Genomic DNA, 121896 nt, shown 5'->3' on the forward strand with positions numbered 1-121896 from the left:
ACATTCTAAAAATAATGTACACAAATAAGTTCGATCCATCTGTATAGACAGTCGAAATTTGTCTACGTTATTTTTAGAATGTTGGTACTCTGATCTTCCTAAAGTGTTTCCAAGGGGAGTGGTAGATCCTTTAATTGGCATCATGACTATGATATGGTACATTAATCTTAGTGTTGGGTGTTCTATAATTACAACAACAAAAAAATCACCAAAGTTGTTATTACTAAATAGATTACTTATTAATAATTGAAAAAAAGATCAGGAATGTGTGTGCATAAGAGACAAAAGATTTCTTTAAGATAGCTCCTATTCCCTCACTGAAAACTACATAAAAGACGACTACGTAGAAAATCATTTCAAAACTTCTACTGTAGCCTTGAATCATGATCCATGACCTTACATATCCACAGGCTCCTAAAATTTGTCATACTTGGCCTGTTGCAATATCGTCCCGTTTGTCATAGATTTTAGTGTGAAGTCTGTGTCAATACTGAGGAAAATATATGGTATGAAGAAGTCCTTCTTGTATCAGTATAATCCTTAATTTCAAGTTCACTGGGATATATCAGATTTAAGTATTGACTGAAATATGGGTTATGAAATGATAGGACATCATCAATATATCTGAAAGTTAAATTAGATAAATCGAAAGGTGCTTATTCTTTTAGTCTTTTAAAAGGTTCTGAATGATTTCTGGTTTATACGAGTACCAAAACAAACCGACTAGTTAGGGGGTGGGTGTTGGGGCGTACAATTAGTACCGATTGGAATACCGCCTGTCTGTTAAAATAATAATCCTCCAATCTCATCAAATGTATTGCCGATCAAAAATTCCAGCATTTTGATAATATCATCTTCAGTATATTGTCGATATAAGTTGAGATATATTCAGATTGTTCACTCTTGTGATGGGAGATGATATGCTGGGTATTTGTATTGCCAACACCCCTCTTGGCCTCCAACCTTCCTTTGTCGTATCCGATCTTCAATATTAGTTTCAAATGATGAAGATATATACTAACAACTTTTGGTGATGTCTGGTCCATTATGTCTTTAGATGATAAAACAAATTTGTGCACCATTTGTACAGATCTCTCTATTAAAACATTAGAAGTATTTATTTGTATGTCCCACAATTTAAAAACAGTTCGTGTAAAGCTCTGTAATACTTTAAGACGTTGGCAATTCAATTTTATTTTTCATTTTGTAATAGAAGGACGAATGCATTTCGCTAACCCTAAAATTGTGATCTTTGTGGGGCACAACACTTTGAATTTCCATTTCCATAGTCGTAAAGTGTTGCAAATCGGTTGTTTGAGGAGAGTTATTTATATCCTGGACTAAACGCAGCTGTATCAACCCCATTCCCCGCGACCTCGTTTCAGATGAATTCTGAGGGGATGGATTTGATGGTGTATTGCAGACGTTCGTCTGTACTGGAGAACGAACAGGAGACGGAGCTTCAGTATATTACGTACGAGATACAGAATACAAACTAGTATACGTTTTCTTCTGTAGATGCAGATGTAGGAGACAGATGAATCATTTATGCCACTAGGGAGATCCAGACAGATCTACTGCCCAATCTATCTGATCTAACTGCATTTGACTATGTAAATATTTTAAATAGTCAGGATGATGTAAATACAAGAGAGGGGCAAAAGATACAAGAGGGACAGTCAAATTGAAAATAAACTGACAACGCCATGGCTAAAAATGAAAAAGACAAAAAGACAACAAGAGTACACATGACACAACATTGAAACTAAAGAATAAGCAACAGGAATCCCACTTAAAACTTGGGGTGATCTCAGATGCTCCGGAAGGGTAAGCAGAATCTGCTCCACATGTGGCACTCGTCGTGTTGCTTATGTGATTACAAATCCGGAAAATAGTCTAATTCGGTAGGTCACATTCATGAAAGGGAAGGGGATTGTAGTTACGACGTATGGAACATATCCCATATCATTTGTGAAACAGTTATTCCATAACAGTCAACCAACTCGTGATGACGTCCGTAAAATTTACGAAGTGAGGATTTTAACTTCACCATTTGGAACTCCTGGTTTAATAGCTTCCTTGTGAGCAGCAACCCTCTTTCAAGAAAATCATGTTGGAAATGCGTGCACGGGAATATTGTATTAATTGGGAGATATATACCCCGTATGCAGGTGCTGCTGGAATGTTGCTACTTAGAAATGGAAAGTTCACAATTTGGACAATTGAAATCGTCTCTTTTGTCGTAAAGTTTTGTTTTCAACCGACCCTCATTGTCAATTTCTAAATGTAGGTCAAGATATGAGGCCGACTTATCTGTATTTGTTGTATCCTTTATCTCTAGCTCGATGTGATAGATGCGTTCAACATAGTCACCGATTTTTTTGTCCCATTTGTTTCTTTTTTTATTATTACGAAGAACTGGATCTGCTAACCTTTCCACACACCTGACCTTTTGGTTGTGTTCTTGTTGCTCAGTCTTCAGTTTTCTTTAATATATTTTGTATCTTCGCTTCTTATTTTGTATCTTTTAAGTTTTGTAAACGTGGGTCTTCTTCTATCATTCCTTTTTGCTTTTGAAATACATCTGCCTCAGAAATAATACTCAAAATCATTTACCTTTTTTCAACATTTGATTGCAAAACATTTAAATAAAAGTTATAAAATATAAATACTTTTAATTAACACCATCAATTTCTTTATTTAATTCATGAACTTTACATCAAATTCTGTTTCTTTTCTTTGAACTATTGTTTGTTTGAAAGAACAACCTCAAGCAGTTGATTTACACTCGTGAAAGAGTCAAATTTATTGTACAGATTGGGGAATAATATTTCATTGCCATGTGTACAGATTAAAGAATATTGTGTTACGACCTGGTGTAAAATAAAGTCAATGAATGTTTATGATATATCTACTCCATCATAAATATTATTTCAATTATTTAATAACTAGAACAGAATTAACTTTACATGAATAAAAGATGAAAAAAGACTTATTGGGAGACAATTATACAGCAATCAAACACGATTTCCCAAAAAAGATTTCAATCGCGGTACTTAATTTTACTTTGAGATTGCAGTATTTAATTGGACTATGAATCTAATCACTCCAGAAAAAAACCAGTGGCACACAGAGTACACAAATTAAGGACGTTTAACCAAGAAACCAGTAATCCATACCAAGTGGAGCTGTATTTTTTTACTTTTTACGAGCATCTGGGATTATCCATGTTATTCTTTGGTTACCATGTGGAGCTGAATCTGCCGCATTTTCCAGAGTACATGACATTATCCATGTTATCCTCGGGTTACCATGTGGAGCTGGATCTGCCGCATTTTCCAGACCTATTGAGATGATCCCCGAGTTGCCATGTGGAGCTGGATCTGCCGACATTTCCAGACCAGTTGAGATGATCCTCGGGGTTTTATATTGTTCGTTATGCTTTTTTTTATTTAAGTTGTTTAAGCTTTTTGTAGATCGTTTTGTTGATTTTCGGTAATTATTTGGTACCATGTTCTTTCTGTGTTTTTTTTTTTTTTTGTCGTTTTTTGTTTTTTTTTAATTTTTAAAAAAACACACTTTGCCTTTCCATGGCAATGTTTTTATTTGTCCATTGGTAGATCCAAATGTCGAGTATGATCTACTGGCCCTTCCACAGAACCGGATCTGCTAACCTTTCCGGGCACCTGACCTTTTGGTTTTGTTCTTGTTGCTCAGTCTTCAGTTTTCTTTAATATGTTTTGTATCTTCGCTTCTTATTTTGTATCTTTTAAGTTTTTTAAGTGTCGGTCTTAATTTTATCATATCATTTTGATTTTGAGATAAATCTGCCTCAGAAATGATACTCCTAATCATTTATTTTATTTCAAAATTTTATTGCAAAACATATAAATAAAAGTTATAAAATATACATAGTTTTAATTAGCACCATCAATATTTTTATTTAATTTGTGAACTTTACATCAAATTCTGTATTATTTTCTTTGAACTATAGTTTGTTTGAAAGAACAAGCTCGAGCAGTTGATTGAAACTCGTGAAACAGTCAAATTTAGTGAACAGAATATTATGTTATGGTCCTGGTGTAAAATAAAGTCAAGGAATGTATATCCTATCTCTACTCCATCTTAAATATTATTTCAATTACTTGATAACCAGAACAGAATTAACGTTTAATTTACATGAATAAGAGATGAAAAAAAGAATTGTTGGGAGACAATTATACAGCAATCAAACAACAAACTAGATTGTAATCGTGCTGCTTAAAAAGTAAAATCACAATAAATACTAACTCAGAGGATAATCAAATCGGAAAGTCCCTAATCACATGGCAAAATCAAATGACAAAACACATCAAAAACGAAAGGACAACTTTCAGGGAGTTTGCTCCTCAGTTTAATATATATATATTTTTTTTAATATTGATAGGGGATTTAATTAATAAAAAAATCAAAAGAGCAAATATATATATATATATATATATATATATATATATATATATATATATATATATATATATATAAGTCAATGCGCTCATTTTCGAAATTTTGAAATTTTGGCGGTAAAATGTTCTCTCTTTACTTTTCATATCATTGACAAGTTTAAGTTTTCAAAAACTATTAAAACATAACTAAAATGTTAGATGGCTTATTATTATACTTGTAAAAGATTTGTAAAAACTAAATAGGGTCAAAATTATGGATAACACCAGAGGATTCCGAAGATCTGACAAAAAATCCAAAACATGACAAGCGAACTTCCTTAATTTGACTTAGAGATTGCGGGATTTTATTTGAATCCCAGCGTTAAATGTACGCTTGTGAAAAAAAAGATACCAAGAGTTCAATAGACTCTGAAACAGAAAACTACAACCTAAGTTATAATTATAAACATAAATTACAGATCTACTTTCTATGTTTACATCCCATGGGGTGTCCATCCCAAGCCCCCCCCCCCCCCCCCCCCCCCGCCCCCAAGATATATAGGCGGTAGTATACAATACTATCGTATTTCTGTTCTAAAATACTCGTCATGTTTCCAATGTTTCACTATTACTATAGATCAAACAATGTTCTTTAACATTACAAGAACAGAGTAAAATAACACAAGTAATAGTTGTGCGCGGCTACTATTTCCACCAGCTATCTGAGGTCCATTACAAAAATCTGTTTCACACAGTGACACAAGCTACTCTCTTTGAAAAGGCGTCGTAGATACATGATGAATGGTTGCGTGCAGGGTCTAAATCTAAAAACTTCGGGTCATAAAATGAATAGTTGTTAGCACTGTTGTGACAATCCCGTATATATGCATGAACTTGTCCTGAAATTAGAAGGTAACTAATGTGGAAACAGACAAAAGAAAAGAAACATACGATTAAATATATAACATTTAAAGTACCAATACTCAAGAAGCTATCATTTGGAGTTGTCGACAAACACGAGACAAGAATTTCTTATGTTTATCAATATCAAAATCTAATGTTATAATATATAGGGCGTTGAATGGCTTTCGGAGACCTTTACTTGTTTACGTCTACATGTTTTGGTCTTTGACGAGAGTTGTCTCAAAGTCAACTATACTACATTTATTGTATTCAGATTTATTAATATCACAATACAATATATGTTGATCTTTGAAGGACGTAGGATGACCTGTAGAAACTGTTGTTAACATCTTCGTGTACGTCTGTTGGTCTTTGATGAGGTGTCTTCTCATGGTCAATTATACCACATATTGAACATCTACTAGTTCATTGCAATACACGAACAATATAATAAATATGGTTGCAGTTGCTAAACGCTATTATCTTGTTGTGGCAATTCCACAATGAAATCATCGTCTTGTACTATCAACAAAAGAACAATTTAAGATATAAACAAGACTACAATTACATACAATAAGATAATTTGATACCTAAAAGCATCAATGTAAAAGGCTTAGAAAACATTCGAGCGTCACTGGTGAGTCTTTTGTAGACTGTGGTATACAGAAAATTTTAATCCTGGTATCTATGATGAGTTTATTCGGTAGACTATAATGTCAATATTTGCATGAAATAGAACCATGCTATATTTCTTTGAAATATAGTTTTAAAAAGGTAAAAAGAGCCGCAGTTTACATAGTTGGTATTATTATTAAAAAGTAAAATCATTAAAACATTGAAATCCGAGAAAAATTCAAAACGGGAAGTCAAATGGCAAAATCAAATGATAAAACACATCAAACGAATGGACAACAACTGACATACTTCGGAATTGGTACAGGCATTTTAAAATGTTGAAAATGGAAGATTGAACCTGGATTCATAGGGCTACACCTCACACTTGTTTGACAGTCGCATCAAATTCCACAATATTTACAACGATGCGTGAACAAACAGACATAATAAAAAGTGTAAAAATCTAGTCAAAATATGGGTACAGCAATCATCACTGTGTCACAATCAATATTTTAATATTCTTAATTGTTCATGATCATGTGATCTGTTGATTTCATATAACGTTTGAACTTGAAACTTTAAAATGGCGACGAAAAAGAATAACGTAGTTGTTTACTGTGTTTTAGTATTCGATTGACTATAAAATCGAAGTGAATCACACCAAAACAGAAGAATACCTCAGACAGTAAGTTTATTTATTGATAAATATTAAATATGTTACGTGTGTGTCAAAGGCTCTTTGAGAAAAATAACATAGAAGTTTCTTTTCGTATTATGTAACTATAATTATCATGTAAAGTTACTATTTTGAGGATGGACGTTTCCTTCTAAAAGCCTAAAATTTGGTTTGAATTCATGAACTAGAAATACCCTATAATAAAATTGAGAATGGAAATGGGGAATGTGTCAAAGAGACAACAACCCGCCCAAATAAAAAACAACAGCAGAGGGTCACCAACAGGTCTTCAATGTAGCGAGAAATTCCCGCACCCGGAGGCGTCCTTCAGCTGGCCCCTAAACAAATATATACTAGTCCAGTGATAATGAACGCCATACTAATTTCCAAATTGTACACAAGAAACTAAAATTAAAATAATAAAAGACTAACAAAGGCCAGAGGCTCCTGACTTGGGACAGGCGCAAAAATGCGGCGGGGTTAAACATGTTTGTGAGATCTCAACCCTCCCCCTATACCTCTAACCAATGTAGTAAAGTAAACGCATAACAATAATAGAATAAATGTGTTTAGTTCCGATGCAAAGACCTTATCAATGACTCAATATTAACGCCAAAATATGCAATCTTTAATGACTTGACAACAGTATCGTAATTATATCCCTTCTTAATAAGTCTATTCAAAGGTTTTGTAAGTTTCTGAGGTGAATACTGACACCTTTGTGCTTTATAAAGAATATTACCATAAAAAATTGGATGTGAAATACCTGAACGTATTAAAAGTCTGCATGTTGAGCTATATTTACGAATAATGTCTTTATACCGATGATAAAATTTAGTAAATGTTTTGACTAGTTTGTGATATCGAAAACCCTGGTGTAATAATTTTTCAGTAATACATAAATTTCTCTCGTTAAAATCTAAAACATTGTTACCTACACGAGCGAATCTTTTTAAAATAATGAAACTTTTAAAATAATGAAATAAGGAAGCACCTTTCCACTCCCATTCGTCCTTTTTGTTTAATAAGGTTCATCACGAGGCAGTCTTCAGAAAAAGAAATGTAGATATAATCACTTAGGTAACGATTTTGAAATGAACGATCATATGCATGAAGCCAGAACTGTTATTTTGCCTAAATGTTCGATCAATGTATGACCCGAGGTTAGAATATGACTTATTTCTATTTTCTCATATTGATGTAAATAGGTCTCTTTATTGTTATGAAGATCTTTAAAGAATACCTTAGATAATTTCTATATACAATCCAATGAAATATGTATCTGAATTAATTTAAACTAAATCAATGTAAACGGATCAGTAGTTTTATTGAAATTTGTTTGCAATGTAAAATTCTTTGTGGGGTTGTGTAAGTATACAGTTAAAACTAATATAAGATATTGTTTTGTTTTTTTACTTTAACAAAATGAAACATCTTTACTATAGATTTACTATTTTGCCACATTATTGTAACCTGTTAATTTGATGAAAGTTACAAGAATGGCAGACAGTTCCAAAGTTTACATTGTTACAGAAATAACTTAAATTTCTATTCTTTTAAATCTACCTTGTGATCTTATGTTTTACGGATGACTTGAATAACCGTTTTGTCTTTTAAATCAAAACGACCAAGTAAACATCTATCATAGTCTGTTTTCTCGCAATTCTTTAAATATTGGTATTGTTTTATCTTTGTGCTATCAATTACCTCCTTGGGGTCTGTTTTATTGTACTCTATGTACTCTGCTTTCATGGCAGCTGTGTCTGTTATCCACGAACCAGTGACAGAACTATCACCACATTGGTAGCACCATAATGTATCGTAAATAAAATTAGTCCAATTTAAAAATGAATACAAGAGTTTGATGAATTTGTAATTTACTAAATGAATGTAATCAAACAAACTATTCAAATTAGGGGTTTAAATTTTGCATTTGCGTCCCGTTCGGTAATTAAGAGATCAGACGACGTAATGACAAACCAGAATCTAACACGTGGTAAAAATGTCCTCATTCAATTTGAATAGAGACTTCACGTTAGGCAATTTTTCACGTATATTGATTATTTTATATCGAGTTGTCCAAACGATACACTTATCGGGGTGCTCAATCATACGAATTTATTGACAATTATATCGACAAAATGACCCAACTTTGAAATATTCGTGTGACGAAAGTACATTTCGGAACATGTTATAAATTGGATACTCTGAAAGCTACATTATCAAGGTTTGATATATATTTAAAAAAAAACAATATGCAGTCAAGACCGGCAGTATTTTATATACCCTATGTTGAACACTAAATTGGTCAATCAACAGTATATTTGACAACTGAAAAATCAAATATCAACAACTTCAGCTTTAAGATATACTTTACTTGATAAGTAAAGATTAAAAGTTATATTATGGTTTAGTGTCTTAACAGATATTCATCACTATGCATATCGAATTTTATGTGTTAATTGTATTTCTTTTTTTTTTTTTTTTACCTTTTCTATCAGTTTCATAAGAAGGGTGACATTTCTATTGTTCTTGTGTCACTGGAAATCCCATTGATCGACCTTCATTGCGATATAAGTAACAAAATTGAAACTTGCTTAAAACGCTGTAAATGTGGATTTGGTGCGGAAAATTTGTCCACATTAATGCAGGTGGACTGAATGATGGTATCACTTGTCAATCCTGTGTTACTGGCATGAAAATGCGGATTTTGTGTTATCAAAATTAGCTTTTTTAAAAATTTGGGAAATTATTTACAACTGTATCTCACCCGCTGAAAGCTCTCACTACTTGTCCAGCTTTAGATATAAGTGTATCCTTTTTGATTTAAAGCTCCTCATATTTATGATAAGCTTTGGATTTTAAAATATTTGACTTTAAGCATTACTCAAGAGACATTGATTGTCCAAATGCTCATCTGGTGCTGAAACATAGGTACCGTTTATGCTATTATCTATGGTAATACAAATAACAAGTACTATGTAAAACGTACCTGCTGAGATTATCGCGGGAACATAACGTCCAAACTATTGTACTTGTCCATGATCGAAGTCTTATGAGCAGTGACTTGGGAGGAAGACGTACTTGTATATAAAGGTTTATGACCCCGTATTCAGCCATGTGAATAACATAATTTTAAAAACTGCAGTAGGACCAGAACAGAAAACATAATGAGCAATTTACTACATTTGTTCGTACAAATCCTTATTATTGATAGTTTCATTGCAAAAAGGGGAATTTTGAGACAAATAAATCAAGATTTTTGAAGACAATTCACATGATTCACAGACTTTAATACATAGAGTTTCGTCATTAATTTTAAACATAGATTACTCAATTGTTTTTCTATGATGTGCTAGTGTTTATTGTTAAAAGAAAGTTCGAAACAACCTTTAAATTTCAAATAAAATTCTTGCTGAGTCACTTAAGTCGAGCAAACCGAAAAGGTGTACTAGATTTGGTCTATTTTTATATATTTCCTTTAACCAATATCTAAATGTATTAACTTGTTTTAAAGAAAAATTATTATCACAAAAAAACAGAACTCAGAGCAAAATCAAAGCGGAACGTCCCTAATAACAAAAAACGAATGGACAAGAACTGTCATATTCCTGACTTGGTACAGGCATTTTTAAATATAAAAAAATGGTGGATTAAACGAGGTTTTATAGCCTAAACCTCTCACTTTGTTGACAGTCTCAGTAAATTCCGTTATATTTACAATGATGCGTGAATTAAACAGACATAATAAATAAAAGTCAAAATATGGGTACATAATCGTGTCACAATTTAATAAGGAACAATTTGACAGCACAAACAAAATATCTATGTACAAATACATTCATTGCTTCGCGTGTCTGACGTCAGAATACTTTATACGTCACATATATTTGTCGTTCAATGTTTATACAAACAACTTGAAAATTTTCACATGGGCTATGTTAGTATACAGGGTTAAAAAATCAAAAGTGTGTAAGACTTGATTTCAGAAATAGACCGAGATTTTATATAGTCCAAAAGTTGTATAGAATTTATAAGAATCCACGAATAGTTCTTTCTACTACGCGATTGAATAATTTTGACGTTCGTGGTTGAACGTATTATCTAGTTTATAAATCATTGCTAGCACTGCATACAATAATCCTTTATCTACATTTGTACCAAGCACCGAAATGTCCTTTTCACTATTTATCATATTTTATGATACATTGGAGACCAAACTTGTGTATCGCTTCTTTTGTTGACTAGGATACATAGAAATTTAGATTTGAAATAATATTTTGGTTTTTATTTTAAGTAGTGGGTAAGTTGAAGAATAAGCTTGGAGAACTTTCTTGTTCCTCTTTTGTTTACTTTTACCACTTCAACAAAAAGAGCCAATTTGACTATAATGTCAATATTTGCATGAAATAGAACCATGCTATATAGTTTTAAAAAGGTAAAAAGAGCCACAGTCTACATAGTTGGTATTATAATTGAAAAGTTAGATCATTAAAATATTGAAATCCGAAAAAAAATCAAAACGGGAAGTCAAATGGCAAAATCAAATGATAAAACACATCAAACGAATGGACAACAACTGAAATACTTCGGAATTGGTACAGGCATTTTAAAATGTTGAAAATGGAAGATTGAACCTGGATTCATAGGGCTACACCTCACACTTGTTTGACAGTCGCATCAAATTCCATAATATTTACAACGATGCGTGAACAAACAGACATAATAGGTTAAAGTGTCAAAATCTAGTCAAAATATGGGTACAGCAATCATCACTGTGTCACCATCAATATTTTAATAGTCTTAATTGTTCATGATCATGTGATCTGTTGATTTCATATAACGTTTGAACTTGAAACTTTAAAATGGCGACTAAAAAGAATAACGTAGTTGTTTACTGTGTTTTAGTATTCGATTGACTATAAAATCGAAGTGAATCACACCAAAACAGAAGAATACCTCAGACAGTAAGTTTATTTATTGATAAATATTAAATATGTTACGTGTGTGTCAAAGGCTCTTTGAGAAAAATAACATAGAAGTTTCTTTTCGTATTATGTAACTATAATTATCATGTAAAGTTACTATTTTGAGGATGGACGTTTCCTTCTAAAAGCCTAAAATTTGGTTTGAATTCATGAATTAGAAATACCCTATAAAACTTTTAAAATAATGAAATAAGGAAGCACCTTTCCTCTCCCATTCGTCCTTTTTGTTTAATAAGGTACATCACGAGGCAATCTTCAGAAAAAGAAATGTAGATATAATCACTTAGTTAACGATTTGGAAATGAACGATCATATGCATGAAGCCAGAACTTTATTTTGCCTAAATGTTCGATCAATGTATGACCCAAGGTTAGAATATTACTTATTTCTATTTTCTCATATTGATGTAAATAGGTCTCTTTATTGTTATGAAGATCTTTAAAGAATACTTTAGATAATTTCTATATACAACCCAATGAAATATGTATCTGAATTAATTTAAACTAAATCAATGTAAACGGATCAGTAGTTTTATTGAAATTTGTTTGCAGTGTAAAATTCATTGTGGGGTTGTTTAAGCATACAGTTAAAACTAATATAAGATATTGTTTTGATTTTTTACTTTAACAAAATGAAACATCTTTACTATAGATTTACTATTTTGCCACATTATTGTAACCTGTTAATTTGATGAAAGTTACAAGAATGGCAGACAGTTCCAAAGTTTACCTTGTTACAGAAATAACTTAAATTTCTATTCTTTTAAATCTACCTTGTGATCTCATGCTTTACGGATGACTTGAATAACCGTTTTGTCTTTTAAATCAAAACGACCAAGTAAACATCTATCATAGTCTGTGGTCTCGCAATTCTTTAAATATTGGTATTGTTTTGTCTTTGTGCTATCAATTACCTCCGTGGGGTCTGTTTTATTGTACTCTATGTACTCTGTTTCCATGGCAGCTGTGTCTGTTATCCACGAACCAGTGACAGAACTATCACCACATTGGTAGCACCATAATGTATCGTAAATAAAATTAGCCCAATTTAAAAATGAATACAAGAGTTTGATGAATTTGTAATTTACTAAATGAATGTAATCAAACAAACTATTCAAATTAGGGGTTTAAATTTTGCATTTGCTTCCCGTTCGGTAATTAAGAGAACAGACGACGTAATGACAAACCAGAATCTAACACGTGGTAAAAATGTCCTCATTCAATTTGAATAGAGACTTCACGTTAGGCAATTTTTCACGTATATTGATTATATTATATCGAGTTGTCCAAACGATACACTTATCGGGGTGCTCAATCATACGAATTTATTGACAATAATATCGACAAAATGACCCAACTTTGAAATATTCGTGTGACGAAAGTACATTTCGGAACATGTTAAAAATTGGATACTCAGAAAGCTACATTATCAAGGTTTGATATATATTTAAAAAAAAAAGCAATATGCAGTCAAGACCGGCAGTATTTTATATACCCTATGTTGAACACTAAATTGGTCAATCAACAGTATATTTGACAACTGAAAAATCAAATATCAACAAATTCAGCTTTAAGATATACTTTACTTAATAAGTAAAGATTAAAAGTTATATTATGGTTTAGTGTCTTAACAGATATTCATCACTATGCATATCGAATGTTATGTGTTAATTGTATTTCTTTTTTTTTACCTTTTCTATCAGTTTCATAAGAAGGGTGACATTTCTATTGTTCTAGTGTCACTGGAAATCCCATTGATCGACCTTCATTGCGATATAAGTAACAAAATTGAAACTTGCTTAAAACGATGTAAATGTGGATTTGGTGCGGAAAATTTGTCCACATTAATGCAGGTGGACTGAATGATGGTATTACTTGTCAATCCTGTGTTACTGGCATGAAAATGCGGATTTTGTGTTATCAAAATTAGCTTTTTTAAAAATTTTGGAAATTATTTACAACTGTATCTCACCCGCTGAAAGCTCTCACTACTTGTCCAGCGTTAGATATAAGTGTATCCTTTTTGATTTAAAGCTCCTCATATTTATGACAAGCTTTGGATTTTAAAATATTTGACTTGAAGCATTACTCAAGAGACATTGATTGTCCAAATGCTCATCTGGTGCTGAAACATAGGTACCGTTTATGCTATTATCTATGGTAATACAAATAACAAGTACTATGTAAAACGTACCTGCTGCGATTATCGCGGGAACATAACGTCCAAACTATTGTACTTGTCCATGATCGAAGTCGTATGAGCAGTGACTTGGGAGGAAGACGTACTTGTATATAAAGGTTTATGACCCCGTATTCAGCCATGTGAATTACATAATTTTAAAAACTGCAGTAGGACCAGAACAGAAATTATAATTAGCAATTTACTACATTTGTTCGTACAAATCCTTATTATTGATAGTTTCATTGCAAAAAGGGGAATTTTGAGACAAATAAATCAAGATTTTTGTAGACAAGTCACATGATTCGCAGACTTTAATACATAGAGTTTCGTCATTAATTTTAAACATAGATTACTCAATTGTTTTTCTATGAATGTATGATGTGCTAGCGTTTATTGTTAAAAACAGTTCAAAACAACCTTTAAATTTCAAATAAAATTCTTGCTGAGTCACTTAAGTCGAGCACACCGAAAAGGTGTACTAGATTTGGTCTATTTTTATATATTTCCTTTCACCAATATCTAAATGTATTAACTTGTTTTAAAGAAAAATTATTATCACAAAAATACAGAACTCAGAGGAAAATCAAAGCGGAACGTCCCTAATAACAAAAAACGAATGGACAAGAACTGTCATATTCCTGACTTGGTACAGGCATTTTCAAATATAAAAAATGGTGGATTAAACCAGGTTTTATAGCCTAAACCTCTCACTTTGTTGACAGTCTCAGTAAATTCCGTTATATTTACAATGATGCGTAAATTAAACAGACATAATAAATAAAAGTCAAAATATGGGTACAGCAGTCATAATCGTGTCACAATTTAATAAGGAACAATTTGACAGCACAAAAAAATATCTATGTACAAATACATTCATTGCTTCGCGTGTCTGACGTCAGAATACTTTATACGTCACATATATTTATCATTCAATGTTTATACAAACAATTTTAAAATTTTCACATGGGCTATGTTAGTATACAGGGTTAAAAAATCAAAAGTGTGTAAGAATTGATTTCAGAAATAGACCGAGATTTCATTTAGTCCAAAAGTTGTATAGAATTTATAAGAATCCACGAATAGTTCATTCTACTACGCGATTGAATAATTTTGACGTTCGTGGTTGAATGTATTATCTAGTTTATAAATCATTGCTAGCACTACATACAATAATCCTTTATCTACATTTGTACCAAGCACCGAAATGTCCTTTTCACTATTTATCATATTTTATGATAAATTGGAGACCAAACTTGTGTATCGCTTGTTTTGCTGACTAGGATACATAGAAATTTAGATTTCAAATAATATTTTGGTTTTTATTTCAAGTAGTGGGTAAGTTGAAGAATAAGCTTGGAGAACTATCTTGTTCCTCTTTTGTTTACTTTCACCACTAGAGCCAATTTGACTATAATGTCAATATTTGCATGAAATAGAACCATGCTATATTTCTTTGAAATATAGTTTTAAAAAGGTGAAAAGAGCCACAGTTTACATAGTTGGTATTATTATTGAAAAGTAAAATCATTGAAATATTGAAATCCGAGAAAAATTCAAAACGGGAAGTCAAATGGGAAAATCAAATGATAAAACACATCAAACGAATGGACAACAACTGACATACTTCGGAATTGGTACAGGCATTTTAAAATGTTGAAAATGGAAGATTGAACCTGGATTCATAGGGCTACACCTCTCACTTGTTTGACAGTCGCATCAAATTCCATAATATTTACAACGATGCGTGAACAAACAGACATAATAGGTAAAAGTGTCAAAATCTAGTCAAAATATGGATACAGCAATCATCACTGTGTTACAATCAATATTTTAATATTCTTAATTGTTCATGATCATGTGATCTGTTGATTTCATATAACGTTTGAACTTGAAACTTTAAAATGGCGACGAAAAAGAATAACGTAGTTGTTTACTTTGTTTTAGTATTCGATTGACTATAAAATCGAAGTGAATCACACCAAAACAGAAGAATACCTCAGACAGTAAGTTTATTTATTGATAAATATTAAATATGTTACGTGTGTGTCAAAGGCTCTTTGAGAAAAATAACATAGAAGTTTCTTTTCGTATTATGTAACTATAATTATCATGTAAAGTTACTATTTTGAGGATGGACGTTTCCTTCTAAAAGCCTAAAATTTGGTTTGAATTCATGAACTAGAAATACCCTATAAAACTTTTAAAATAATGAAATAAGAAAGCACCTTTCCACTCCCATTCGTTCTTTTTGTTAAATAAGGTACATCACGAGGCAATCTTCTGAAAAAGAAATGTAGATATAATCACTTAGTTAACGATTTTGAAATGAACGATCATATGCATGAAGCCAGAACTGTTATTTTGCCTAAATGTTCGATCAATGTATGACCCGAGGTTAGAATATGACTTATTTCTATTTTCTCATATTGATGTAGATAGGTCTCTTTATTGTTATGAACAATGATGAAGATCTTTAAAGAATACCTTAGATAATTTCTATATACAACCCAATGAAATATGTATCTGAATTAATTTAAACTAAATCAATGTAAACGGATCAGTAGATTTCTATTGAAATGTGTTTGCAATGTAAATTTCTTTGTGGGGTTGTTTAAGTATACAGTTAAAACTAATATAACAGGTATAAGATATTGTTTTGTTTTTTACTTTAACAAAATGAAACATCTTTACTATAGATTTACTATTTTGCCACATTATTGTAACCTGTTAATTTGATGAAAGTTACAAGAATGGCAGACAGTTCCAAAGTTTACCTTGTTACAGAAATAACTTTCTATTCTTTTAAATCTACCTTGTGATCTTATGCTTTACGGATGACTTGAATAACCGTTTTGTCTTATAAATCAAAACGACCAAGTAAACGAACAGTTAAGTTTGATATTTTGTTAGAATATTAGATTTATATTAAAAGAGAAGAGTATATCAGACGATATGTTTGCTTTTAATTAATCTGATGGTTTTTTTCAAAATCATTATGAGACGATGCACAGTTGGTTTCTTATGATACACTGTTACTTATAATGTCAAGTTTTCTTTTTTATCCTACTTGTATACCTTCTGAAACCGCTAATTTGTTTTTGAAGTAATGAAGAAGATATTAATCCTTTAAAACATTTAGAATTCATTATGAATAAACTCATCATAGATAGAAGGATTGAAATTTTATATTTACGCCAGACGCGCGTTTCGTCTACAAAAGACTCACCAGTGACACTCTAATAAATAAATGTGAAAAAGGCCAAATACAGCACGAAATTAAAGAGCATTGAGGACCACAATATCCTAGAGGTTTTGCCAAATACATCTAAGGTTATCTATTCTTGATGTAGAAAAGCCTTCGTATTTCAAAATATCAAAGTTTTTTTTTTAATGTATGTCTCCGCTTTCCGTCATAAAGAGTTATTAAATTTATGATTCTTATATTCTTATAATTTTACAAAACGTCAGTGCAACGAGCTCCTCGAAAAGATAATGACGAAGTGACAAAATTAAGCCAGTACCCTTCTACGGTCCCGTAAATGATATTAAAAGTCCGATATTCTTTAAAATGTTGGTATAGTACATCTCAATGAAGTCTGTTGAAATGAATAAACATCCATTCATTTTTTGGAAAAAACTTAAAGGAATTAGTGGTCCTCAATGATTTTCAGCTTCGTATAGGCAATATAGGAAAGGTGTACTGACATCAGATGTCTCTAAACTCATTAGCTACAAATAGAGCTTTCGTTAGTAGAAGCCATATTAATGATGTATACATTGCATTAGCGGGGAAAATGTAAAAGCATTGAATTATAGAAGATATCCCAATACACATAATTAACAGCGCTTGGTGATGTTTCATACCCGGATTTGAATTTTATATTTGCATCAGACGTGTATTTCGTCAACAGTGACGCTCGAATAGAAATATTTACAAAGGCCAAATAAACTACGAAGTTGAAGAGCATAAGAACATAGTAGATATGCCATAATTAACTGCGCCTGGTTATGTTTCACAGCTGACAGGTTTCGGTCAAAAACAGAACTTCATCAGAGGCAGAACGATGGATTAATGCTTGCACCCTATTTATATAAATACGGTAGCCATGGTAATTGGCGGTTCAGTTAACCGGCGGTTCAGAGTTATCCAGATACATGTTTATCCACTGGTTATCTCTGAACTGCCGTGTACACTGGCTACCGTATCTATATAAATAAGGTGCAAACATTAATTCATCATTCTGCCTGTGAATAAGTTATTTTTTGACCGAAACTGGTCTGACTATGAAACATCACCAGGAGCTGTTAATTATGGCATATCTACTATGTTTTATGCTCTACAACTTCGTACTTTATATGGCCTTTCTAAATAAGTTTATTCTAGCGTCACCCTAAGTTAAAATTAAGAATATAACCCCGATTTGAAAACCTAACTTACAAAATAGTGCATGCAAAGCTTTTAATATTTATAGTACCCTATATAAGCTCAAACCCCGAATAAACACGATATTAACACATAACATAAGAAACATTTCATGCAAAACTTTTAATATTACCATTAACCTATATAAGCTCAAAAACCCGAACAAAACGTTATCGTTATCGAGAGATCTCTCATCAAAACCAAACAAAGACATTGAATTAAGCAATGTTTTAGGCCAGTATAATAAAAGCAGATTTGGTATGATGTCCAATGAGACAACACTCTTATAGGCTTGAATAGACTATCACTGAATGATTGGCCATAACACATTTCCATATAATTACAAGATGACATACATGTTGAAATATGCTGTGAAAAGGCGATTTGAAGTCACGTGCTTTTGTTGGTATGTCATGAAATTCTAATTTTTGGCCTGTTATATCTTTTTTTATATTTTCTCTTGATTCTTTAATCAGCATATTTGAAAGAGAAAAACATATTCGGGAACCTCCTATGGAAATATATATGTGAGTGTATCGACATCAAAATGACAAGGAGGAGGTGAAAAACTCTATGATGATTATTATCCCAAAAAGGGAATCAACATTGTTATCATATCTGCTAATTGATGATCTAACTGTTCCACCTATTGTATTTTCTTTGCAGATATCTCTTGATGGTTTGTATGTAAGAAAGTGGTGGCCAAAAAAAAAAATATAATATAGGATAATGTCCGACAAATTTAAAGAACGACATGCAAAGTTAGGATGCATGGTCCTGAGATTGTTTCCCAAAGTTATGCAAATGATTTTAAAGTATTACATAACTCCAGAGGGGTTACACACGCGATTTTCGAAGAACGATTTCCGCTTGGTTTTTACAAACAACGAAGTCGATTTAATGGAAAAGCTTCCAAACATAGATGATTTCACAGTTGAAATTAGCTACAAAATACTAAGATTTGAATTCAATATGTTACATGAACCGAGGTGCAAATGGGGAAATGTTCCCCATGATACAGAAGTAGAAATCGCTGATGATATACAAAGGATTATTAATGCTACAAATTCAACAATTAAGATCAACACTAACAATGTTACTGAGAATTATTCTGAGAATTTGTTAGAAGAAATCAAAATGATGGTAACAAGAATTGATTCGTATTTAAATCAAGACGATTTGACGAGTTTGTATAACAGCTTATGTAGATCTGAAACAGATTCCAATGCCACCCTACAAGATCTGACAAGCTTAAAAACAATTGAGGGTAAGCTTTAATATTATTAAGGTTAAAGTACCACTGTAACTAATTCAGTGTATTTAAACTATAACGGCGACCATTTTATGGTAATAGATTGTATCATTAACTTGTTTTCTTCTTCACATCATAAACTTGTTTTTTTAAGAATAATTCGACTCTAAGAAATCCCACGCATGCTATTCAAATGACATATGAGGGACGAAAGATACCAAAGAGACAGTCAATCTCATAAATCAAAAATAAACTGACAACGCCATGGCTAAAAATAAAAAAGACAAACAGACAAACAATAGTACACATGACACAACATAGAAAGCTAAAGAATAAACAACACGAACCCCATCAAAAACTAGGATTGATCTCATGTGCTTCGGAAGGGTAAGCAGATCCTGCTCCACATTTGGCACCCGTCGTGTTGCTTATGTGATAAAATATTCGGTAAATATTCTAATTGGGTAGGTCAAATTCATGAAAGGGAAGGGGATTGTAGTTACGACGTAAGGAACATATCCATTATCGTTTGTGAAACGGTTATTCCATAACAGTCAACCAACTCGTGATGGCGTCCGTAAAATTTCGAAGAGATAATTTCAACTTCACCATTTGGATTTTTGGTTTAATAGCGTCCTTGTGACCAGCAACCCTCTATCAAGAAAATCATGATAGGTAATGTAAGCACGGGAATATCGTATCAATTGGGAGATATATATCCCATAAGGTGCGCAACGCCAATTAGTATCATATCTATATAATTATATACAAAGTACGTGGTGTAGCTAGTGCTGTGGTACAATTTGTCCCATTAATTCTTTGATATATTTACAAAAAAGAATGTCACACAAACTTAATCATCAAATGTATGTTTTACTGGTATGTTTGATTTTTTTGAAAAATCAGATAAAATTGACAATTTCTTGTATGTTTAATTTTGTAATGCCAGAATCTCTACCGGATACTGAGAGTGATAAAAGAGAAAGGTATTCCAGACTGTCAATCCCTATCATCGAAACTTTTCCCAAAATTCTACGAGATGTAATTCGAAAAATCATGCCTGTCGCCAAACCTCTGTATAAAAAGTGTGTCCCTGTTCTAAGAACCTTCTATCCCGAACAGCAAACAATCATTAAAGAGCTACAATATTCAAATACATACGATTCGTTAGATGTTACATTAATTTACCAACTTATGAGACAGTTGTCATTAATACCATCACCTACAAAAGGCTGGGGAAGCTTTCCAGACAAAGTCGATATAAATTTAGGAGATGATGTTGAACGTATTCGATGCTACAGAAATAATCTTGCTCATCGAAGCGACACAAAAATTGACAAAAATGAGTTTAGTGAATATTTCAACGAGTTTCGAAGCATTGGTCATCGAATGGATCTGAATTTCTCCCAAACGACAAATTATGAACAGGAGATTGTTGGTTATAAAACATGTGTGATGGATACAGCAATGCAGGCAAAATATGAAAATGCAATGATGGAGATTGAAAATATTAAATGTAAGTCTGCACCTAATATAACTGTGATACAACTCAGAATATAACGTACAGGCTTTAATTATAGAGCATATACTATACCGGTTTAATTATAGAGCATATACGACACCACTGGGTCGATGCCACTGCTGGTGGACGTTTCGTCCCCGTGGGTATCACCAGCCCAGTAGTCAACATTTCGGTGTTGACATGAATATCAATAATGGGGTCATTTTTATAAATTTCCTGTTTACAAAACTTTGAATTTTACGAAAAACTTAAGGATTTTGTTATCCCAGTCATAGCTTACCTTAGCTGTATTTGGTACCACTTTTTGGAATTTTGGATCCTCAATGCTCTTCAACTTTGTACTTGTTTGCCTTTATAAATATTTGGATATGAGCGTCACTGATGAGTCTTATGTAGACGAAACGCGCGTCTGGCGTACAAAATTATAATCCTGGTACCTTTGATAACTATTAATTAAAGAGCATATAACTTACATGTTTTAATAATAGAGAATGTAACATACAGGAGTAAACAAAGACTCACAAAACCAAAGGACATTTACATCAACAGTTATAAATAATAATTAAGTAACAACATGAACTCCACTAAAAACTGGGAGTGAAATCAGGTGCTCTGGAAGGGTAAGCATTTAGAGTATATAACATATTTTGTGTTTTTTTCATTGTCCATTTACATCGTTATTACATGTATCTACATCATTGTTATTTCGATATTTGATAACTGTGTTATATCATTCCTTCTATAGTGAGGTTTGAAAAGAGGCCAATTAAGTTTTATTGGGGAGACGACTTTGACACATGGTTGACAAATCTTCGTTCTTTGCTAAAAGAAGAAAAAATAGAAGGTAATTTTATATTCATATATAATGAATATTTAGGCAATTTATTAGTCATTTTACAGTAAACATAAAACTAGTGTAATGAATACCCTATAAAACAAATTTGTTTATACAAGTAGTGATGCAGATTTTAAAACACATAGTTTATACAAATAAAGCAGTCATATAATGTAAAAGCAGAAATTTTCGTTGGGGATTCAATTTAGTAGTTTTGCATAATCTCGACTATTATCTAAATGTCCTCCGTTTTCAATAAGAAGAGCTCGATTTTCAGCTCCAACTGTGCCACGTGCGGGAACCTTAATCGTACTATAACGAAAACCGATAGCTCAGGCTTTGGTGTTACCCTATAAATGGGTAACCCTTAGTGTGTTGCTATAATAATGTGTTTTATAACAATTTATAAGTATATATATGAACTAAAGTTATAACTGGCGACCCATCAAACAGACTCGTTAAATAAAAATCAACTTGTATTAACTTGCGTTAAATATCTACAATTCATACAAAAAGTATATGACTTAACAGTATTCTATTCTAACAAATAAATACCTTACTTTATTAGAATATCGTAAAGAAAATAGACACAGCGGAAGTATAAATACCTCGAAATTTAAGTAAATGGTAAATCAAATTCAATGTCAAAAGATAACGTTTCTCTCGAGACGTTATTCTCTAAATGCAACTTGTTAAGGCATTATTTTATATTATACGGAAGTAGTCTGGTTACTACTTAGTCTGGTAAATGTTTTCGGTACATGTATATATTTAAATCGCTTGGAATTAGCGTGTGTTACTTGCCCAGGACAAAGTCGTACTGAAGTCTTATCCGTTTTCTCCACCGTATTTATACTTAGGTAAACCATTTACCGATAAGGTTTACCATTAACTATTTTGGTTTATCATTTACCTAAATTACCAAATCCAAAGCCGACATCATAACAAAAATAGGTTATGACGTCATTGTGTTGTACGTCATTTGAAGTAAACGATTCACAGGTGTTTTGATTGTAAAAACATAGACAAGAATAATAAAAAGTTAACAAACATGGTTATACAAGAAATATATAATAAGAACAGTCAAATAACGGTAAGGTTTAAACAACATCATCACACAATTTTAGAGAAAACAAGTTCCATTTCAAGGGACCCCCATTTCGTTACAGTACTTACAACGCAACCAGCAGCACGTAATTTTTAAAAACATTCTTACTCTGTCATCAAGTTAGCAATATCTCCCAATATCAACTTTGGTAGGCAATTCTTTAATTTGAGAGACAATTCTTTGTTCAAAGTGTATCTACATCTTCTTACATATTTCGTATATTCGGTATGTGATTCATATTCTCCTCGTTTCCTTTACCCCGGTCTGGAAGGTGAAGCTTTTTGGGAAACAATTAAACTTTCAATCGTGATTGCTATCGCATCATCCTCGAAAGTTGCACGAGATGGTTATCCTGGAGAGGAAGGTTCATAATGCATAAAAAATGTACGTTCAAAAAACTAAATTACTGCTCACTGTCACTATTATATGTACTATTGATTTTTCTAAACAGTGAAAGTTAAGATTAGTTTTATTGAGTATTGTCAATTAAAAAGTGACACATAGAATTCTCTCAATTTATAAACGACGAAAATGAACCCCCAACAACTTACTATTTGATAAAAAAAACATGATATTTTAACCCAACTATAATCAATATTCATACAATATAAAGGAACCAAGGAAAGTAATGATGACTCATGTTTCCTAGTTAAATGTACTTATGTTTCGAGGAATACGCATTGTAATTATCCTTTTTGTGCAAGAAGATGAATTAAAACATTGCAATTTCTTTAGATTGAACAGTTAGTATTTATTAATTTGATCTACATAACAAATGACCTGTACTAAGTCAGGAATATGGCTTAAGCGGTATTGAATTCATTGTTGCCACTAAAGGGAGTTTAGTTCTGAATGTATTTATACTGGTGGAAATGTTAGAAACAGATGAAAAATTACTAACTACCCTGGCTGTATTTCTGGAAAAGATTTTGGCACGCATTACAACCGTCACTTCTGAGACCATCGATATAGTTGTGTTACCTATAGAAGGTTTGTTAGTTATATTGAATTAATGTATGAGCCACGATTTAAAATAAATGGACATTGTGTATAATAGAAATCATTAGGACGAGAACACATGCATTGGGTATGTTTGCTAGATACATCCACCGGAATTAAATGCTGAAGTATAATATATAAAAAAAAATTAGAAAAAATCAACTGTTTTTCAAGCTTTGTAATCAAAACATTAGTTAATAAACTTGAAAAGTCATATTTATATACATATATTTAAGCAACAGTAGTTAACCCATGTTCAAATCGCATTCAAATAAGAAGAGAAAAATATGGGTAACAAACAAAAACTGAGGGCATTCCAATGGAACGGAACCGTTTGTACCGATATGTCAAGCGTCTGCCTCTTTGCATGTATCACCTGCCATGCGAATCCACATTCGGTTAAAATATCACAATCGGGAAAAAGGACACCATCGATAAATTTAAACACTTTGCAGGTATCTAAGACATATGACGGTAGAACTTGGAGTTTTAGAATAAAAAAACCTAAACAATGAATAGCTGACGTCACATAAAATTGAGAATGGAAATGGGGAATGTGCCAAAGAGACGACAACAACCCTACCATAGAGCAGACAACAACAGAAGGTCACCAACAGGTCTTCAATGCAACGAGAAATTCTCGCACCCGGAGGCGTCCTTCAGCTGGCCCCTAAACAAATATATACTGGTTCAGTGATAATGAACACCATACTAAACTCCAAATTGTACACAATAAACTAAAATTGAAATAATACAAGACTAACAAGGCCAGAGGCTCCTGACTTTGGACAGGCAAAATTCTGTTCAAGAGAAGTCCGAGTCTGATGTCAGAAGATGTAAAAGTTTCAAATACAATTGACTGCATACGTCAAATTCATTTTTTCTTTATCTTTTACAGAGAGCACACAATGGAATAAACCAAAATCCATAGGGGGACAGGTTTGTATAGAATTTGACATAGAAGCCCAGTTGCTGGAAACTGATGATAAAATGAAAGCGCAATTGATGAAATTATCTGACGCCATCCTAAAGCATTCAAACGGAAGCGGAACAAACCAGAATATTACTGCAACACTCCTGCCTATTAATCTTGGTAACTACTTTATCAGTATGTTTTTTATTATTTGTAAGTACACAATGTACTGTTAATATTTTTACAATCGGACCAGTAATTTTCTTCTATATTGTTATTATTTTAGAACATTTTACTATACAATTTAGATTTTGAATAAAACGACCTATCCCAAGACATCATATATACAAAGTCTCCCCAAAATATGACTGGGGGAAGAAAAATAGTCACGAGATATAATTTCAGATACAGGCAGTACATCCCTTATCAAATTTGGGCGTCAGTTCGGTGGTTTGGGATGAACAAATATGCAGCCGTGTCTGGTCTGAATGGTTAAACTCTATGCTGCCGTGGTGCAGAGAGAATGCAATGTTCTTGTTCAGATTAGAACTGTCGCAACAACTCTTAGAGGGGTCACAAGTGCCCTGATGAAATTTAGGATAATTAATGTTCTTATCGAATTTATTCTCATTTATCAATGTCAGTCTAAATTGCACCATCCTCTAGCAAAAACGGCCAATTTTACTAGACCTACCTTTTATTTTTATTGTTAATTTTTTTTGTCCTTCAAAATACTTAAAATAATCAGCAACCAACAATCAATCATACACTAAAAATGGGTGTTATTAAAACTAATTAGAATATATAGCTATCTTAATTGATCCACAAATATGAATGTTGTGCGTATGTTTCTGTTTATTCGTTTCTAATAGTTATTTGTGCCTTGTTTCGTGATAAATCCTAGAAATAAACAAAGGTTTTAATATCACCCCACGCCCACACTAATGAGATACAATAAAATAGTCAATATGAAACAGTGACTTTGCGTATTCCTACATTTGTTTGAAAGATGCTTAATACGTTTCATAAGTCACTGTTTTGTTGATGGTATCCTGGTTTTTCATTATTGATATTGGTAAAATTTTCTTCTCGTTTTTGAAAGTTATCCTTGGTTTTTACAAGTTTTTTAAGTCGTTGTTCTGTTTCTTGTTATGTCTTATATTTGGGTATATATTAAAGAGATACACTAACGATTAACACATGTTGTGGTTATAATTATGGGAATAAAGACTAATGTTTACGGTTAGTATATTAAGCCATTTACACTTTCCTGTCAACAGATTTGAGAATTTGTTCAAGATACAATATATGTATTTCCTTTCATTGATTAAGTTCTTTAAAAATCATCAATGTAGATGATAGGATGAACATACACTTTTCTCTTATTATTAGAGAATCGTTGTTAATACAGCATGGATAAGTAACAGAGTTCCATTATCCCTCCGATGCACTTTTATATGTAAAAGACAGATTTCTCTTTGTTCAGTCGATCGTCCAACATTAGAAAACTTGTCCGAGATATGGCTGATATAACCATAAATTATAAGTTGGATAAAAAGAATTGTATCCTTGAGAGCGCGCATGAGGTCGTTTTCAATTATTTTGATATTTCAAAGAGACATTACTCTTTTTGTTTTAAATCGATCGTTCAAAATCACTGAATATGTCCGAAATATTGCTGTCCGTGTAAAGTATTAGTTGTTTTAAAACTGGCAAGACTTGTACATGTGAAAGTGCCTACAGGACCGGACGGTCACACGGACAGCCGCCCGGTATTTCCATGTCTTCCATAACGCGTTACGCGGGAGACAAACATTCAGTCTTCTTTTTAATTATACGACAAACATTGTTTTTACAGACAAGATAACGATACCAACAATTACTGTTTCCGTCTTTAACAGTATTCATTAGTAATGGCAACCTTTAAATGCACATTATTATCAATCTATCCCGTATCAATAATTAATATCCTTATAAACCTTTCATTTAACCGTTCGGAAGAGGCAAGTTTGACAAGTCCAATGAAAATATACGTATATTTAACTCGTGCCATGCGGGGCCGTTATATTACGGCCGTACCCAGACCACAGTTATTTGACACTTATGGCGTTCCATACATTTGAGGTCATCGTAATGCCATTAAATTCGAAGTGTATATATGTTTTCTCAATCTGACACTATTGATTGTCATGTGTTTCACTTTTAATATTCATTTTGAGCTCAAATACGAACTTCAAAAATTGAAATCGGACGAATTGGGTTTTTGAAGGGATGAGCTTGCCTTCGAGGTCTGAAACACGGAGTTATAAGGATTGAAACCTTGACAAATACTGTTAAGTCGCTGACTATCTTTAGACTGATGAACCCAGATCAGTTTCACTCCAACCTAAAAACCGATGTGATAAATCTGTTCACTGGGGTTTACTCTACATGTAAACTAAAATTGGATGCATCTATTATCATCCCGCTGACTTCCAGTTCAAAAAAGAAGGATGAACTTTTTGCACATGAGGACCAACTTTGGGGTAACTTCCCGCCCACCCATCCCACCCCGTGATCCCTGATCTTAGATTTAATCCAATCAGTATGCATCAACATCAGGGTACAGCTTATTTGCATATAATTTGCATATTTTGGCAAATACTCGAAATTGAGACAATTTCTTTCAAAAAAGAGCATACCAAGGGTTAATATCCTTGAGGTTAGAAACCATTTTTTTTCAGTTTGCCCTCCAATTTTGATGTTTTTCGTCTTATTCGAAGCCTACAGAGCTCATTAAGGCCTTGCTATACGCTGGTTTGCTCAAAACGCTAGAAACAATTGAAATATTTTGTTGATACTTAATCCTTGCCATACGTGGGCCGTAATATTACGGCCGTACCCAGACCATCGTTATTTGGCACAAATGGCGCTCCATACATTTGTAGATCATTTTAATGCCATTCAATTCGAAGTGTATGCATGTTTACTCAATCTGACACAATTGATTATCATGTTTCTCAATTTTGATATATTAATTTTGAGCTCAAATACGAACTTCAAAAACCGAAATCGGACAAGATAGTTTTTTTAAGGGATTGGCTTACCTTAGAGTTCTAAAACACGACGTTGTGAGGACTGAAACCTTGACCAATACTGTTAACCCGAAGGCATGTAACAACTGATCATGTTTATTACCAACACATGCTAAGGAAACGATCACTTTCAGTTGCAAGTCCAGTTAAAATTTAAAATCGAGAATTTTTTTTGGTGCAAATGACCTTCTTTATACTGATTAATTCAGATCAGTTTCACTCCGACCTAACAACTGTTGCGATGAATGTGTTCACTAGGGTCTACTCTACATGTAAACTACAGTTGAAGGCATCTATTCGCATCCTTCGGACTTCCAGTTCGAGAAAAAGAACGAAAAATGTCAAAATTTACGCTTTTTGCACATTAGGACCAGATTTTGGGCAAATTTTATCGACAGTTTTGGTCTTAATTTTTGTATTTTTTAATTCCACTTTCTTTTTAAAGTACCTATGAGATATATCGCTGCTGTATCTCATTTCAGTTGGCGGAAGATTCGCTCAACTCTTTGGAATTTATTTTTTTAAAATAGCTTCATACTGGTCAAGTGTTTGCAAAAAAGCCTCCTTGAACATCCTATGACGTATGTTGGGATAAATATATATAGTTACCATGAAATGAATCTGTTGATGATATTCTACTTGGATTGTGGTCAATGTTGTCTACATCAGATGTAGCGAAAACATTCTGCAGTAGAAATGTAATGTACACAATACCTTCCTCTGGAAATAACATGACAAGCATCATTTGTTTTTTTAAGTAGAAATTTCCAACACTGTCGTGAAACAGGTACTTGTTTAAAAAATAATGTACTAGATCACGTTTTTAGTCTTACAGTGGATCATGATTCCCGAACAAGCACACACTGGGGATTCATGGTCTTCCGTGTGACGGTTGGATTGTTTCTTTGTACAACTAAGCATTAGAATCTGACCTATTATTAATTTCGACTGATAAATTGAACTATCTCGAAAGATGCTTTCAGACTGAATCATGCTGACCAAAGACAGCAATGGCTTTGGTACAGACGCTTCTTATGGATTTAATAGATAACTTCATATACGATATGTTAATAAGCAATATTACTACACTATGCAAAGTTTCATGCTTTTATTATTAAGTGGTCACTTGTACAAATATATTGAAATTAGCCTTTTAATATTGGTAGCTGATTTTGCGGCCATTTTTTTTTTTTTTTTTTTTTTTTTTTTTTGTATAAGACTCCATGTTCAAGTGTTTCTAGAAACCTCATAACTAACACTGCAAAGTTTCAGGCTGTTTCTATAAAGAGACCAATTACACCAATACATTGGACTTAGCCTCTTGATTATTGGCGGCCATTTTGAATGTGGCGGCCATAAGAGAACTTTTTCAGATGTCTTCATATCCAAATGTATGTGTTAGCATCATAACAAGGACTGTGCAAGATTTTATGCTGTAACTCTAAGGTGATGAAAAACAATGATATTTTTCTGGTGGCCATTTTGAATTTGGCGTCCATTATAGACCGTGTATATTTACGCCAAACATTTATGGATTTGTTTTTAGATGGCTTCTTATCTAAAAATGTATCTAAGTGTCATTAATAGCACTGTGCAAAGTTTCGTGCGTTTACCATTAAAGGATAAAACATACCAATATATAGAACTTATATATATATAGTCTATTGCCTTTTGGTTGCTATTTTGGATTAGGCGGTCATTATTGAATTATTTAAGGTGGCTTTGTGCGTCGATCTCTGCGGCTAGCTCGGCTGTGCATCTTCGTGTGCTGATTTTGTTTGTTTTATGCATTCGTTTTTATTCTGTAGTTATTCACCTATTCGGTTTTATCATGTATTTCTATTATATAGCCATTTTTATGAATTTACTGTTTGCAATTCTTATCCTAGGCAGAAAAGCATGTCCGTATTGGGCATCCCTTTTTGGAAGTTTTGGTTCTCAATGCTTTTCAACTTTGTACTTGTTTTGGCTTTCGATATTTTTTCAACTAAGCGTTACTGATTTATAGTCTTGAAAAAACGCGCGTCTGGCGTGTAGAAATATAAACCTGGTACCTTTTGATAGCTATTATTTGTGTGATTCTCTTTCCTTAATGTTCTCCCATAAGGTACCAGGATTATAATTTAGTACGTCAGACGCGCGTTTCGTCTACATAAGACTCATCAGTGACGCTCATATCAAAATATTTATAAAGCCAAACAAGTACAAAGTTGAAGAGTATTGAGGATTCAAAATTCAAAAAAGTTGTGCCAAATACGGCTAACTATAGGCAATCTATGCCTGGGATAAGAAAATCCTTAGTTTTTCGAAAAAGTCAAAGTATGGTAAACAGGACATTTATAAAAATGACCACATTATTGATATTCATGTCAACACTACTAGTATTGACTACTGGGCTGGTGATATCAAATCTTTCTTTACAAGCTACATTGTTAGAAGAAATTACCTTAGACTTATTTGGCACAACTGTTTGGAATTTTGGGTTCTCAATGCTCTTCAACTTTGTACTTGTTCGGCTTTACAACTATTTTGATCTGAGCGTCACTGATGAGTCTAGTGTAGACGAAACGCGTGACAGTATCAATAAAGCACAAAGCATCTTACGCTGGTCTAGCCAATTGATGCTGATCAAATCGTTCTTAACAATCCAATCATGGTTGTTTGGCGATGGAACAGTGTTGTGTTGAACAGCAGATTTCCAAATCTTCGCCTGAAAGTTGGCTCGTTTGATGTGCTTTAACACTGCATCTTTTGTTGGGGGCAGTAGATGACAATAAATGTTGCATTGCAAAAATTCTGAATATTAATTCATTGATATTATTATCGTATCCATATATCATGTGTATATAGCACACAAAAACCTCTCCAGTGTTTTTGATAGTTCTCCGCCTACCTCTTCAAAATTTTCACCAAGACGGGATAGACTTCTGAAAACTCCACATAAACGTGTCAAAACGCCGAATGCTTTGCTTTTTCCCTTACCAGACAAAACACTAACTGAATCACAACCAGTAAAGGCGTGAAATCCAGGCAGTGCTCTACTAACATTCTCCCCCAATTTTGCGCACATTGATTGCATATTTAGTAATCTGCATTTGGAAGATGTATCTATCAGAAGAAGAATATTTGAACTGATACAATTCTGAAAATAGCAGGCCAATACTTCCACATCAGATTGATTTTATTACAATGGAATCGTAAGCTTTGTCAGCTGCGTGTTTTGCATGAAGAAACATTTTTTGCGATCCCGTTCTAATTTTTCTATGGATATTGTGGGATACTGATCCGTGAAAAAATCAATACGGGGAGCTATTTTTGAAACTGAAAGGATGGTTTTAAAAACAATATTTGCCAAATCAGAAAAAGTACTTGGTATCCTTGTGATGGATTGAATGACTGCCATGCCATCAAATATCCACATGCCTTTTCAGGAATAGCTTTCATTTGTTCAACGCCCTTTTTTCTAAAAGACCAGCAAGGACAGATTTATTTGCCTTTACAGGTGTACCATCAACGTTTGCAAGAGACCACAAAGTGGACCTTATTCAAACTTGAGGACCTCTCGCATATCCAGCTGTCTTGTCTGGGCTATTACAAGCAGGCGACCAAAAAGATTTATATCTACTTTCAATGTGTTGTTCTTATCAGTTATTAACTGCTTTCCTTTAATTTCCTTTGCTGGAAATGTAAGCAATGATTTTCTTTTAATTGGTTTGAAAATGCAGATTGACTTTTGAACAAGCCGTTCACTGATGAAATTGTCTGATGCCAACTATCCCTTTTCATACGCGTCGTATATTAATTCAGAAGAAGAAACAGTACCTGAGGACAAGCCTGGTAGCTGCTCAGATGTCTCAAATGGATTTGTCCAGCTTTGCAGTGTTTGAACCAATTTACAAAACGTCAGTTTCATCTCACGTCATTCGAGTTTTGTCAAGTTTGGTTTGTGTGGATGTTTCAGGATTAACTATTCATGCCAAATCTCGACATTTTAATGATATTGAAGCTCTTTCATGTGCATTTAGCAACCAACGTTTAACAGAACCTTTATTCAAACTGAAACCAACAATGCCACCTCTTGTTTTGGTATCTCTGTTCAACGTTTGCTTGATTGTTTCGTCAATTGGAGATCTGGAAAATCCATTAGAGCTTCTCTGAACACAAAAACTACCAGATGAAAGATATACATGGGCATCAGGATATGTATTTAGCAGATTTTGCATATGAAGCAAATAGACTGACATGTATCGGGAATAGTTTTGACGGTCATATGCGAAAAAACATGGTAACATTTTTTCAACACATGCCAAATGAAGTTTCAAATTACCTTCCCTTGTTGCTCTTATAAATACTAATAAAAGTTCGACCATTTCTATATAAGAATTCCAGAACTTTTTCATTAGTCCCTCACTTAGATTGCAATATACACTAAATGCCTCAAATAGTTTACCAAAAGGTAACATTAGCAAGGTTTTTAAGTTGTCTTCTGTTAAATTTTGTTTGATTTCAGCTATGATTGACAGAACAGATGCTAAATATTAGGATCAAAAAATTCATTCTCATCATTTGTATTTAGCCAAGAACCAAATGGTTCCCAACGTAATCGTCCAAAAACTTCAAATACAATTTTTAGCAATCGCAGCGTTCGATTATAATGTTTACCTTCAAAAACAACAGTCAAAGAACCTGACCTAATAAATCCAGACTCCAACAGGAGATCACCAAGCCGTTTCCCAATGACTGCTATAAAAGCACATGTAGTGTGACAATATGTATAAAATTTATAAAACAATAATGAAGCAATATATCTGAGAAAGAAGGAAAGAAAAAGGATAAAAAGCACTATCAAATGAGGAACAATGTACATATTACGAAAAGCAAATAAATAGTAACCAGATGGTATGTCAAATCAACATAATTTTGTGCCAAAGAAAGTAAAAAGTCTAAACAAATTCCCCAACTGACTATTTGACCTACGTTCAAAGTAATTTTTGTCGATTGAATATGTTGAATGACTTAACTATCTTAACTCAATCACCACATAGCTAAAACACAAAATGTAAACAAACACACCTTTATTGAGTTCGATAGCGTGCACCTTTTCAAAACGCAAAAAATAACTTTAATTTGTATTTTTTTCATAAATATGATAGTTTTATATCTCTTTTAAATGTGTTAACCTATACTTTATTTTTTTTTAATCGCTTTATATTAAAAAGAGGCAGAGCCAATTTGTTGGGATTTTTTTTCATTCGATTAGATAGGTAAATCATGTTTTAAATAGCCCGATAGATGCTAATTATAGTACATGAACAGACTTCACATCATCTATTTTCATACCCAGTCTATGGAAGAAGCGATTCGATAAAAGCTTTTCTTATATCAACGAGCGATATTGTCTTATATCAACGAGTTGCATTGTGGGAAATTTCAGCTCCCTCATACAAAGCTCTGATTCCTTTCACGGATTTGGCTATACTTTTTGGACCTTTTGGATTATAGCTCTTCATCTTTTATATAAGTTTTGGATTTCCAATATTTTGGCCACGAGCATCACTGAAGAGACATGTATTGTCGAAATGCGCATCTGGTGCAAGAAAATTGCTACCGTTAATTTTATTTTATTAGCATTTGTACGAAGAAAGGCAGATTTCTCGGTATAAAGTAATGACTCTTTTCTTAAAACAGGGTGACATTTAACATGACATACGTCTGGTGTATAATTTTCATGAGTTATTTTATGTAATAACAAGCTAGGTGTATTTAAACGAGAAAATTGAATTATTGAATGAATGAAACATAAATGCACGATTTATCATTTGTAGATGTACACATTCTATAAATATCATGTAGCAAATTCAGTGGAATGCAATTGAGATGAATTCAATTGTTTGCTACGCCAAAATCACCTATAAGTCAACGATACTGCTATATTTTAAAATATCAATGCGATATTTGTCTTATATCATAGCGATGATTTTTTTAATATCAAAAATTTATGAATGCGATACTTTTCTAATATAACTGCTATAGTTTTCTAATATAGAATTAATACGATGACATGTCACAATGCATGTCAAGAAAACTGCAAACATAATTCACAAACTTAGATCATGACCAGTTCAATGTTTTAGGATCAACATCACTAAAATTTCGTAACTGTACCACAATTAACGCTTACATGAACTTATCATTCCGAAAATGTTGCTTGACCCCATTGATAGTTAAAAGTGTTAACAACCTGTTCAGTCTATTGTTTTCAATCACACGGTTTAACCAACTAACTAACATGTTTAACCCCGCCACATTATTTATGTATGTGCCTTTCCCAAGTCAGGAGCCTGTAATTCAGTGGTTGTCGTTTGGTTATGTGTTACATATTTGTTTTTCGTTCATTTTTCTTTTGTATAATAAGGCCGTTATTTTCTCGTTTGAATTGTTTTACATTGTCTTATCGGGGCCTTTTATAGCTGACTATGCGATATGGGCTTTGCTCATTGTTGAAGGCCGTACGGCGACCTATAATTGTTAATGTCTGCGTTATTTTGTGGACAGTTGTCTCATTGGCAATCTTACCACATCTTCTTTTTATAATTCTATTTGAAGTGATGATGCAATGGCGTAATTTAAAAGCGGTTGCAAATACGTCTACCGACCTATTAGATTCTAATTTACTGGTCACACTGCTATAGTCTACCCACCTTGGTAATATCGAAATAGACAAAAAATATCATTACTTAAAAGAAACATTCATTCAAACAATCCAATCCCATAAAGCTCCAAATTACAATGAATATTCAAATGGTAAAATCAATAATCCAAACAAATTAAAATGTACAAATGCTGATGTCCCGCTCTTTGAAGATACCAACTGAGTAGCCTCAGACTATAAAAATTGGACAACTTCAGATACAACGAAAATCAAAAATCTTGTCAAACAGAAAATATATTTATTATTAACATAGCAAAAGATATTGAGAAGGAAGACAGTTCTTTTTTTATATCAAAGACTTTTCCCCGTTGGTAAATCGATATCTCTATGAACATAATCAGCTCGCCGCGTGGACGCTCTTTTACATCGCGATGACCTTGAGGGTATTCCGATGTATTGTTGCCACAGAGATTTGACTTTCGTTTTTGGCTAGTAACCGATCGTATAAATACGCGAACTTTTTTAGTGCAAAATAACAATCCGTATCGCTTGTTATAAATTCATTTCTTCAATGAGTACTAAAAAAAATGTTTAGAACACAAATAAATAAGATGTAAATGTCTTTTGACGTTAGAAATGTGTATATTCGTTCATTCGTTCATTGTGTATTAATTTACGCTTTTTGATTGAGTTAAGTCTGCCAATTGATATTTTATCGTGTGTTTTTCTATGTTGTGATGTTATGCTATTGTTGCAGAAAAAGGGAGAAGGTTTGGATCCATTAAAACGTTTAATCCCGCTGCAAATGTTTGCACCTGTCCAAAGTCAGGAATCTGATGTACAGTAGTTGTCGTTTGTTAATGTAATATATACGTGTTTCTCGTTTCTCGTTTTTTTTTTTATATATAGATTAGACAGTTGATTTTCCCGTTTGAATGGTTTAACACTAGTAATTTTGGGGCCCTTTATAGCTTGTTGTTCGGTGTGAGCCAAGGCTCCGTGTTGAAAGCCGTACATTGACCTATACTCATGGTTTACTTTTTTTTTAAATTATTATTTGGATGGAGAGTGGTCTCATTGGCACTCACACCACATCTTCCTATATCTATATATCTTTTCTATATTTATATATTTAGATTGTTCAGTTGCAGGACTGGAAAGCAGTTATTTATAAGGGGAAATTTTAAAGATTTATAGATATAAGAAGATGGTGCATGAGTTCGAATGAGGCAACTTTCCATCAAAGTAATAATTTGTTTAAAGTAAACCATTATAGATCAAAGTAGGTCCTTAAACACGGAGCTTTGGCTCACAGCGAACACCACGCTATATAGGAACAAGAACATTGCTAGTGTTAAACCATTCAAACAGGAAAACCAACGGTCTAATTTAAAAAAAAAAGGAGATTCAAAAGTACAGGTCAATCATTTTGATACTTAGCTTTTTGATTATTTGATTACGGCATTGTTTATTAAACTCTTATTTGATTAGATTTGCTTCCAAAACCAATTGAAAAAGATGTTACCAAAAACAATTTGAATTTAAGCAATGATCTTAAAACTGCTTATTTGCATACAATACTACTAAGAAGTAAAATTTTTAAAAATACTGAACTCCGAGGAAAATTCAAATCAGAAAGTCCCTTATCAAATGGTATAATCAAATGATAAAACACACCAAACGAATGGATAACAACTGTCATATTTCTGACTCGGTATTGGCATTTTCAAATTTTGAAAATGGTGGATTGAACCTGGTTTTATAGCACTTCACCTCTCACGTGTATGACAGTCTCATTAAATTCTGTCATATTTACAACGATGCGTGAACAAAACAGACATAATAGGTAAAATTGTCAAAATATGGGTACAACAGTCTAGTATTAATACTAATCGGTACTAATATTGATATAACAAAAACACCGCTATGATATTTTAAAAGTATCGCATTGATATTTTAAAAGTATCGCATTGTTTATTTATGTATATAAGAAAAACACAGCACTTCAAATTTTACACTGACATAAACTTATGCTTCTAACTAACTTCTGCATGTATATTTAGACTCAATTGTTGTTTATATTTGAATAATAAGTTTTAAAATTAGTATTTTCTTATTTTTTCGTTGCCGAAAACAACATTTTCCGCATGGAATGTCTGCATATTTACAATTGATATTAGACAATATCGCTATGTGATATAAGAAAAGTTTTTATCGATACGCTTCTTCCATAGACTGATACCTTGAAAAGGTATTCCTACAAAATTAAGGCCAAGACTATTGATATTTAATATTTTATCAGTAATATCCGTTATGCAAGGTACCATACCACGTAAATTACCAAGGAGCCAAATAATATCGAACAAATTCAAATCGTGTTTTTATCATTCTGAATATATGTATATCTGTATTTGTCCTGGTCTTTTAAGGTTATATCATCTATAAGATAAGATAATTTAATACATGTATATATTTTAACCGGAGACCATCTTAAATCAGTTGGTCATAGATCACCCTGTGTTACTAACACATGTTATATTGTCTTTTCTGGCATTTTAACAAATCGGCCGTTCGTTGTGATACAGATGCAACAGCTTCTTGATGATTTACCTACAATCACGATTTGTAGTGTAATTGATTTGTTATGTTCTGTTGTTTTATTTTCTGATGACCTAGATACCGGTGTAGGGACAGTGGTAAACATTTCAGTGCTAGTATCTACACAGTTTGTGAGTTGGCGACAAAATTTTTGTTGACTGCATTTGTTACATATAATACCATGTTCAAAAAAGATTTTGAAAAATTGTTTGTGTTGTTTTGAAACTTGTATACAATGGCCTTATTTTAAGTTATGTGAATATTACACCCGCAAAATTTGCCTCATTGCTAAACCAATTCTCGTGTTATCGGTTATGTACAGGCACTTAAATCAATATGACGGCAGTTGTTTCTTGAATATATGATAGAAACATTGAAATTTAATATAACATCACAATAAATGTAATGTTTCTGAGCGAGATTCGAACCCTGTCTTCAATTCCATCGTTTTTTTTTTTTATATTAGTAGTCCAGTGCTCTGCTGATTGAGCCACAGTGTTCCTCATTCTTACTTTATTTATTAAGGAGCCATATCGCTACAATTTACCGATGTTACAATTTTTATTTAAAAAGTTGTTTTTTATGTAATAAGGACACACCAAACTAATTTCATTTTTAAGGGGAAAAGTAGTATGAATTACAGCAGTCATAAAAAACATAACTTTTTTTGGTTTGAAATGTCCTCCTGGAAAATAACCGAAACAAATCCTCCTGCCACCCCCCCCCCCCCCCCCTCCGATTAACAAATGGTCGTCCCCTTAGATCACAAGTCATGAATAAGTCACACTTCATGTCAGTATGAACATACTATCAATGCAAGCCTGAAAGAGATTGTTTTAAGTTCAAATTTAGGACAGGACTTTTTTTTTGCAGGATTGTTCAGGATTCCTTCATCACAAAAAAATATTATCATAAACACTGAATGAGTTTTGTGTTAGTCATTTAGACTAAAGCAGTTAAGGTTGTGCACAGACAGTACAAGATTTCCTTACCTTGTTTTAGTTAAGTCAAACATTTCACTGACTTAAAGAGAATAATTAATCCAGTCAAATATTCACAACTGAACTCGCCATTCCTTTTTCAAGCACACTAAATGTGTGTACATTGTGTTCAGATGCCAGTTGACATCAACGTGTAAGACAAAAAAAAACTACAATGTCAAAAAATGTCTTTTTTTGGAATTTAGTTCAAACGGGGTTTTCATAAGGGGTGATAGAACGTTATACTTCATTTTTTTAAAACTTTGAGATACGTATTAAATTTTTGTATAGTATATACAATCTTTGTTAATCTGGGGAAAAAAGAAGAAAGAATAACAGACAATTTCGCATAATTTATGAACGACGATCAACGGCATTACGTAATTGTTAAAAGACGGCCAATTTGACATGTTTAAGTATTATTTTCTTTTAATAATAAAATTCATGCTTAAAAAATCGAAAAACCCCAATGGCAAGTAAGAAACAGAAATAATAAAACTTCCAAATTGGCGCCAATTTTTTTTTTTGCCGCGAAATTAACGCAATTTCAGAATGGCCGGTTTTAATATCAGTCCCATTGTTGTCTTAAGAAAGTTGCAACACTGGTCGTTTCAAAGGGCTTGCTTTCCGACTGTGTGCATTGTAGACTCTTCAACATAAGGATCTTCAAAACAAAACAAAACAAAACAAAATCGTATAAGAGTCATCTAATACATTCACCCATTTCTAATCTAATGGTGGTGCGTACCTATTGTGATCTATTGTAAAGAATTGCGGTAGAATCTACGGCCACTATCTTTGTGACGTTGCGTTAAGGTAAGAGGTACGTAAATGAACGCCTCTAGCGGAAAACGGGAAAATAGGCGTTTGTTGCTATGGGAGTGACCAACTTAAAGCTTACATATAAATTCTGTTACTACAAAACTGTTTCAAGTACAAAGAATGGGTCTCGGAACTATTTTGTTTATACCTTGGGGTAACTGTTCGTACATGAACTTACTATACGCCGGTAATCGGCAAAAATCAGAGACTTAAAAAATCGGGAATGTTGATAATGATATATATATGTGACGTAAAAACGAAATGTTATATTATTGATAAGAATATCATAAACACGTACATGCATTGCACACGTAAACTCCCACAATAACAAATTAAAGCTTACACTTTATTTTGTCATTTTATTTATTGAAATTCCAAGGCAAACTTTGTCAAGGACTTACATTCAGTCATTTGCATTCAAAGAAATAAATTTTCCCAAAACAATTGTCAACGTGAGTGAAAACGGCTAGGACGTATTCAATCCTCGACAAACAAAAAAGAGTTAAATAGTAATACTAATAATTTTTTTAATTTGATATTCCTGTTATAACGGTTATATAACCATTTTCTCATATAAATATAAACATAAATCTTTCTTTACTGACAGTGCTTTCTTTCACGTCCGCGATATGGTCAATAAATAGAATTTGAAAATGAAAGTACTAGTGCTATTAAAAACAAATAATTTATATTTAGTAAAAATAAATATTGAAACGCAAAAGAGTTTAATTGCTTTCTGTGTGACATGAAATTTGTAAAATATAATGTCGGAAATTACTTCAGACGGGTAAGCAAGAGAAAGTGACAATAAACTTGAACGAGAATCGTAATTACTACTGTTGATGGGACCTTCCGCATGAACAAACGAGAACTCCCAAGTAAAACTGTCCTTCAAAATGAACGAAATTTAAAAGAAATGAATACACGTTGCTTTTCAGTCAATTTAAATTGAATGGAACATTGTGAATTACAAGCTTCCAGCATGAAATAGCGGCAAGGGAACAATATAGATCCGCTGATTGGAAATTACGGCTTTACCGCCACTTCAAAAATAAAATAATTAGCAAAGTATATATATTATACTGAAGATATAGAAATTTCTGCTTGCATCAATCAATCCATTTTTAATTGCGCAAAATTTATTTCGATTTCAGTTGAAACTGTTTATATACATGTGCAAATGCTGCTATAAAAATTTAGAATTAGAGTTTTTAATTTTCTTTACGTATTCCTTCTCAATTTTCGCAAAACTTGCAAAAAATTCTAAAGTACGAACGGGAATAATGTTGGCATAAATTACGAGGTCCATAAGGATGTTGGCGATTTCCAATCTCTGCAACATCTAATACATACGTTAAAATCCCTCGAAGACGGTTCCTCAAAATCACAAGCAGCTTTTCTATTCAGTATATTGTTAGCTTGATCATTACAGCGTACAAAATCTAGACTGGATACATTTATCTGAACGTCATATAAAGTGTGATCAAAGTCTATGTTGAACAATTTATAACAACACATAGCTGAGTGGGGGATAGAGCAGATTGGTATCCCGAGAAAACATTGTCAACCGCGGCGAAGCCGAATAACAAAAAAAAAAGAAGATAAATAAGTTGGAATTTATTTACATTTGTTTTTAGTTATTCACATCTATACACCGTCCGCACTATAATAACGGAACAAAACCAACGATGGAGAAAAAAGTAGGGATAATATGCAACATACTTTGAAATATTCTTTGTGTTGATCTTTTGCCTGTAATCTACATTTATCCTACATCTCCTTTCGTGTCATATTAAACACACTACTTAAGTTTTCAAATGACCAGTACTATTTGGAAGGAGGATTAAAAGTTAAATGTTGTGATTTTTTTTTTTGCACACTCCGTAGAAGATGGGGCATTACTTTTAACACTTGTCCGTCTGTCCGTCCATCGTACCGTCCAAGATTGGTTTCCGTTCTCTAACTTAAGTTTGCCTCAAACAAATGTTAGAAGACATATACACAATGCTAATTACCAAAATAAATCACAGATCTAGTTTAAATTTTGGTGGCGTCACTTTTAAAGTGTTTTTAGTAATATCACTTTATAACATCATATGCAAGCGGGCGCATCATCTGTGTCCCATGGACACATTTCCCCATTTATCTACCATTGTTTGTCTTTTGGCCGTTTTTCGTTTTTTCACATGACATTGTCAGTATGTTTTCGGCTTACAAGTTTCAATTTCCCGTTGCGCGGTATATTTCGCCTCCAATATTGTAAAGCAGCAACATTGTGGTCGAATATGTGAACATTGAATGTATCTCGTCATTCGGAGAATCTATTTGAATGATAGATCTTTTATCGTTTCTGTTCAATAAGTTTATAAACACATGTCCTTAAACATTGTGTTTTTAATCATTCCAGAAATACGTTATAAATACTCAGGACCTCGCATAATCACTGAAAAAACAATATGTAATCAAGCCTTTTTCCAGGCAGGATAATATGCTCTATAGCGCATTTGAATAACCAAACAAATTATAAAAGTCGTTGTCTTTACCATTCTGCTGAAATAGCCTTGACGTTGAGTAATCCTTTCGGCGACGTCATGATTTTTCTCTCTTTTCTCGTCAACAACACCCTTTTAACGACTGATATATGAAAGAGGAGTTCGGTAACCCCATGAAAATTATATATCAAAAGAAAGGAAAATAATACCTTAAAAACAATTGGTTTTTATAGAAAAATCGTAGGATTGGTTTAAACTGCAGAATAAATAAAGCTTGAAATTTCTTATTTTTGGTTCAAATTTGATGTTATGTCTATGTACTTTATGTTGTTTCATTGCCATTTTCAAATGCCTGGAACTCGGAAATTAGATCGGTGACCAACTTAAATTTTTCGATTTTTCATTATCTTTTAATAAGTTCTACGTGCATACAATTTCTTTTAAAAATCGCAGGACAAGCCATTTACGTACCTGTTACCTTAATTAATTAATGTGATACTTTATGTTGTATTGAATAGAAACGTATAATGGCAGACGTAGTTTTTTCAATGCCAAGACCAAATTTCAAAATTGCCAAGACGTTAATATGAGGCAAGCATTACCTGTAAATGGAGACGAAGTCTGTATGAATTATTTTTTTGTAACTTAAATATTTGTTAAAAAAAAAAAAAGAAACGGAAATACCGTAACGTTTCCGATTTTGGTTCTGTTGTGACGTTATTTAAGTTATGACGTCATATGCAATGTAAACAAAGAAACACTATTTTTTTTATGAAATTGGTATAGCGTTCCTTCCTATTTTATACTAGACTGATAAACATATATTTTACTCAAAGTTTCATACTAACGAGACCGGAAAAAGGAAGTACATTGTAGATTTCTGCGCAGATGCGGGAATTCAAAACATGACATCAAAAAAATTGAATTTTGAGTTCATTAGTAAAATGAAAATTTTCCCGATTTTTTTTTTTTATTGATTTGTTTCCTTCTATATGGTTTTTGTATGAGGACAAAGTCTCCAATAACAGTAGAAAAATCAATAAAAAAAAAAAGAAAAAAAAAAGGGGGAAAATTTTCATACAGACTTCGTCCCCATTTACAGGTAATGCCTGCCTCATATTAAGTCATACAATCATGTGAAAAAACGGAAGCATTCACATAATATGAGGCAGGCATAACCTGTGAATGGGGACGAAGTCTGTATGCATTATTTTTTTACCTCAAACATGTTAATAAAGGAAACGGAAATACCGTAACGTTCCCGATTTCGGTTCTGTGGTTAGGGATTTAGCTGTGACGTTGTTTAAGTTATGACGTCATATTCAATGTAAACAAAAGAAACGCTTCCATCAGGTAACGTTTTTTTTCAAATCAAACAATTATTAAAAATGAAATTGTATTGAGTTCCAATCTTATATTTTACTAGACTGATACATATAATTTTCTTTTCAAAGTTTCTTGCAAACAAGACAGATTTCTGCGCAAATAAGGGGAAACCGGAACAGGAACTAGATCTGAAAAAAAAAGTTAACGATTTTGAGTTCATTAGTAGAATGAAAAATTCGGGAAATTTTCCCGATTTTTTTTTTTTTTTTTTTTTTTTTTATTGATTTTTCTACCGTAATTGGAACGGAAGCATTCACATATAAGCACACGAATAAAAAAGTGGTATTTAAGTAAATTGCCTTTGTTTAGGGGGGGGGGCTCAGTTGACAACTAATAACTATTTTATATTTCATAAATCATTATAGAGAACGAGGCTTGTTTGAGTTTGTTTTTTTTTATAAAGAATGTACGAATCTATCATAAATGTTTGATAAAAATTAAACAATAAATTTCTTCCACATTTTGACGGTTTTCCTTTCATATTTGTAGAAGGCTGTGAATATATCATTCCGATGGACTCCTCCCATATTTTTGCAAGCAGTTGTTAATGCTACTGATACTGGCCCCTTGTGTATACTTCCCTGGGTTATACAAGGTAAATTATATTCAGGTGATTTTCAATAAATGTATTTCAAGTCTTAAAAAAAAATGCTACTCTCTTTTTTTTTTTATATTTTGTCCCGATAATCTCTAATTTTCTTTTGATGATTTTATAACATATAGATAATAAGTTGATAGAACACGTATGAGGATTTCGATAGTATAAAGGATTTTCTAACACATATAAGAAATAACCATTTTTTCTTTAAAATTTGAAGTTTCATATATGACTACAATTGTCAAGATTTGGCAGTATTTTAATACCGCACACCCACTAGGCCATGATCGCACTACGATCTGTGAAAAAAATGCAAATTTTGATGATCGTAGTACGATTGTGTAGATCGCAGTAAGGTCGTATCACGGTCGTAGTGAGGTCTTCGAGATCGTGATGAGCGTGGCCAACTTTGAACATGTTCGAAACAATCGTTGTGCGGTCGTGGCGAAATCAGGTCGTAGTAGAAGCGTAGTGAGAGCGCACTAGGGTCGTAGTAAGATCGATGTACCATCGTAGCGAGAGCGTAGCGAAAGCGTGATTCTATTCGGAGAGACTTCACTACGATCTCACAGCGACGTTATATTACGACCTCACTACGACCATCACGTTCTCACCGCGACCCAACTATGCTTCCACTACGACTAAACCACGTTTATACCACGCTGTTTAACACCATAGTACGATTGTAGCACGCCCTCGCCGTCCTCATCACGCTCTACTTACGACCTGACTACGTTCATACTATGACCCTCATTCTCATTATCATTTTCACATAAAATATATTATAGACAGTTGCTATTTGTCCGGCTAGCCGGACGAATAGTACCAGGACTATTTGTCCGGCCAATACAATGCGTATGTCACTATTTGTATGTGCGTGTAATATTATCTTCAGCAGCACCAGGGGTTAACAAATGTTTGTTATCTTTATTGTTAGGGCCCAATCTTGTTACTGGTAATTGAAATTGTTGTTTTCTTCATATTACTATTATATAATAGTCATTATTGCATTTTCCATCTTCCATGCAAGATTCATTTTCGGAATATAATTAAATCTTATTAAGTTAGACATGCTATTGTAAAGGCCTTTCTCAAGTCCTCTTGATTTAAAAGTCGTTTCCATGCATCATTTAAACAGCTGTAGTAAGTCGAATAAATTTGTAAAACTATAGTTCTCCAATCAATTAACTTTTATTTCCAATTTTCCTTGAGATTTCAATTATTTTTGAGTCCCTTTTATAAGATTATTTCATTCGTTGACGGTCAAACAATCGTATCCATTGTCAAATTCCGAAAAACTGCAAACTTTGTCACAAATATTGATATTGCTGTTTAAAACCATGATCTTAAAATTGAAAATCAGTGATTGGATTACACGCGGCCCCCTGGTGTTACTGAAGATAATATTACACGCACTTCCGAACGCACATGATATGACATGCGAATTACAATGGCCGGACAAATAGCCCTGGTACTATTCGTCTGGCTAGCCGGACAAATAGCCACTCTGTATATTATATATCTCCAGGTTTTGTTTGTCTGTATGTAGTTCTTGTCCGTTTTCTTTAACAGTTCAACCATGCTTCTCGTTTATAAAGACCGGTTGTTTTCCCGTTTGAATGGTTTTACACTAGTAATTGTTGGGCCCTTTATAGCTTACTGTTCGGTGTGAGCCAAGGCTCCCTGTTGAAGGCCGTTCCTTGGCCTATAATGGTTTACTTTTATAAATTGTTACTTGGATGGAGAGTTGTCTCATTGGCACTCATACCACATCTTCCTATATAATATCTATTGACACATCTGTGTCATCTCTGCTATCGTGCACTAAAATATCGTCATTTGAGCTTAATGGACCAGCAAAAGGTTGTAATTTAGGTTTGGATTGGTCGGTCCGAAATCTCTGCTTGATCAGTATTCGTTACTATCAGAGCTCCCTCTGCCTTTACACCAAACCCTACCACCACACCCGCGTGTTTTAGAAGATTTTGGTGGCATGACTGTATTGTTTCTGAGAAATCTATGTATTTTAAATCAGACATAGAATGAATGGAATTGTATTGATATAGAACATCGCCTTGTGGCATATTTCAGATATTGCTTACGTTAATTTATTGGCCCTATGGCACAGAACTCGTTAACGTCTTAGTTAAGCTTACGATCAAAGTACAGTACACAACGCAACACAATAATATACACCTATACATCCCTCATATCCACCGTATACCGCTTGCAACAACCCCCTCCCCCTTTTTCAGACCGAGATATTGATATATGTGCCAATTTTTACTTTATCCGGTGATTGGATGCTCTTGAAAAGCGTGCTCAGTGCCATAACTGAGCGTAACCGATTTCTTTCTGTGCTAAGGTGCATAGTACTGTAATTTTTATTCATAATGACAACTTTTTGCCAGTGCCAATACAACTTGTGTTAACGTGGGCGTCTGTTTGACTGTGCGGAATGTTCAGGCAAGTCTGGTCAGGCCAGGGATGCTAAATCCGATGCCATGTGTAGGAAGGTGCCACGTTGTCTGTAAGTTAAGAATCCTTGTTACAACTCTTTGAACCCGTAAGTGGCCTGTTTCAAGGCAAAGTACATGCCCCCTTCCCAATATACCCTCATTTTCTAGTGGCAGTCTACAGTTTTTACTTATTTTGTTCATTGTCTAATGATTTCGTCCTGAACATGCATGAAATATTTGTCACTGGACGTTAAGCAACCAACAATCAATAACTCAATCTATCCAATATATATTGTTTGTTTCTACGTTTATTCATTGAGACTAAGTTTTTCCATTATCTAATGTTTTTTTTTTTTAGTTAGTTCTATGATTTCCGAGAAAAAGAAACGGAAAAGACGATAAATTTATAAGTAACCCTAAAACCAAACACTTTAGGACAAGAAGGACAAAATAACCCTATACATCATTGACAACATGACAGAGATAGATAGCACCAAACAAATAACGTCTGCATAAGTCTGTCCTCAACACAATTCTCTTTTGTTTCAAACTCTTTCATTAACACACTCCTTGATTTTGGTACAGATTCGGTAGGGTGGGACAAGAGGATTTTAAAAATGAAAATCTTAGTCTGGTAAGAGCTGAAAATAAATAACTATTCCTTAAACCAGATGAAATGAATATCCTGTAACACAAAGTCCAGGATAATGTGCAAAAGTGAAAATAAAACTGAAAAATAATAAGTAACCGATGAAAATGAAATCAATCCGCAAAAAATCATACCCATGCTCCTTCACAGTTTTTTTGACGTCGCGAAAATAACATTTTACGTTAGCAACGTCATTAACTTCCCTGTAACTGTATCGTATGCCCTTAATGAAGAGATACTTTACAAAAAGGTAAAACTACAAAAATACAGAACTCTGAGGAAAATTCAAAATCAAAAGCTCAAACACAGCTAACGAATGGATAACAACTGTCATACTCAAAGAAAAAACAAGTTCAAATTGATGAATACTTGAATTGAATCACTTTACTTGTTATATATAGATTTCATTGTTATATGCACCTGTTTGGATGTTTCCTTCCCTATGATATTTTATATCAGTATTAATAACTTTATCAATATTGTACAAATCCATATTGAATTTTGTGTTTGTATGATTTGTGCTTGTATTGGAATTTATATTTCTGCTCCTTTCTATTACAACATTCAATCCATTGTTTTCAGGTATTTTTTTATGTTTTTTTTCTCTTTCAGAAAACACAACCACAGAAGAATCATTCACTCAGGCTCAAACACCTGTTAAATACAACCTTCCTGTTTCTGTCAGTTTACGTCAACAGTTTAATATAAAAAAGTCAGATTATGAATATCAGTTCATTACTAGCTGTATCAAAACAGGCAATACATTAGTGTTGACCGACTATAATAACCGACTTACCATTTGTAATGTAGACGGTACTGATATCCATCACATTCCTCTGTCTTATACACCATGGTATATAACAGTGATAGATAGTAATACTGTAGCAGTTTCCTGTATTAATGACAGAACCATACTGATAATAAATATATCTACACGTTCTGTCACTAGTACAATCCACACCCGTGATCTCTGCTACGGAATATCATATAATGATAATAACCTATACGTTGTTATTGATAGGAGTAGAATACAGGTGATGAACCTGACAGGTAAAGTAATACGTACTATAACGGCACCTGCACACCTTATCCACGACATTACAGTAGACAGAGACAGGTTGGTCTGTATAGACAAAACATCAATATACTGCTGCTCGTTAGATGGAAAGTTAATGTGGGAGTTTAAAAATGATAAATTTCGAGATTTAAATTGTGTAACAACACATAATGAGGGGAATGTGTATGTGACTTATAAGAAGACACACACTGTAGTAGTTGTATCTGATGATGGTAAACATCAAAGAGAACTTATAACTAAATCAGATGGGTTGAATAGTCCCTGCGGAATTTATTTTGACAAAAAAGTAAATATTCTTCTTGTTTGTAATGAGGCAGGCGGAAAAGTGTTTCTTTTTGACGTGAAACATAAATTAATATAAATATTTCTTTCAGACAATGAATTAATTCGGAATCTGATCTGTTTTTGAAATTAATGTTAAACAACCCAATTTGCACGGAATACCTAAATGCATCTTTTTAACATAAAGAGCATCGTAATTCTTTCAAGTTTTCTTCTTGACTAAAACGTTTGTATTTTTTTTTTTTTGACATGTACCACTTTCAAATAGGTAAATTTATTTAAATATTCTCAAAACGAACACAGTTTATATCAACAAATGACGTATTTACTGTAAAAAGTATATCTACGGAAACGTCATCGTTAAAAAGGAGTAAGTAAAATATGTTACGATCATCCATTTCTTGAAATATGAATAAACAGCATCTTCAATATGTTCTGTTCTAAATATATGAAGAACAAAAATGTGAATCTAAGCATGAATGGACTCCTTATTACAGAGTCATTGATCGACTGGAGGTCAATTCAGGCTAATTTTTCTAGGATTGAATATGGATTAAAAACTAAATTGGTGACACTTAATGTATATATATTAACATGATCTGTTTGTGATACATTGTCTTTAGAAGACAAATCTTGCTATAAAATGATTCATAATAAATATTTTAAGTCTGTCCTAGGGCTTAGGAAACTACATGTTCTATTTCAGCGAAAACAAACTGAATTTCGATGGCTTTATTTATTAAAGCACAAGTCAATTTATATTTTTGTAGATTTTATACTAATGATATTATCCTCTGTTAAAAGTAGCCTTTAAATCAAATAAGTCACTGCATAATGATGGTTTTCATAGTGGGTAAACATTTCCTCAAAATAGATTTAAAGAGACCCAATGGCTGAAGATTTTGCAAATTATGATAACTCATACAATAAAATTAAGTATAGATATAGGAAGATGTGGTATGACTGCCAATAAGACAACTCTCCATCCAAATAACAATTTATAAAAGTTAACATTATAGGTCAATGTACGGCCTTCAACGCGGAGCCTTGGCTCACACCGAACAACATGCTATAAAGGGCCCCTAAATTACTAGGTGTAAACCATTCAAACGGGAAAAACAACGGTATAATCTATATAAAAAACGAGAAACGAGAAACACGTATAAATTACATAAACAAACGACAACTACTGTACATCAGATTCCTGACTTAGGACAGGTACATTCCTTTAAGATGAAGTTAAAACAGGTATCACATGAAGGAGAGTAGTAATGTGAAATATCTTTATCGTGAATCGTCAGATGTCTCAAATAATTATCGTAACCGTCGTTTTTGGAAAATATTTAACGTGATTCGTCAAAACCAGTCATTTTTTATCGTCTAAAACATGTAAAAGAAAGTGTACTTTTTATCGTCATACACCAAAAATTACCGTTAACATCATTTGGCAGGAATTTTATCCGTTATTCGTCATGGAGGTATCCTAATTACGACCCTCATGAAGTTTATACAAAATTAAAAAAAAGTCCTGATTAAACTTTCGTCACTAACAGCCAGTTCAAAATTATTTTTATACAGTCGAATAAAATCTGAGATAAAAATTGAGAATTATTTATTGAAAGAATTAAATTTTAAAACCAGACAATGAATTCCAAAATTAAGGGTTAGTGACCATAACCTAGAAATTGAAATAGGTAGATATTAAAATGTACCGAGAGTCAAAGGTTAACTAAACTTTGTAATAAACTTGATGATGAATACCATCTTTTTAAAATTGTAAATTAAACTCAACTTTATAAGAGATTGCTTATTTTTAAGGTAGTTATAAACAGTTAGGAAAAGATATTAAAAGGAGAAGGTTCAGTAAGACCCCTTTTGGCCCCAAAATATAGCAGTTTTACAAAATCGTTAAAATGTTAACTTTAAGTTATTTATTGGACACAAGAATGCTTCTGCTACATAAACATGGGCTTTTTTTTTACAATATAATGCACATATATCGGGTACTAGCACCATTAAGTCATGCTAAATTACTGAAATCTTCACAGTTTGAGCATTTTAGTTAAATTTTAGACGGTTTTCGTTTAAAACGAAAGTGGCCGCATTTTTTCGGCATACTTGGTAGATTTTTCATACTTGAGCTTGAATCTGATCGTTTTTAATGATTAAATCAGTTAAAATCGTTCACATAAATTAATTGATTCAAATGAAATAGACACTTAAGTGTTTAAAAAGTCGTCAAAATCTTTTGTCAGATGAACCTGAAATTTGAGGCCAAAATCCGTCCTTACCGGACCTACTCCTTTGCCCTCATAAATTTTACCACCCCCTTTTTACTGCTGTCTTTCAATATTAGGCTTACCGTTTGTGTCATGTATATGCATATGTATGGAATCAGAAATTTACATAAACTTTATATCCAGTAAAATGGCAAAATATAATTTATTTTGGGTGTATCTATGGAAACAATATGCATTTATTTGTTATAAAATATTGCAAAAAAGGGAGGGAAGTCACATATTTTCCCACAATTTAGCTAAAAGTATAATTGCAATCGCTTAAAGTAATACTTTTTCTGAAATTATTCATATATATCTTTCAATAAATTCAATGAAAATTGTATGTCTTTCATCTCATATTTTGGTAAAATTTCGTTAAAAACTTCGTGTAGAAAAAAGTGTTAGTAAACATAACGTTAATTTCTTGACCGATGACCGGTCTAGCTATGAAAATACGGAGAGCCGAACAGTAAATTAAACATGTAAAATATAATCTTGATGTTCTTATAAACCATCTTTGAAGGCTAAATTAGTAAACAGCTGTCTAAAAATGAATTTTATTACACAATAACTTTCATATTTAAAAATCGACCGGGTCCAAAATGCGAAACCAAACTCCAAACTGTGTATTGCTACCTTAAGGTTAATAATTTTTACCCTGTTGATACAAATTATCAACCCCTTTTACAGCTACTATAACTTTAAAATCCTGAATCTGAGCTTTGACAGAAGTTGGTGACTTTATAAAGCAATCTTTAGAATTGCGAAATTGAGGCCGATGTCCATCAAAGGGTACATTACCATTATAACTATGTTTTTTGATGATTATGTTTGTAGTTTTGTATTATGCATGTTTATATTTGTGTTTGCTTGACATATATGTGTATATTTTGCAAATAAATCATTATATTAGATATAAGGATACATCTAAAAAATTAATAAAAAAAACTTGTCTGGATCATAAATAAACGTAGGTGAACGAAAAGTGTCAAAGTAGGTGCAATGAGGGTACCCTCATGTAAGTCATTCAAGTTAATTTCTATTTATTTTTGGTTGCTTTACTATCAGCCTAACTTAATTGTGTATTTCTTTATTTGATGAAATACATTAAAATGGTGATGTTAATCAAGTACAAATAACACATGGTATAGCACCATACAGACTGATATGCCTGTTAAAAAATAACTTTGTGTATTAAATGCTGAAACAAATTTCGTTGAAAACAAAATAACGGAAAGATCATTATTTATTTTGAACTTCCTCAGCTGCGGTATTTGATACTTACTGTCTGCTAGTTAGAGAAGAAAAAAGAAAATTAAAAATGTATTTGAATCATCAAATTTTTTTTAAAACTATATATAAATTGTTTAGAGGAAATTTTGATTTAAACAATATCTATGTCCTCCATATTTTGTTTCTTTATTCGAAATAACTCTTTTATATGGATTTGTTATAAATAAAATCAGAACACACACAATTGTATTGCGTCTCATTGGTTTTTGTCGAGCCTGCAACTTTTGTTGCAGAAAGCTCGACATAGGGATAGTGATCTGGCGGCGGCGGCGTTAGCTAACTTCGTTTAAAAAAGCTTGAAATTTTAGAAGGTGGAAGACATGGATGCTTCATAGTTTGTATATAGATGCCTTATGCTACGAACTTTCCGTCAGTCACATATCCAATGTCCTTGACCTCATTTGCATGGTTCAGTGACTACGTGAAAAAAAATTTAAGATTTTTGTAATGTTAAATTCTCTTTTATTATAAGTAATAGGATAACAATATTTGGTATGTGCGAATTCATACTCTTCCTTCATTCCAGTATAAATGCATGAACGGTTTAATGTACAATTTAGTATACAAATAATGTTGACGTATGTATTGTTTATTTGTTCTCATTCTGAATATGCATGATATATATATACTGACTGACTTTAAAAACGCAACCCTCATTTTGTAGGTTTTGTTTTGTACCAAATCATGTTTGATCATCTTACAACTACTATTCATGCTTATCATACTTCTTTTTCGTTCGAAAAAATCAACATCTGACTTCCCTGTGGTTATTGAACATACTGGACTATTGAGATGGCACAAATTTCAGAAAGCAAAATTCGAACCAATAAAATATTTTTTCATTTGTTTTCTTTGCGAAACAGTTTTTTAAATCCTTGGCCTAACTTTAATCAGTTAAAAAAATATTGCATCTCCATATTGCCAAGACTGAGGAATAAAAAAACTCATTAAAATACTGCAAACAGGAAAACATGAACGTGCTTCAACCAGACAATTTGACTTCTGAAACTAGTTTTACTTTCCTTCAAACAATGATACCGTTAAACGGGATTTGTTTAAGACCATCAATGACCAGATCAACATGTAGTTACAATTCAACGTCTATAGAATTTGATTACGCAACGTCATTTGCGAGACAGGTCTACGGTCGAAGCGTAAACTGCTTATCATATTGCTGAATGCCATTTTAGACAGATGTATGCCATTAATGTTTCCCATTAACTTAAGTGCCAAAGAATCGACTGTAGAAAAACATTCAAAGTCTTAAAAGAGGGACAAAAGATACCAAAGGGACAGTCAAACTCATAAATCGAAAACAAACTGACAACGCCATGGCTAAAAATGAAAAAGACAAACAGAAAAACAATAGTACACATGACACAACATAGAAAACTAAAGAATAAACAACACGAACCCCACCAAAAACTAGGGGTGATCTCAGGTGCTCCGGAAGGGTAAGCAGATCCTGCTCCACATGTGGCACCCGTCGTGTTGCTTATATGATTACACATCCGGTAAATAGTCTAATTCGGTAGGTCACATTCATGAAAGGGAAGGGGATTGTAGTTACGACGTAAGAAACATATCCGATATAATTTGTGAAACGGTTATTCCATAACGGTCAACCAACTCGTGATGGCGTCCGTAAAATTTACGAAGGGATGATTTCAACTTCACCATTTGGAACTCTTGGTTTAATAGCTTCCTTGTGAGCAGTAACCCTTTATCAAGAAAATCATGATAGGAAATGCAAGCACGGGAATATCGTATCAATTGGGAGATATATACCCCGTATGCAGGTGCTGCTGGAATGTTGCTACTTAGAAATGGAAAGTTCACAATTGGAAAGCTTAAATCATCTCTTTTGTGGTAAAGTTTTGTTTTCAACCGACCCTCATTGTCAATTTCTAGGTGTAAGTCAATATATGAAGCCGACTTAACTGTATCTGTAGTATCCTTTATCTCCAATTCGATGGGATAGATGCGTTCAACATAGTCACCAAATTTTCAATTGTTTAGTGAAAGAACGTCATCTATATAGCGGAAAGTAGAGTTAAAGGATATTGCTAACTTCTTATCTTTCTTCCTTAGAAGTTCCTGCATGAAGTCAGCCTCATTATAAAAAAGAAACAAGTCGGCAAGTAGAGGGGCACAGTTTGTTCTTAAAGTTTTAACCGCATAATTGCCAAAACCCATTGTAATTGGTGGAACAACAGCAAAGTTAGATTGTGCAAATCAGAACCCAAAACGTGCCGAACAGAATGGGTTGACCTTTCTGACAATTATTTTGGCCTCTGTTACAGCCAGTCATTGATTTTGACGGTGAAAAGTTCATTGGTAAGGAGAAAACCAGGGTTTCATTATATACCACAATATTTAAACATTGAAAATGACGTAATCAATTCAACTTTCGAACTGGCATTTTTTTTCTGTTTCTGTTCATAAGTTTGGTTATTAAAAATTGCATATTTGAACATGGGAATTAAAAAGAATAATCTAGTGTTGCGTTTCTAAAGTCTTTCAGTATATTTGCAAAATGGACGAAATGTAGGATAAAAAAAAAGAGCATTCAGAATTTAACAAAAACTTTATCTCACAGATTTTAAAGAACTCAGCTCAAATATGAAGTTTTATAAATATTTCATGAAGATTGATAGAATCCTGGGCCTTAGATATAATGACTCAGCATAATTTCACAGTTTACAGTATGCATAGTTTACTTTAAGTCCTGAATACAAAATTAATTCATAAAATTTGCATATATGTAAGTTTAATTGTTAAGAAGAGCTTATATTTACTCTTCGCAGTCATTAAAACTTATCGATCCTTCCTGAATATTATTTATTGGGTGTTTGTGTCACAATTGTCATGCCGCACAGCCCTATATTTTGACCTTTCAAAAAAAATTGTAGTGCATATGAACTTTCAATTCTAGGATAAGGTTTTTTTTAAAACTTCATAGTAAAAGTGGTACAGTTTTAGCCGTAAAACAAAGTTCCTATGGGAAATTGCATTGTCAATATTTACAGAAATACAACCTATAGTTACGGATATCAGTTTACACACTTACCCATATCATCGCTGATTATTTGGACTGATTATTTGTCTATGTAGCGGTTGATCTACGAAGAAAAAACTATGGGTTTCAATTTCAAACTAAGTAATACGTTAACAAAAGACACGAAAAAACAACGAATAATGCATGATTAATACAGAATTGACAACAGAAATATCGACCAAAAACATCGTCTGCCATCTTTGAGTATATGTAACTGCAGTTACGGATATCACATTAACCGTTGAGTGTAGTGTTAGTGTTGAAGGGTTAAAATTGTGTGTTTTGTTAAAGTTAGACATAGGGTAAACATGGTAAATGTTTATGTAATGGTTCCGGTTTGGTCAAGGGTCAATAGTTTTTATGATCTCCGTAAATACAATAGAACTGAAGACGAAAAACATCTTTTTATTTAACATTATGCTGAAATCAAGGCAAATTATTCAGATTTTTCGACTGTCTATACAGATGGATCGCACAGATTATTGTACCATATCATAGTCATGATGTCAATTAAAGGATCTACCACTACCCTTGGAAACACTTAAGCAGATCAGAGTACCAACATTCTAAAAATAACGTACACAAATAAGTTCGATCCATCTGTATAGACAGTCGAAATTTGTCTACGTTATTTTTAGAATGTTGGTACTCTGATCTTCCTAAAGTGTTTCCAAGGGGAGTGGTAGATCCTTTAATTGGCATCATGACTATGATATGGTACATTAATCTTAGTGTTGGATGTTCTATAATTACAAAAAAAAAATATCACCAAAGTTGTTATTACTAAATAGATTACTTAATTAAAAAAAGATCAGGAATGTGTGTGCATAAGAGACAAAAGATTTCTTTAAGATAGCTCCTATTCCCTCACTGAAAACTACATAAAAGACGACTACGTAGAAGATCATTTTAAAACTTCTACTGTAGCCTTGAATCATGATCCATGACCTTACATATCCACAGGCTCCTAAAATTTGTCATACTTGGCCTGTTGCAATATCGTCCCGTTTGTCATAGATTTTAGTGTGAAGTCTGTGTCAATACTGAGGAAAATATATGGTATGAAGAAGTCCTTCTTGTATCAGTATAATCCTTAATTTCAAGTTCACTGGGATATATCAGATTTAAGTATTTACTGAAATATGGGTTATGAAATAATAGGACATCATCAATATATATGAAAGTTAAATTAGATAAATCGAAAGGTGCTTATTTTTTTAGTCTTTTAGAAGGTTCTGAATGATTTCTGGTTTATACGAGTACCAAAACAAACCGACTAGTTAGGAGGTGGGGGTTGGGGCGCACAATTAGTACCGATTGGAATACCGCCTGTCTGTTTAATTATCAATCCTCCAATCTCATCAAATGTATTGCCGATCAAAAAGTCCAGCATTTTGATAATATCATCTTCAGTATGTTGTCGATATAAGTTGAGATATATTCAGATTGTTCACTCTTGTGATGGGAGATGAATTGCTGGGTATTTGTATTGACAACACCCTTCTTCGCCTTCAACCTTCCTTTGTCGTATCCGATCTTCTATTCGTTTTAAATAATGAAGATATATATATCAACCGACCCTCATTATCAATTTCTAGATGTAAGTCAAGATATGAGGTCGACTTAACTGTATCTGTTGTATCCTTTATCTCTAGCTCGATGTGATAGATGCGTCAACATAGTCACCAAATATTTTTGTCCCATGTTGTTTCTTTTTTTATTATTACCCCCCCCCCCCTCCCTCCCCACTCACCCCCAAAATTTCCAAACATTTCCAGACCAATTGAGATGATCCTCGGGGTTTTATATTGTTCGTTATGCTTTTTTTAATTTTTTTTTTTTAAGCTTTTTGTAGATCGTTTTGTTGATTTTCGGTTTTTATTTGGTACCATGTTCTTTCTGTGTTTTCTTGTTGTTTTTTTTTCTTTTTAATTCAAAAAAAAAACACACTTTGCCTTTCCATGGCAATGTTTTAATTGATCCATTGGTAGATCCAAATGTCGAGCATGATCTACTGTAGCCTAGATCTACTGGCCATTCCGAAGAACCAGATCTGCTAACCTTTCCTGGCTCCTGACCTTTGAAGAACCGGATCTGCTAACTTTTCCATGCACCTGACAATTTGGTTTTGTTTTTGTTGCTCAGTCTTCAGTTTTCTTTAATATGTTTTGTATCTTCGCTTCTTATTTTGTATCTTTTAAGTTTTTTAAGTGTCGGTCTTAATTTTATCATTTCATTTTGATTTTGAGATAAATCTGCCTCAGAAATGATACTTTGCCTTTCCATTGCAATGGTTTTTTTTGTCCATTGGTAGATCATGATCTGAAGAACCGGATCTGTTAACATTTCCAGGCACCTGACTTTTGGTTGTGTTCTTGCTGCTCAGTCTTCAGTTTTCTTTAATATGTTTTGTATCTTCGCTTCTTATTTTGTATCTTTTAAGTTTTTAAGTTTTTTAAGTGTCGGTCTTAATTTTATCATATCATTTTGATTTTGAGATAAATCTGCCTCAGAAATGATACTCATAATCATTTATTTTATTTCAAAATTTTATTGCAAAACATATAAATAAAAGTTATAAAATATACATAGTTTTAATTAACACCATCAAATTCTGTATTATTTTCTTTGAACTATAGTTTGTTTGAAAGAACAAGCTCGAGCAGTTGATTGACACTAGTGAAACAGTCAAATTTAGTGAACAGAATATTATGTTATGGCCCTGGTGTAAAATAAAGTCATCTCTACTCCATCTTAAATATTATTTCAATTACTTGATAACCAGAACAGAATTAACGTTTAATTTACATGAATAAGAGATAAAAAAAAGACTTGTTTGGAGACAATTATACAGCCATCAAACAAGATATTTACAAATTAGATTGTAATCGTGCTACTTAAAAAGTAAAATCACAATAAATACTAACTCAGAGAATAATCAAATCGGAAAGTCCCTAATCACATGGCAAAATCAAATGACAAAACACATCAAAAACGAATGGACAACTTTAAGGGTGTTCGCTTCTCAGTTTAATATATATATTTTTTTAAATATTGATAGGGGATTAATAAAGAAATCAAAAGAGCAAATATATATATATATATATATATAAGGCAATGCGCTCATTTTCGAAATTTTGAAATTTTGGCGGTAAAATGTTCTCTCTTTACTTTTCATATCATTGACAAGTTTAAGTTTTCAAAAACTGTTAAAACATAACTAAAATGTTAAATGGCTTATCATTATACTTGTTAAAGATTTGTAAAAAATAAATAGGGTCAAAATTAGGGATAGCACCAGAGGATTCCGAAGATCTGACAAAAAATCCAAAACATGACAAGCGAACTTCTTTAATTTGACTTAGAGATTGCGGGATTTAATTTGAATCCCAGCGTTAAATGTACGCTTGTGAAAAAAAAAGATACCAAGAGTTCAATAGACTCTGAAACAGAAAACTACAACCTAAGTTATAATTGTAAACATAAATTACAGATCTACTTTCTATAAACTTACATCCCATGGGGTGTCCATCCCCCCCCCCCCCCCCAAGATTTGGCGGTAGTATACAATACTATCGTATTTCTATTCTAAAATACTCGTCATGTTTCCAATGTTTCACTATTACTATAGATCAAACAATGCTCTTTAACATTACAAGAACAGAGTAAAATAACACAAGTAATAGTTGTGCGCGGCTACTATTTCCACCAGCTATCTGAGGTCCATTACAAAAATCTGTTTCACACACAGTGACACAAGCTACTCTCTTTGAAAAGGCATCATAGATACATGTTGAGTGGTTACGTGCAGCGTCTAAATCAAAAAACTTCGGGTCATAAAATGAATAGTTGTTAGCACTGTTGTGGCAATCCCGTATGTATGCGTGAACTTGTCCTGAAAAAAGAAGGTTACTAATGTAGAAACAGTCAACAGAATAGAAACATAGGATTAAAATATGACATTTATAGTACCAATACTCAAGAAGCTATCATTAATAGTTGTTGGCAAACACGCGACAAAAAAATACTTGTGATATTTATCAATATCACATTCCAATTTTATAATAGATTGGGTGTTGAAACTGTTCAACCTTTACTTTTTGCTTCTACGTCTTTTGGTCTTTGACGGAAAGTTGTCTCATAGTCAAGTATACCTATTAGTATCACAATGCAATATTTATGGATCTTTGAAGGCCGTAGAGTGACCTGTTGTTAACTTATTCGTGTACGTCTTGCAGTCTTTGATGAGGAGTCTTCTCATGGTCAATTATACCACATATTGAGCATCTACTAGTTCATTGCAATACACGAACAATATAATAAATATGGAGGCAGTTGCTCAACGGTATTATCTTGGTGTAGCAATTCCACAATGAAATCATCGTCCTGTACTATCAACAAAAATATTAAAACAATTTAAAATATAAACAAGACTACAATTCCATACAATAAGATAACCTGATACCTACAAGCATCAATGTAAAAAGGCTTAGGACATATTAGAGCGTCACTGATGAGTCTTTTGTAGACGAATCGCGCGTCTGGCGTATATATACAATTTTAGTACTGGTATCTATGATGAGTTTATTTGGTAGACAAAATAAATACGATTGACATGCTTTGGTATATCTGCTACATATTAGTCCCACAACAAAAATTTGCGTGTTATACACCATTGTATATATAAATAGATAAATCAATTTAGATTTATGACATAACAAGTTTTAGTGGGATTGACACCGATAATTCGACACAAAACCGAATTTCGCGACATTTTTCGAAAATGCAAATTTAGTACCTAGTGTTATATTACGGTACATAGGAAATTTTCGTTCTGAGACAAGTGTCTTTGATACAATAAGATAACTTGATACCTACGTACAAGCACCAGTTTTAAAAGGCTTAGTAAACTTTTGTTTGGTGTGTAAACGTCGCAATGCTTTAAAAAAAAAATAAAAAAAATACTGTCGCATTTTCCTTTTTAAACCCTTTTTTTACTAGTAAAATATGAACTGAGTAAATACACTACCTTGTCCTTCTATCCCCTCAATGACACACCTATCATAGTATATACACTACCTTGTTCTTCTATCCTCTCAATGACACATCTATCAGAGTAAATACACTACCTTGTTCTTCTGTCCTCTCAATGACACACCTATCATAGTAAATACACTACCTTGTTCTTCTATCCTCTCAACTTTTGACACACCTATCATAGTAAATACACTACCTTGTTCTTCTATCCTCTCAATGACACACCTATCATAGTAAATAGACTACATTGTTCTTCTGTCCTCTCAATGACACACCTATCATAGTAAATACACTACCTTGTTCTTCTATCCTCTCAATGACACACCTATCATAGTAAATACACTACCCTGTTCTTCTATCCTCTCAATGACACACCTATCATAGTAAATACCTTGTTCTTCTGTCCTCTCAATGACACACCTATCATAGTAAATACACTACCTTGTTCTTCTGTCCTCTCAATGACACACCTATCATAGTAAATACACTACCTTGTTCTTCTATCCTCTCAATGACACACCTATCATAGTAAATAGACTACATTGTTCTTCTGTCCTCTCAATGACACACCTATCATAGTAAATACACTACCTTGTTCTTCTATCCTCTCAATGACACACCTATCATAGTAAATACACTACCCTGTTCTTCTATCCTCTCAATGACACACCTATCATAGTAAATACCTTGTTCTTCTGTCCTCTCAATGACACACCTATCATAGTAAATACACTACCTTGTTCTTCTGTCCTCTCAATGACACACCTATCATAGTAAATACACTACTTTGTTCTTCTATCCTCTCAATGACACACTTATCATAGTAAATACACTACCTTGTTCTTCTATCCTCTCAATGACACACCTATCATAGTAAATACACTACCTTGTTCTTCTATCCTCTCAATGACACACCTATCATAGTAAATACACTACCTTGTTCTTCTATCCTCTCAATGACATACCTATCATAGTAAATACACTACCTTGTTCTTCTGTCCTCTCAATGACACACCTATCATAGTAAATACACTACCTTGTTCTTCTATCCTCTCAATAACACACCTATCATAGTAAATACACTACCTTGTTCTTCTATCCTCTCAATGAAACACCTATCATAGTAAATACACTACCTTGTTCTTCTGTCCTCTCAATGACACACCTATCATAGTAAATACACTACCTTGTTCTTCTATCCTCTCAATGACACACTTATCATAGTAAATACACTACCTTGTTCTTCTATCCTCTCAATGACATACCTATAATAGTAAATACACTACCTTGTTCTTCTATCCTCTCAATGACACACCTATCATAGTAAATACACTACCTTGTTCTTCTATCCTCTCATTAACACATCTATCATAGTAAATACACTACCTTAATATTCTTCTATCCTCTCAATGACACATTTATCATAGTAAATACACTACCTTGTTTTTCTATCCTCTCAATGACACATCTATCATAGTAAATACCTACCTTGTTCTTCTATCCTCTCAATGACACATTTATCATAGTCTGTGTTCTCACAATTCTTTAGATATTGGTATTGTTTTATCTTTGTGCCATCAGATACGGACTGATCTTTTTTCGCCGTCGAATTTGTTATATTGAACTCTATGTACTCTGCTTCCATGGCAGCTGTGTCTGTTATACACGAACCAGTGGCAGAACTATCACCACATTGGTAGCACCATAATGAATCTGAAATAAAATCAGTTCAATTTAAGAACGAGTACAAGAGTTTGATCAATTTGTTATTTACTAAATGAATGTAATCAAACAAACTACTTAAATTTGGACTTTAGTTTTCTCATTTGAATTGTCTTATATTTTTCATTTCGGGACTTTTTATAGCTCACTATGCGGTATGGGCTCTTTCAGTCATTTTTCTCAAATTTAGCTTTTTTGTCAAGAGTAAATAAGCTGCAAGGTTTTTCTATACCATTATCATTATATGTGAATCTTAGCGGTTCGAAAATTAACGTCGAAAAAAAATGGCTACATTTGAGTAAAATGACAGAAAATATTTTACCAATTTCTGCCGTTGCCATATTGGGATCGTCCTATTTCCAGTTACGATTATCAGTTATTGGTTAACACCAATGCGTGTTATCGGGTTGTTAACACTGTCTACTTTACAACATTTTTCGACATGAGTGCGTGAACCCCTGAGGGTTCACGCATATTTATTAGTTAGAGATATGGTCTATGGAGGAATATTCGGAAACTTTCTTATTGTTCATTCGGAACAGTTGTTCTTAATATCTGTATTAGCTTCCTGCAATTAAGATCGAGCACCTCCATACGGGTATTGAGTATATTTAAAACATAGCAATAAAGAACTTAACACTGATCGTTTACTTATCTATATAGAAAAAAACGAAATAGCTATCCATAAGTATAATTTGTAAAAGATAATAATGATTCAAAACATGGACACATACACCCCAGTCTTCCAAAAATTCATAAAATGAATTTAGAAATAATTAATGAGGCATTGCGAACTGGTCAACAAGTATACAATGTACATTAATTAATGTTCCTTACGACCAATCGTCAATTAGGTGTAACTCTCCCACGAGATGGATTGAGATTGACCTAATATAAAACCATTATTGAAGAGACATAACTTTTAAATTCTAGATACAACAGCTAGATTTCATTTATAAGATGATAGAGTCACACAAGATAAATAGAGGCTCTAAAGAGCCTGTGTCGCTCACCTTGGTCTATGTGAATATTAAACAAAGGACGCAGATATGGATTCATGACAAAATTGTGTTTTAGTGATGGTGATGTGTTTGAAAATCTTACTTTACTGAACATTCTTGCTGCTTACAATATCTCTATCTATAATGAACTTGGCCCAGTAGTTTCAGTGGAAAATGTTAGTAAAAAATTATAAATTTTATGAAAATTGTTAAAAATTGACTATAAAGGACAATAACTCCTTAGGGGGTCAATTGACCATTTTGGTCATGTTGCCTTTTTTTAGGTCTTACTTTGCTGTACATTATTGCTGTTTACAGTTTAACTCTATCTATAATAATATTCAAGATAATAACAAGAAAAGGCACAATTTCCTTAGAATTGCCAATTCAGGGGCAGCAACCTATCAACGGGTTGTCCGATCAATCTGAAAATGTTAAGGCAAATAGATCTTGACCTGATAAACAATTAAACCCCTGTCATATTTGCTCTAAATGCTTTGGTCTTTGAGTTATAAGCCAAAAACTGCATTTACCCCTATGTTCTATTTTTAGCTGTGGTGGCCATCTTGGTTGGATGGCCGGGTCAACGGACACATTTTTAAACTAGGGGTGCTATAAACAGTTTCGTACTAAAAACTAGGGGTATTTCCCCAGTGAGATTTACATACTGATGGAATTCCCTGCTATTCATATACCACTAAATGAAAAAGTTGATTGTTTTTTATGTTCAATGTGAAAAACATATATTGAAGTTCAATTAAAATGCCACTTTTGTCAAGATTTAAAAAAAAAAATGTTTTTGTGACTTCCTACTATATGGGAGGCAACTCCATAAACAGCTGATTTTCACCTGTTGCAAAAAGCACTTTGATTTGTCAGGTAAGATAGCTCCTTTCGGAGCAGGCGAACGTAGGCTGAAACTACATTTTCTTAAATCAGCCGGATAAGCTCTTCGAAATGCATATTATAAGAAATCTCAAATATATGCACAGGTTACTGATCCGTGAGTCCAAAGGTGGTCTGTTTTTAAGGTTTTTTAGGGGGAAAATGCCTAATTTCCAGCTGATAACTTGTACCAATTTGCATGTTTAAACAAGAGATGTTGGATTTTTTTTTATTTATTCAGAAAGTTCATAGAATTATCTTTCCATTGATGTATAGATATCTATATAACTATGAATATCTGACTTCTGCATGATGGGTCCACTATTACATGCCCTGTTACAGAATGACGTCGCGTAAAAAAACTGTTGATTGCACCCTTAAGGGACAAATACAAAATATTAGTGATGTTTTAGCATAGAAATGTGTTTGCGAATGGAGTAAAATAATTCTGAAAAATATTGTACGGCATGTATACATTAATTTAAAAGCATCAGTTTGGTATATTTAATGCAAATATTACAGATTTGTACATAGCAACCAGATATAAGAAAACCAGACTCTCAGTCTGTGCGAATATTGAAGTTTTTTAATTTTTTGCGACGTCATGATATTTTTATTCAATCTCTCATATATTTGGAACCAAAAGTTGCATATGAAAAGTGTAGATTTTTTCTACTTTGACCTTTACTCCTGATCAGTGTTACATAAAGTTTTATTCATTATAATATATATTTGGTACTTTTTATAGTCAAAAAGGTACACATGTCATTCCTATGAAAAACACTATTTCAATATTTTCTCAACTCAGCTATAACTTAGTTCATATAGTACTAGGAACAAAATCTATTTAAAGTAACTTTATTCATGCCTATTTCATAGTTTTTATTCTATTTATTTAAAAGAAACCCTATTTTATGATTTATTTTCTTTGTAAAACTGATGAAAATGTGATACAGGAAATGTTTGGGATTTGCCAGTTAAACTGTTTGCCCCTGGCCAATATGCCACTACCGCGCGACATAAAAAAAGAGCTGTAGTTTCACTATTTGTGGTCACAATCCTTAAAGTAAGACATCATTTTAATCGGTATAGTGTACAGATTCAGAAAAGCTGAGAATTTTTTATATATCGCATACAAGGTTTTGCTTAAGGGTGCTATAAACAGTTTCGTACTAAAAATTAGGGGTATTTTCCCAGTGAGATTTACATACTGATGGAATTCCCTGCTATTCATATACCACTAAATGAAAAAGTTGATTGTTTTTTATGTTCAATGTGAAAAACATATATTGAAGTTCAATTAAAATGCCACTTTTGTCAAGATTTAAAAAAAAAAATGTTTTTGTGACTTCCTACTATATGGGAGGCAACTCCATAAACAGCTGATTTTCACCTGTTGCAAAAAGCACTTTGATTTGTCAGGTAAGATAGCTCCTTTCGGAGCAGGCGAACGTAGGCTGAAACTACATTTTCTTAAATCAGCCGGATAAGCTCTTCGAAATGCATATTATAAGAAATCTCAAATATATGCACAGGTTACTGATCCGTGTGTCCAAAGGTGGTCTGTTTTTAAGGTTTTTTAGGGGGAAAATGCCTAATTTCCAGCTGATAACTTGTACCAATTTGCATGTTTAAACAAGAGATGTTGGATTTTTTTTTATTTATTCAGAAAGTTCATAGAATTATCTTTCCATTGATGTATAGATATCTATATAACTATGAATATCTGACTTCTGCATGATGGGTCCACTATTACATGCCCTGTTACAGAATGACGTCGCGTAAAAAAAACTGTTGATTGCACCCTTAAGGGACAAATACAAAATATTAGTGATGTTTTAGCATAGAAATGTGTTTGCGAATGGAGTAAAATAATTCTGAAAAATATTGTACGGCATGTATACATTAATTTAAAAGCATCAGTTTGGTATATTTAATGCAAATATTACAGATTTGTACATAGCAACCAGATATAAGAAAACCAGACTCTCAGTCTGTGCGAATATTGAAGTTTTTTAATTTTTTGCGACGTCATGATATTTTTATTCAATCTCTCATATATTTGGAACCAAAAGTTGCATATGAAAAGTGTAGATTTTTTCTACTTTGACCTTTACTCCTGATCAGTGTTACATAAAGTTTTATTCATTATAATATATATTTGGTACTTTTTATAGTCAAAAAGGTACACATGTCATTCCTATGAAAAACACTATTTCAATATTTTCTCAACTCAGCTATAACTTAGTTCATATAGTACTAGGAACAAAATCTATTTAAAGTAACTTTATTCATGCCTATTTCATAGTTTTTATTCTATTTATTTAAAAGAAACCCTATTTTATGATTTATTTTCTTTGTAAAACTGATGAAAATGTGATACAGGAAATGTTTGGGATTTGCCAGTTAAACTGTTTGCCCCTGGCCAATATGCCACTACCGCGCGACATAAAAAAAGAGCTGTAGTTTCACTATTTGTGGTCACAATCCTTAAAGTAAGACATCATTTTAATCGGTATAGTGTACAGATTCAGAAAAGCTGAGAATTTTTTATATATCGCATACAAGGTTTTGCTTAAGGGTGCTATAAACAGTTTCGTACTAAAAATTAGGGGTATTTCCCCAGTGAGATTTACATACTGATGGAATTCCCTGCTATTCAAATACCACTAAATGAAAAAGTTGATTGTTTTTTATGTTCAATGTGAAAAACATATATTGAAGTTCAATTAAAATGCCACTTTTGTCAAGATTTAAAAAAAAAAATGTTTTTGTGACTTCCTACTATATGGGAGGCAACTCCATAAACAGCTGATTTTCACCTGTTGCAAAAAGCACTTTGATTTGTCAGGTAAGATAGCTCCTTTCGGAGCAGGCGAACGTAGGCTGAAACTACATTTTCTTAAATCAGCCGGATAAGCTCTTCGAAATGCATATTATAAGAAATCTCAAATATATGCACAGGTTACTGATCCGTGTGTCCAAAGGTGGTCTGTTTTTAAGGTTTTTTAGGGGGAAAATGCCTAATTTCCAGCTGATAACTTGTACCAATTTGCATGTTTAAACAAGAGATGTTGGATTTTTTTTTATTTATTCAGAAAGTTCATAGAATTATCTTTCCATTGATGTATAGATATCTATATAACTATGAATATCTGACTTCTGCATGATGGGTCCACTATTACATGCCCTGTTACAGAATGACGTCGCGTAAAAAAAACTGTTGATTGCACCCTTAAGGGACAAATACAAAATATTAGTGATGTTTTAGCATAGAAATGTGTTTGCGAATGGAGTAAAATAATTCTGAAAAATATTGTACGGCATGTATACATTAATTTAAAAGCATCAGTTTGGTATATTTAATGCAAATATTACAGATTTGTACATAGCAACCAGATATAAGAAAACCAGACTCTCAGTCTGTGCGAATATTGAAGTTTTTTTAATTTTTTGCGACGTCATGATATTTTTATTCAATCTCTCATATATTTGGAACCAAAAGTTGCATATGAAAAGTGTAGATTTTTTCTACTTTGACCTTTACTCCTGATCAGTGTTACATAAAGTTTTATTCATTATAATATATATTTGGTACTTTTTATAGTCAAAAAGGTACACATGTCATTCCTATGAAAAACACTATTTCAATATTTTCTCAACTCAGCTATAACTTAGTTCATATAGTACTAGGAACAAAATCTATTTAAAGTAACTTTATTCATGCCTATTTCATAGTTTTTATTCTATTTATTTAAAAGAAACCCTATTTTATGATTTATTTTCTTTGTAAAACTGATGAAAATGTGATACAGGAAATGTTTGGGATTTGCCAGTTAAACTGTTTGCCCCTGGCCAATATGCCACTACCGCGCGACATAAAAAAAGAGCTGTAGTTTCACTATTTGTGGTCACAATCCTTAAAGTAAGACATCATTTTAATCGGTATAGTGTACAGATTCAGAAAAGCTGAGAATTTTTTATATATCGCATACAAGGTTTTGCTTAAGGGTGCTATAAACAGTTTCGTACTAAAAATTAGGGGTATTTCCCCAGTGAGATTTACATACTGATGGAATTCCCTGCTATTCATATACCACTAAATGAAAAAGTTGATTGTTTTTTATGTTCAATGTGAAAAACATATATTGAAGTTCAATTAAAATGCCACTTTTGTCAAGATTTAAAAAAAAAAAATGTTTTTGTGACTTCCTACTATATGGGAGGCAACTCCATAAACAGCTGATTTTCACCTGTTGCAAAAAGCACTTTGATTTGTCAGGTAAGATAGCTCCTTTCGGAGCAGGCGAACGTAGGCTGAAACTACATTTTCTTAAATCAGCCGGATAAGCTCTTCGAAATGCATATTATAAGAAATCTCAAATATATGCACAGGTTACTGATCCGTGTGTCCAAAGGTGGTCTGTTTTTAAGGTTTTTTAGGGGGGAAATGCCTAATTTCCAGCTGATAACTTGTACCAATTTGCATGTTTAAACAAGAGATGTTGGATTTTTTTTTATTTATTCAGAAAGTTCATAGAATTATCTTTCCATTGATGTATAGATATCTATATAACTATGAATATCTGACTTCTGCATGATGGGTCCACTATTACATGCCCTGTTACAGAATGACGTCGCGTAAAAAAAACTGTTGATTGCACCCTTAAGGGACAAATACAAAATATTAGTGATGTTTTAGCATAGAAATGTGTTTGCGAATGGAGTAAAATAATTCTGAAAAATATTGTACGGCATGTATACATTAATTTAAAAGCATCAGTTTGGTATATTTAATGCAAATATTACAGATTTGTACATAGCAACCAGATATAAGAAAACCAGACTCTCAGTCTGTGCGAATATTGAAGTTTTTTAATTTTTTGCGACGTCATGATATTTTTATTCAATCTCTCATATATTTGGAACCAAAAGTTGCATATGAAAAGTGTAGATTTTTTCTACTTTGACCTTTACTCCTGATCAGTGTTACATAAAGTTTTATTCATTATAATATATATTTGGTACTTTTTATAGTCAAAAAGGTACACATGTCATTCCTATGAAAAACACTATTTCAATATTTTCTCAACTCAGCTATAACTTAGTTCATATAGTACTAGGAACAAAATCTATTTAAAGTAACTTTATTCATGCCTATTTCATAGTTTTTATTCTATTTATTTAAAAGAAACCCTATTTTATGATTTATTTTCTTTGTAAAACTGATGAAAATGTGATACAGGAAATGTTTGGGATTTGCCAGTTAAACTGTTTGCCACTGGCCAATATGCCACTACCGCGCGACATAAAAAAAAAGAGCTGTAGTTTCACTATTTGTGGTCACAATCCTTAAAGTAAGACATCATTTTAATCGGTATAGTGTACAGATTCAGAAAAGCTGAGAATTTTTTATATATCGCATACAAGGTTTTGCTTAAGGGTGCTATAAACAGTTTCGTACTAAAAATTAGGGGTATTTCCCCAGTGAGATTTACATACTGATGGAATTCCCTGCTATTCATATACCACTAAATGAAAAAGTTGATTGTTTTTTATGTTCAATGTGAAAAACATATATTGAAGTTCAATTAAAATGCCACTTTTGTCAAGATTTAAAAAAAAAAATGTTTTTGTGACTTCCTACTATATGGGAGGCAACTCCATAAACAGCTGATTTTCACCTGTTGCAAAAAGCACTTTGATTTGTCAGGTAAGATAGCTCCTTTCGGAGCAGGCGAACGTAGGCTGAAACTACATTTTCTTAAATCAGCCGGATAAGCTCTTCGAAATGCATATTATAAGAAATCTCAAATATATGCACAGGTTACTGATCCGTGTGTCCAAAGGTGGTCTGTTTTTAAGGTTTTTTAGGGGGAAAATGCCTAATTTCCAGCTGATAACTTGTACCAATTTGCATGTTTAAACAAGAGATGTTGGATTTTTTTTTATTTATTCAGAAAGTTCATAGAATTATCTTTCCATTGATGTATAGATATCTATATAACTATGAATATCTGACTTCTGCATGATGGGTCCACTATTACATGCCCTGTTACAGAATGACGTCGCGTAAAAAAAACTGTTGATTGCACCCTTAAGGGACAAATACAAAATATTAGTGATGTTTTAGCATAGAAATGTGTTTGCGAATGGAGTAAAATAATTCTGAAAAATATTGTACGGCATGTATACATTAATTTAAAAGCATCAGTTTGGTATATTTAATGCAAATATTACAGATTTGTACATAGCAACCAGATATAAGAAAACCAGACTCTCAGTCTGTGCGAATATTGAAGTTTTTTAATTTTTTGCGACGTCATGATATTTTTATTCAATCTCTCATATATTTGGAACCAAAAGTTGCATATGAAAAGTGTAGACTTTTTCTACTTTGACCTTTACTCCTGATCAGTGTTACATAAAGTTTTATTCATTATAATATATATTTGGTACTTTTTATAGTCAAAAAGGTACACATGTCATTCCTAAGAAAAACACTATTTCAATATTTTCTCAACTCAGCTATAACTTAGTTCATATAGTACTAGGAACAAAATCTATTTAAAGTAACTTTATTCATGCCTATTTCATAGTTTTTATTCTATTTATTTAAAAGAAACCCTATTTTATGATTTATTTTCTTTGTAAAACTGATGAAAATGTGATACAGGAAATGTTTTGGGATTTGCCAGTTAAACTGTTTGCCACTGGCCAATATGCCACTACCGCGCGACATAAAAAAAGAGCTGTAGTTTCACTATTTGTGGTCACAATCCTTAAAGTAAGACATCATTTTAATCGGTATAGTGTACAGATTCAGAAAAGCTGAGAATTTTTTATATATCGCATACAAGGTTTTGCTTAAGGGTGCTATAAACAGTTTCGTACTAAAAATTAGGGGTATTTCCCCAGTGAGATTTACATACTGATGGAATTCCCTGCTATTCATATACCACTAAATGAAAAAGTTGATTGTTTTTTATGTTCAATGTGAAAAACATATATTGAAGTTCAATTAAAATGCCACTTTTGTCAAGATTTAAAAAAAAAAAATGCTTTTGTGACTTCCTACTATATGGGAGGCAACTCCATAAACAGCTGATTTTCACCTGTTGCAAAAAGCACTTTGATTTGTCAGGTAAGATAGCTCCTTTCGGAGCAGGCGAACGTAGGCTGAAACTACATTTTCTTAAATCAGCCGGATAAGCTCTTCGAAATGCATATTATAAGAAATCTCAAATATATGCACAGGTTACTGATCCATGTGTCCAAAGGTGGTCTGTTTTTAAGGTTTTTTAGGGGGAAAATGCCTAATTTCCAGCTGATAACTTGTACCAATTTGCATGTTTAAACAAGAGATGTTGGATTTTTTTTTATTTATTCAGAAAGTTCATAGAATTATCTTTCCATTGATGTATAGATATCTATATAACTATGAATATCTGACTTCTGCATGATGGGTCCACTATTACATGCCCTGTTACAGAATGACGTCGCGTAAAAAAACTGTTGATTGCACCCTTAAGGGACAAATACAAAATATTAGTGATGTTTTAGCATAGAAATGTGTTTGCGAATGGAGTAAAATAATTCTGAAAAATATTGTACGGCATGTATACATTAATTTAAAAGCATCAGTTTGGTATATTTAATGCAAATATTACAGATTTGTACATAGCAACCAGATATAAGAAAACCAGACTCTCAGTCTGTGCGAATATTGAAGTTTTTTAATTTTTTGCGACGTCATGATATTTTTATTCAATCTCTCATATATTTGGAACCAAAAGTTGCATATGAAAAGTGTAGATTTTTTCTACTTTGACCTTTACTCCTGATCAGTGTTACATAAAGTTTTATTCATTATAATATATATTTGGTACTTTTTATAGTCAAAAAGGTACACATGTCATTCCTAAGAAAAACACTATTTCAATATTTTCTCAACTCAGCTATAACTTAGTTGATATAGTACTAGGAACAAAATCTATTTAAAGTAACTTTATTCATGCCTATTTCATAGTTTTTATTCTATTTATTTAAAAGAAACCCTATTTTATGATTTATTTTCTTTGTAAAACTGATGAAAATGTGATACAGGAAATGTTTTGGGATTTGCCAGTTAAACTGTTTGCCACTTGCCAATATGCCACTACCGCGCGACATAAAAAAAGAGCTGTAGTTTCACTATTTGTGGTCACAATCCTTAAAGTAAGACATCATTTTAATCGGTATAGTGTACAGATTCAGAAAAGCTGAGAATTTTTTATATATCGCATACAAGGTTTTGCTTAAGGGTGCTATAAACAGTTTCGTACTAAAAATTAGGGGTATTTCCCCAGTGAGATTTACATACTGATGGAATTCCCTGCTATTCATATACCACTAAATGAAAAAGTTGATTGTTTTTTATGTTCAATGTGAAAAACATATATTGAAGTTCAATTAAAATGCCACTTTTGTCAAGATTTAAAAAAAAAAAATGTTTTTGTGACTTCCTACTTTATGGGAGGCAACTCCATAAACAGCTGATTTTCACCTGTTGCAAAAAGCACTTTGATTTGTCAGGTAAGATAGCTCCTTTCGGAGCAGGCGAACGTAGGCTGAAACTACATTTTCTTAAATCAGCCGGATAAGCTCTTCGAAATGCATATTATAAGAAATCTCAAATATATGCACAGGTTACTGATCCGTGTGTCCAAAGGTGGTCTGTTTTTAAGGTTTTTTAGGGGGAAAATGCCTAATTTCCAGCTGATAACTTGTACCAATTTGCATGTTTAAACAGGAGATGTTGGATTTTTTTTTTATTTATTCAGAAAGTTCATAGAATTATCTTTCCATTGATGTATAGATATCTATATAACTATGAATATCTGACTTCTGTATGATGGGTCCACTATTACATGCCCTGTTACAGAATGACGTCGCGTAAAAAAACTGTTGATTGCACCCTAGATACCCCAAAGATAATTGTGGCCAAGTTTGGATAAATTTGGTCCAGTAGTTTCAGAGGAGAATATTTTTGTAAAAGATTACTAAGATTTTATGAAAAATGGTTAAAAATTGACTATAAAGGGCAATAACTCCTAGAAGGGTCAACTGACCATTTCGGTCATGTTGACTTATTTGTAAATTTTACTCTGCTGAACATTATTGCTGTTTACAGTTTATCTCTATCTATAATAGTATTCAAGATAATAACCAAAAACAGCAAAATTTCCTTAAAAGGATAAATTCAGGGGCAGCAAACCAACAACGGGTTGTCCGTTTCATCTGAAAATTTCAGGGCAGATAGATCTTGACCTGATAAACAATGTTACCCCCATGTCAGATTTGCCCTAAATGCTTTGGTTTTTAAGTTATAAGCCAAAATCTGCATTTTACCCCTATGTTCTTTTTTTAGCCATGGCGGCCATCTTGGTTGGTTGGCCGGGTCACTGGACACATTTTTAAAACTAGATACCCAATGATGATTGTGGCCAAGTTTGGTTTAATTTGACCCAGTAGTTTCAGAGGAGAAGATTTTGTAAAAGTAAACGACGACGGACGACGACGACGACGACGGACGACGACGACGACGACGGACGACGATGACGACGACGACGACGACGGACGACGACGACGACGACGACCGACGACGGACGACGACGACGACGACGGACGACGTCGGACACCGTACGCAAAGTGATGAGAAAAGCTCACTTGGCCCTTCGGGACGACGACGACGACGGACGACGACGACGACGGACGACGTCGGACACCGTACGCAAAGTGATGAGAAAAGATCACTTGGCCCTTCTGGACGACGACGACGACGGACGACGACGACGGACGACGACGACGGACGACGACTGACGACGGACGACGACGACGACGACGAAGGACGACGTCGGACACCGTACGCAAAGTGATGAGAAAAGCCCGAAGGGCCAAGTGAGATAAAAAGGGAATGCATTCTAAATTGCCTATTATGTAACGTAAATGTACACAAATATGATCACTGTATTTAACATGTTTAAAACAAACGGTTATTATCAATGCAGTAGAATTAATTGATACACAATGGACAGTTTTAAAATCAAGTTATAAGAGCGCCCATGGTGGAATATTTTCACCATTATGCACATATCTGCATTTTTCTGTCCTTTAAAACATCAAATTACATTGTCAATATAGAGATGACAGTTTTATGGTCTTCAAAGGCTAATTGAGCAAGAAGAAGATTTCTTTAACATAGCGTATGACATTGACCTTTTACTCAAGTCTACATGATGAGGTAGTAGTTAGGAGACTTATGAAAAGGGATCCATGCTGCAAAAAAGTTAGCATTAAGCAAAAAATCCTAAAACACTGTTAAAGTTCTGAATTATGGGCAACAAACATATGTTAGAAAAGAAGTGGTGTAAATTCTTGAGATTTATTCCGGATGTCGATAAAGGGAACCGCCATAATAATTGAATTGTCCAGCGACTGATGTGAATATATAAATATTTGGTAACCTATGCTTGGCAATGAGAGAACTTTTCAATGAATATGGCGTTGAATATAAATTAAATATTGAGTCTGAGCTAAATGACCTCAAAATGACCAGTTTCAAATTAATGGTAATTTTTTGTATACTAAACAACGAAAACCAGACACGATAATAAGCAAACAAAAAAAACAGGCTCCTGATTTCGGACAGGTATATTAAGTATAAATGTATAAGCAGCAAATTGAATGTAGCTTGATCCAAGCCCATTTCTAATGTGGAACAGAGTTTAACGACACGCACAAAACAAATGATTAGCAATTAAGTAGTTTTTTGTCTTATTGGTAGGAATAAACATTCCACATTCTATAAAACAAAATAATCGTACTTTAATCCCGCTGCAAATGTTTGCATCTGTCCTTAGTCAGGAATCTGATGTACAGTAGTTGTCGTCTGTTTGTGTAGTTCATACGTGTTTCTCGTTTCTCGTTTTTACATAGATTAGTGCTTAGTTTTCCCGTTTGAATTGTTTTATAATAGTAATGTATCGCTTGCTGTTCGGTGTGAGCCAAGGCTGTGTTGAATGCCGTACATTGACCTATAATTGTTTACTTTTTCAAATTGTTACTTGGAAGAAGAGTTGTCTCATTGAGACTCATACCACATCTTCCTATATCTATTTAATATGTTTTTTTAACAGAAAATTAAATAAAATGACCGAGGGACTTGGGTGAAATGTAACCTTTACCAATAAGAACCCTAGAAGTGTCATCTATTGGTAGTAGTTTGACCTTTCACGTTGGTAAAAATTAATATCGAAATAAAAACATTATTTATCTCCTCACTTTATAGTTAACACCACTCTTAACATACCCAAATTGTCCTGTTTTACAATAAAAAGAAAATATTATCCTCAACACAAATGATAATTAAAACACTGAGATAAAATTTACAATTCAGTTGAAATAAGAATTAGCATTAAAAAAAAAAAGGTTCTAAGGTTCACGTATTGACTTTAAAAAAAAAAAGCAACTTTTACATTTTAGCTTAAATTGTATTACAGGTATGAATTTTAGTGATATTTGGCCTATAACATTAAACCTGTCATGAACTATAATAATGATTGTTAATCATGTTTCAGGTTTTCTAGTCATGAATCGTATTTATTTTATATGAGAAAACTATGATTCAACTATCGCAGAAATATTGCATTCAGAAATTTTTCAAATTAAAATTACATCGCTCTTGTTTAACCTGCTTGTCTACTGTCCGATTTTAGAAATCGAAACTTTACCCATATTAGGTGGCAAATACTACATTTCAACTGCAAAAAAGCCGAGTATATTAAATTATCTATAAAACCAACCTGAATGGTATACGAATCCTATGAACAAAAGAGAAAATATCACCAATCGACAAAAAAACTCCATTGTGTTCCTTCCTTCTAGATTAAGGTATGGGTAATCGATTTAAACAATAATAAATCAGAGAGATATGATTGTTTAAATACAGATATCGCCTGTTTACCTTTTATTGCACTTGCAAGTTTATTACATGTATATATTGAATTTTCGAGTGGTTAAATATTTTAATAAAAGTTTGATAAGATAAAAGTGTCTCTTCCTACGTATGTTTATTCTTTATGAGACATTGTGACGAACTTGTGATTGTACCAAGATGTACATGTACATATATACATTTGTACATGTATAGATATATATATATAAAATGACTGAATAAATAGTCAACGATCAATCTTACAGGGCGATAGGTTATGTAATATGATTCTGTACACTACAAATATTAGATATTTCGGATAACAGATATCCTTCTTCAATAATAGTACGATGTCAAATGAATCATGTAAATATATTCAAACTGAGAAACTTTTTCTAAATTGAATATATTTACATGATTTGTATAAATTTCAAGATTTAGAAAAAGTTTCTCAGTTTGAATCAAAGTAATAGCAAAGTATATATCGGTACGAGTCGTCAACGATAAACCTGTCGCGATATACCAAAGTCTACATAATCCCGAGTCTTCAACACAAAAACCTGTCGTGATATGTCAAACTCACTTTCGATATTGAGTCTTCAACAATAAATTTTTCGCGATAAATCAAACAATTTATCGTTCCGAATCTTCAACTATAAACTTGTTGCAATGTGTCTAAGTCTATATCGTCCCGAGTCTTCAACAATAAACCTGTACCTTTATACTATATCGTATCGAGTCTTCAATATTAAACCTATCCGGTAATAAACCTGATACGATACATCAAACTGTATATATATATTTATCCTGATTAAGAGTAATTTCTTGCAATTTGATTGGCTGATATTGTCCTAATAAATTTCAGTACAATTTTTTTTATCACGTCAATTGGAATTATCTCCCTTATTCATTACGTCAATTGAAATTATCTCCCTTATACCACTGACCAAATAAAAAATATATAATTTGAGTTGCTTTAAATAGTCCTAATATTTTTTATTTTTCACAGTTTTAGATTAGATATCTAAAATATAATTGGTTGATATTGTCCTATTATTGAATTTGAATATGATAATATGTAATATAACAAAATCAGGATAAATTCGTTACACAGTGTTCAATTGTCCTAATACTGAATTTATCGGGTCAATAAAATTCATATCGGGTTTGGCTTCGCCTCACCCGATATGAATTTTATTGACCCGATAAATTCTTGTATCAGGACAATTGCACACGGTGTAACTAATAATGTCGTCCCGAGTCTTCCGCAAATCCCTGTCAAGATTATATCAAACTCTTTATCCTGATTTAGAGTAATTTCTCGCAATTTGATTGGCTGATATTGTCCTAATAAATTTCAGTAATTTTGTTTATTACGTCAATTGGAATTATCTCCCTTATAACGTTGACCTAATAAAAAAAATGTTGTAATAGTTGCTTTACAGTCCTAATATTTTCTTTTTCATTTTTCACAGTTTTAGATAAGGTAAACATGTAAATATCTAATTATTTTAGGTTGATATTGTCCTAATAACTGAATTTGAATATATAAATTTGTAATATAACAAAATCAGAATAAATTCGTTACACAGATTGCAATTGTCATAATACGAGAATTTATCGGGTCCATGAAATTCATATCGGGTTTGCCTTCGCCTTTGGCTTAGCCTCACCCGATATGAATTTTATCGACCGATAAATTCTCGTATTAGGACAATTGCACATGCACTGTGTAACTAAAAGTATCGCCCCGAATATTCAACAATGAACATGAAGCGACATGTCAAACTGTATGTCGTCCAGAGTTTTCAACAATAAACACATCGCAACAAGTCAAACTATATATCGTCCCGAGTCTTCAACTGTAAACCCGCCATGACTATCGTCCATAGTCTTTAACAATAAGCATGTCGCTATATATCAAACTATATATATCGTCCCGAGTCTTCAACAATAAACCTGTCGCGATATATCAAACTATATATATCGTCCCAAGTCTTCAACAATAAACCTGTCGCGATATATAAAACTATACATATCGTCCTAAGTCTTCAACAATAAACCTGTCGCGATATATCAAACTATATATATCGTCTCGAGTCTTCAACATTACTGTAAACCCGTCATGACATATCAAACTATATATCGTCCCAAGTCTACAACTGTTAACCCGTCACGACATATCAAATTTTATATCGTCCCATTTCTTCAACAATAAACTTGTCGCGATATATCAAAGTATACATCGTCCCGAGTATTCATCAATAAACACGTCACGGCAAGTCAAATTATATATCGTCCCAAGTCTTCAACTGTAAACCAACTTTTTCGCGATATATCAAACTATATATCGTCCCGAGTCTTCAACTATAAACACGTCACGACAAGTCACATTTTATATCGTCCCGAGTCTTCAGTTGTAAACCTGTCGCGATATAGCACACTATATATCGTCATGAGTCTTCACCTGTAAACCTTTTCGCGAAATATCAAACTATATATCGCCACGAGTCTACAACTTTAAACACGTCACAACAAGTCACATTATATATCGTCCCGAGTCTTCAACTGTAAACCTGTCGCGACATATCAAACTATCTACCGTCCCGAGTCTTCAACAAAAAATCCGTCGCGACAAGTCTAACTATATATCGTCCCTAATCTTCAACAAAAATGTTATGACATATCAACTTATATATCGTCCCTAATCTTCAACAAAAAATTCCGTCGCGATATATCAAACTATATATCGTCCCGAGTTTTCAACTAAAAAAACGTCACGACATATCCAACTATATATCGTCCCGAGTCTTCAACAAAAAACACGTCGCGACATATCCAATTATATATCGTCCCGAGTCTTCAACAAAAAACACGTCGCGACATATCCAATTATATATCGTCCCGAGTCTTCAACAAAAAACACGTCGCGACATATCCAATTATATATCGTCCCGAGTCTTCAATAATAAACCCGTCACGACATATCAAGCTATATATCGTCCCGAGTCTTCAACTGTAAACATGTCGCGATAATAAGGTTTATATCGTCCCGATTCTTCAACAATGAACCTGTCACGTCATATCAAAGTATATATCGTCCCGAGTCTTCAACAATGAACCTGTCACGTCATATCAAAGTATATATCGTCCCGAGTCTTCAACTGTAAACCTGTCGCGATAAATAAGGTTTATATCTTCCCGATTCTTCAACAATGAACCTGTCACGTCGTATCAAAGTATATATCGTCCCGAGTCTTCAACGATAAACCTATAGTGATATATCAAACTCTTTATCGTGCATTGTCGTCAACAGTTTACCAGCTGCGATATATAAAATCTATACTATCCTAAATCTTTAACAATAATCATGTCGAGTCTTTTTTTGACATGTCGCGACATATCAAAGTTAACATCGTTGCGAGTATTTCAACAATAAACCTTTGGCGACATATCAAACTCGTTATCGTACCAAGTCTTCCATAATAAACTTGTCGCGACTTGTCAAACTCTCTATCATCCCTAGACTTCTACAATTAACCAACCGCGACATATCAAAAATTGGTATTGTCCGAGTCTTCACCAATAAGCCAGTCGTGACATATCAAACTCTGTATAGTCTCGAATCTTCATCTATAAACCTGTCGCGAAATATCAAAGTTTGTATCGTCCCGAGTCTTCAACAGTGAACCTGGCACAATAATGGAGTTCTATATTGTCTCGAGTCTGCAATGATATGCAGAGTTCTATTTTGTCCCGAGTCTATTTCGACATATATAGATTCTACCACTACAACTAGTGTTATATAATATTTATCTATTCGAGACAGTTAAATTTTCAAATTAAAAACGCGAGGCTCGCCGAGCATTTTAAATATTTGAAATTTAACTGACACGATATTTAGTGGTAGAATATGTTTCTCAAATGATTTTTACACGATTGCAGACAATTGTAATCATTCTTTTCGAACGACCCGCAAAAGATGTGTTCTTTGTTCGTGATTTCACCTGTCATCGTCGCCATTTTCATGACGCCACAATAGAAATTTCAGAGGTAAGCAAGAAATTTGACGTCATAATCGAATTTTGACCAATGAAGAACTGAGATCAAACGAACCACACGTTGATTAAATGAAAATAATCAACAGGTCAGGAAAAGGATAAACCGAGTAAGAATTAGAATAACCGAGTTCTATATTGTCCCAAGTCTGTTGCGATATATACAGAGTTCTGTACTGTCTCGTGGTTTTTTGCGATATACAGAGTTCTATATTCTCCCGAGTCTATTGCGATATACAGAGTGTAATATTTTTTCCAGTCTTGTGCGATATACCAGAGTTCTATAGTGGCTCGATTCTGTAATGATATACAGCATTCTATTTTATCCCGAGTCTGTGGCGATATACAGAATGCTATATTGTCTTAAGGATGTACTTAGGTGAGTTTTTAGAATTTGTGTCAAATGTTCGGACTCCTTGGTGTTTCTTCATACAATACAATGTAAAATATTTTGCCCCATAACACCCATTTATTTTTTCATATAAGACTAAATAGCTCATTAAAAATCATTTACCAAAATTGTAGAAGATTTTTGATTTTCTTTCTTTTGTTTTGAGACCCAAATAATACCAATGCAAATATAAGGTAAAGGTCCGAGTCAGCCTTTTCCCGCCATATTTCAAATCTCAAATATCTCGAAAAGGAGGTCCATGACCTATCAATATTTTTAGCTTATCTTTATCCTTAATTGATGTTCTACCAGCTTATAGTATCAATTTTAATTTCTTAATTTCTTAATTTTTACCTAACCTCACCTAAGTACATCCTTAAGTCTTTTGCGATAAACATAGTTCTCTATTGTCCCCAGTGGACTGTGTTAGATCGAATGAATTGACCAGAAACTATAAAAAAAATATGTCAGTGAAACCAAATAACTAAAACATTAAGCGATTACTTAAGACAACTATTTACGAAGCACATGACTTGGGAAGGACACGTGAAACTAGGGCCGATTTTTTCCCTTTTTGGTGATGTCTACTCGTGACTACTAGCATTACCCTGTGGGAAATTTAAAGAAACATTAAGTCGAGTTTATTCTCGACTATTTACTTAAATATTTACTTGCATTCTAACTTGAATTTGACTCCATGATAATAAAAGAAACCTTTAAAATAATCAATTAAACAGTTTTGAATAAATGCCTTAACTATGCTTTTTTGATAATATCTTTATTGCAAAATTACACCCATAAGGGTCAAGCAATACAAACAAACAATTATACATTTTAAATACAATGCAATACAATCAAATACAATACAATATAATAGAACATATTTTAAGAGTTCAAATTATAAATTGATGTATAAAACACAATCATGAGCTTGTCTGACATGGGTCTGACCCCCTCAGTTCTAAAGACTGCTTAATGAAGACTCCAATATGACAAACAAGTTCAGGGATGGGGTTTAGAATGTGTTTTAGTTAATTAAATGTAATGGAAACATTGTCTCTTGTTTTCATGGTACGCATATGTAATATTTTCCACACGTGTTATAGCCTATCGTTTATTTTCTGACTGCAATTGGACCAACATTAATGTTATAAAGGCAAAAGCCTCAAAACAACTTAGTTTCTTAGAAATATATTCTAAACTGAACCGTAATAATTTGGAGAGAATGTAACCGTAACGTAGTTACACACTTTAATCCGTGCTATTGAGATCATGCTGTCCTTTCTATATATATTGATTATCGCGTTTGAATTAATTCACAAGTCGAATGTCTATTATTGAAAACGGTATGGTTATTGCTTATTGTTGAAGGACCCTACGGTGGTTCATTGTTCTTTCCGTTAGTGTCATTCTGTCTCGAAATTTTGGCAATTGTTCCCTTATGTTAGATACATGCACATTCATAGATAGTGTCCGGACTGCCTGAGAAATGTTCATGATGTCACCCCTTGTATTTAAATCTAAAAACTTTTATCTACCTAACATGCACTTATTCCAATCATCTTACCCATTTATCATGCCCTGGAATAATTTATATATATCTATCTTCTAGAAAATATGAGTATTTGGACCGTACGCGTACGGTCCGGACTGTATACGTTTACTCGTAAGATCCGACCATACGCGTACGGTCGGACCGAATAAGTATACACGTATGGTCCAGTACGAGCTGACCATACATGTTATTGGATCATATGGGTTAAATTTAAATAAACATTTATCACATTAAATCTTTATTTTTAGTTTTACAAATTGTTATTATTATAATTAAAAATGATAAAATGAACAAACGAACAATCAAAATTAAATATTTGTTTAATTGTATATCTGAATCCTATTTTCAATTTCAGTGATCATAATTCAATTAATGTATTACATATCGACATGCTAAATACAAGAGATTAACAGATTTAAAATTAGCGTGAATTTAAAAAAAAAAAAATAATAAAGTTTTTATATCAATTACTATTGAACTTTTTTTAATAATAATTTGAGATTTAAGTTATGTTGATCTGGTATGCATTTGTATCTAATAAACTTGACCAACTTCTTTAAAATTAGTCAGACCGTATGAGTATTTTAAAAAAAGTAGGCATACGGTATTTCCTTTTTGGGTAAATGCAAAGTATAACACACAAGTATAAATGCCGTGAGAATCCAATCCAATATGATTTTATAATTAACATAGGATATTCAATTTTACTGCTAGTAATTGTGTGTTTTTGGAGGAATATTGCTGCATTATATATTAAAGCCGAGTATGATTTTATTCAAGCAGTGACATACAATAGCTTATAGTTATGATACTGAAGTTTTCTTACTTTTTGATCGTCTTATAGATGTGTATTTTTGTAATGTGTGCATCATTTCGTTTTGTTGAAAGCAGGACATTTATATTAAGTGGAGGAAGGAACACGCGAATGCAGTTCATGCCGTCCCTAGCATATTACGCTTGTGGCGACGTCAAATTATGATAACGGACAAACTTGCAAGACATTTTCATAAATCCGTATTTTTTATAGATAACCCTGTAATCTGAATGCTATTTGGTGTACCAAATTCAACTTTAAAAGTACTTTTTATTGGTATAGTTATCAAAGCCGAAAATTAATCTTCACGAAATCAAATCTCTGTTTTTTGGGCCGTAAAAGTTTTGTGAAGGCATGAAAGTTTAACTCGGACATTTCCGCAAGACATTGCAAATCTATTGTTTTGAATTGAATATGTAGCTCAATTTATATATATCGTCCCGAGTCTTCAACAATAAACCTGTCGCGATATATCAAACTATATATATCGTCCCAAGTCTTCAACAATAAACCTGTCGCGATATATCAAACTATACATATCGTCCTAAGTCTTCAACAATAAACCTGTCGCGATATATCAAACTATATATATCGTCTCGAGTCTTCAACATTACTGTAAACCCGTCATGACATATCAAACTATATATCGTCCCAAGTCTACAACTGTTAACCCGTCACGACATATCAAATTTTATATCGTCCCATTTCTTCAACAATAAACTTGTCGCGATATATCAAAGTATACATCGTCCCGAGTCTTCATCAATAAACACGTCACGGCAAGTCAAATTATATATCGTCCCAAGTCTTCAACTGTAAACCAACTTTTTCGCGATTTATCAAACTATATATCGTCCCGAGTCTTCAACTATAAACACGTCACGACAAGTCACATTATATATCGTCCCGAGTCTTCAGTTGTAAACCTGTCGCGATATAGCACACTATATATCGTCCCGAGTCTTCACCTGTAAACCTTTTCGCGAAATATCAAACTATATATCGCCACGAGTCTACAACTTTAAACACGTCACAACAAGTCACATTATATATCGTCCCGAGTCTTCAACTGTAAACCTGTCGCGACATATCAAACTATCTACCGTCCCGAGTCTTCAACAAAAAATCCGTCGCGACAAGTCTAACTATATATCGTCCCTAATCTTCAACAAAAAATCCGTCATGACATATCAACTTATATATCGTCCCTAATCTTCAACAAAAAATTCCGTCGCGATATATCAAACTATATATCGTCCCGAGTCTTCAACAAAAAACACGTCACGACATATCCAACTATATATCGTCCCGAGTCTTCAAGATGAAGAACTGGATCTTCCATCACTGTATTGGATACCTAAACTACATAAGTGTCCTTACAAACAACGGTATATTGCTGGGTCTTCCAAGTGCTCCACGAAACCTCTTTCTAAATTATTAACATCTATTTTATCAGCAATCAAAGACGGGCTTCAAAGTTATTGTGAAACTGCCTATTCTAGAGGTGGCGTGAATCAGATGTGGATACTTAAAAATTCCAAAGATCTTTTAGAGTACATACAATCTAACTCTCTTTCATCTTGTAACAGTATTAAAACATTTGACTTTTCTACTCTTTACACAAGTATTCCACATTCCAAACTAAAAGACAAATTGAAAGAGTTGGTATTACCTTGCTTCATAAAAAAGAATGGCCAACGTAGATACAAGTACATGTATCTTGTCTTAGGGAGGGATAAATCATACTTTGTAAAGAATCACTCTGATTCAAACAAAAAATTCTCTGAAACCGATATTATCAAGATGCTTGATTTCTTGATTGACAACATATTTGTAACGTTCGGAGGACGTCTTTTTCAACAGACTGTCGGCATCCCAATGGGAACAAACTGTGTCCCTCTACTTGCCGACTTGTTTCTTTATTATTATGAGGCTGACTTCATGCGGGAACTTCTTAGGAAGAAAGATAAGAAGTTAGCAATATCCTTTAACTCTACTTTCCGCTATATAGATGACGTTCTTTCACTAAACAATTCAAAATTTGGTGACTATGTGGAACGCATCTATCGCATTAAATTGGAGATAAAGGATACTACAGATACAGTTAAGTCGGCTTCATATCTTGACTTACATCTAGAAATTGACAATGAGGGTCGGTTGAAAACAAAACTTTACGACAAAAGAGATGATTTCAGCTTTCCAATTGTGAACTTTCCATTTCTAAGTAGCAACATTCCAGCAGCACCTGCATACGGGGTATATATCTCCCAATTGATACGATATCCCCGTGCTTGCATTTTCTATCATGATTTTCTTGATAGAGGGTTACTGCTCACAAGGAAGCTATTAAACCAAGAATTCCAAATGGTGAAGTTGAAATCATCCCTTCGTAAATTTTACGGACGCCATTACGAGTTGGTTGACCGTTATTGAATAACCGTTTCACAAATGATATCGGATATGTTCCTTACGTCGTAACTACAATCCCCTTCCCTTTCATGAATGTGACCTACCGAATTGGACTATTTACCGGATTTGTAATCACATAAGCAACACGACGGGTGCCACATGTGGAGAAGGATCTGCTTACCCTTCCGGAGCACCTGAGATCACCCTTAGTTTTTGGTGGGGTTCGTGTTGTTTATTCTTTAGTTTTCTATGTTGTGTCATGTGAACTATTAATTGTTTTTCTGTTTGTCTTTTTCATTTTTAGCCATGGCGTTGTCAGTTGATTTTCGATTGATGAGTTTGACTGTCCCTTTGGTATCTTTCGTCCCTCTTGTCCTTTGCATTAGCATTTTTTTGTAAAGTTGCTAAATATTCCAAAACAATTGTCCTCCCACATTATGCTGACTTCCGATATCTTCAATTTCAGTGATCATAATTCAATTAAGTTATGTTGATCTGTTGTATGCATTTGTATCTAATAAACTTCTTAATATAAGTCAGACCGTACGCGTACGGTTCGACCGTATAAGTATTTTTAAAAAGTACGCATACGGTACAGACAGTACGCGTACGGTCTAAATACTCATACGGTCTGGAACATCTATACGAAATCTTAGTTCAATTTAAGCTTTTTGAAGTCTTTGTAATAGAGGTAGCAGAATCATCATATTTATATATAAATGCCTTTCCAAAGTCAGGAGCCTGTAATTCAGTTGTTTTTTTGTCCAGTGTTTGTTATATATGAATATGGCCTTCAGTTATTTCGTTCAAATTGTTTTACTTTTGTCGATTCGAAGCTTTTTATACATGTAGCTAATTATGCGGTATTTTTTTCCTTCATTGCTACAATTAATTGCCGTATGGTGACTTATAGTTGTAAATTCTATGACATTTTTAATTCTATAACATTTTGTTGTCTGGTGGATAGTTGTCTCATTGACTATTATATACTACAAATATTCCCGCCGCAAAGGGAAGGCGACATTAAGTGAAACCCATGTGAGTTCGTTTTTACGTTCAAAGTTAGTTTAGTTTTCTAACTTTAGTTTGTCGAAACCAAATGTTATGAAACTCATATAAAATGCTTGTTACCACAAAACACAGATCATCATATTTTTAAAAATGTTTAATCTAATTAAAATATTGATCTCTGATTACGTTATACTACATATGAGTATAACGTATTCAGAGATCAATTTTTTAATTAGATTGAAAAATGTTTATTTTTCCACCTTTAAAAAGCTTTTGACTAAACTTAAAAATGATAATAAAAGCATTGTTCCATGAAATAAATGAAAATATTAACAACAGTCTGTCTGAATTAAAATACATTTGACAATTTTTCCTGTTTCCGGAAAAATCGTGATACACATCTTAGATTTTGACTCAAAGTAGTAATTTCTGGTTTTGAAATTTTGTCAGTTTCCTCACGCAATCTTCTTTGATATCTTTAATGAGAATACATTTGACAAACTTCCCGGTTTCCAATTATCATATAATTTATCATAAAATCCCATGTTTTACTTTTTAAAATATATAATTCCCGTCTTCTTTTCATCGAATGTGACTTACCGAATTACACTAATCACCGGTCTTGTACATATATGAGCATAACGACGGGCACCGTATATGTGAAGCAGAATCTCAGTCTGACTTTTCGGAGAACACAGACCTACAACTTTTTGTTTGTGTTCGTGTTGCTCAGTCTTAAAGTGTCTGTCATTGCAAAGACGCCCCACTTTTGGTTTTCATCGAATGTGACCTACCGAATTACACTAAGGGAGCTACCATTTTATTTTTATGGGGGGGGCTAGGATGAAATATGAAAAAAATAGGCAGGACAGGAGTTTTGAGTAAAAAAAAGGCAGGATGAGACACTTTGCAAAAAAAAAAGGCAGGATGAGACACTTTGCAAAAAAAAAGGCAGGATGAGACACTTTGCAAAAAAAAAAGGCAGGATAAACTAAAAAGAAAAAGGCAGGACCGAATAGAGTGAAAAATAAAAAGGCAGGACAGAGATTACAACTAAAAAAAAATGCAGGACAAAATTTTTCATCCTAGCCCCCCCCCCCCCCCCTAAAAATTAAATGGTAGCTCCCTAATCACCGGTTTTGTACATATATGAGCATAACGACGGGCACCGTATGTGAAGCAGAATCTCAGTCTGACTTTTCGGAGAACACAGACCTACAACTTTTTGTTTGTGTTCGTGTTGCTCAGTCTAAAAGTGTCTGTCATTGCAAAGACGTCACACTTTTGCAATCGTTTTACTAAACGATATGAAGAAAACCAGGTGACAACACTTTTATTCCCCAGTCACCCTTAGGGGTCTATATAATTGACATTTGTGTTTGAGACTTCAAAGAAAGCATTTGTTTGGCATATATATTTAACAACCATTTTCTCTTAAATATTTTTTTTAAATGAAGGGGATACCACATAAATTAGGTACTAGTACATGATTACAGATAGACCCACTCAAATTTTTGTTTTCATAATCCACAAGTATTGTTTCTTTCGGGGAGATATGCATGAAAATCTTTAAAATAATAAGTTATTTGCGTTAAAAACATTGAGATTCCATTTGGGAAAAAAAGAAAACAGTGTTACTAGATTTGTCTTAAAATCACTACAGCAGCACATAACACGTTCAGCCATATTTGTATCTGCAATATCGATCCTCCATCAATCTGAGGTCCATTACAAAAGTCTGTATCGCAGATTGTTACACACACCAATCTCTTACTAGATCCCCTTTCATATATACACGTGGTGTGATTGAGACTAGAGTCAAGGTCATTAAACCTCGGATCTTGAATCGAGTAGCTCCCTCCGGTAGTGTGACAGTCCCGTAAATATGCGTGTGTTTGTCCTGTAATAATATAATAATGAAAATAACCGTACATACATTCAACGTAGATGAAGAAAAAAATTCTAGTACATGGGAGGCAGATGATATCGTCAAATCTGGAGAAGGAGAAGGAGAATCGAACTCGTTTAAAAATACAAGACATGCATTTGAGTAAGATGTTCATACTTGTTCAGTGACTCGAAACATGTAGAGACATGACATGTCTTCATTAATTGTGTAGAATGTTTTGATAGATTTAAATACTTTCTGACCTCTAACAAGTCTTATCGAATTCAATTATATTGTATAGCGAGACTTCATTAAAACATATTAGGAGCTGAGTGGTTTTTATACGCCCGTCAAAATTTTGACGAGACGTATTATGGTGTACAAATGTCCGGAGTCCGTCTGTCCGTCTGTCTGTCTGTATGTCTCTCCGTCTGTCCGTCGTCCACATGCCGCATCATAACTTAAGCACTGCTTATCCAAATTTCACGAAACTTAAGATAGTTGTTTCTTATGATGGACAAACGATCTGTATAATTTTTGGTGAAAATAGGATTTAAACTGTTTGAGTTACATAACTTTATAACTAAAACAGGAGTGTGCATTTTTCTCATGTCGCACTGTATCTCAGAAACAATTTCTGATTATTGCTTTAAACTTCACACACTTCTTAATTGTATTAATCCAAAGATCTGTATACTTTTTGGTGATGATTCAAAATTTATTTTAGAGTTATTGAGTTTTTTGTAAAAAAAAAGGGGGTGGGTTTTCACATGTCGCGCCATATCTCATAAACGATTTGGGTTTATTGCATAAAACTTTACACACTTCTTAGTTATATTAATCTAAAGATCTGTATACTTTTTGGTGATGGTTCAAAATTTTATTTTGGAGCTATTGATTTTTTTGTTAAAAAAGAAGGGGGTTTCACATGTTGCATCGTATCTTAAAAACCATTAATGACTATTGTTTAAAACTTTACGCACTTCTGAGTTATATTAATCTAAAGATCTGTATTCTTTTTGGTCATGATTCAAAATTTTATTTTAGAGTTATTGAGTTTTTTGTTAGAAAAAAAAATTCACATGTCGCGCCGTATCTCAGAAACTATCTATGATTATTGCATAAAACTTCTCACAGAAGACGAAGGGCGTATCATGCGCTCATGGCGCAGCTATTTATTTTGAGAGGCAATATGCAACAAACTTCCGTATCTATCATTGTCAATCTCCTGTAGAATAGAAGCCATGCTTTCCAAATTGGCGAGGTTTATTAGTTCATTGATTAATTTAGTGGTTGTTGCGTTGGTAGCTGAACTGTTCTGTATTATGCGTTCGTAAATTTACGTAATACGGTCACGGTAAAGGGTAAGATTTGTCCGTAAGAAAAACTGATTTTGTGCACGTACCAAGTCAGTTTTTTTGTTGCTGTTTGTCTTTGTTTTGTAGGTCTGTCTTAAGAGTTTGTGAATTCTGTATTACTGTACAGTATTTTTTGGTATTTGTAAATTTCCTCAATTTTTTAATGCATCATCGTGCATACCCATTTCGGACACATAAATGTATTAAAACTCCACCTATGTATCTTCTTTTGGTTTTTGCTAGATTTATTTGTACGTGGGTTTGATTTTTTTGTCAGTGGTGTTGTATGTCTGATGTACGTTTATACAGTTAGGTCGCTGCTTCCCAATTATAATAACACGAACCTTTTTTTTTTGTCTGTCTGGGCTGCTCATCCAATTTTGTTTAAATAACGGTTAACAACTGTCATACGAGTGGGTGGTGTAGCTTATTAGGGGAAAAACAGGTTTAGCCCACCATTTTCTTTTGAAAATGCTTATACTAAATTAGAAACATGACAGTTGTTTTCAATTCGTTGTTTTTTTGGTCAGATTTTGTCAACTTTTATGCAATCCCTTATCAAATTACCCGGCCTTTGAGTTTGAGTTGGTTTTTTTGTTATACACTTTTTCGACAGTCTATCGTGATATATCTCACCCTGTTCTTCAATTCGTTCTATAATACATATGTCACTGGTGGTTGAACAATCTTTTAAATATTTATATGGTGCTTTATTCTCATCCTTGTCCGGCTTCGACTCTTTGAAAGAGTCATTTCGTCTGATGTACTCGGCTTCCATGCCGGCTGTGTCTGTCACGCATGGTCCTTCGATCGAGCTATCACCGCATTGGTAACACCATAACGCATCTGGATATACAAGAATTATTTAAATTTTACATTTAACATCAACACACTTGCTTTGTTTTGGTATAAACAAGGCTGTTTATATTCCTGTTTGAATTGTTTAATAATTTTTAGTACTAATTCGCTAGCGGACCCCATAAAAAGTACGAGAAACTATAGTAGATACAAGTATATAGAGACTAGTAGCGCCAAAAAGTTAAAAACGAAAATAGCCGAAATATTAAAAAAAATAAGGTCTTAATCGAAATTTCAGTGGTGTATTTCTGTATGATTAATTCTAGATTTATCTTTGCAGCAACACAAATTGCAGTAGAACAGTTTCTATCAGAAACGGATCCTGGTTTAAAGGACACAATTTAGGTTTGAAAAAAATATTATTTATTACATATTTCTGGATTTACAAATAAGACCAAGAATTTGTAACCAAACAACTGTACATTGCCGTTAAATCTGTATAGAAATTTTAGATATAGACAGTGAAAAAAGGAGGTGATAGCTTAATTGTTGAAATAGATGAAGGTAACTTTGGAAAAGAAAATACCACAAAGGGCATCGAGTAGAAGGTCAGTGGGTTTTTGGAGGTAATACCTAGGTCACACATTCACAGATTTGACGCCGGATTAGCTACGGATACGATCCGGCATCATTCGTAGCAATCTGTATTAGTCCGTAGATATCTGAGGGGGGATAGGACCTTCATCGGGACTCCGGGATCGGGTGTTTTTAAGCTCGGGATTTCGGGATTGACCCTTTCGGGATCCGGGAATCGTTTTTTTCGGATTTCGGGACATCGGGATTTACTTTATTTAAATTCGGGACCTCGGGAAGTCCGGGATTTCGGGATCAGGACCCCTCCTATCCCCCCTCATATCTGCATTGTTGCCGTAGTCATACGTAGTAGTACTTGACGTATATCCTTGGCAATTTTTGAACATGCGCAAAATTTGACCACGGATCAAACGACCGTAGTAACTCATTACTAAACCGTATAAGATCGTACCGATCCGTTTTAGTCCCTATCAAAACCGTATTAATCCGGCGTACTTATTCGTAGACCAGAATGATTTCTACGGTTAGTTTCGGAGAACTATGTACTAGTACGGTTACACCACGTATTGGTTAGGATACAATACGATGTGTTACGAATGTGTCACGGAACAGCACGATTTTATCACGTTGCAATACGGAAAGCTATGTATCAGCCAGGGTTCTGAAAGTCTATTACCAAAAGAATAAAATACCAACAATCAATTCTAATGTATAAAATTGTAAATGGGCTAACACCTGATTACTTAGCAATACTAAATATTGATGATGTGCAACGCCACAACTTACGATCTGTCTCTAATAATGATCTTTTTGTTCCAAGACCAAATACAAATTTTTATAAAAAATCTTTTCATTATTCTGCAACCAAAGTATGGAATAATTTACCACTCGAAATAAAGAAATGTCCTAATGTGGAATTATTCAAGAAACATAGTTATAATCATTTTCTTGAAAATTATATGCAAGTCAACTAATTTGTTTTCCTCTAACAAAACTATATCAAATATTGTCATTTATTACCCTTTGTATATTTCAATGATTGAATTGTGTATATACTAGTAATATATATTGTAAATTAATGTATGAATGTATGAATGTTAACTGTATGCATGTATTTTGTTTGAGGGCCTCAATGAAAATTAGACTATTTCTAATTCAGTTACCCTCTTTAAATAAAGAATTTATTATTATTATTATTATTATTATTATTATTATTACGGTTTACTACGTTACAACACGACACAATACGCAATATTGTAAATTCTTTTATTTTCGCTGGTACCAATTTTCGTGGATTGCGGAAACCTTGCGTTTTAGTGGATATTTGATTTCGTGGTTCTTCCAAAGTGTGGATACAACTTTATAGAAATTTGTATTTCGTTGAACATTTTAATTCGTGGTTCACCTGTACCCACAAAGTCCACGAAACTCACGATTATTGGTATCCAACGAATAATAATAAATCGATAGTATTGCGTCTGTAACGACGACAAACTGACATAAGGCTTCTGTATAAATACTGCATACTTATAGGGCCCTACTTATTCTGTGTCTTGACGTTGAGGTATACATTATGATTATCCAACATGAATTATCAACAGCTTCTGCTTGTAATTAATTGGTTGGAATTGGATATTAATATGGCACAAAATGACGAGATACTTGATGACAGAGACTTAAGAACTTTGAAAGAATAGTTCTAAATATGTTTCAAGAACTGCTACATGTCGTTTGTTCGAGGATTACAAATAACACCACATAGAACAGTAAGACAGATAAATAATTTATTTAACAACAACGAACAATAATCTACGATTAACTGCTATATAGAAATGATGAGTAACAAGTAAATTATATAATGAGACGGTTCGTACTATTCCGTTTCAGACGTTCTCATTCGTACTAACCCTTACTTTTACCTGAGCAAACCGTTGTTTATCCGCAGAACATACGTCACGACACGTTTAGTTGCGTACTTAACCGTGTCATTTCCGTTTTAAACCGTGTCTTACCGTTAGAACCCGTATCACTCATGTCACCGAAATGAACCCGACCTTCATTATCTGTGGTAGTAACGTCAAACCCCATATTCATACCGTTGTGCATCCGTATCGGATCCGTATCAGACTACGGAAACAGTATTTTCGGGATCATCCGTGGGATTTAATCCGTAGTGGATCCGTCGAGGTGATCCGTGAGTGTGTGACCTAGGCATATCGAAAGACACAGCAAAATTATTTGTTTTTCCACAGTGGAAAATCGTACAAAATAACATTACTAAAATTAATTAAAGATAGTATAAAACCTGGAACAACGATAATAAGTGAAGGTTGGAAGGCAAATGATTGTCTTGGTTCCTGAGGGAATTGAATATCTAAAAGTCAATCATCCCTGTTAATGTTGTAGACCCCAGAAACAGGAGCGCACACAAGCACAATTGAAAGTACCTGGCGTGCAATGAAAAAATCACTACCAAAATACGGCGCTGTAAAATTATTATACAATACTTATTTCAGTCAATATTGTGTAACAAAAATATAGGATCGCCTCTTACGACAATTGCATAGCATTTATAAACCTCATTAAAAAAGTGTATACTCCAGAAAAGATAAAAAAAAAAAACACAAAAAAAAACTTGGATTACAACAGAAACCATCAGTGAACCGTTTTCTACAGAATTGACTAAGTCACGAATAAAACAGCTTCAAGAGAAACATTGTAACATTAAATTATATATAAATCTCCATAGTTTGAATTACTAACATAAACATCCAAACCCCAATATTTTAGAAACAACAGCATTACAAATAACTTGTACAAATATACAAACCTGAATACAATATGAGTCCAAAACAAAACGCACAAATAATCCAACTTCTGATTAAGCACATCATACATGTACTAATACTTTTTAGACAGGTATACTATGTGAGCGTTATCTAGACACACAATTATACATTCAAGATAATAGTGTTTGAATTACGATATCGATTTGCACCTTTTTTGAACTTATCATTTTTTAACAATGATTTATAATCTTGTGAAGTACTCTGTACCTATTCACTTAAACTACAAACAGGAACAACATTATTCATTATCAGTTAAACAAATTTCCCTTTTCTACGAAATCATTTATTTTAAGAAAGATTATATGTCAATCATTGCATGTCTATTTTAAAGATTAATTTAATGAAACATTACATTTCGTAATCATCTATCCAACTACATTTAGTATTGCAACCAGAGTACATTTTTCTGATTTTTGTTCGTTAGAATGCTACAAAAAACGGTTCAATCACAAGCATATAGTGCAAAGGATGTCAAAACGAAAAAATTGACTATTTATATGAAGAGCTGCCATTACAAAATGGCGTTTATCTTGAACCTTCTGATTCTTTGCCATTTACGACATAACAAAAGAAGAAGTGGCCTTGACCTTTTCACATCCATTTTCTTTCATATCACTTATCATTTTTCACTACAGTATATAAATAATATAATATTTTTTTCTGTCTTTGAATCAAGCACTGAAACTGTGTTTTTAATTTTGCATCAAAAAGGTTGTGTATTTTTGGAAAACTAGTATCTAGACATATGTTATGGATAATAGAAACTTGTGTATTTGCAAAGTCCATTTATAGCTTAATGATTATAGCTTAGTGTTTGTACTGCTTTTTCCTCTTATTTTAGAATTTCGTATTGATGCACGATTTTCGATAGTTTCTGCTAAGTTTATTCATGATAACTGTTCTTGATATGAGGCGGTATATTTCGATTGATTTCTTGTATACAACTGCTGAACAAAATTAATATGAAGTCATTCGTATCAGTAGTATCAAATAATAACTAGCAATCAGCTAACATGACGAATGAATCCGCCAAGTGCTCACACGTTACAATGCACTCCTACCTAGCCACTAAGGGAATATAAAGACATTCTGATGTACACCTTTTGACGAACGTTTTTGTTGGAGGAAAGGAAAATAGAGTGGCGGTATAATTTGTTTTCAAGCTTAACCAATGATCACATAATCACCAACGTTTTATAATCCTGCACACATACATCAAACAAAAAACAAACCCCATAAAATTATGAAGTACGACGAATAAGGTGTAAGGAATGTTGCTAGTGCAGACACAAGCAAACAGGAAGCTATCATCAAGTCGTTGAAATGTTTAAAGATGCCCACCAATGGCCCACCTATGACTGCTGAGACTATGTACTTGTGGATTCATTAATTTTCATGGGACACCAATTTTTTGTGGATTTCATGGTAACATTTGAACCACGAATTTTAATGTTCAACGAAATATAAAATTTCACTTGGCTTGTGTGCAGACTTTGGAAAAACCACGAAATCAAATATCCACGAAAATACATTTTTCCCTAAAACCACGAAAATTGGTACACACAAAAAAAAAAACTCAGGCTGTAGTCCCTACAATTATAACATGCATACATATAAGTAGCATATTGATACTGACTATAATGTGACAAATCTGGACTGATAATTGTTATTATTCAACCTATTATTTATTGTATATATAACATATATTTATTTGAATATTGCCGGGTGGTCAACTTCTCGGGAGTGCATAAACACTGATAAATGCATTAACTTTCATACGCATGATTTAAACCATTTGTATTTCGCAAGCGATAAGGAATGGTTTCCTATGACATACTTTGATTATCCTGTTATATAGTGATTTATTTTGACATATCTTGTCGTGTTTACATCCGCAATGACACAATTCTGTACTTTCGCTTTGCAATCTCATATTATTATTTGTTTAAGTTAACAATTTATCAATCTAGATACATTGCTTATTTATTATGTTTGTGCCTCCCTTTTCATTACCATTGTCTACATTTATGATATAACAGGGTTTTCATTGATCTCATTTAAGCATTATATTTAATGCGTAAGGTTATGTATATTACGCCTAAGTTCATACGACGTATTGAGAAAGGAATTTACTGTCTGTTTAAAAATAGCATTATGTAGAAATGTCCTTTTAGTTTTATACGCTTTTAAACATAATTCGGACAAGAAGGAAAAAGTTAGGACAACTTAAAATCATGTTTCTTTATTTAAGAATACTCTGACGTCCAACGGCTGTTTTGCTAGACAAGCTGGGGCCGTGGGACGTCAGAGCTCGTCCCGTATCAAAAAGTGGATATTTGCCCACCCAAAATAGATGCGCTGCTTCGTCGCTTCTGGTGCCGACTGACGCAGTGGACGGCCTTGGAATTATATAAATTGGGCCTCAATCTGTTCATTTTTCATTTATCTCTTCATTTATGTAAGTTTCAACTACCTGCCAACCTTTATTTTCTCATTATTAGACTGTTTTCACAGTGACCCATCGATTTTGGGAATGATCGGAGAGCCAATCACAATAACAAGTTGAACATCAAGTATTTCTGTATTGGCCTTGTTATTGGTCCGAGGCTTGCTGTATTGGCCTGACTATGCGGTATGGGCATTGCTCATTGTTGAAGGCCGTACGATGACCTATAGTTGTTAATTTCCGTGTCATTTTGGTCTCTTGTGGAGAGTTGCCTCATTGGCTATCATACCGCATCTTCTTTTGTATACACACCAATATTAGAGAAAACTTATTATAAAATGTATTTATTAATATTAATTGGATAGCCAGGATGGGGTCGATCATTTCTTTAATCCAAGATACTTAATACCATTTTCTCCATTATATCTCTATATATATTTTACCCATTATTCTCTATTTTATATAATTTAGACCCAAAATGTTCTCTTTTCGATATGTATAGATTATCGTTGGTCACCTCATCAACGAGATTGATTTAACCATTTTGTGCCGATACGTTTACAATATATTTATATTTTTCTCACATTTTTCCGCTATAATTTGCCAATCATTCTTTATCATGTCAACTCAATTTGTAACTTCATATTAGAATCTTGGACTTCTTCAAGAAGCTATTTTCGGCGGCTGATAGATACAAAGACATTGAAAACGTCTGAATTTCAATGCTAGTTTACGGTAATGAAATCTGGATCCCTGTTTAATAAACTCCAAAGTCACAGACAGAATGGAACCAGTGTTACCACATCTCGGTAGCAACTGAGCGATTGTTACATCACGTGCCAATAAATAATCGATTATTCCTAGTCACGTGGTAGCAACGTCGTTACAAAATCACCATCGTTTTTGTAACTACTTCTTTAAATATTCTGCAAAATTGAATATTCCAAAGAATCCTACAGGAAACGCAAATTGATAAATAAAAAGTTTATTTGTCAGTTACATCAAACAATGTGAGTATTGTTAAGTTACTTTTAAAATATTTAATTATTAAAAGAAGAAAACAATCCAGTTTTTGGGTTAGCCTAATTTACTGTAATTTGTTGTAGGTCTATGTTAAAAAAAATAGCTGAAGAATTTACTATGACTTTATTTTTGTTGTGTCCGAACGCGTATTGGGGTAAATTTATCAAAAGTTCCTCAATGTTTGTATCGATATTGTCATTTGATACGGGACTTCCGAATTGATTTCTTTAGGAGTTTAGTAGGTTTGTTAATTTACTTTTCAGTTAACTTTTGACTTTCTAAGATGTTCTCGTGAGGATTTTGGCAAATATATGTTTTACTTTTGTTTATTAAGTTGCTGTCTTATTGTAGTGTATCCCAATAAGTTACAATTTTTTTAATACTTTATTTCGCGTTTTACTCATTCTTGTTCACTTTGCGACTATTTTTGTTCGCGATATTCTAATTTAGTTGTTTAATAAGGAAATACATATTGGCGAGGATTTATATTTTTCTACACGCGAAAGTCGCGGAAATAAATCGCTCGCGAAAATACGCTGGTTTACAGTATTTAATACTATAACACACAGATATTATAGATTGTATTCCATATCGAGTTCACGTGACTTGATAGAAGCCTTATCTTTCACGTTTCTGTTGGCGGGATTGGGGTAATTTTTTCAATGCTTAAATTTTATTTCGATCTATTTGTCCATCATTGATTCCGCACGCTGTGAGAACTTTCGCAATAGTACGTGTCGATCCATTGCCGAGGGTTTCAACATACGCTATGGTTAGATTTAGGAAAAAATCGCAAAACTATCCAAAAGATATTAAATATCTATAACTTAAAAGATTTTTTTCGGTAATATTACATTGGTGAACAGAAAAAAGAAAATGTATGTTGGTAAACAAAATTTAATACGTATTTGGAATCTAAAGGGAGATTAATATATCTTCTGTAACTTGTCTACAAAGTAAACGACATGTGTATGGCATTTTCAGAAAAAGAAACAAAGATTTCGCGAGTAGGATTTCGATTATACGCGAGCAGATGATTATATTATTTTTTTTCTTAATAGTGGTGATGGCATATTCAGCATGCTGTTAATTGATTATTTTAAGAATTAAAATGATGAAAATGATTAATTTTCAACCAGAGGCCAAATGATATAGAAGTTTTAAAGCAACTACCGTATCGCGGACTAATTTCGAATTGTGTAAATTCGCACTGATAAAACAAAATCGCCAAAAAAAATTCGCCATTTTAAAAGTGAACAATCAAAGGTATTGATTAAAATTTTAAATCCGCCAAAATAATAACCGCCGAATTATTTCGTTACGTATATTTTACTGTACTGCCTCCTATAGTATAATGACCACAACCCATAATGCATAGAAGTAAAAAGCCCAGAAATGACAAATGTAAAAAAAAAAAAAAAATTTAAACGAGAAAACTAACCGCCTAATTTATATACACAACAACGAATGAGAAACAAACATCCATTGAACTATAGGCTTCTGACTTGGGACAGGCACATACAGAATTTCTATTTATATAAGGGTCTGATGGGGTTTACAGAATATTGAATATTGGATAACAAAAAAAATATATAGAGTTAAAATTGCGAAATATGAAGAAATGGGGAAAATATTATGCTGAAATATAAAGAATTAAAGTGTTAAGAAAATACCGGCTCTCATTGCAAAAGGAATCTTATGAGTAAAATTTATTGAAAGTCATGAACAATTCACAATTTAGTGAGCCGTGGAGTAATGGTTAATGCATCGGATTAATTTAATAACAAAAAGGTTCCTGGTTCGATTTTCGTTCCAGGATGAAAATTTACGGGACTGAATTTTCGGCTCTCCCTTGACACCATTTGCGAGTTTGGTCTTGAGGAAACGATTATAGTCCGTCGGATAGGGACGATAAATGGCTGATCCTTGTTAAAAGAGAGCCATTCACATATCTCTTGCACGTAAAAGACACCCTTGTAAGTTTCGAAAAAAAGGGCAGGCTAATGCCTCTACAAGGCAGCACTCGCACCCGCAAAGTGGAAAGGGATTTATATAAGTTGTAATAACTTGTTTCCCAATCCACTATAAAAAAAATGTTTAAACTAATTCCGTATGTCTAAGATAAATTTAAGGCTATTTTAAGGCTATATATTTTAATTTTGGTGAAACACTGGCTTGATTACAAAAATGTTGATAGTAAAGAATAATGGCATACAAAATAAAATGTGCAGAGATAAATAATCCGTTGGCCATCCTGTCCATCCCATGTCTACGCCACATGTGCACTTAAAAATGTTGTGGTTTGCCCAAACTCTACACCCAAAGCTAGGTACGGTGGGTAGGCTAGGTTTGTTTTGGTTTTCTGTAAGTAGATATGTCAGCTATTTTCTACCAAGGTAATGTCAGGCAAAACACACATATTCCTTTTTATTGCCTAACTAATCATTTTCTTTCAAAGAAAATCTCAACAGAATGGGAAGAAGGAGCGGACGGCGGAACCAAGCAAGAAAATCCGAGAGAAGATCTTTGGAGATTCTTGCTACGGACAGCAATTTATTTTGTGAAGGTAAGAGAACATTATTGGCACTCACACCACATCTTCCTATATCTATTAAACTATTTTTTATTAAAACACAAATTAATAATATGAAAATGTGTTGTCGTTAGTTATATAAATAAAGGTAAAAATCAACGCATATATAATAATTATTTTGTTAAAGCTTACGGAAGAATATCTCAAGAACGTTTTGCGACACTCCCGGCGAGTACCGGTAACTCTGCAATTGTTTTGCGGGAAAATATGAATGGCTTCCCATTTTCAATCTTTAATGAAAATCGATTTTTTTAAGAAGAGTGTCCACCATGCACTTGCAATGCACTATAATTAGAATAGAAGAATAGAATGTTATACAAATAGATGAAAAATATATTTACATTCAACTGTAATATTAATATAATATATAACAACAAAACAGTGTATATAGTCTATCAGCTGGTAGGGCAAAATTTCAATTCTGTGTTACACCCCAGGGTACCGCAATTTTTTTGTATAAGTTTAAAGAGTAATATCTGAAGAGTATTTTAAGAGGTGTTAGACTTTTGAAAAAGTGTCCAAAAGGGGTTAAAAGGGGACTTATTTAAGGGTATATCAAAAAAAAAATTGCACATATTTACAGAAAAATGTAAAAATAACCAAGTATTAAGTAGTATTCTTTTTATTAAATGGAACACATCATATCTTATTAAAACGCAGGCTAATTTTTTAATAATTATTAAATCGTAGAGGACCAAGAAAAAAGGGGGAGGGTAATTTCCAAAAGTCATGATTTTGAATGAAAAGATGCATACGTACTAATTTTCTTGATGGCATGGTATATTTTTTACATTGAAACATAGAGCTTAAAGTAACTAAATGCTGTTGAAAAAACATTTAAAGGTAAGACACAAAAACATAGAATCAACAAACACAAACATAAGCAACCAGAAATGCACGATATTGTCACAAATTTATACATCAAATTCATGAAATAACTCGCATATTTAAACACACAAAACTGTCAGGGTTTCTAGATTTCTATTTTTTAAACATTTTTTCAACAACCGTATCACCAGATTTTAAGGTCACACAGAAGGTCAATCAATAGAATCATCATCATTTGGTCACCTGCATCTACCGAATTATCATTATCGTGATTTCCATCATCTTCGTTGTCATCGTTAGCAATATCAACGATGTGAAAATCCTTATATCTTCAAGCTTTCGACCATTAACATACAGCTATCTGTTCAGAATAAACCTTGTTGAACACATGAACATCTTTTGTTGGCACAATCAGCTTTACATGAACAGCACATCAGAATTATCAAAGCATCTAACGCTGGTGGTTGGTCTAGCCAATTGATACTGACCAAAGCTTTCTAAACAATCCAACTATAGCTGTTTGGCAACAGACCATTGTTGTGTTAAAGAGCAGATTTCCAAATCTTCGTCTAAAAGTTGGCTTGTTTAATGTGCTTTAACATTGCATCTTTTGCATTTCAAAACGTTCTGATCTTTATTTATCTATATTGTTAATTTCGTAGCCATATATAGAACACGAAAACCTCTCGAGTGTTTTGACAACTCTTCTCCAACCTCTTCAAAGGTTTCACCAAGATGGAATAGACCTTCTGAAAACTCCACATAACGTGTCAAAAAGCAGAATGTTTTTCTATTTTTCTTTACCAGACAAAACACTTACTGAATCACAACCTGTATTGGCGTGAAATCCTAGCAGTTTTCTACAAACATTCTCACCAAATTGCGCACACATTGATTGCACATTTAATAATCTGCATTTAGGAGATGTATATGTCAGACTAACAATGTTAGAATTGATATGCAACTGTGAAAATAGTAAGCCAATACTTCCACATCAGTGTCAGAAGGTTTTTTTAACAATGGAGTCGTAACCTTTGTCAGCTGCATGTTTTTGCATTAAGAAACATTTTTTTAACCGCTTCTTCCTGTTTGATTTTAAGCTAAAACTTAAGCCGAAAACCAATCTACGCTATTTCATTTTCAACATTTATTTTGTGGCACATACTTCCATGTGATACAATAAATCAATGCATTCAAGTGTAAATATATATATATTGGATTGTTAAATCTTTTCCAAACCAAAGAAGTCAACAAGAGAAACTTTGTTTCTCCCAACTAACAAACCTTTCTTCTATTTTCAAGAACACGGTTGTAATGTTATAGAACTTATCGTACTGATTTGTCCTCCCAAGAACCTGCCGTTCTATTTTCTTTATGAATATTGTGGGATACTTATCAGTGACAAAATCAATGCGGGACCTCTTTTCGAAACTAAAAGTATGGTTTTTAAAATAATTACTGCCAAATCGAAAAAAGTGCTTGGTATCCTTGTAATGGATCATGTCATGTCATCAAATATCCACATGCTTTTCTAAGGAATGACCCTTTACTAGAAGACCACCAAGGACAGATTTTAACTTTTCATACATGTGTACCATCAAAGTTTGCAAGAGACATTGGAAGAGGACCTAATTCAACCTGGAGAACGTATCGCATAACCAACTATCTTGTCTGGGCTATGACAAGAAGGCGACATTTTTTGTCATCTGCTCTCAATGTTTTGTTGTTCTTATCATCCATTAACTGCTTGCCTTTTATTTCCCTTTTTGAAAAATGTAAGCAATGATTTCCTTTTGAGTGTTTTGAAGATATCGGTTGACTTTTGAATAAGCCGTTCCGTAATGAAAATGTTTGAAGCAAATTTTCCCTTTTTATACGCGTTTAGAAGCTTAAGGTCGCACATTAATTCCGAAGAAGCAACAGAACCTGAGAACAAGCCATATAACTGCTCATATGTTTTAAATGGATTTGGCAGGCTTTGCAGTGTCTGAAACAATTTCAAAACATTAGTTTCGTCTCGCTTCATTCGAGTTTTTCTTTTTCGAGTTCTCTTAGGGCGAATGTTTCAGGGTTAACCATTTCTAACAAATCATGACATTTTAAGGATATCGAAGCTCTTGCAACCAACGTTTATCAGAATCTTTATTTAAACTGAAACCAACAAAGCCATTTTTTTTTTATCTCTAAGAAACCTAAGAAAGTGAAAAGTATTGCCAAATCCCACAACTGATTATTTGACGTTCGTTCAAAGCGATGTTTGTCGATTGAACGACTTCACAATCTTAAGTCAATCACTACATAGCTAAATCAAAATGTTATCAAGCACACCTTTATTGAGTTCGATAGAGAGCACCTTTTCTGAACGCAAAAAAAAAACACCTTAATTTGTAATTTTTTCATAAATATTTCGTTACACATTCACTTTATAAAATAATTTGTCTAACAAAAGCATCATAAATCGACAATTAAATATTTGTTTTCAGTTGCAAATTGATAATGCTTATGTGTGAATACATTGTACATGTTGTATACTGAATCAAAGACGGTAATTTGGTGATTTCCGGTATTTCACGAGTATTTGCACGTACATATATTTTATTAAATAATTCATATTTTAGATGATATACAAATACTACAAATGATTTAAACATTGCATAATGATTAATTCTCAAGTTAATTAAGTAAAACGGGTAATTGTATAACGAATTTATTTATGAAAGGAGAAAATTTGCCTTAATTTGAACCAAAAAAATCGGATTGTTTTTAATGTAAAAAAAACTTTTTTTTTAAACAAAAAATCTTCCGAGTTACATTTAATATGATAGTTTTGTATCGGTTTTAGTTGTTTAAACCTTTACTTTATTTTGTTTTAATCGATTTATATTAAAAATTTTAATTTAAAATTACTTAGTCGTGATTGCTAAATCAGGGGACCATTGAAAGGGACGTTTTAAAACCTCTTTTGGACACCTTTTTTTTAGTCTAACACCTTGTATTTTATCAATAAGATAATGAAGTTGAATTCTATCTAAAAAAAATCGCGGTACCCTGGGGTGTAACACAAACTCCTTAACTAGCACGCTTTTGAGAACTAGCTGATGGACTAATAGGACTATTATTATATTAGTATAATAGTCCCAGGTATACTGATTTGTATCACTACAATATAATAGTTATTACGGTGTGGTTGAATTTCCTGTCATTTATTCATCATCCACGCAGGAACTTAATTGTATCAGAAAAAAATATATCTCTGTAAATTAACCTCAGTTTTAAGTATAGAGATGTGATCTGTTTCTGTGACATTGCTTTTGACCATCTACAAGAACCTGTGGTCATCCGCTGTTAAGTATTTCAATACTTTGATATATAGTTTACAACACTAGACAACATATGTTTATTGGGATCTACAATAGATAAATGTCTTATTTTGGCGCAAAACGAAATATGGATTGTGGCGCAAATGAAAGATTATTTTGGCGCAAATGAAATGCCAATTTGCGCAAAAGCAAAGTATCGCTAGAATAGTTTTAAGTTTAGAATTTGAGTCATGCTGGTTAAAATTAATGGGATAATGGGTTCTACATTGTAAGGGGATTTCTTACGTAACTGTTAATTTGGCAATAAAGGAAAAAGTGTTCCTCATCATCTACAATTTGCACAGTCTGTGTTCTCTTTGATTTTTTTATATCGTCCTATTTCAATTTCCAAATTATGGTCACTTACACGGAATTTTGTTAAAAGTTGACGACTATTAAAAGTGTTTAAATTGTGAAGGTGTCAGACCATCAATTAAAAATCCCTATCTGTTCAACCAAATTTTGCAATTTTCACAGCTTTCTAAATATTTTACCTTAAGTTTAACTTCATAGAAACCAGGTATATCCTTAATTGTACATGTATCAGCTTTCTACATGCCAATTTTCACCATACCTTTAAAGCCTTCTAACAAAATAACTCACCTTTAAACAGAGGTACTCCAAAACAAAAACCTGGTTTTCTGGAAATCTGAAATTAGTATACTATGGAGCGCATTAATCCTCATTTTTTAATGCAAACTCATAGACAAGTAAATTTTGGCTCAAAATGATCTAGATATATTTCTCTTTCACCAAAAGTTTCATTTCTGCAAATTTATTTGTTGGTTATTTAAGTAAACAAGGACATCAAAAGCACTAATTTGTGTCAGAGTAGGGCTACTTTTACATACATGTACGTTGGAGGGAGTAATTGGTGGTCTGACACCTGAAAGTAGTCCTCCAATTTAATTTCATTTTTAAGTTTACTATGAAGGTTAAGTTTTGAACTATTATCAAGTTGTTAAGTTTTTCAAGAGGGTTTTGTTATACCTTTCCTTAAAAATATGTTTAAACGTTGTTTTATTTTAAGTATATACACTAATTTGTCATGTAGATTATTTGATACTCTTATGAGACCTTATGACAAACAACTCTGAAATTGGTGTCTATGGATAATTTTTAAGTCAACTTTAAGGGCATCTAATAGAGCTTCTGTAAATAATACATTTTGTGATACTCTTGCATTAGCAGAAAAATTTCCTATTGAGAAGGTTCATTCTAAATTTTGTAAAACAGTATTAGGACTGAAAAAGAAAGCCACTAACATAGGTGCTAGATCAGAATTAGGTAGATTTTCTTTGGACTCTTATATAAAAACTCAAATCTCATGTATTTTTATAGAATAAACTGTAATGATATTAATCCCCTGGTTAAAGAATCTCTACAATCAAACATAAATTTACATTCCGCAGGAATTTAATCTTTGTACTCATTTGCAGATAATTTTTTTAAAGATATGAAAATAAACCCAGAAAATTACTCTAATATTAATTACCTTTTAAAATCAAAAAATGTGTTAAAATGTAATATCAAAAAGTGTGTTTCAGAGGAATATGAAAAAACTACTACTAATAAACTAATTTTATACATACTGTATTAGGCAGTTACTTTCAAAATTTAGACTTAGTGATCATTCCCTAGGCATTGAATTGGGAAGATACCGTACAGAAACATTCGGAGAGCACAAAGATTATGTAAAAAATGTGGGGTCCTAGATGACGAATTTTATTTCTTATATGTATTGTGACATTAACATATCATTGCGTTCTAATTTTTTTGCTTATCTAAAAGTCTATGTACCATTATTTCAACATATCTTGATGCATTTAATAAACTAAAACACATTCTAAACCCCATCCCAGAACATGTTTGTCATATTGGAGTCTTCATTAAGCAGTCTTTAGAACTGAGGAGGTCAGACCCATGTCAGACAAGCTCATGATTGTGTTTTATACATCAATTTATAATGTGAACTCTTAAAATATGATCTATTATATTGTATTCTATTTTATTGTATTGTATTACATTGTATTTAAAATGTATACTTAGTAAGTATTTTTTTTTATTTAAGTAAGTAAGTAAGTAAATTTTAGTTAGAGTCGGCATATATATACATAATAACAAAGAAAACATGAGCTCTAGTGAGCTCTTTAACTGACTATCACATAAAAAACATGCAGCATCATGCAAATACTACCAAATAAAACTAAAAAAACATGCAATATAATGAAAGCAGCTCTATTTGATTTGTGAGCCTCCAGAGTCAAAGTTCATGTGGCAAGTGCCTCTATGTGCATTGAAACGGGGTAATCAGCAAATCACTTGGGATCATAAAATATAACAGACTAAAAGCATAAAAACAATAAATAAATAAATATAAGCACTAGCATTTAATGGCAGATATATTAAAAAAATGCAAAAAAAGCAGAGCAAAAGGTCATTATAAAAAGAAAGAAAGAAATTTCAGCTTTGAGACAGCACTGGGTGGAAACGACACGAACTGCAATAGCATTTTTGACCCCCACACCAGGAATTTATATAATTCCTAAACTGGTCAAAAGAAGTCATGAGTCTAACCTCATTAGGAAGTGAGTTCCATATGTGTGCTGCCTTGTTTGTTTGTATTGCTTAACCCTTATGGGTGTAATTTTGCAATGAAGATTATATATGTCATGTATTCTAAGGATGAACAAAGTTAAATGCGTAAAGGAAGAACGTAATTTATGCACAACAATAACGTAACGTCACACTACCCGTGGTAACGTTACTTAGTTACATATCTTGATAAATCCCGTGAAGGATGAAAACGTTAAAACAATGTTACTAATATTTAATTATCTACTTACTTGATTTTGGTGTATTTATGAATATACGAATCTGTACACGTCGTCTTATATTAAACATTAATTTTATTAATATATGTGTCATACATGTGCAAATTTTCCGATAGAGTGATCGTTCTTAGCAGAACATTAATATATTAGCTACCATTCAATTGATTAATAATCATATCAGTAAATTCCGGTTATTATTCAATAATATTTAGGTTTTTTTTATAATTAAAGAGTCACTAAATAAACGAGGAAAGGAAACCAATCACTGTTTTTTTTAGCATGTTCATGTATCTTTTAAGATATATTCTTAGGTGAGGTTTGAAAATATATGTTAGATGTTCGGACTTCTTGGTTTTCCCCTCGATACAAGGTGAAATATTAAGCCCTACGACACCAATTTTCTTTGCAGTCTAACCGACAAAACTCCAATAGCTCATAAACGGTCATTAACCCATATCTAAGTAGGTTTTAGATTTATTCTCTTTCAATTTGCGACCCCAAAAAATAGCAATGCAAATTTATACAAAGTAAAAGTCAAAAGTCGGCCTTTTTCTGTATTAACAAAACAAATTTCATGAAAAGGAGCTCCATAGCATAGTAAAAAAAAATGTATAGCTTATATTGTTCTTTAACTAATACTAATTGTTTTGACCATGTCTTTAACCAGAATTGGTTTCTGCTAGTTATGCAATAAAGTAACGTTTTTAAAGATTCATCAGAGTAGAATCATTGTAGAGATATAATTTGACGTGTAATATCGTGCAGTAGAACCATGCACGTACGTTATTAATTGTCCAGAAATATATTCATATCTTTTTTTTCATAAGAGTTAATTCAAGTTTATTAGCTCTCATAAAAGCTATGCTTTCTATTGTCAAACATAAGAGGCACAATCACTAAAACAAGTAACATCATTGACAAAAGCCATGACCCGTAAATAATGAAAATTGCGTGTTTCACATTCTAGGGGAAATAAAAGAGGCAAAAGGTCAAATCGACAGTGGAGATGCTTGCCATGTGCAGTGGGATACTTACCAAATGTCTTTATTTGGTGGAATCGACGATGACCAAGAAGATCAAAGTCTTTTCTGTACAGGTATTTTCATCCGTTATATATATCGGAGCACTCTCACTTGGGATATGAGGGTTTAATATTTTATCAACTTGAATATTCAAAATTAAGATATTTTTACAGTGTGGTGATGCTTAAGTTTAAAAACGTTATATACAGGTATAAGGCCGTGTTAACATTGACCTAAACTCGGTGTTGTGTTAGTGCAACTCACACTACTTAAACTAAACACAATTACGTTCCCATTGATAAAACTCAATGTTCACATGTAGTTTAAATCGTGTTTTGTCTACATGCAGTCGATAGTCAATGTAGGTCTTGTGTAGGTTAAGTGTTCACAGAACATTAATTTTACCATGTTTATTTAAGGTAGAAATCATTTTTTGAATAAAATTGATATAACAATTATTAATAAAGTTCTTTACAGAAATATTTGTCCAAACTTTATATATTAATATGTTTAAAAAAAACTTAAGGTAGCTTTATTAACCCCTTTTACCAAGACTCAAAACATCATCATTGCCGAACACATAATTCATTTGAAAAGGTCTTCCCGAATTAACTGGACGTACACGGAAATATTTGCCACTGGTCTTTACTCAAACAACGAAAAAAAAAGTGTGAGGTAAATTGTGTTGTTCGTCTAGTAAATGAGATCCAGTAAAATACACTTAGAAATCAATGAAACATTACCCCCTCCCTTTGCTAAATACTCCTTAGAGAAGAAATACCATTCGAACCAAACAGAAAAGACAGAAATGTAGTGATCCTTAGCATCTCAATCTTTGTTCTTCGTCTGTAAGCACGCGGCTGCAGCATAAGTTTTCTACTGCGTAATCGAGACATCTTTTAGTATCTTTAAACTACTGCAAATCATCAAAATTTCTTTCATAAAGGAGCAACCACTGAAGTTAAAAAAGGGGGATGTATTTTTTTTCTGAGTCAGATTTTTTTCGCGCGAAATGTTTTATTCAGTTTTTTCGAATCTAGCAATCAAATATATTGTTTTTCTCAATATTATAATGAATGGGGAAACTCTAGATGCAGAATAAAATTTTTTCATCTGTATGATCAAGGAAAAATCCACCCCCCCCCCCCCCCTTTTCTTTTAGAGTCAAATGATCGTTCCTTAACTGCTAGAAAAGTTGTCCGAAAATTTGCATTCAGTTCTACCTAATGAATATTAAGATGACATATTGTTTAAAAGTGGGAACAAATCTTGTGTACAGGTAATTAAACAAGGTGTATAGATGTGAACAAATGTAATGTGAAACCAGAGTACATTACATGTACATGAAACTTGTACATGACGTTTGGTGTGAACACGGCCTAAGACTGTGATTTATAAAAACAAGAGTTTAAAATTATATGCTATTTGCAATCAATTATAATTCTACCTAGGTTTAAATCAAGATCACCATTAAAATGGTTAGAAGATAATCGAAAGTTTATTTACATGTTGCATACCCGTAGCTAGGGGGTTCGGACGAACCCTCCTTGAAAACAATGCAGTTTTATTTTATATGATTCTGATTTTACTGCAATTTTTCTTTACCATTTCAACTTCACCTAACTCCTTTATTTGTTTGTTCAACTTTTTATCGTGATTGGCTCTCCGATCACTCCCAACCGGCAATCATCGGGGGATCCGATACTTTTCTTCTGCAGGTTAACGCCTTGATGAGCTCGACTCTTTTTTCTCATCTTGTTTACTAAATGTTTTAAAAGTTTGTCCAAAGGGCCTTAAACAGGGGCGGATCCAGCCATTTTAAAAAGGGGGGGGGGTTCCAACCCAGAGTAAAGGGGGTTCCAGCTATATGCTCCCATTAAATGCATTGATCGGCCAAACAAAGGGGGGTTCCCCTCTGGATCCGCGCCTGTTAAATTAGGGTCTCAGTGGATAGGCGGTCTAATGAACAAAACCTGAAAGAAACAAGTAACGTCATGAATATCAAACAATCTAGGTGACCATCAATTATCCACAGCCACTTCCATGTTCATATTGCAGTATGACCAGGCGTTGGAGACCCGACTGAGAATCATCGCAAGTTTAGAATGTATGCATTCTGGGTAATACAATATTTTTGAAAAGTTTACACCAACTAGACGTTACGCGTGATAAGAAAAAAAAAAGTCGTGAACTTGATTAATTAAGTAAATATTTCCATTTTGGGTAAAAACAATTCATTAATAAATTACACTGTCTGTCTGTCTGTCTGTCTGTCTGTCTGTCTGTCTGTCTGTCTGTCTGTCTGTCTGTCTGTCTGTCTGTCTGAGCTTTACTACTTGTTCAGTTGAAGCCCTTACCCTAGAGTTTTTCTTTTATGAAATAGTTATCTATAATTACTAGTTTTCTGTTCAAAGGAAATACTAGTAACTCATTTTTTAAACAGATTTGTTAAATACATTGTATTAAGATAAATGACATTTTGGTTTTTCCCCTTTTCTTATGTATAAATTATTTGAAGCATTTTATGGCAGGTTTGCAAGTTAGAAATTCGTTCCATTACAATAAACTTTTAACCAGTTGGGGACTGTGTATTGCCACACAATGCTCACAGAACAGGCGGAAACCTAGTTGAAATTGAACAAAAGAATCGAAGCTCTTTGTTGGAGAAGGCGATAAATTTTTACTGTAATGTTCATTATAGTAACAAAAATTTAGAAAAGTTAAATGAAACAAATAAAACGACAATTTTCTTCTCAATTACGAAGTGCCTTATTTTAAAAACACCATTTGCATAAGTTTTCAATTTACCGTTAACATAGTAATGTAGAACAATTAGATATCAAGTCGACGACATGGGTATCTATCAAGTTGGATGTAAAAAGTACATAACCTCCGATTTAAAAAAAAAATACCACGTACGAACAACATATCAATCTATTAGTTCAGTAATTTTGGTGTCTGCTCTTCCATTATGTGACTCAAGAAACAATTCCCAAAAATGGGTAACAATTGTATCGAAAGGAGAAAATCGAGTGCACCTTTTAATGTTAGGGCGTGTTTAAGGTGTATAATTTGTCTTTAAAACGTACAAAGCAAGAGTATTTGATATATCATCTCGCTTCAGATTCTATCATTTTTATATGTCAAAGCTACAGGTTGACTTTATAACATAAAAAAATCACAGTACGAAACAAAAATATAGTAGGTGTGTTAGAATAGCTTTATTTTTACTAAAAATTCTTGACGACACTCTTTAAAGTTGGATGATGAAAATGCATATCTTCGAAAAATAGATTTTGTTTGTGTGTGATAACTAGGATTTATAATCTTCAACCACTAAAATTTTTTAGTCTGCCCTTCCAGGAAATATTTAATTAGAATTTTTTTTAAATGTTTAAGAATTTTCGAAATACCTGACAACCGATCAGACAATAGTTTTAAGTTAAATCAATGCAGACAAGATCATTAACTGATGCTCATTAGCTAGTACATACATTTGTCTTTTAAAATACAACTGACATATAATGATCGTTATGGTGCTATGTGGATAAATTTATCGGTTTTCAAGAGCAAAATTGTCGGCGCGTCATCCCTACAATGGCTTCCATTTCTACGATTGTGAAAATGAACTGGCGTAATGTGGAGATAATTTTGACGAAGTAGAATCCTGACTGAGAATGCGTGTTTCGTTTGTATTTATTTCCTCTGATGTCAAACAAAATGTGTGCTGTAAAGCCTCAACGACGATTCAATGTTCACCAGTTCGGGTTGCAAAGTAGTAGAAAAAGATGCAATGCCTTCTTTCTCTACTTCATTTTGATTTGATAATAACGGTCAATGTAAGAAATACAGTAGAAGAAAAGTACAAGTATATACTTTATTCCAAATTTCACTGAGGTAAAGCTGATGACCGTAACTGCATTCACGGTCATCCCAAGATGTCAGATGAAAATTTAGGTCAGTATCTGTATTGTCTGTTATAGTGTTTCTACTTAGTGAAATGTAAGGGCCTACAACCGGCAACATGAGATAATAAAAGAGGGACGAAAGATACCAGAGGGACAGTCAATCTCATAATCGAAAGTAAACTGACAATACCATGGATAAAAATGAAAAAGACAAACAAACAATAGTACACATGACACAACATAGAAAACTAAAGAATAAATAACACGAACCCCACCAAAAACTAAGGTTGATCTCAGGTGCTCCGGAAGGGTAAGCAGATCCTGATCCAGAACATTACACATAGTTTATGCACATTGAAAAGAACAATAGTTGTTAATGTCTGTGTCATTTTGGTCTTTTGTGGATAGTTGTCTCATTGGCAATCATACCACATCTTCTTTTTTATAATACTGAGATCTACTGAGTAAAATAATTACTTGATTGATACATGTAGCAGTAAATGACACTCACAAAAACAAAGAAATACTTTATTTTCAACCATGTCTTGTGTATGTTGATAGAATAAATTAGAAGGTCAATAGCATTTATAGGAATACATGCACAATACATATCTTAGAATAATGTAAACCAACTTATTTTCGCGGATACTTTTCTTCGCGTTTTACCCTTTTTAGACCACTTGGCTATTTGATAATAAATATTTGATTTAATTTCGCAGTTTTCTAATTTATTTGATGTACCTTAATAAGGAAAGATCCAAGTTTTACATATTCGCGATACTTTCCTACTCGCGAAAGTCGCGAAAATAAAACGCACGCAAAAATAAGTATGTTTACAGTAAGACATTACCAACTGGTAATTTTTTTCATGAGTGTGTTTGATTGAGTGTCCTTCATTTCTGTATTCTTAATTTTATTTGTTCCCTTTCTCTTCGAATTTAATTATATATAGAAAGCATTGACACGGTGGATATAAGTGGGAGTCTAACTAAACCCCAGGAGGATCAAGCCACTGAGATTTGCTTGTCAATGGAAACGGAAACATACGAGTCTGAAGTCTCAGACATCACAGACAAAGCTGAAGAAGTCTTAGAGTGTGATCACTACAAACAAAAGAACTATTTGATGCAAGGTAAATATCATAGAACTTGTGTTCTTCGTTCGAATCAATACGCATTCAACTCTTTATATTTCTCGCGATATTTCATTGTTGAATAGTCATTACCGGATTTCAGTTTATGCATGTTCACTACATGGTTTGGATTTTTTACTCGTTCTGCGAAATTTGTTTTTCAATTCAAGAGAGGAACGAAGGGCGAAACATATAAATAGAAGTTTGATAATTGTCTAGAATATGTCCCTAATTCATTATTTCTCTTTATCATATTTATATTATACGTTTTGTGTCTGTTCTAGCTGTTAACATCACCAAAAGCCTCTTTGATATGAGATGAACTTTACATTGCATTGAAAGAGGCCATCTATTACAAAGGTCTGAATGGGATTACGGAATAGAGAATAATGGTAAAAATGATCAAAATAAAGTGCTCTAAATACTAAGCTATAGAGACTATATTGATATGAGTGCATCACTGATGAGTCCTTTGTAGACGAAACGCACGTCTGGCGTATTTAATGGTAATCCTGGTACCTTTATCAAATATTATTCTTTTACTTTTACAGAGCAAGAACAAAAAGCAAAAGTCGGATTGTCTTTCAGATTTAGACTGATTGGATACTTCAGAAAGGTAAGGTATTTCATTCTTCAGAAAGGTAGTATTTTTTAACTTCTGTAAGGGTACGTAATTTATTTTTCCGAAAGGTAGGTTAATTAATTAAGCCAAAAGGTAAGGTATTTTATTTTCTAAATTCTCTTCGTTCAAACGAACATAAATTATTTATGTACTAGACTATATAATTTCTATATAACTCGGCCCAATCTGTTTCTTATCTCATTCATAATATAAATAACTAAAACACTAGTTTTAGAACTTGTCAGGCACGATGACCATTCTTTTTTATATAATATAAAATAATTTCAATACATGTTTATCAAATGATAACAAATTACAAATGTTTGTAATTGTGTAAATACAGTCCACATCTCAGAATAAGTCCTCTGTTTAAATAAACTAAAAAAGGTTGCCTCAACAATTTACAAAAAACAATCAAAAAATGTTACAAAAAGTATTTAATACTGTTTTCGAATATATATGTGCTTAAGTATAACTAACAAAAACTACGTGTGTACATGCGAATGGTCAACGCCCTTATCGATAATTTCAAATCGAGTCCACCGTATTTAAATACACTCGGGTTCATAAAACCTGTTACAATTCTATTGTTATATTAATAGAATTATCATACGATAAAATTCTTCCGCCACGTACATATTTAAAATATATTTATTCTTTCAAAAGGTTCGTTACATGTATATTAAAAAAATACTGTAACAGACCATTCATATTGTTCATCGATTATGTTATTCGATTTCAATTTTTTTCACTAACAGTTAATTAATACAAAAACAGAGATATTGTTGTACTTTCCTATTGAACAGTAAGGGAAGGTCAAAGAGGTCATGACCCCCTTTAAGGTCAAACATTAAAGTTTGTGTACTTTCACATCATGTTTTCAGTGTTGACTGCGGGCTTCTGTTGGTTTGTTATTTGTATCCCCTCCGCCTTTTGAAAAATACTAAAACCTCATCTGACGGTATACCCTGGTCTGTCCTCACGCTAAATCTCGAAAGAGACGGTCTAAATATGGATGGAAACGATGTTGTTGGGGCGGGGGTCTTCGTGTCTTTTAATTTGTTTATGTCATTTTCTCTTTTCTTTATTAGTTTTACTATTAATTTATTCGTTATGGTTAAATTTTATGAACCAAAATATTGTCTGTTCATAAATTATTTGACCCTTTTTCTGTTCTAAAATTAATTGACCCTTCTTTTGTATTCCTTATTCTGCAGACCATTATTCTCAGTTCTGTGATAAATTCATCATAAAAAAATATATACAAGGATTCACATTTTGGTATTAGCGCAAGACGCACGTTTCGTCTGTAAAAAAACTCCTCAGTGACGCTTAAATTAAAATAAGTTAAAAAGGCCAAATGAAGTTCGAAGTTGAAGAGCATTGAGGACCAAAAATTCCTAAACGTTTTATCAAATACAGCAATTCCTGATGTAGAAAAGCCAAATAATATTCCCAAAATTTGTAAACAGTTAATTTATAATTGGAATTGAATCAATGATAAGTCATGTCAACACAGAAGTAAACCCCTTTAAAGTATACTATTGAAATTTATTGTATATTTTAACGATATTTAATTTCAGAAGTCTGGGTCTTCCAAATATAAGAAGGAAATAAAAGAGAAAAATTATAAAGAAGGTAATAGAACTATATATATTTTTTTTTGTCTTTTAATTAGTTTATTTCAAATAATAGAAAGAATATCATGATAATTTGTATGTGTCTTTATAGGGGTTGTAGAATTTTATTCTCCATTTGAGTCGTGGGGTCAGTTATTAAACGATCAAAAGGTCATATGTCAATTAAAGTGAGACGTGAGGTTAGATTTTACCATGTTCGATCCACTCACGGACAGGTGTCAGTGAATTGAACATCATATCACAACTCATACTTTCTATGTCACTGAATATCTTGTTATTATGCCAGGGAGGAGATTGGTATTTGGTTGTGAACTTGCATCATCTAGTGCAATACAGGATTTATATTTATTAAACTATCCCCTTGAATCTGCATTTTAACTCCACCTGGCGTGGCGGTTAACAACCGTATCCGTCCATCATGAATAAATAACAGCTGTATATATATATATGTATTCAGATGAAAACTGAGGTAAAAACAATTAGTGTTACCGACTTTGTTTTGTCACTTAAACAACCAGTTTCGTACTATTCATTTTTATGAAGTTTCTTTAATTTCAATACATTTTGTAGATTAACATAGACAGGACAAGACAAGACAAGACAATATTTTATTTGAGTCTCACCTCTTATAAAACATTTACATAATATTACAATTTCCATTATATAAAACAAGAGCCACTCTAAAAAGAGTTATGAGAGACTATAAAAATGGTATATACATTACATATATATATATACATACATAAAACATAAAACAAATAAAAAGTATACAGATGTTAAGAGTAACATAAAACAAATTAAAAGTATACAAATGTTAAGAATATAATAAACATTTTCTTTTCAGTAAAATATCATAGCAGATTTTGGCAGTATAAAAGTAAACATTTTCATCACTAAATAAAAATACAAATTTATCGTCATCTGACATACTATTAAAATCATGACAGAAAGAATTAGCATGACTAAACAACACAGCACGAAAATCTGCATATAGTGGACATTTCAAAATTACATGTTTCTCATCTTCAATGGTATCATTACAACTAAAACATATTCTTTCATTAATAGGTAAGTTCTGATACCGGCCCGTTTCAATTTTTAGGGGCGCAACACCACAGCAAAATTTTGCAAAAGCACTTCTGTATTTCCCTGCAATAGTTTTACAAATGTAATTTTCTACCTTAAATTCTGTTTTAAATAATTTATAAGTACGAAGTTTGGCATATTCATTCGAAACCAACTTATTATGCCATTCAGTTTTATATAAATCAAATGCTTTAAGCATTCTATATCCTTAATTACATTTTTAGTTAACAATATATCACAGTTACAATATGGTTCAAGATTATACTCTTTAAACTTAGTCATCACTCTGAAGCACCAGTTTTTAATTGGCTTATTTCCATACTTATATGACCACATAAATACTCTTTTGTTCAATCTATCATTGTCCATTTTACAAAATCTGGACCATAATCTAAAAACAGCTGTCCATTGCTTTACATTGCATGGAATCCAGCCCATATCACCATACAGAGATAAGTTTGGTGTATACTTTCCTACACCCATAAAAAATCTCATCGCTCTGTTTTTAACGGCATTTATGCAAGAGAATTCTCTTGTTCCCCATATTGAAGCACCATAATCGATGACTGACCATACAAGTGTGTCAAAAAGCTTTGTATAAGTAGAGTAACAAAAACCACCATTTGATTTACATTTTGCGATCAATAACCCAAGAGCTCTACTTGCCGACTTGGCAATAGCTTTTGCCATTAAATCATAATTTAAAAATTCTGTAAGATGTAAACCAAGGTAAGTATATTGCATTACAATTTCAATATTATCATTACCCAGCATAAATGTAGAAATAGACCTTGGAAAAGAAGGTGGTCTAAAATGAATAATCTTAGATTTACTCATATTAACACTAATATCATTTTTATGACACCACATATGTAAAACATTTAAGAGCATCTGTAAGTCTGATTCATTTTCAGCAAGTAAAACAATATCATCAGCATAGAGCAAAATACATATTTTCTCTTCCTCTATCGGAATACCAACATTTAAACTTTTAACTTCATCTACTAAATTATTAATAAAAATATTGAATAAAATGGGCTATAACACACACCCTTGTTTTAAACCACATTGAACATCAAACCATTGGGTTAAATTCCCATTAACTTTCACACATGACTGTACTTTATGATATAAAGATTTTAAAGCATTCAACATTTTACTACTAATTCCTATTGACTCAAGTTTACAAAATAATAAAAATCTGTTTACAGTATCATATGCTTTTTTGAAATCAATAAAAGCTGCAAAAGTTGACATTTTACACATTTTTCTTGTTTCAATAATACTTGTAATTGTTGACAAATGATCAATGGTACTACGATTAGATCTAAAACCATTTTGTTCATCATGTATAAAATTTAGCTCATCAAGTTTTACAGTTAATCTTGAATTCAGTAGTCCGCAATACAGTTTATATGAAGTTGGCGCCAATGTTATTCCTCTGTAAGACATCGGGTCCCGAGGGTCGGAAGTCGAACTCTTCGGTATCGGGGTGATTATTCCTCTACTCCATAGCTCCGGTATCATTCCTGTATTATAACAAATGTTGAACACTTGAGTAAGGGCGTTTATAGCTGTCTGATTTTTATACATCTCCATCGGAATTTCATCACAACCAGGAGATTTTCCCGCTTTTGACACTTTAACATAAAATAATAAGTGTTTTTCATGTTTCAGGAAAGAGAAAAGAATCAAGATATATGTCATCCATCGACATATTAATTTGTTGCGGATGTGCATAGCTATGTAAAAAGAATAGAAAAGAAAAAGAAAAAATAAATCAAAAGAGATCACATATTGATGTGAACTTTAAAAAACAAACAAAAAGAAAATAATTTTAAAATTAAAAAAAAAAGGTTAGTGTGTATGTGTTTTAATATTGTTACATGTATAATAAGGATCTATATTGTGGGTCCTTATTTTTATTTTCTGTATACTCTTTAATTACTAGGGAGGCATTTGTCTTAATTTTTTTTTAATAGAAAACGCTTATTACTGACACATTCTATCTGTATTTTATTTAATAGAAAACGCTTATTACTGACACATTCTATCTGTATTTTATTTCAATTTTCCAAATATTTGTTTTTAGTATGATTGTTCATGCTACCTTATGGTTATAAAAAAAAATTTAAAAAATGTTTAAAAAATCAAAAAAAATGTTATTAATAAGAATGAGTTTATATATGTGTGTATCGTTTTATTTGTTTTAAGTATTATTGTTCATGCATCTGTGTGGGTGTTAAAAATGATAAAATAATTGTTCATGCTACTGTATGGTTATTAAAAAAAATTAAAAAATGTTTAAAAAGTCAAAAAAATGATATTAATAAGAATGAGTTTATATATGTGTGTATCGTTTTATTTGTTTTAAATATTATTGTTCATGCATCTGTGTGGGTGTTATAGAATAATAAAATAATTGTTCATGCTACTGTATGGTTATTAAAAAAAATTAAAAAATGTTTAAAAAATCAAAAAAATGTTATTAATAAGAATGAGTTTATATATGTGTGTATCGTTTTATTTATTTTAAGTATTATTGTTCATGCATCTATGTGGGTGTTAAAAAGTAATAAAATAAGTGTTCATGCTACTGTATGGTTATTAAAAAAAATTAAAAAATGTTTAAAAAATCAAAAAAATGTTATTAATAAGAATGAGTTTATATATGTGTGTATCGTTTTATTTGTTTTAAATATTATTGTTCATGCATCTGTGTGGGTGTTAAAAAATAATAAAAAAATGTTTAAAAAATCACTGAAAAATACCCCAAAAAAATGATATTAATAAGAATGAGTTTATATATATTATGTGTGTATCGTTTTGTTTGTTTTAAGTATTATTGTTCATGCATCTATGTGGGTGTTAAAAAAGAATAAAAAAAAATAATTAAATAATCACTGAAAAATTCAAAAAAATAATAATAACAAGGACGAGTTATGTTTGTGTGTGTCTGTGTCTTGTATTTTTTTAAGTATGATTATTCATTGAGCTATGTGGGTGTTAAAAAAGAATTTTAAAAAAATCAATGAAAATTTTGAAAAAAAATCAATATTAAGGATGGTATGTGTGTGTGTGTCTTATTTGTTTTAAGTAGGAATATTCATGGAGCTATGTGGGTGTAAAAAAAAACAACTTAAAGATCAGAAATATAAAAAAATCAAATATGAAGGATGAGTTAATGTGTGTGTCTTGTAATTTGTTTAAAGTATGATTTTTGTTCAACTCTTTGTATATTAAAGGAAAGAACAGAATTAAAATAAGGATGAGCTTGTGTGGGGGGGGGGGGGGTACGTTGGAATTTGTTCATAGTATTATTACTTTTTGCCTGAAAAAAAGAAGAAAAGAAATATATATTTTTTCAACTGATACATTGTGTAGATGTATAAAGTATAAAGTATCTCCAAAAAAATACAAGAAAAACAAATTAGGACATGTGCGTGTATTTCTTTGAATGGTTTTTGTGCTAATGATAAAAAAAATACTCAGATATCAGCATGTTTGTGAGTTTAAAAAATATATGATGAGGATAATATTGTGTGTGTGTTATTATTAGGTTTTGGATCGTCCACTTGTACAACTGTGTGTTCTTACAAATGCCAGCTAAAACATGGAAGAAAAAAATATATAAGAGAAAACTAAAAAAATAAAAAAAAATAGAGGTGAGCGTGCGTGTAGGAGCTTTTCATTTTGTTCAAAGATTGTTGTTGTGGTGTGTGCTCAATTGCAAAAAATAATAATTTTGTAATAAATATTCTTATTTTTTTCATATACAAAAATATTTTTCTTCTTGGTTGCTTTGTGTAAATTTTGTTCAGCATTATTATGTTAAATGCGTAAGTTGTATATTTTATATTAAATATTTCTTTATTGTTCAATTGTTGTTGTTATTCTTTTTTTTTTTTTTTTTTTTGGTTGGAGGGAGCAATTTCCGTATCTCGTAAATATATTAGTTATACCAGTCTCTGGTTAAACTATAACACTTCCATGAAAAAAAATTCTCGGTGGTATTCATACCACATCTTTTATCTATAAAATGTTAAGAGTTTACATTTCAAGGAGTTATATATCTCTGACAACTTAGGAATCTGGTGAACCTTATTTAGACGATACGCGAGTTTGGCGTATTAAACTACAATCCTGGTACCTTTGATAACTATTTGACAGGATTGTGTTTCCTCTTTTGCAACTCATACACAATTAAGATTTCCACAATAAATTAATAATTATGCATTTGTGTCCTATAGGTACCTTGCATAGTCTTATTTGTCATCCATGTTGATGATTATTTCGCTTGGGTTATTTTTGAAGAAAAACGAAAATCCAAGAGGGGTTCGGATACGGTTTCCGTCATCTTACAAAATTTTGTGTCATAGACGAGACTTCCGTTTCAGTCTGTTTAAATTACACATAATTATCATAAGTTTTTCGGCGACCATGACATTTTTTCGTCTTTTCTGTATGAACATACATATTAGATAAAATAAAAAGGACATTGTTTTTTATATTCGCGGGTGTGTTTTAGTATGTTTAATCTCCATAGGCGGTAACCAGGAGTGCGGGGAACGCTTCACCTTTTTGTTGGGAAAATTGTGTTGCTTATATAGTGAATCACTGAAACATGAATATAGTAGGCTCCTTGTATGACAGTCAGTGATCCCCTGATGAAAATTGCTGGATCTGCCACTGAAGGCAAACAAGTGTCCAATAATACCGCAGTCCCTCTAGACGACGATTGCACTACGATCTGTGAAAAAAATGAAAATGTTGACGATCATACTGCGGATCGTACAGATCTAAGCTATGTCGCAGTACGGTCGTTGTTAGGTATTCATGATCTTGATGAGTTTGGCAAACATTGAACATAAACAAAGTAAAATAACAAAAAATATCGAACTTCAAGAGAAATTCAAAATGAAAAGTCCTTTAAAAAATGACTAAATTAAAGCTAATAGTTATCAAAGGTACCAGCTACATTATTGATATTCATGTCAACACAGAAGTGGTAACGTTGACTACTGGGCTGGTGATACCCTTCAAATGAATGGACAATAATTTCATGTACCTGAATTGGTACATGCATTTCCTTATGAAGTAAATTTTGGATAAAACCTGGTTTTATAGCTAGCTAAACGTCTCACTTGACAGTCTCGCATAACATTTCAAAACAAATACGGCTGTTTTCTTTATTCTGTGCTTTCCAACAATACAAACAGATATGAATCACTACTTCATAAGGCAAACCGTCTGGAAAATTCCATACCAATTTTGGAGGGGTATAAACAAGTATCGTTGGTTTTAAACTTATTAGATATTTAACTTTTGCATAATTCAATGGAAATCAATATTAGGGAGAATAAAGAGATATGGTAAATTTGGATTTTAGTTGCCGATTAATATATTGATGCTTTGATATTTTAAAAATAATAAAATTCAGTAAAAAATCATAGTGGGTCTTGTAGATCCCAGCGGTTTTTTTCTGCCATAGCTTTTGTCGTTGTCGATAAAATTAATGTTTGACAAGTCATTCATATCTACAAATATGCAAACCAAAACCGTACAAGACAGAAAATCAATATAAATGTATGTGTACACTCTAAGTCAAATGAAATCTTCTACTTAATTTTTGACAAAGTTATTAATTTCGAAAAACATTAATCCCAGTCTGTATTTAAATATTATCAGCAAAAAAGATAAAGAAAAAAAATAGAAAATGTTGTCAATAGTTATCAAAGGTACCAGGATTATAATTTAGTAAACCAGACGCGCGTTTCGTCTACATAAGACCCTTCAATGACGCTCATAACAAAATATTTAAAAAGCCAAACAAGTGCAAAGTTGAAGTGCAACTGCTTATGAAACAAACTTCATCGTTCTCCATTTTCTGTTAATATGAAGCCATTCCTAACATTGTCTTTCTTCTCTCCGACTCTTTCAAATCCGCACCGTGTAACAACTATCTACCAGTGAACAAAAGACTTGGATTTTTTGCAACTACAAGCCTTCAACAATAAGCAATCCACATACCAAAGTGTTGGTCAAGATTCATTTAATATTTTACTTTGGTGTACATACCATATGCTTTATAAAAATGACAGTAAGAGGAAATTAAAAGGGGATCGAAGAAGCTAAAAAAATAAAAAAAATAATAATATTTAAAAATACGATGTACTTTCAGGACAATATTGCTAGTCGGCAAAAAAAAAAGAAAAAAAAGTGTAGTAGTCTTAAAAGAAATAAACGAGTTCATTCAAATAATTCTAAAAGAACTGCGTAAAAATGTGTTTAACAAGTGACGTCGAACGGATATATCACAGAGCAAAGACCGGATGGAAGATATGATTTTAAATAGAAAGAGACAAGTTGGACATATAATTATCTTTTGAATACACAATTCATACCGAGTACAGGATCGTTTAGTTCAAACAATTATAAACCAGTACTTTGTGAACGTACGATTGCTTTGTGTGTTATTTTTTTCAAACATGAGATATACGTAAATGAGACAGCAACACAACGG

General features: G+C 32.7%; 2 protein-coding genes and 2 long non-coding RNA genes across 5 annotated transcripts; 2 read left to right on the plus strand and 2 right to left on the minus strand.

The window, feature by feature from the left end:
• Nucleotides 1–4962: 4962 nt before the first annotated feature.
• LOC143057053 (uncharacterized) lies at nt 4963–75178 on the minus strand. 2 transcript variants are annotated; one of them, XM_076230283.1, is made up of 3 exons: nt 75025–75178; nt 61062–61286; nt 4963–5320 (listed from the first exon to the last, which is right to left on the minus strand). In XM_076230283.1, exons 1-3 carry the CDS (start codon nt 75086–75088, stop codon nt 5169–5171), a joined length of 441 nt encoding a protein of 146 aa, XP_076086398.1. In that variant the 5' UTR covers nt 75089–75178; the 3' UTR covers nt 4963–5168. The 2 variants fall into 2 exon arrangements, with proteins under 2 accessions (XP_076086398.1, XP_076086397.1); XM_076230282.1 differs by lacking the exon at nt 4963–5320 and adding an exon at nt 57324–58431.
• On the plus strand, nt 15702–21860 carry LOC143057054 (uncharacterized). The gene is made up of 4 exons (XR_012972617.1): nt 15702–15787; nt 18874–19474; nt 20409–20975; nt 21727–21860. It is a non-coding gene; the product is annotated as an uncharacterized LOC143057054 (long non-coding RNA).
• An 11642-nt stretch (nt 75179–86820) lies between the features above and the next one.
• On the minus strand, nt 86821–93090 carry LOC143056262 (uncharacterized). Its single transcript, XR_012972272.1, has 3 exons — nt 92862–93090; nt 89276–89485; nt 86821–87293 (listed from the first exon to the last, which is right to left on the minus strand). It is a non-coding gene; the product is annotated as an uncharacterized LOC143056262 (long non-coding RNA).
• A 3118-nt stretch (nt 93091–96208) lies between these two features.
• LOC143056648 (uncharacterized) lies at nt 96209–117244 on the plus strand. The gene is made up of 7 exons (XM_076229804.1): nt 96209–96336; nt 98808–98915; nt 106931–107059; nt 111846–112025; nt 112577–112641; nt 114231–114285; nt 117051–117244. Exons 2-7 carry the CDS (start codon nt 98822–98824, stop codon nt 117113–117115), a joined length of 588 nt encoding a protein of 195 aa, XP_076085919.1. The 5' UTR covers nt 96209–96336; nt 98808–98821; the 3' UTR covers nt 117116–117244.
• Nucleotides 117245–121896: the final 4652 nt, after the last annotated feature.

This window comes from Mytilus galloprovincialis, chromosome 13 (genome assembly GCF_965363235.1).
Source record: "Mytilus galloprovincialis chromosome 13, xbMytGall1.hap1.1, whole genome shotgun sequence".
Taxonomy (NCBI): Eukaryota; Metazoa; Mollusca; class Bivalvia; order Mytilida; family Mytilidae; genus Mytilus; species Mytilus galloprovincialis.

Coding starts and splice junctions, on each gene's coding strand:
- LOC143057053 (XM_076230282.1), bottom strand. CDS start 75,088: ATGGAGTTTTTTTGTCGATTGGTGATATTTTCTCTTTTGTTCATAGGA. Junction 61,287..75,024: donor AGGATTCGTATACCATTCAG/GTTGGTTTTATA, acceptor ATTTTATTTCAG/ATTCATTATGGTGCTACCAA. Junction 58,432..61,061: donor TGAGAGGATAGAAGAACAAG/GTAGGTATTTAC, acceptor TTCTTTTTTCAG/GACAAGTTCACGCATACATA.
- LOC143056648 (XM_076229804.1), top strand. CDS start 98,822: ATGGGAAGAAGGAGCGGACGGCGGAACCAAGCAAGAAAATCCGAGAGA. Junction 98,916..106,930: donor CAGCAATTTATTTTGTGAAG/GTAAGAGAACAT, acceptor TTCACATTCTAG/GGGAAATAAAAGAGGCAAAA. Junction 112,642..114,230: donor TGATTGGATACTTCAGAAAG/GTAAGGTATTTC, acceptor ATTTAATTTCAG/AAGTCTGGGTCTTCCAAATA.